General features: G+C 63.1%; 34 non-coding genes across 34 annotated transcripts; all 34 read left to right on the top strand.

The window, feature by feature from the left end:
* Positions 1–1500: 1500 nt before the first annotated feature.
* LOC142873839 (5S ribosomal RNA) lies at positions 1501–1619 on the top strand. Its single transcript, XR_012921812.1, has one exon. It is a non-coding gene; the product is annotated as a 5S ribosomal RNA (ribosomal RNA).
* A 3766-nt stretch (positions 1620–5385) lies between these two features.
* Positions 5386–5504, top strand: LOC142873840 (5S ribosomal RNA). The gene has a single exon (XR_012921813.1). It is a non-coding gene; the product is annotated as a 5S ribosomal RNA (ribosomal RNA).
* Positions 5505–9259: 3755 nt separating this feature from the next.
* Positions 9260–9378, top strand: LOC142873841 (5S ribosomal RNA). The gene has a single exon (XR_012921814.1). It is a non-coding gene; the product is annotated as a 5S ribosomal RNA (ribosomal RNA).
* Positions 9379–13145: 3767 nt separating this feature from the next.
* Positions 13146–13264, top strand: LOC142873842 (5S ribosomal RNA). Its single transcript, XR_012921815.1, has one exon. It is a non-coding gene; the product is annotated as a 5S ribosomal RNA (ribosomal RNA).
* A 3755-nt stretch (positions 13265–17019) lies between these two features.
* LOC142873843 (5S ribosomal RNA) lies at positions 17020–17138 on the top strand. The gene has a single exon (XR_012921816.1). It is a non-coding gene; the product is annotated as a 5S ribosomal RNA (ribosomal RNA).
* A 3758-nt stretch (positions 17139–20896) lies between these two features.
* Positions 20897–21015, top strand: LOC142873844 (5S ribosomal RNA). The gene has a single exon (XR_012921817.1). It is a non-coding gene; the product is annotated as a 5S ribosomal RNA (ribosomal RNA).
* A 3755-nt stretch (positions 21016–24770) lies between these two features.
* LOC142873845 (5S ribosomal RNA) lies at positions 24771–24889 on the top strand. The gene has a single exon (XR_012921818.1). It is a non-coding gene; the product is annotated as a 5S ribosomal RNA (ribosomal RNA).
* Positions 24890–28659: 3770 nt separating this feature from the next.
* Positions 28660–28778, top strand: LOC142873847 (5S ribosomal RNA). Its single transcript, XR_012921820.1, has one exon. It is a non-coding gene; the product is annotated as a 5S ribosomal RNA (ribosomal RNA).
* Positions 28779–32536: 3758 nt separating this feature from the next.
* Positions 32537–32655, top strand: LOC142873848 (5S ribosomal RNA). Its single transcript, XR_012921821.1, has one exon. It is a non-coding gene; the product is annotated as a 5S ribosomal RNA (ribosomal RNA).
* A 3768-nt stretch (positions 32656–36423) lies between these two features.
* On the top strand, positions 36424–36542 carry LOC142873849 (5S ribosomal RNA). The gene has a single exon (XR_012921822.1). It is a non-coding gene; the product is annotated as a 5S ribosomal RNA (ribosomal RNA).
* Positions 36543–40311: 3769 nt separating this feature from the next.
* LOC142873850 (5S ribosomal RNA) lies at positions 40312–40430 on the top strand. The gene has a single exon (XR_012921823.1). It is a non-coding gene; the product is annotated as a 5S ribosomal RNA (ribosomal RNA).
* Positions 40431–44198: 3768 nt separating this feature from the next.
* On the top strand, positions 44199–44317 carry LOC142873851 (5S ribosomal RNA). The gene has a single exon (XR_012921824.1). It is a non-coding gene; the product is annotated as a 5S ribosomal RNA (ribosomal RNA).
* Positions 44318–48075: 3758 nt separating this feature from the next.
* Positions 48076–48194, top strand: LOC142873852 (5S ribosomal RNA). Its single transcript, XR_012921825.1, has one exon. It is a non-coding gene; the product is annotated as a 5S ribosomal RNA (ribosomal RNA).
* A 3768-nt stretch (positions 48195–51962) lies between these two features.
* On the top strand, positions 51963–52081 carry LOC142873853 (5S ribosomal RNA). Its single transcript, XR_012921826.1, has one exon. It is a non-coding gene; the product is annotated as a 5S ribosomal RNA (ribosomal RNA).
* A 3755-nt stretch (positions 52082–55836) lies between these two features.
* LOC142873854 (5S ribosomal RNA) lies at positions 55837–55955 on the top strand. Its single transcript, XR_012921827.1, has one exon. It is a non-coding gene; the product is annotated as a 5S ribosomal RNA (ribosomal RNA).
* Positions 55956–59710: 3755 nt separating this feature from the next.
* Positions 59711–59829, top strand: LOC142873855 (5S ribosomal RNA). Its single transcript, XR_012921828.1, has one exon. It is a non-coding gene; the product is annotated as a 5S ribosomal RNA (ribosomal RNA).
* A 3758-nt stretch (positions 59830–63587) lies between these two features.
* On the top strand, positions 63588–63706 carry LOC142873856 (5S ribosomal RNA). The gene has a single exon (XR_012921829.1). It is a non-coding gene; the product is annotated as a 5S ribosomal RNA (ribosomal RNA).
* Positions 63707–67464: 3758 nt separating this feature from the next.
* Positions 67465–67583, top strand: LOC142873858 (5S ribosomal RNA). The gene has a single exon (XR_012921831.1). It is a non-coding gene; the product is annotated as a 5S ribosomal RNA (ribosomal RNA).
* A 3757-nt stretch (positions 67584–71340) lies between these two features.
* Positions 71341–71459, top strand: LOC142873859 (5S ribosomal RNA). The gene has a single exon (XR_012921832.1). It is a non-coding gene; the product is annotated as a 5S ribosomal RNA (ribosomal RNA).
* Positions 71460–75219: 3760 nt separating this feature from the next.
* On the top strand, positions 75220–75338 carry LOC142873860 (5S ribosomal RNA). The gene has a single exon (XR_012921833.1). It is a non-coding gene; the product is annotated as a 5S ribosomal RNA (ribosomal RNA).
* A 3774-nt stretch (positions 75339–79112) lies between these two features.
* Positions 79113–79231, top strand: LOC142873861 (5S ribosomal RNA). The gene has a single exon (XR_012921834.1). It is a non-coding gene; the product is annotated as a 5S ribosomal RNA (ribosomal RNA).
* A 3762-nt stretch (positions 79232–82993) lies between these two features.
* On the top strand, positions 82994–83112 carry LOC142873862 (5S ribosomal RNA). Its single transcript, XR_012921835.1, has one exon. It is a non-coding gene; the product is annotated as a 5S ribosomal RNA (ribosomal RNA).
* A 3771-nt stretch (positions 83113–86883) lies between these two features.
* On the top strand, positions 86884–87002 carry LOC142873863 (5S ribosomal RNA). The gene has a single exon (XR_012921836.1). It is a non-coding gene; the product is annotated as a 5S ribosomal RNA (ribosomal RNA).
* A 3760-nt stretch (positions 87003–90762) lies between these two features.
* On the top strand, positions 90763–90881 carry LOC142873864 (5S ribosomal RNA). Its single transcript, XR_012921837.1, has one exon. It is a non-coding gene; the product is annotated as a 5S ribosomal RNA (ribosomal RNA).
* Positions 90882–94655: 3774 nt separating this feature from the next.
* LOC142873865 (5S ribosomal RNA) lies at positions 94656–94774 on the top strand. Its single transcript, XR_012921838.1, has one exon. It is a non-coding gene; the product is annotated as a 5S ribosomal RNA (ribosomal RNA).
* Positions 94775–98535: 3761 nt separating this feature from the next.
* On the top strand, positions 98536–98654 carry LOC142873866 (5S ribosomal RNA). Its single transcript, XR_012921839.1, has one exon. It is a non-coding gene; the product is annotated as a 5S ribosomal RNA (ribosomal RNA).
* Positions 98655–102419: 3765 nt separating this feature from the next.
* LOC142873867 (5S ribosomal RNA) lies at positions 102420–102538 on the top strand. The gene has a single exon (XR_012921840.1). It is a non-coding gene; the product is annotated as a 5S ribosomal RNA (ribosomal RNA).
* Positions 102539–106293: 3755 nt separating this feature from the next.
* Positions 106294–106412, top strand: LOC142873869 (5S ribosomal RNA). Its single transcript, XR_012921842.1, has one exon. It is a non-coding gene; the product is annotated as a 5S ribosomal RNA (ribosomal RNA).
* A 3759-nt stretch (positions 106413–110171) lies between these two features.
* Positions 110172–110290, top strand: LOC142873870 (5S ribosomal RNA). Its single transcript, XR_012921843.1, has one exon. It is a non-coding gene; the product is annotated as a 5S ribosomal RNA (ribosomal RNA).
* A 3757-nt stretch (positions 110291–114047) lies between these two features.
* LOC142873871 (5S ribosomal RNA) lies at positions 114048–114166 on the top strand. The gene has a single exon (XR_012921844.1). It is a non-coding gene; the product is annotated as a 5S ribosomal RNA (ribosomal RNA).
* Positions 114167–117934: 3768 nt separating this feature from the next.
* LOC142873872 (5S ribosomal RNA) lies at positions 117935–118053 on the top strand. The gene has a single exon (XR_012921845.1). It is a non-coding gene; the product is annotated as a 5S ribosomal RNA (ribosomal RNA).
* Positions 118054–121814: 3761 nt separating this feature from the next.
* Positions 121815–121933, top strand: LOC142873873 (5S ribosomal RNA). The gene has a single exon (XR_012921846.1). It is a non-coding gene; the product is annotated as a 5S ribosomal RNA (ribosomal RNA).
* A 3769-nt stretch (positions 121934–125702) lies between these two features.
* On the top strand, positions 125703–125821 carry LOC142873874 (5S ribosomal RNA). The gene has a single exon (XR_012921847.1). It is a non-coding gene; the product is annotated as a 5S ribosomal RNA (ribosomal RNA).
* Positions 125822–129589: 3768 nt separating this feature from the next.
* Positions 129590–129708, top strand: LOC142873875 (5S ribosomal RNA). Its single transcript, XR_012921848.1, has one exon. It is a non-coding gene; the product is annotated as a 5S ribosomal RNA (ribosomal RNA).
* The last annotated feature ends 3323 nt before the right edge of the window (positions 129709–133031 follow it).

A 133031-nucleotide genomic window follows, 5' to 3' on the forward strand; every position in this document is an offset into this window, starting at 1 on the left:
TGGGCCTTTGGAGGACCGGCCCTGTGCTTGCCAACACTTCCTGCAGGGACCCAGAGCTGGGAGGTGGCATCTCTCAGCCCTGGGTCGGGCAGAGCCCCAGCGGGCCATGCCCACAACCTCTCTCAGCACCGGTCCCCCAGAAGGCTCCTTTGGGACCAGGATTCTCTTGCGGTGACTCTTTAAGGTCTGGCCCCTGGATGGAGGGGCACCAGGAGTAGAGGAGCAGGAAGGGGAAGGGGGTGGCCATGCGAGGGGACACTTTGAGGCCAAGTCCCAGCTTCAGCCTGATCCTCCTGGGAACCCCGCTCTGAGACAAGGAGCCGGGCTTCGCATTCCCACAGCAGCCAGTCGTGGGCTGAGGACACCTGGGGCGTTGGGAACTCCCTGGCTTCTCCTCATTAGTTTAACATCTAGAGCTGCTTGGGAATCGCGCCGCCACACACACCCGAGTGCAGGTGTCTTCCGCACAGACTGCGGGCCTCGCTCTTCTGAATGCCGCTAGCTCGCCACCCACCCACGGGTGAACCTGGTCAGGGTGCTTTCTCTCAGGGGCAGACTCTTTTCCGGGCGGGCTACCGGTGTCTCTGTTTGCTCGTTTCTTTCTTCCATTTCGGGAAAGTCTTCCTTGCTGGGTGTGGAAATCTCCTATGCCTTCCCTCGCCTATTCTGTCAGCTTTAAAATTCTCCTTCAGTTGCCACCCTCACAGATGGATTAGGAAACTCTTTCCGGTGCACTCATTAGTGAAATGACCTCCAGGAAGCTGGAATCCAATATCTAATGGCCGATTTTTAGCGAGTCCACACGCCAGGGTGGTCGGGGTCCAAAGCAGCCCCGGCCAGGCCCAGGCCCCTTGGACTGGGCCACAGGAGGACACGGAGGAGGGTCCCGGCCCCCACGAAGCGGTGCCGGCAGTTCTCCACGGGCTTGGGCGTTTTCCAGAGGTAGGAGATGGAGGGGACTGATTTCTTCAGCGCCCCCCAAACCACGCCACCCCACCCCACCCATGGGACACATCCCCAGAGAGAGACGCCCCATACACTGGCTGTGCCCCAGCCCTGGCCCGGGGGAATAGGCGGCAGCCCACCCACAGGGCGAGGGGGGGCGCAGCTGAAAGGGGTTGTGGGGGAGGGCGGCCCCTGGCTGGGGTCAAAGGGCGAGCGTCCCGCGCGTGCGCAGTCAGCGGCAGCGACGCGCTGGGGGTGGGCAGCGGGTAGGTGAAGGAGGCCGGGCGAGGAGACGAGGGGGGCTGGGAGGGCTCCACCTTGGCGAGTCCAGCCGTGGAGGCGCATCTTGTGTGAGTGTGAGTGAGTGTGAGTGTGTGTGTGTGTGTATAGAGAGACAGCCCCCCGCCCCGCCCCGCCCATCACCCCCGTCCCTGGCAGCCCGCGGGACCCGGCCGGCCCGGCCCCGCCCGGCGCGGGGCCTGGGGCGGGAGGCGGCGGCGGGGAAGCGCAGAGAGGCTCGGCTTCTCGAGCGGGGCAGGGGCGCCCTCCGCCGCCGTCTAGGGCCACACCACCCTGAACGCCCCCGATCTCGTCTGGTCTCGGAAGCTAAGCAGGGTCGGGCCTGGTTAGTACTTGGATGGGAGACCGCCTGGGAATACCGGGTGCCACAGGCTGCTGCTTTTTTTTTTTTTTTTTTTCTTGCCTCTTGTTCTGTCCCCTTTCTGGGAGCGAGGCGGCGGCCCGGGGTGGGGGTCACCCCCACCCTCAGCGCCCGCGCGGTGCCTGGCGCCCCAGCCCGCACCGTGGGGCCTCCTCTTGTCCCAAGCCGCGACACCGCCGCCACGCGGCAGCATGCGTGGCATCTGGACTGTCAGGTCTCAGACCAAAGGTCTGCTCTGTGGGAACCGACACGCTGGAGGAAACCTTGAGAGTCTGAGAGGGGAGGGAGTTCCAGAAGAAGGCCAGGATGTCATTTTGAGGGAGTATGTGACCAGAACTCGTCCCGTTGCTTTTGGGGTTCTATGGGCTACACGCAGGAATCTTTGGTGGTGGCACCTGATGTTGGGGGATCCGGAGTCACACCCAGACCTGCTCCACAGGCCTCCTTTTACTTTTCTCTTCGGATTCATTATTTTTAAAAAGTGTCTCTTACCTCTAGGATTGCATTTTCTTTTCTCTCTCTTTTCAAGCAGATGATGGGAGTACAAGTATTCAGGTGACATGTGTTGCCCGTGCCGCCCTCCCCCCTGTGTTCTTTTTTTTTTTTTTTTGAGACAGAGTCTCGTTTTGCTGCCCAGGCTAGAGTGAGTGCCATGGCGTCAGCCTAGCTCACAGCAACCTCAATCTCCGGGCTCAAGCAATCCTGCTGCCTCAGCCTCCCGAGTAGTTGGGACTACAGGCATGCACCACCACGCCCGGCTGTGTTTTTCTATATATATTAGTTGGCCAATTAATTTCTTTCTATTTTTAGTAGAGACGGGGTCTCGCTCTTGCTCAGGCTGGTTTCGAACTCCTGACCTGGAGCAATCCGCCCGCCTCGGCCTCCCAGAGAGCTAGGATTACAGGCGTGAGCCACCGCGCCCGGCCCCCCCTGTGTTCTTATTCATATACCTCTCATGTTGTTCCAGCGTATTGTGGGGGTACCAATGTTAAGGTCGGGTGCCTTGCCCTCTCCAAGCCTCCCCCCTCGGGTCAGAGCTTCAAGTGCGCCCATCCCCCAGTCGGTGCGCACCCACCCCATGCCTAATGGATGTGTATGCCCCTCCCCTCCCCCCACCCGCCCGCCCGACACCCACCCGATGAAGGTGATTCCTCTCTGTCCACTTAGGCGTCCATCCGTTCGTACCAATTTGCTGGTGAGCGCGCTCACGTGGTGCTCGTGTGTCCATTCTTGGGATACTTGGCTTCCTGGAACGGGTTCCAGCTCTGGCCAGGAGAACACGAGAGGCGCCCTCTCACCGCTGCTCCTCACAGCCGAATGGCACTCCGTGGTGTCCACGCGCCACATTTTATTGATGCACTCCTGGATGGATGGGCACTCGGGTCGCTTCCACGTCTTTGGGATTGTGAATTGTGCCCTAACTGTAACCCTAACCCTTACCCAGCCCGTCTCCTCTGCCCCTGCCTGACGCACTCCTCCCCGGCCAGGCCCGTCACTGTCCTGGGCCCCCGCCTGACCGGCTCCTCCCCGCCCGGCCGGTCACCGTCCTCTGCCCCTGCCTGACACGCTCCTTCCCGCCCGGCCTCTCACCGTCCTCGGCCCCTGCCTGACCGGCTCCTCCGTCGCCTGGGCCTTCCAAGGGCTTGGTGTGGACGCTGCTTCCAGGAAGCCCTCCAGAAACCCGGCAGCAGGGTGGCCGCAGCAGTCTCCAGCAGCCGTCCCTAAGTCGCGTGAGTGCGGGGGACGTGCCCCCGCTGTGCCGCGGGGGCCCAGCCTGGTGTCTTCCCTGAGGCCCTGCGGCTGCCGGCTGGGCTGCCGCTCCCCGCAAGGGGAGAGCCGCGGAGGTGGGGACCGCCTCCTGATGGGGACGTACACGCAGCTCTCCACGTCGGATTCCGGGGCTCTCTGTCCTGCCCGAAGGCCCAGCTGGCCTGCGGGTCCTTAGAGTGGCAAAAACCTCCGAAAACTGAGACTGAGGGTCCGGTGGGTGTCTGCACTTTTGTGCTGGGCACCCCAGGGAGGCCCGGGGGCTGGCTGGACAACGTGGTCTGCTGGGCGGGGGGGGGGGGGGGGGGGGTTGGAGGAGCAACTGATGCCCTTTGCACTTTGGGTAGCAAGAGTCTGAGGTGTCTCTGAGCCCTGTGCCCTGTGGGGGCGGGGCGGGGGGGAGGAGGAGGAGGAGGAGGAGGAGGTGGGAAGGGCCGGGGCCTGCAGTCCTGTTCCCGGGGTGGCACGGCAAGTGGCTTCTTCCACAGGCTGCTTGGCCTGGGCTCCCTGCACCTGGGCCTTTGGAGGACCGGCCCTGTGCTTGCCAACACTTCCTGCAGGGACCCAGAGCTGGGAGGTGGCATCTCTCAGCCCTGGGTCGGGCAGAGCCCCAGCGGGCCATGCCCACAACCTCTCTCAGCACCGGTCCCCCAGAAGGCTCCTTTGGGACCAGGATTCTCTTGCGGTGACTCTTTAAGGTCTGGCCCCTGGATGGAGGGGCACCAGGAGTAGAGGAGCAGGAAGGGGAAGGGGGTGGCCATGCGAGGGGACACTTTGAGGCCAAGTCCCAGCTTCAGCCTGATCCTCCTGGGAACCCCGCTCTGAGACAAGGAGCCGGGCTTCGCATTCCCACAGCAGCCAGTCGTGGGCTGAGGACACCTGGGGCGTTGGGAACTCCCTGGCTTCTCCTTGGTTTAACATCTAGAGCTGCTTGGGAATCGCGCCGCCACACACACCCGAGTGCAGGTGTCTTCCGCACAGACTGCGGGCCTCGCTCTTCTGAATGCCGCTAGCTCGCCACCCACCCACGGGTGAACCTGGTCAGGGTGCTTTCTCTCGGGGGCAGACTCTTTTCCGGGCGGGCTACCGGTGTCTCTGTTTGCTCGTTTCTTTCTTCCATTTCGGGAAAGGCTTCCTTGCTGGGTGTGGAAATCTCCTATGCCTTCCCTCGCCTATTCTGTCAGCTTTAAAATTCTCCTTCAGTTGCCACCCTCACAGATGGATTAGGAAACTCTTTCCGGTGCACTCATTAGTGAAATGACCTCCAGGAAGCTGGAATCCAATATCTAATGGCCGATTTTTAGCGAGTCCACACGCCAGGGTGGTCGGGGTCCAAAGCAGCCCCGGCCAGGCCCAGGCCCCTTGGACTGGGCCACAGGAGGACACGGAGGAGGGTCCCGGCCCCCACGAAGCGGTGCCGGCAGTTCTCCACGGGCTTGGGCGTTTTCCAGAGGTAGGAGATGGAGGGGACTGATTTCCTCAGCGCCCCCCAAACCACGCCACCCCACCCCACCCATGGGACACATCCCCAGAGAGAGACGCCCCATACACTGGCTGTGCCCCAGCCCTGGCCCGGGGGAATAGGCGGCAGCCCACCCACAGGGCGAGGGGGGGGCGCAGCTGAAAGGGGTTGTGGGGGAGGGCGGCCCCTGGCTGGGGTCAAAGGGCGAGCGTCCCGCGCGTGCGCAGTCAGCGGCAGCGACGCGCTGGGGGTGGGCAGCGGGTAGGTGAAGGAGGCCGGGCGAGGAGACGAGGGGGGCTGGGAGGGCTCCACCTTGGCGAGTCCAGCCGTGGAGGCGCATCTTGTGTGAGTGTGAGTGAGTGTGAGTGTGTGTGTGTGTGTATAGAGAGACAGCCCCCCGCCCCGCCCCGCCCATCACCCCCGTCCCTGGCAGCCCGCGGGACCCGGCCGGCCCGGCCCCGCCCGGCGCGGGGCCTGGGGCGGGAGGCGGCGGCGGGGAAGCGCAGAGAGGCTCGGCTTCTCGAGCGGGGCAGGGGCGCCCTCCGCCGCCGTCTAGGGCCACACCACCCTGAACGCCCCCGATCTCGTCTGGTCTCGGAAGCTAAGCAGGGTCGGGCCTGGTTAGTACTTGGATGGGAGACCGCCTGGGAATACCGGGTGCCACAGGCTGCTGCTTTTTTTTTTTTTTTTTCTTGCCTCTTGTTCTGTCCCCTTTCTGGGAGCGAGGCGGCGGCCCGGGGTGGGGGTCACCCCCACCCTCAGCGCCCGCGCGGTGCCTGGCGCCCCAGCCCGCACCGTGGGGCCTCCTCTTGTCCCAAGCCGCGACACCGCCGCCACGCGGCAGCATGCGTGGCATCTGGACTGTCAGGTCTCAGACCAAAGGTCTGCTCTGTGGGAACCGACACGCTGGAGGAAACCTTGAGAGTCTGAGAGGGGAGGGAGTTCCAGAAGAAGGCCAGGATGTCATTTTGAGGGAGTATGTGACCAGAACTCGTCCCGTTGCTTTTGGGGTTCTATGGGCTACACGCAGGAATCTTTGGTGGTGGCACCTGATGTTGGGGGATCCGGAGTCACACCCAGACCTGCTCCACAGGCCTCCTTTTACTTTTCTCTTCGGATTCATTATTTTTAAAAAGTGTCTCTTACCTCTAGGATTGCATTTTCTTTTCTCTCTCTTTTCAAGCAGATGATGGGAGTACAAGTATTCAGGTGACATGTGTTGCCCGTGCCGCCCTCCCCCCTGTGTTCTTTTTTTTTTTTTTTTGAGACAGAGTCTCGTTTTGCTGCCCAGGCTAGAGTGAGTGCCATGGCGTCAGCCTAGCTCACAGCAACCTCAATCTCCGGGCTCAAGCAATCCTGCTGCCTCAGCCTCCCGAGTAGTTGGGACTACAGGCATGCACCACCACGCCCGGCTGTGTTTTTCTATATATATTAGTTGGCCAATTAATTTCTTTCTATTTTTAGTAGAGACGGGGTCTCGCTCTTGCTCAGGCTGGTTTCGAACTCCTGACCTGGAGCAATCCGCCCGCCTCGGCCTCCCAGAGAGCTAGGATTACAGGCGTGAGCCACCGCGCCCGGCCCCCCCTGTGTTCTTATTCATATACCTCTCATGTTGTTCCAGCGTATTGTGGGGGTACCAATGTTAAGGTCGGGTGCCTTGCCCTCTCCAAGCCTCCCCCCTCGGGTCAGAGCTTCAAGTGCGCCCATCCCCTAGTCGGTGCGCACCCACCCCATGCCTAATGGATGTGTATGCCCCTCCCCTCCCCCCACCCGCCCGCCCGACACCCACCCGATGAAGGTGATTCCTCTCTGTCCACTTAGGCGTCCATCCGTTCGTACCAATTTGCTGGTGAGCGCGCTCACGTGGTGCTCGTGTGTCCATTCTTGGGATACTTGGCTTCCTGGAACGGGTTCCAGCTCTGGCCAGGAGAACACGAGAGGCGCCCTCTCACCGCTGCTCCTCACAGCCGAATGGCACTCCGTGGTGTCCACGCGCCACATTTTATTGATGCACTCCTGGATGGATGGGCACTCGGGTCGCTTCCACGTCTTTGGGATTGTGAATTGTGCCCTAACTGTAACCCTAACCCTTACCCAGCCCGTCTCCTCTGCCCCTGCCTGACGCACTCCTCCCCGGCCAGGCCCGTCACTGTCCTGGGCCCCCGCCTGACCGGCTCCTCCCCGCCCGGCCGGTCACCGTCCTCTGCCCCTGCCTGACACGCTCCTTCCCGCCCGGCCTCTCACCGTCCTCGGCCCCTGCCTGACCGGCTCCTCCGTCGCCTGGGCCTTCCAAGGGCTTGGTGTGGACGCTGCTTCCAGGAAGCCCTCCAGAAACCCGGCAGCAGGGTGGCCGCAGCAGTCTCCAGCAGCCGTCCCTAAGTCGCGTGAGTGCGGGGGACGTGCCCCCGCTGTGCCGCGGGGGCCCAGCCTGGTGTCTTCCCTGAGGCCCTGCGGCTGCCGGCTGGGCTGCCGCTCCCCGCAAGGGGAGAGCCGCGGAGGTGGGGACCGCCTCCTGATGGGGACGTACACGCAGCTCTCCACGTCGGATTCCGGGGCTCTCTGTCCTGCCCGAAGGCCCAGCTGGCCTGCGGGTCCTTAGAGTGGCAAAAACCTCCGAAAACTGAGACTGAGGGTCCGGTGGGTGTCTGCACTTTTGTGCTGGGCACCCCAGGGAGGCCCGGGGGCTGGCTGGACAACGTGGTCTGCTGGGCGGGGGGGGGGGGTTGGAGGAGCAACTGATGCCCTTTGCACTTTGGGTAGCAAGAGTCTGAGGTGTCTCTGAGCCCTGTGCCCTGTGGGGGCGGGGCGGGGGGGAGGAGGAGGAGGAGGAGGAGGAGGTGGGAAGGGCCGGGGCCTGCAGTCCTGTTCCCGGGGTGGCACGGCAAGTGGCTTCTTCCACAGGCTGCTTGGCCTGGGCTCCCTGCACCTGGGCCTTTGGAGGACCGGCCCTGTGCTTGCCAACACTTCCTGCAGGGACCCAGAGCTGGGAGGTGGCATCTCTCAGCCCTGGGTCGGGCAGAGCCCCAGCGGGCCATGCCCACAACCTCTCTCAGCACCGGTCCCCCAGAAGGCTCCTTTGGGACCAGGATTCTCTTGCGGTGACTCTTTAAGGTCTGGCCCCTGGATGGAGGGGCACCAGGAGTAGAGGAGCAGGAAGGGGAAGGGGGTGGCCATGCGAGGGGACACTTTGAGGCCAAGTCCCAGCTTCAGCCTGATCCTCCTGGGAACCCCGCTCTGAGACAAGGAGCCGGGCTTCGCATTCCCACAGCAGCCAGTCGTGGGCTGAGGACACCTGGGGCGTTGGGAACTCCCTGGCTTCTCCTTGGTTTAACATCTAGAGCTGCTTGTGAATCGCGCCGCCACACACACCCGAGTGCAGGTGTCTTCCGCACAGACTGCGGGCCTCGCTCTTCTGAATGCCGCTAGCTCGCCACCCACCCACGGGTGAACCTGGTCAGGGTGCTTTCTCTCGGGGGCAGACTCTTTTCCGGGCGGGCTACCGGTGTCTCTGTTTGCTCGTTTCTTTCTTCCATTTCGGGAAAGTCTTCCTTGCTGGGTGTGGAAATCTCCTATGCCTTCCCTCGCCTATTCTGTCAGCTTTAAAATTCTCCTTCAGTTGCCACCCTCACAGATGGATTAGGAAACTCTTTCCGGTGCACTCATTAGTGAAATGACCTCCAGGAAGCTGGAATCCAATATCTAATGGCCGATTTTTAGCGAGTCCACACGCCAGGGTGGTCGGGGTCCAAAGCAGCCCCGGCCAGGCCCAGGCCCCTTGGACTGGGCCACAGGAGGACACGGAGGAGGGTCCCGGCCCCCACGAAGCGGTGCCGGCAGTTCTCCACGGGCTTGGGCGTTTTCCAGAGGTAGGAGATGGAGGGGACTGATTTCTTCAGCGCCCCCCAAACCACGCCACCCCACCCCACCCATGGGACACATCCCCAGAGAGAGACGCCCCATACACTGGCTGTGCCCCAGCCCTGGCCCGGGGGAATAGGCGGCAGCCCACCCACAGGGCGAGGGGGGGCGCAGCTGAAAGGGGTTGTGGGGGAGGGCGGCCCCTGGCTGGGGTCAAAGGGCGAGCGTCCCGCGCGTGCGCAGTCAGCGGCAGCGACGCGCTGGGGGTGGGCAGCGGGTAGGTGAAGGAGGCCGGGCGAGGAGACGAGGGGGGCTGGGAGGGCTCCACCTTGGCGAGTCCAGCCGTGGAGGCGCATCTTGTGTGAGTGTGAGTGAGTGTGAGTGTGTGTGTGTGTGTATAGAGAGACAGCCCCCCGCCCCGCCCCGCCCATCACCCCCGTCCCTGGCAGCCCGCGGGACCCGGCCGGCCCGGCCCCGCCCGGCGCGGGGCCTGGGGCGGGAGGCGGCGGCGGGGAAGCGCAGAGAGGCTCGGCTTCTCGAGCGGGGCAGGGGCGCCCTCCGCCGCCGTCTAGGGCCACACCACCCTGAACGCCCCCGATCTCGTCTGGTCTCGGAAGCTAAGCAGGGTCGGGCCTGGTTAGTACTTGGATGGGAGACCGCCTGGGAATACCGGGTGCCACAGGCTGCTGCTTTTTTTTTTTTTTTTTTTCTTGCCTCTTGTTCTGTCCCCTTTCTGGGAGCGAGGCGGCGGCCCGGGGTGGGGGTCACCCCCACCCTCAGCGCCCGCGCGGTGCCTGGCGCCCCAGCCCGCACCGTGGGGCCTCCTCTTGTCCCAAGCCGCGACACCGCCGCCACGCGGCAGCATGCGTGGCATCTGGACTGTCAGGTCTCAGACCAAAGGTCTGCTCTGTGGGAACCGACACGCTGGAGGAAACCTTGAGAGTCTGAGAGGGGAGGGAGTTCCAGAAGAAGGCCAGGATGTCATTTTGAGGGAGTATGTGACCAGAACTCGTCCCGTTGCTTTTGGGGTTCTATGGGCTACACGCAGGAATCTTTGGTGGTGGCACCTGATGTTGGGGGATCCGGAGTCACACCCAGACCTGCTCCACAGGCCTCCTTTTACTTTTCTCTTCGGATTCATTATTTTTAAAAAGTGTCTCTTACCTCTAGGATTGCATTTTCTTTTCTCTCTCTTTTCAAGCAGATGATGGGAGTACAAGTATTCAGGTGACATGTGTTGCCCGTGCCGCCCTCCCCCCTGTGTTCTTTTTTTTTTTTTTTTGAGACAGAGTCTCGTTTTGCTGCCCAGGCTAGAGTGAGTGCCATGGCGTCAGCCTAGCTCACAGCAACCTCAATCTCCGGGCTCAAGCAATCCTGCTGCCTCAGCCTCCCGAGTAGTTGGGACTACAGGCATGCACCACCACGCCCGGCTGTGTTTTTCTATATATATTAGTTGGCCAATTAATTTCTTTCTATTTTTAGTAGAGACGGGGTCTCGCTCTTGCTCAGGCTGGTTTCGAACTCCTGACCTGGAGCAATCCGCCCGCCTCGGCCTCCCAGAGAGCTAGGATTACAGGCGTGAGCCACCGCGCCCGGCCCCCCCTGTGTTCTTATTCATATACCTCTCATGTTGTTCCAGCGTATTGTGGGGGTACCAATGTTAAGGTCGGGTGCCTTGCCCTCTCCAAGCCTCCCCCCTCGGGTCAGAGCTTCAAGTGCGCCCATCCCCCAGTCGGTGCGCACCCACCCCATGCCTAATGGATGTGTATGCCCCTCCCCTCCCCCCACCCGCCCGCCCGACACCCACCCGATGAAGGTGATTCCTCTCTGTCCACTTAGGCGTCCATCCGTTCGTACCAATTTGCTGGTGAGCGCGCTCACGTGGTGCTCGTGTGTCCATTCTTGGGATACTTGGCTTCCTGGAACGGGTTCCAGCTCTGGCCAGGAGAACACGAGAGGCGCCCTCTCACCGCTGCTCCTCACAGCCGAATGGCACTCCGTGGTGTCCACGCGCCACATTTTATTGATGCACTCCTGGATGGATGGGCACTCGGGTCGCTTCCACGTCTTTGGGATTGTGAATTGTGCCCTAACTGTAACCCTAACCCTTACCCAGCCCGTCTCCTCTGCCCCTGCCTGACGCACTCCTCCCCGGCCAGGCCCGTCACTGTCCTGGGCCCCCGCCTGACCGGCTCCTCCCCGCCCGGCCGGTCACCGTCCTCTGCCCCTGCCTGACACGCTCCTTCCCGCCCGGCCTCTCACCGTCCTCGGCCCCTGCCTGACCGGCTCCTCCGTCGCCTGGGCCTTCCAAGGGCTTGGTGTGGACGCTGCTTCCAGGAAGCCCTCCAGAAACCCGGCAGCAGGGTGGCCGCAGCAGTCTCCAGCAGCCGTCCCTAAGTCGCGTGAGTGCGGGGGACGTGCCCCCGCTGTGCCGCGGGGGCCCAGCCTGGTGTCTTCCCTGAGGCCCTGCGGCTGCCGGCTGGGCTGCCGCTCCCCGCAAGGGGAGAGCCGCGGAGGTGGGGACCGCCTCCTGATGGGGACGTACACGCAGCTCTCCACGTCGGATTCCGGGGCTCTCTGTCCTGCCCGAAGGCCCAGCTGGCCTGCGGGTCCTTAGAGTGGCAAAAACCTCCGAAAACTGAGACTGAGGGTCCGGTGGGTGTCTGCACTTTTGTGCTGGGCACCCCAGGGAGGCCCGGGGGCTGGCTGGACAACGTGGTCTGCTGGGCGGGGGGGGGGGGGGGGGGGGGTTGGAGGAGCAACTGATGCCCTTTGCACTTTGGGTAGCAAGAGTCTGAGGTGTCTCTGAGCCCTGTGCCCTGTGGGGGCGGGGCGGGGGGGAGGAGGAGGAGGAGGAGGAGGAGGTGGGAAGGGCCGGGGCCTGCAGTCCTGTTCCCGGGGTGGCACGGCAAGTGGCTTCTTCCACAGGCTGCTTGGCCTGGGCTCCCTGCACCTGGGCCTTTGGAGGACCGGCCCTGTGCTTGCCAACACTTCCTGCAGGGACCCAGAGCTGGGAGGTGGCATCTCTCAGCCCTGGGTCGGGCAGAGCCCCAGCGGGCCATGCCCACAACCTCTCTCAGCACCGGTCCCCCAGAAGGCTCCTTTGGGACCAGGATTCTCTTGCGGTGACTCTTTAAGGTCTGGCCCCTGGATGGAGGGGCACCAGGAGTAGAGGAGCAGGAAGGGGAAGGGGGTGGCCATGCGAGGGGACACTTTGAGGCCAAGTCCCAGCTTCAGCCTGATCCTCCTGGGAACCCCGCTCTGAGACAAGGAGCCGGGCTTCGCATTCCCACAGCAGCCAGTCGTGGGCTGAGGACACCTGGGGCGTTGGGAACTCCCTGGCTTCTCCTTGGTTTAACATCTAGAGCTGCTTGGGAATCGCGCCGCCACACACACCCGAGTGCAGGTGTCTTCCGCACAGACTGCGGGCCTCGCTCTTCTGAATGCCGCTAGCTCGCCACCCACCCACGGGTGAACCTGGTCAGGGTGCTTTCTCTCGGGGGCAGACTCTTTTCCGGGCGGGCTACCGGTGTCTCTGTTTGCTCGTTTCTTTCTTCCATTTCGGGAAAGGCTTCCTTGCTGGGTGTGGAAATCTCCTATGCCTTCCCTCGCCTATTCTGTCAGCTTTAAAATTCTCCTTCAGTTGCCACCCTCACAGATGGATTAGGAAACTCTTTCCGGTGCACTCATTAGTGAAATGACCTCCAGGAAGCTGGAATCCAATATCTAATGGCCGATTTTTAGCGAGTCCACACGCCAGGGTGGTCGGGGTCCAAAGCAGCCCCGGCCAGGCCCAGGCCCCTTGGACTGGGCCACAGGAGGACACGGAGGAGGGTCCCGGCCCCCACGAAGCGGTGCCGGCAGTTCTCCACGGGCTTGGGCGTTTTCCAGAGGTAGGAGATGGAGGGGACTGATTTCCTCAGCGCCCCCCAAACCACGCCACCCCACCCCACCCATGGGACACATCCCCAGAGAGAGACGCCCCATACACTGGCTGTGCCCCAGCCCTGGCCCGGGGGAATAGGCGGCAGCCCACCCACAGGGCGAGGGGGGGGCGCAGCTGAAAGGGGTTGTGGGGGAGGGCGGCCCCTGGCTGGGGTCAAAGGGCGAGCGTCCCGCGCGTGCGCAGTCAGCGGCAGCGACGCGCTGGGGGTGGGCAGCGGGTAGGTGAAGGAGGCCGGGCGAGGAGACGAGGGGGGCTGGGAGGGCTCCACCTTGGCGAGTCCAGCCGTGGAGGCGCATCTTGTGTGAGTGTGAGTGAGTGTGAGTGTGTGTGTGTGTGTATAGAGAGACAGCCCCCCGCCCCGCCCCGCCCATCACCCCCGTCCCTGGCAGCCCGCGGGACCCGGCCGGCCCGGCCCCGCCCGGCGCGGGGCCTGGGGCGGGAGGCGGCGGCGGGGAAGCGCAGAGAGGCTCGGCTTCTCGAGCGGGGCAGGGGCGCCCTCCGCCGCCGTCTAGGGCCACACCACCCTGAACGCCCCCGATCTCGTCTGGTCTCGGAAGCTAAGCAGGGTCGGGCCTGGTTAGTACTTGGATGGGAGACCGCCTGGGAATACCGGGTGCCACAGGCTGCTGCTTTTTTTTTTTTTTTTTCTTGCCTCTTGTTCTGTCCCCTTTCTGGGAGCGAGGCGGCGGCCCGGGGTGGGGGTCACCCCCACCCTCAGCGCCCGCGCGGTGCCTGGCGCCCCAGCCCGCACCGTGGGGCCTCCTCTTGTCCCAAGCCGCGACACCGCCGCCACGCGGCAGCATGCGTGGCATCTGGACTGTCAGGTCTCAGACCAAAGGTCTGCTCTGTGGGAACCGACACGCTGGAGGAAACCTTGAGAGTCTGAGAGGGGAGGGAGTTCCAGAAGAAGGCCAGGATGTCATTTTGAGGGAGTATGTGACCAGAACTCGTCCCGTTGCTTTTGGGGTTCTATGGGCTACACGCAGGAATCTTTGGTGGTGGCACCTGATGTTGGGGGATCCGGAGTCACACCCAGACCTGCTCCACAGGCCTCCTTTTACTTTTCTCTTCGGATTCATTATTTTTAAAAAGTGTCTCTTACCTCTAGGATTGCATTTTCTTTTCTCTCTCTTTTCAAGCAGATGATGGGAGTACAAGTATTCAGGTGACATGTGTTGCCCGTGCCGCCCTCCCCCCTGTGTTCTTTTTTTTTTTTTTTTGAGACAGAGTCTCGTTTTGCTGCCCAGGCTAGAGTGAGTGCCATGGCGTCAGCCTAGCTCACAGCAACCTCAATCTCCGGGCTCAAGCAATCCTGCTGCCTCAGCCTCCCGAGTAGTTGGGACTACAGGCATGCACCACCACGCCCGGCTGTGTTTTTCTATATATATTAGTTGGCCAATTAATTTCTTTCTATTTTTAGTAGAGACGGGGTCTCGCTCTTGCTCAGGCTGGTTTCGAACTCCTGACCTGGAGCAATCCGCCCGCCTCGGCCTCCCAGAGAGCTAGGATTACAGGCGTGAGCCACCGCGCCCGGCCCCCCCTGTGTTCTTATTCATATACCTCTCATGTTGTTCCAGCGTATTGTGGGGGTACCAATGTTAAGGTCGGGTGCCTTGCCCTCTCCAAGCCTCCCCCCTCGGGTCAGAGCTTCAAGTGCGCCCATCCCCCAGTCGGTGCGCACCCACCCCATGCCTAATGGATGTGTATGCCCCTCCCCTCCCCCCACCCGCCCGCCCGACACCCACCCGATGAAGGTGATTCCTCTCTGTCCACTTAGGCGTCCATCCGTTCGTACCAATTTGCTGGTGAGCGCGCTCACGTGGTGCTCGTGTGTCCATTCTTGGGATACTTGGCTTCCTGGAACGGGTTCCAGCTCTGGCCAGGAGAACACGAGAGGCGCCCTCTCACCGCTGCTCCTCACAGCCGAATGGCACTCCGTGGTGTCCACGCGCCACATTTTATTGATGCACTCCTGGATGGATGGGCACTCGGGTCGCTTCCACGTCTTTGGGATTGTGAATTGTGCCCTAACTGTAACCCTAACCCTTACCCAGCCCGTCTCCTCTGCCCCTGCCTGACGCACTCCTCCCCGGCCAGGCCCGTCACTGTCCTGGGCCCCCGCCTGACCGGCTCCTCCCCGCCCGGCCGGTCACCGTCCTCTGCCCCTGCCTGACACGCTCCTTCCCGCCCGGCCTCTCACCGTCCTCGGCCCCTGCCTGACCGGCTCCTCCGTCGCCTGGGCCTTCCAAGGGCTTGGTGTGGACGCTGCTTCCAGGAAGCCCTCCAGAAACCCGGCAGCAGGGTGGCCGCAGCAGTCTCCAGCAGCCGTCCCTAAGTCGCGTGAGTGCGGGGGACGTGCCCCCGCTGTGCCGCGGGGGCCCAGCCTGGTGTCTTCCCTGAGGCCCTGCGGCTGCCGGCTGGGCTGCCGCTCCCCGCAAGGGGAGAGCCGCGGAGGTGGGGACCGCCTCCTGATGGGGACGTACACGCAGCTCTCCACGTCGGATTCCGGGGCTCTCTGTCCTGCCCGAAGGCCCAGCTGGCCTGCGGGTCCTTAGAGTGGCAAAAACCTCCGAAAACTGAGACTGAGGGTCCGGTGGGTGTCTGCACTTTTGTGCTGGGCACCCCAGGGAGGCCCGGGGGCTGGCTGGACAACGTGGTCTGCTGGGCGGGGGGGGGGGGTTGGAGGAGCAACTGATGCCCTTTGCACTTTGGGTAGCAAGAGTCTGAGGTGTCTCTGAGCCCTGTGCCCTGTGGGGGCGGGGCGGGGGGGAGGAGGAGGAGGAGGAGGAGGAGGTGGGAAGGGCCGGGGCCTGCAGTCCTGTTCCCGGGGTGGCACGGCAAGTGGCTTCTTCCACAGGCTGCTTGGCCTGGGCTCCCTGCACCTGGGCCTTTGGAGGACCGGCCCTGTGCTTGCCAACACTTCCTGCAGGGACCCAGAGCTGGGAGGTGGCATCTCTCAGCCCTGGGTCGGGCAGAGCCCCAGCGGGCCATGCCCACAACCTCTCTCAGCACCGGTCCCCCAGAAGGCTCCTTTGGGACCAGGATTCTCTTGCGGTGACTCTTTAAGGTCTGGCCCCTGGATGGAGGGGCACCAGGAGTAGAGGAGCAGGAAGGGGAAGGGGGTGGCCATGCGAGGGGACACTTTGAGGCCAAGTCCCAGCTTCAGCCTGATCCTCCTGGGAACCCCGCTCTGAGACAAGGAGCCGGGCTTCGCATTCCCACAGCAGCCAGTCGTGGGCTGAGGACACCTGGGGCGTTGGGAACTCCCTGGCTTCTCCTTGGTTTAACATCTAGAGCTGCTTGTGAATCGCGCCGCCACACACACCCGAGTGCAGGTGTCTTCCGCACAGACTGCGGGCCTCGCTCTTCTGAATGCCGCTAGCTCGCCACCCACCCACGGGTGAACCTGGTCAGGGTGCTTTCTCTCAGGGGCAGACTCTTTTCCGGGCGGGCTACCGGTGTCTCTGTTTGCTCGTTTCTTTCTTCCATTTCGGGAAAGTCTTCCTTGCTGGGTGTGGAAATCTCCTATGCCTTCCCTCGCCTATTCTGTCAGCTTTAAAATTCTCCTTCAGTTGCCACCCTCACAGATGGATTAGGAAACTCTTTCCGGTGCACTCATTAGTGAAATGACCTCCAGGAAGCTGGAATCCAATATCTAATGGCCGATTTTTAGCGAGTCCACACGCCAGGGTGGTCGGGGTCCAAAGCAGCCCCGGCCAGGCCCAGGCCCCTTGGACTGGGCCACAGGAGGACACGGAGGAGGGTCCCGGCCCCCACGAAGCGGTGCCGGCAGTTCTCCACGGGCTTGGGCGTTTTCCAGAGGTAGGAGATGGAGGGGACTGATTTCTTCAGCGCCCCCCAAACCACGCCACCCCACCCCACCCATGGGACACATCCCCAGAGAGAGACGCCCCATACACTGGCTGTGCCCCAGCCCTGGCCCGGGGGAATAGGCGGCAGCCCACCCACAGGGCGAGGGGGGGCGCAGCTGAAAGGGGTTGTGGGGGAGGGCGGCCCCTGGCTGGGGTCAAAGGGCGAGCGTCCCGCGCGTGCGCAGTCAGCGGCAGCGACGCGCTGGGGGTGGGCAGCGGGTAGGTGAAGGAGGCCGGGCGAGGAGACGAGGGGGGCTGGGAGGGCTCCACCTTGGCGAGTCCAGCCGTGGAGGCGCATCTTGTGTGAGTGTGAGTGAGTGTGAGTGTGTGTGTGTGTGTATAGAGAGACAGCCCCCCGCCCCGCCCCGCCCATCACCCCCGTCCCTGGCAGCCCGCGGGACCCGGCCGGCCCGGCCCCGCCCGGCGCGGGGTCTGGGGCGGGAGGCGGCGGCGGGGAAGCGCAGAGAGGCTCGGCTTCTCGAGCGGGGCAGGGGCGCCCTCCGCCGCCGTCTAGGGCCACACCACCCTGAACGCCCCCGATCTCGTCTGGTCTCGGAAGCTAAGCAGGGTCGGGCCTGGTTAGTACTTGGATGGGAGACCGCCTGGGAATACCGGGTGCCACAGGCTGCTGCTTTTTTTTTTTTTTTTTTTCTTGCCTCTTGTTCTGTCCCCTTTCTGGGAGCGAGGCGGCGGCCCGGGGTGGGGGTCACCCCCACCCTCAGCGCCCGCGCGGTGCCTGGCGCCCCAGCCCGCACCGTGGGGCCTCCTCTTGTCCCAAGCCGCGACACCGCCGCCACGCGGCAGCATGCGTGGCATCTGGACTGTCAGGTCTCAGACCAAAGGTCTGCTCTGTGGGAACCGACACGCTGGAGGAAACCTTGAGAGTCTGAGAGGGGAGGGAGTTCCAGAAGAAGGCCAGGATGTCATTTTGAGGGAGTATGTGACCAGAACTCGTCCCGTTGCTTTTGGGGTTCTATGGGCTACACGCAGGAATCTTTGGTGGTGGCACCTGATGTTGGGGGATCCGGAGTCACACCCAGACCTGCTCCACAGGCCTCCTTTTACTTTTCTCTTCGGATTCATTATTTTTAAAAAGTGTCTCTTACCTCTAGGATTGCATTTTCTTTTCTCTCTCTTTTCAAGCAGATGATGGGAGTACAAGTATTCAGGTGACATGTGTTGCCCGTGCCGCCCTCCCCCCTGTGTTCTTTTTTTTTTTTTTTTGAGACAGAGTCTCGTTTTGCTGCCCAGGCTAGAGTGAGTGCCATGGCGTCAGCCTAGCTCACAGCAACCTCAATCTCCGGGCTCAAGCAATCCTGCTGCCTCAGCCTCCCGAGTAGTTGGGACTACAGGCATGCACCACCACGCCCGGCTGTGTTTTTCTATATATATTAGTTGGCCAATTAATTTCTTTCTATTTTTAGTAGAGACGGGGTCTCGCTCTTGCTCAGGCTGGTTTCGAACTCCTGACCTGGAGCAATCCGCCCGCCTCGGCCTCCCAGAGAGCTAGGATTACAGGCGTGAGCCACCGCGCCCGGCCCCCCCTGTGTTCTTATTCATATACCTCTCATGTTGTTCCAGCGTATTGTGGGGGTACCAATGTTAAGGTCGGGTGCCTTGCCCTCTCCAAGCCTCCCCCCTCGGGTCAGAGCTTCAAGTGCGCCCATCCCCTAGTCGGTGCGCACCCACCCCATGCCTAATGGATGTGTATGCCCCTCCCCTCCCCCCACCCGCCCGCCCGACACCCACCCGATGAAGGTGATTCCTCTCTGTCCACTTAGGCGTCCATCCGTTCGTACCAATTTGCTGGTGAGCGCGCTCACGTGGTGCTCGTGTGTCCATTCTTGGGATACTCGGCTTCCTGGAACGGGTTCCAGCTCTGGCCAGGAGAACACGAGAGGCGCCCTCTCACCGCTGCTCCTCACAGCCGAATGGCACTCCGTGGTGTCCACGCGCCACATTTTATTGATGCACTCCTGGATGGATGGGCACTCGGGTCGCTTCCACGTCTTTGGGATTGTGAATTGTGCCCTAACTGTAACCCTAACCCTTACCCAGCCCGTCTCCTCTGCCCCTGCCTGACGCACTCCTCCCCGGCCAGGCCCGTCACTGTCCTGGGCCCCCGCCTGACCGGCTCCTCCCCGCCCGGCCGGTCACCGTCCTCTGCCCCTGCCTGACACGCTCCTTCCCGCCCGGCCTCTCACCGTCCTCGGCCCCTGCCTGACCGGCTCCTCCGTCGCCTGGGCCTTCCAAGGGCTTGGTGTGGACGCTGCTTCCAGGAAGCCCTCCAGAAACCCGGCAGCAGGGTGGCCGCAGCAGTCTCCAGCAGCCGTCCCTAAGTCGCGTGAGTGCGGGGGACGTGCCCCCGCTGTGCCGCGGGGGCCCAGCCTGGTGTCTTCCCTGAGGCCCTGCGGCTGCCGGCTGGGCTGCCGCTCCCCGCAAGGGGAGAGCCGCGGAGGTGGGGACCGCCTCCTGATGGGGACGTACACGCAGCTCTCCACGTCGGATTCCGGGGCTCTCTGTCCTGCCCGAAGGCCCAGCTGGCCTGCGGGTCCTTAGAGTGGCAAAAACCTCCGAAAACTGAGACTGAGGGTCCGGTGGGTGTCTGCACTTTTGTGCTGGGCACCCCAGGGAGGCCCGGGGGCTGGCTGGACAACGTGGTCTGCTGGGCGGGGGGGGGGGGTTGGAGGAGCAACTGATGCCCTTTGCACTTTGGGTAGCAAGAGTCTGAGGTGTCTCTGAGCCCTGTGCCCTGTGGGGGCGGGGCGGGGGGGAGGAGGAGGAGGAGGAGGAGGAGGTGGGAAGGGCCGGGGCCTGCAGTCCTGTTCCCGGGGTGGCACGGCAAGTGGCTTCTTCCACAGGCTGCTTGGCCTGGGCTCCCTGCACCTGGGCCTTTGGAGGACCGGCCCTGTGCTTGCCAACACTTCCTGCAGGGACCCAGAGCTGGGAGGTGGCATCTCTCAGCCCTGGGTCGGGCAGAGCCCCAGCGGGCCATGCCCACAACCTCTCTCAGCACCGGTCCCCCAGAAGGCTCCTTTGGGACCAGGATTCTCTTGCGGTGACTCTTTAAGGTCTGGCCCCTGGATGGAGGGGCACCAGGAGTAGAGGAGCAGGAAGGGGAAGGGGGTGGCCATGCGAGGGGACACTTTGAGGCCAAGTCCCAGCTTCAGCCTGATCCTCCTGGGAACCCCGCTCTGAGACAAGGAGCCGGGCTTCGCATTCCCACAGCAGCCAGTCGTGGGCTGAGGACACCTGGGGCGTTGGGAACTCCCTGGCTTCTCCTTGGTTTAACATCTAGAGCTGCTTGGGAATCGCGCCGCCACACACACCCGAGTGCAGGTGTCTTCCGCACAGACTGCGGGCCTCGCTCTTCTGAATGCCGCTAGCTCGCCACCCACCCACGGGTGAACCTGGTCAGGGTGCTTTCTCTCGGGGGCAGACTCTTTTCCGGGCGGGCTACCGGTGTCTCTGTTTGCTCGTTTCTTTCTTCCATTTCGGGAAAGGCTTCCTTGCTGGGTGTGGAAATCTCCTATGCCTTCCCTCGCCTATTCTGTCAGCTTTAAAATTCTCCTTCAGTTGCCACCCTCACAGATGGATTAGGAAACTCTTTCCGGTGCACTCATTAGTGAAATGACCTCCAGGAAGCTGGAATCCAATATCTAATGGCCGATTTTTAGCGAGTCCACACGCCAGGGTGGTCGGGGTCCAAAGCAGCCCCGGCCAGGCCCAGGCCCCTTGGACTGGGCCACAGGAGGACACGGAGGAGGGTCCCGGCCCCCACGAAGCGGTGCCGGCAGTTCTCCACGGGCTTGGGCGTTTTCCAGAGGTAGGAGATGGAGGGGACTGATTTCCTCAGCGCCCCCCAAACCACGCCACCCCACCCCACCCATGGGACACATCCCCAGAGAGAGACGCCCCATACACTGGCTGTGCCCCAGCCCTGGCCCGGGGGAATAGGCGGCAGCCCACCCACAGGGCGAGGGGGGGGCGCAGCTGAAAGGGGTTGTGGGGGAGGGCGGCCCCTGGCTGGGGTCAAAGGGCGAGCGTCCCGCGCGTGCGCAGTCAGCGGCAGCGACGCGCTGGGGGTGGGCAGCGGGTAGGTGAAGGAGGCCGGGCGAGGAGACGAGGGGGGCTGGGAGGGCTCCACCTTGGCGAGTCCAGCCGTGGAGGCGCATCTTGTGTGAGTGTGAGTGAGTGTGAGTGTGTGTGTGTGTGTATAGAGAGACAGCCCCCCGCCCCGCCCCGCCCATCACCCCCGTCCCTGGCAGCCCGCGGGACCCGGCCGGCCCGGCCCCGCCCGGCGCGGGGCCTGGGGCGGGAGGCGGCGGCGGGGAAGCGCAGAGAGGCTCGGCTTCTCGAGCGGGGCAGGGGCGCCCTCCGCCGCCGTCTAGGGCCACACCACCCTGAACGCCCCCGATCTCGTCTGGTCTCGGAAGCTAAGCAGGGTCGGGCCTGGTTAGTACTTGGATGGGAGACCGCCTGGGAATACCGGGTGCCACAGGCTGCTGCTTTTTTTTTTTTTTTTTCTTGCCTCTTGTTCTGTCCCCTTTCTGGGAGCGAGGCGGCGGCCCGGGGTGGGGGTCACCCCCACCCTCAGCGCCCGCGCGGTGCCTGGCGCCCCAGCCCGCACCGTGGGGCCTCCTCTTGTCCCAAGCCGCGACACCGCCGCCACGCGGCAGCATGCGTGGCATCTGGACTGTCAGGTCTCAGACCAAAGGTCTGCTCTGTGGGAACCGACACGCTGGAGGAAACCTTGAGAGTCTGAGAGGGGAGGGAGTTCCAGAAGAAGGCCAGGATGTCATTTTGAGGGAGTATGTGACCAGAACTCGTCCCGTTGCTTTTGGGGTTCTATGGGCTACACGCAGGAATCTTTGGTGGTGGCACCTGATGTTGGGGGATCCGGAGTCACACCCAGACCTGCTCCACAGGCCTCCTTTTACTTTTCTCTTCGGATTCATTATTTTTAAAAAGTGTCTCTTACCTCTAGGATTGCATTTTCTTTTCTCTCTCTTTTCAAGCAGATGATGGGAGTACAAGTATTCAGGTGACATGTGTTGCCCGTGCCGCCCTCCCCCCTGTGTTCTTTTTTTTTTTTTTTTGAGACAGAGTCTCGTTTTGCTGCCCAGGCTAGAGTGAGTGCCATGGCGTCAGCCTAGCTCACAGCAACCTCAATCTCCGGGCTCAAGCAATCCTGCTGCCTCAGCCTCCCGAGTAGTTGGGACTACAGGCATGCACCACCACGCCCGGCTGTGTTTTTCTATATATATTAGTTGGCCAATTAATTTCTTTCTATTTTTAGTAGAGACGGGGTCTCGCTCTTGCTCAGGCTGGTTTCGAACTCCTGACCTGGAGCAATCCGCCCGCCTCGGCCTCCCAGAGAGCTAGGATTACAGGCGTGAGCCACCGCGCCCGGCCCCCCCTGTGTTCTTATTCATATACCTCTCATGTTGTTCCAGCGTATTGTGGGGGTACCAATGTTAAGGTCGGGTGCCTTGCCCTCTCCAAGCCTCCCCCCTCGGGTCAGAGCTTCAAGTGCGCCCATCCCCTAGTCGGTGCGCACCCACCCCATGCCTAATGGATGTGTATGCCCCTCCCCTCCCCCCACCCGCCCGCCCGACACCCACCCGATGAAGGTGATTCCTCTCTGTCCACTTAGGCGTCCATCCGTTCGTACCAATTTGCTGGTGAGCGCGCTCACGTGGTGCTCGTGTGTCCATTCTTGGGATACTCGGCTTCCTGGAACGGGTTCCAGCTCTGGCCAGGAGAACACGAGAGGCGCCCTCTCACCGCTGCTCCTCACAGCCGAATGGCACTCCGTGGTGTCCACGCGCCACATTTTATTGATGCACTCCTGGATGGATGGGCACTCGGGTCGCTTCCACGTCTTTGGGATTGTGAATTGTGCCCTAACTGTAACCCTAACCCTTACCCAGCCCGTCTCCTCTGCCCCTGCCTGACGCACTCCTCCCCGGCCAGGCCCGTCACTGTCCTGGGCCCCCGCCTGACCGGCTCCTCCCCGCCCGGCCGGTCACCGTCCTCTGCCCCTGCCTGACACGCTCCTTCCCGCCCGGCCTCTCACCGTCCTCGGCCCCTGCCTGACCGGCTCCTCCGTCGCCTGGGCCTTCCAAGGGCTTGGTGTGGACGCTGCTTCCAGGAAGCCCTCCAGAAACCCGGCAGCAGGGTGGCCGCAGCAGTCTCCAGCAGCCGTCCCTAAGTCGCGTGAGTGCGGGGGACGTGCCCCCGCTGTGCCGCGGGGGCCCAGCCTGGTGTCTTCCCTGAGGCCCTGCGGCTGCCGGCTGGGCTGCCGCTCCCCGCAAGGGGAGAGCCGCGGAGGTGGGGACCGCCTCCTGATGGGGACGTACACGCAGCTCTCCACGTCGGATTCCGGGGCTCTCTGTCCTGCCCGAAGGCCCAGCTGGCCTGCGGGTCCTTAGAGTGGCAAAAACCTCCGAAAACTGAGACTGAGGGTCCGGTGGGTGTCTGCACTTTTGTGCTGGGCACCCCAGGGAGGCCCGGGGGCTGGCTGGACAACGTGGTCTGCTGGGCGGGGGGGGGGGGTTGGAGGAGCAACTGATGCCCTTTGCACTTTGGGTAGCAAGAGTCTGAGGTGTCTCTGAGCCCTGTGCCCTGTGGGGGCGGGGCGGGGGGGAGGAGGAGGAGGAGGAGGAGGAGGTGGGAAGGGCCGGGGCCTGCAGTCCTGTTCCCGGGGTGGCACGGCAAGTGGCTTCTTCCACAGGCTGCTTGGCCTGGGCTCCCTGCACCTGGGCCTTTGGAGGACCGGCCCTGTGCTTGCCAACACTTCCTGCAGGGACCCAGAGCTGGGAGGTGGCATCTCTCAGCCCTGGGTCGGGCAGAGCCCCAGCGGGCCATGCCCACAACCTCTCTCAGCACCGGTCCCCCAGAAGGCTCCTTTGGGACCAGGATTCTCTTGCGGTGACTCTTTAAGGTCTGGCCCCTGGATGGAGGGGCACCAGGAGTAGAGGAGCAGGAAGGGGAAGGGGGTGGCCATGCGAGGGGACACTTTGAGGCCAAGTCCCAGCTTCAGCCTGATCCTCCTGGGAACCCCGCTCTGAGACAAGGAGCCGGGCTTCGCATTCCCACAGCAGCCAGTCGTGGGCTGAGGACACCTGGGGCGTTGGGAACTCCCTGGCTTCTCCTTGGTTTAACATCTAGAGCTGCTTGGGAATCGCGCCGCCACACACACCCGAGTGCAGGTGTCTTCCGCACAGACTGCGGGCCTCGCTCTTCTGAATGCCGCTAGCTCGCCACCCACCCACGGGTGAACCTGGTCAGGGTGCTTTCTCTCAGGGGCAGACTCTTTTCCGGGCGGGCTACCGGTGTCTCTGTTTGCTCGTTTCTTTCTTCCATTTCGGGAAAGTCTTCCTTGCTGGGTGTGGAAATCTCCTATGCCTTCCCTCGCCTATTCTGTCAGCTTTAAAATTCTCCTTCAGTTGCCACCCTCACAGATGGATTAGGAAACTCTTTCCGGTGCACTCATTAGTGAAATGACCTCCAGGAAGCTGGAATCCAATATCTAATGGCTGATTTTTAGCGAGTCCACACGCCAGGGTGGTCGGGGTCCAAAGCAGCCCCGGCCAGGCCCAGGCCCCTTGGACTGGGCCACAGGAGGACACGGAGGAGGGTCCCGGCCCCCACGAAGCGGTGCCGGCAGTTCTCCACGGGCTTGGGCGTTTTCCAGAGGTAGGAGATGGAGGGGACTGATTTCTTCAGCGCCCCCCAAACCACGCCACCCCACCCCACCCATGGGACACATCCCCAGAGAGAGACGCCCCATACACTGGCTGTGCCCCAGCCCTGGCCCGGGGGAATAGGCGGCAGCCCACCCACAGGGCGAGGGGGGGCGCAGCTGAAAGGGGTTGTGGGGGAGGGCGGCCCCTGGCTGGGGTCAAAGGGCGAGCGTCCCGCGCGTGCGCAGTCAGCGGCAGCGACGCGCTGGGGGTGGGCAGCGGGTAGGTGAAGGAGGCCGGGCGAGGAGACGAGGGGGGCTGGGAGGGCTCCACCTTGGCGAGTCCAGCCGTGGAGGCGCATCTTGTGTGAGTGTGAGTGAGTGTGAGTGTGTGTGTGTGTGTATAGAGAGACAGCCCCCCGCCCCGCCCCGCCCATCACCCCCGTCCCTGGCAGCCCGCGGGACCCGGCCGGCCCGGCCCCGCCCGGCGCGGGGCCTGGGGCGGGAGGCGGCGGCGGGGAAGCGCAGAGAGGCTCGGCTTCTCGAGCGGGGCAGGGGCGCCCTCCGCCGCCGTCTAGGGCCACACCACCCTGAACGCCCCCGATCTCGTCTGGTCTCGGAAGCTAAGCAGGGTCGGGCCTGGTTAGTACTTGGATGGGAGACCGCCTGGGAATACCGGGTGCCACAGGCTGCTGCTTTTTTTTTTTTTTTTTTTCTTGCCTCTTGTTCTGTCCCCTTTCTGGGAGCGAGGCGGCGGCCCGGGGTGGGGGTCACCCCCACCCTCAGCGCCCGCGCGGTGCCTGGCGCCCCAGCCCGCACCGTGGGGCCTCCTCTTGTCCCAAGCCGCGACACCGCCGCCACGCGGCAGCATGCGTGGCATCTGGACTGTCAGGTCTCAGACCAAAGGTCTGCTCTGTGGGAACCGACACGCTGGAGGAAACCTTGAGAGTCTGAGAGGGGAGGGAGTTCCAGAAGAAGGCCAGGATGTCATTTTGAGGGAGTATGTGACCAGAACTCGTCCCGTTGCTTTTGGGGTTCTATGGGCTACACGCAGGAATCTTTGGTGGTGGCACCTGATGTTGGGGGATCCGGAGTCACACCCAGACCTGCTCCACAGGCCTCCTTTTACTTTTCTCTTCGGATTCATTATTTTTAAAAAGTGTCTCTTACCTCTAGGATTGCATTTTCTTTTCTCTCTCTTTTCAAGCAGATGATGGGAGTACAAGTATTCAGGTGACATGTGTTGCCCGTGCCGCCCTCCCCCCTGTGTTCTTTTTTTTTTTTTTTTGAGACAGAGTCTCGTTTTGCTGCCCAGGCTAGAGTGAGTGCCATGGCGTCAGCCTAGCTCACAGCAACCTCAATCTCCGGGCTCAAGCAATCCTGCTGCCTCAGCCTCCCGAGTAGTTGGGACTACAGGCATGCACCACCACGCCCGGCTGTGTTTTTCTATATATATTAGTTGGCCAATTAATTTCTTTCTATTTTTAGTAGAGACGGGGTCTCGCTCTTGCTCAGGCTGGTTTCGAACTCCTGACCTGGAGCAATCCGCCCGCCTCGGCCTCCCAGAGAGCTAGGATTACAGGCGTGAGCCACCGCGCCCGGCCCCCCCTGTGTTCTTATTCATATACCTCTCATGTTGTTCCAGCGTATTGTGGGGGTACCAATGTTAAGGTCGGGTGCCTTGCCCTCTCCAAGCCTCCCCCCTCGGGTCAGAGCTTCAAGTGCGCCCATCCCCCAGTCGGTGCGCACCCACCCCATGCCTAATGGATGTGTATGCCCCTCCCCTCCCCCCACCCGCCCGCCCGACACCCACCCGATGAAGGTGATTCCTCTCTGTCCACTTAGGCGTCCATCCGTTCGTACCAATTTGCTGGTGAGCGCGCTCACGTGGTGCTCGTGTGTCCATTCTTGGGATACTTGGCTTCCTGGAACGGGTTCCAGCTCTGGCCAGGAGAACACGAGAGGCGCCCTCTCACCGCTGCTCCTCACAGCCGAATGGCACTCCGTGGTGTCCACGCGCCACATTTTATTGATGCACTCCTGGATGGATGGGCACTCGGGTCGCTTCCACGTCTTTGGGATTGTGAATTGTGCCCTAACTGTAACCCTAACCCTTACCCAGCCCGTCTCCTCTGCCCCTGCCTGACGCACTCCTCCCCGGCCAGGCCCGTCACTGTCCTGGGCCCCCGCCTGACCGGCTCCTCCCCGCCCGGCCGGTCACCGTCCTCTGCCCCTGCCTGACACGCTCCTTCCCGCCCGGCCTCTCACCGTCCTCGGCCCCTGCCTGACCGGCTCCTCCGTCGCCTGGGCCTTCCAAGGGCTTGGTGTGGACGCTGCTTCCAGGAAGCCCTCCAGAAACCCGGCAGCAGGGTGGCCGCAGCAGTCTCCAGCAGCCGTCCCTAAGTCGCGTGAGTGCGGGGGACGTGCCCCCGCTGTGCCGCGGGGGCCCAGCCTGGTGTCTTCCCTGAGGCCCTGCGGCTGCCGGCTGGGCTGCCGCTCCCCGCAAGGGGAGAGCCGCGGAGGTGGGGACCGCCTCCTGATGGGGACGTACACGCAGCTCTCCACGTCGGATTCCGGGGCTCTCTGTCCTGCCCGAAGGCCCAGCTGGCCTGCGGGTCCTTAGAGTGGCAAAAACCTCCGAAAACTGAGACTGAGGGTCCGGTGGGTGTCTGCACTTTTGTGCTGGGCACCCCAGGGAGGCCCGGGGGCTGGCTGGACAACGTGGTCTGCTGGGCGGGGGGGGGGGGGGTTGGAGGAGCAACTGATGCCCTTTGCACTTTGGGTAGCAAGAGTCTGAGGTGTCTCTGAGCCCTGTGCCCTGTGGGGGCGGGGCGGGGGGGAGGAGGAGGAGGAGGAGGAGGAGGTGGGAAGGGCCGGGGCCTGCAGTCCTGTTCCCGGGGTGGCACGGCAAGTGGCTTCTTCCACAGGCTGCTTGGCCTGGGCTCCCTGCACCTGGGCCTTTGGAGGACCGGCCCTGTGCTTGCCAACACTTCCTGCAGGGACCCAGAGCTGGGAGGTGGCATCTCTCAGCCCTGGGTCGGGCAGAGCCCCAGCGGGCCATGCCCACAACCTCTCTCAGCACCGGTCCCCCAGAAGGCTCCTTTGGGACCAGGATTCTCTTGCGGTGACTCTTTAAGGTCTGGCCCCTGGATGGAGGGGCACCAGGAGTAGAGGAGCAGGAAGGGGAAGGGGGTGGCCATGCGAGGGGACACTTTGAGGCCAAGTCCCAGCTTCAGCCTGATCCTCCTGGGAACCCCGCTCTGAGACAAGGAGCCGGGCTTCGCATTCCCACAGCAGCCAGTCGTGGGCTGAGGACACCTGGGGCGTTGGGAACTCCCTGGCTTCTCCTTGGTTTAACATCTAGAGCTGCTTGGGAATCGCGCCGCCACACACACCCGAGTGCAGGTGTCTTCCGCACAGACTGCGGGCCTCGCTCTTCTGAATGCCGCTAGCTCGCCACCCACCCACGGGTGAACCTGGTCAGGGTGCTTTCTCTCGGGGGCAGACTCTTTTCCGGGCGGGCTACCGGTGTCTCTGTTTGCTCGTTTCTTTCTTCCATTTCGGGAAAGTCTTCCTTGCTGGGTGTGGAAATCTCCTATGCCTTCCCTCGCCTATTCTGTCAGCTTTAAAATTCTCCTTCAGTTGCCACCCTCACAGATGGATTAGGAAACTCTTTCCGGTGCACTCATTAGTGAAATGACCTCCAGGAAGCTGGAATCCAATATCTAATAGCTGATTTTTAGCGAGTCCACACGCCAGGGTGGTCGGGGTCCAAAGCAGCCCCGGCCAGGCCCAGGCCCCTTGGACTGGGCCACAGGAGGACACGGAGGAGGGTCCCGGCCCCCACGAAGCGGTGCCGGCAGTTCTCCACGGGCTTGGGCGTTTTCCAGAGGTAGGAGATGGAGGGGACTGATTTCTTCAGCGCCCCCCAAACCACGCCACCCCACCCCACCCATGGGACACATCCCCAGAGAGAGACGCCCCATACACTGGCTGTGCCCCAGCCCTGGCCCGGGGGAATAGGCGGCAGCCCACCCACAGGGCGAGGGGGGGGCGCAGCTGAAAGGGGTTGTGGGGGAGGGCGGCCCCTGGCTGGGGTCAAAGGGCGAGCGTCCCGCGCGTGCGCAGTCAGCGGCAGCGACGCGCTGGGGGTGGGCAGCGGGTAGGTGAAGGAGGCCGGGCGAGGAGACGAGGGGGGCTGGGAGGGCTCCACCTTGGCGAGTCCAGCCGTGGAGGCGCATCTTGTGTGAGTGTGAGTGAGTGTGAGTGTGTGTGTGTGTGTATAGAGAGACAGCCCCCCACCCCGCCCCGCCCCGCCCCGCCCATCACCCCCGTCCCTGGGAGCCCGCGGGACCCGGCCGGCCCGGCCCCGCCCGGCGCGGGGCCTGGGGCGGGAGGCGGCGGCGGGGAAGCCCAGAGAGGCTCGGCTTCTCGAGCGGGGCAGGGGCGCCCTCCGCCGCCGTCTAGGGCCACACCACCCTGAACGCCCCCGATCTCGTCTGGTCTCGGAAGCTAAGCAGGGTCGGGCCTGGTTAGTACTTGGATGGGAGACCGCCTGGGAATACCGGGTGCCACAGGCTGCTGCTTTTTTTTTTTTTTTTCTTGCCTCTTGTTCTGTCCCCTTTCTTGGAGCGAGGCGGCGGCCCGGGGTGGGGGTCACCCCCACCCTCAGCGCCCGCGCGGTGCCTGGCGCCCCAGCCCGCACCGTGGGGCCTCCTCTTGTCCCAAGCCGCGACACCGCCGCCACGCGGCAGCATGCGTGGCATCTGGACTGTCAGGTCTCAGACCAAAGGTCTGCTCTGTGGGAACCGACACACTGGAGGAAACCTTGAGAGTCTGAGAGGGGAGGGAGTTCCAGAAGAAGGCCAGGATGTCATTTTGAGGGAGTATGTGACCAGAACTCGTCCCGTTGCTTTTGGGGTTCTATGGGCTACACGCAGGAATCTTTGGTGGTGGCACCTGATGTTGGGGGATCCGGAGTCACACCCAGACCTGCTCCACAGGCCTCCTTTTACTTTTCTCTTCGGATTCATTATTTTTAAAAAGTGTCTCTTACCTCTAGGATTGCATTTTCTTTTCTCTCTCTTTTCAAGCAGATGATGGGAGTACAAGTATTCAGGTGACATGTGTTGCCCGTGCCGCCCTCCCCCCTGTGTTCTTTTTTTTTTTTTTTTGAGACAGAGTCTCGTTTTGCTGCCCAGGCTAGAGTGAGTGCCATGGCGTCAGCCTAGCTCACAGCAACCTCAATCTCCGGGCTCAAGCAATCCTGCTGCCTCAGCCTCCCGAGTAGTTGGGACTACAGGCATGCACCACCACGCCCGGCTGTGTTTTTCTATATATATTAGTTGGCCAATTAATTTCTTTCTATTTTTAGTAGAGACGGGGTCTCGCTCTTGCTCAGGCTGGTTTCGAACTCCTGACCTGGAGCAATCCGCCCGCCTCGGCCTCCCAGAGAGCTAGGATTACAGGCGTGAGCCACCGCGCCCGGCCCCCCCTGTGTTCTTATTCATATACCTCTCATGTTGTTCCAGCGTATTGTGGGGGTACCAATGTTAAGGTCGGGTGCCTTGCCCTCTCCAAGCCTCCCCCCTCGGGTCAGAGCTTCAAGTGCGCCCATCCCCCAGTCGGTGCGCACCCACCCCATGCCTAATGGATGTGTATGCCCCTCCCCTCCCCCCACCCGCCCGCCCAACACCCACCCGATGAAGGTGATTCCTCTCTGTCCACTTAGGCGTCCATCCGTTCGTACCAATTTGCTGGTGAGCGCGCTCACGTGGTGCTCGTGTGTTCATTCTTGGGATACTTGGCTTACTGGAACGGGTTCCAGCTCTGGCCAGGAGAACACGAGAGGCGCCCTCTCACCGCTGCTCCTCACAGCCGAATGGCACTCCGTGGTGTCCACGCGCCACATTTTATTGATGCACTCCTGGATGGATGGGCACTCGGGTCGCTTCCACGTCTTTGGGATTGTGAATTGTGCCCTAACTGTAACCCTAACCCTTACCCAGCCCGTCTCCTCTGCCCCTGCCTGACGCACTCCTCCCCGGCCAGGCCCGTCACTGTCCTGGGCCCCCGCCTGACCGGCTCCTCCCCGCCCGGCCGGTCACCGTCCTCTGCCCCTGCCTGACACGCTCCTTCCCGCCCGGCCTCTCACCGTCCTCGGCCCCTGCCTGACCGGCTCCTCCGTCGCCTGGGCCTTCCAAGGGCTTGGTGTGGACGCTGCTTCCAGGAAGCCCTCCGGAAACCCGGCAGCAGGGTGGCCGCAGCAGTCTCCAGCAGCCGTCCCTAAGTCGCGTGAGTGCGGGGGACGTGCCCCCGCTGTGCCGCGGGGGCCCAGCCTGGTGTCTTCCCTGAGGCCCTGCGGCTGCCGGCTGGGCTGCCGCTCCCCGCAAGGGGAGAGCCGCGGAGGTGGGGACCGCCTCCTGATGGGGACGTACACGCAGCTCTCCACGTCGGATTCCGGGGCTCTCTGTCCTGCCCGAAGGCCCAGCTGGCCTGCGGGTCCTTAGAGTGGCAAAAACCTCCGAAAACTGAGACTGAGGGTCCGGTGGGTGTCTGCACTTTTGTGCTGGGCACCCCAGGGAGGCCCGGGGGCTGGCTGGACAACGTGGTCTGCTGGGCGGGGGGGGGGGGGTTGGAGGAGCAACTGATGCCCTTTGCACTTTGGGTAGCAAGAGTCTGAGGTGTCTCTGAGCCCTGTGCCCTGTGGGGGCGGGGCGGGGGGGAGGAGGAGGAGGAGGAGGAGGAGGTGGGAAGGGCCGGGGCCTGCAGTCCTGTTCCCGGGGTGGCACGGCAAGTGGCTTCTTCCACAGGCTGCTTGGCCTGGGCTCCCTGCACCTGGGCCTTTCGAGGACCGGCCCTGTGCTTGCCAACACTTCCTGCAGGGACCCAGAGCTGGGAGGTGGCATCTCTCAGCCCTGGGTCGGGCAGAGCCCCAGCGGGCCATGCCCACAACCTCTCTCAGCACCGGTCCCCCAGAAGGCTCCTTTGGGACCAGGATTCTCTTGCGGTGACTCTTTAAGGTCTGGCCCCTGGATGGAGGGGCACCAGGAGTAGAGGAGCAGGAAGGGGAAGGGGGTGGCCATGCGAGGGGACACTTTGAGGCCAAGTCCCAGCTTCAGCCTGATCCTCCTGGGAACCCCGCTCTGAGACAAGGAGCCGGGCTTCGCATTCCCACAGCAGCCAGTCGTGGGCTGAGGACACCTGGGGCGTTGGGAACTCCCTGGCTTCTCCTCATTAGTTTAACATCTAGAGCTGCTTGGGAATCGCGCCGCCACACACACCCGAGTGCAGGTGTCTTCCGCACAGACTGCGGGCCTCGCTCTTCTGAATGCCGCTAGCTCGCCACCCACCCACGGGTGAACCTGGTCAGGGTGCTTTCTCTCAGGGGCAGACTCTTTTCCGGGCGGGCTACCGGTGTCTCTGTTTGCTCGTTTCTTTCTTCCATTTCGGGAAAGTCTTCCTTGCTGGGTGTGGAAATCTCCTATGCCTTCCCTCGCCTATTCTGTCAGCTTTAAAATTCTCCTTCAGTTGCCACCCTCACAGATGGATTAGGAAACTCTTTCCGGTGCACTCATTAGTGAAATGACCTCCAGGAAGCTGGAATCCAATATCTAATGGCCGATTTTTAGCGAGTCCACACGCCAGGGTGGTCGGGGTCCAAAGCAGCCCCGGCCAGGCCCAGGCCCCTTGGACTGGGCCACAGGAGGACACGGAGGAGGGTCCCGGCCCCCACGAAGCGGTGCCGGCAGTTCTCCACGGGCTTGGGCGTTTTCCAGAGGTAGGAGATGGAGGGGACTGATTTCTTCAGCGCCCCCCAAACCACGCCACCCCACCCCACCCATGGGACACATCCCCAGAGAGACACGCCCCATACACTGGCTGTGCCCCAGCCCTGGCCCGGGGGAATAGGCGGCAGCCCACCCACAGGGCGAGGGGGGGCGCAGCTGAAAGGGGTTGTGGGGGAGGGCGGCCCCTGGCTGGGGTCAAAGGGCGAGCGTCCCGCGCGTGCGCAGTCAGCGGCAGCGACGCGCTGGGGGTGGGCAGCGGGTAGGTGAAGGAGGCCGGGCGAGGAGACGAGGGGGGCTGGGAGGGCTCCACCTTGGCGAGTCCAGCCGTGGAGGCGCATCTTGTGTGAGTGTGAGTGAGTGTGAGTGTGTGTGTGTGTGTATAGAGAGACAGCCCCCCGCCCCGCCCCGCCCATCACCCCCGTCCCTGGCAGCCCGCGGGACCCGGCCGGCCCGGCCCCGCCCGGCGCGGGGCCTGGGGCGGGAGGCGGCGGCGGGGAAGCGCAGAGAGGCTCGGCTTCTCGAGCGGGGCAGGGGCGCCCTCCGCCGCCGTCTAGGGCCACACCACCCTGAACGCCCCCGATCTCGTCTGGTCTCGGAAGCTAAGCAGGGTCGGGCCTGGTTAGTACTTGGATGGGAGACCGCCTGGGAATACCGGGTGCCACAGGCTGCTGCTTTTTTTTTTTTTTTTTTTCTTGCCTCTTGTTCTGTCCCCTTTCTGGGAGCGAGGCGGCGGCCCGGGGTGGGGGTCACCCCCACCCTCAGCGCCCGCGCGGTGCCTGGCGCCCCAGCCCGCACCGTGGGGCCTCCTCTTGTCCCAAGCCGCGACACCGCCGCCACGCGGCAGCATGCGTGGCATCTGGACTGTCAGGTCTCAGACCAAAGGTCTGCTCTGTGGGAACCGACACGCTGGAGGAAACCTTGAGAGTCTGAGAGGGGAGGGAGTTCCAGAAGAAGGCCAGGATGTCATTTTGAGGGAGTATGTGACCAGAACTCGTCCCGTTGCTTTTGGGGTTCTATGGGCTACACGCAGGAATCTTTGGTGGTGGCACCTGATGTTGGGGGATCCGGAGTCACACCCAGACCTGCTCCACAGGCCTCCTTTTACTTTTCTCTTCGGATTCATTATTTTTAAAAAGTGTCTCTTACCTCTAGGATTGCATTTTCTTTTCTCTCTCTTTTCAAGCAGATGATGGGAGTACAAGTATTCAGGTGACATGTGTTGCCCGTGCCGCCCTCCCCCCTGTGTTCTTTTTTTTTTTTTTTTGAGACAGAGTCTCGTTTTGCTGCCCAGGCTAGAGTGAGTGCCATGGCGTCAGCCTAGCTCACAGCAACCTCAATCTCCGGGCTCAAGCAATCCTGCTGCCTCAGCCTCCCGAGTAGTTGGGACTACAGGCATGCACCACCACGCCCGGCTGTGTTTTTCTATATATATTAGTTGGCCAATTAATTTCTTTCTATTTTTAGTAGAGACGGGGTCTCGCTCTTGCTCAGGCTGGTTTCGAACTCCTGACCTGGAGCAATCCGCCCGCCTCGGCCTCCCAGAGAGCTAGGATTACAGGCGTGAGCCACCGCGCCCGGCCCCCCCTGTGTTCTTATTCATATACCTCTCATGTTGTTCCAGCGTATTGTGGGGGTACCAATGTTAAGGTCGGGTGCCTTGCCCTCTCCAAGCCTCCCCCCTCGGGTCAGAGCTTCAAGTGCGCCCATCCCCCAGTCGGTGCGCACCCACCCCATGCCTAATGGATGTGTATGCCCCTCCCCTCCCCCCACCCGCCCGCCCGACACCCACCCGATGAAGGTGATTCCTCTCTGTCCACTTAGGCGTCCATCCGTTCGTACCAATTTGCTGGTGAGCGCGCTCACGTGGTGCTCGTGTGTCCATTCTTGGGATACTTGGCTTCCTGGAACGGGTTCCAGCTCTGGCCAGGAGAACACGAGAGGCGCCCTCTCACCGCTGCTCCTCACAGCCGAATGGCACTCCGTGGTGTCCACGCGCCACATTTTATTGATGCACTCCTGGATGGATGGGCACTCGGGTCGCTTCCACGTCTTTGGGATTGTGAATTGTGCCCTAACTGTAACCCTAACCCTTACCCAGCCCGTCTCCTCTGCCCCTGCCTGACGCACTCCTCCCCGGCCAGGCCCGTCACTGTCCTGGGCCCCCGCCTGACCGGCTCCTCCCCGCCCGGCCGGTCACCGTCCTCTGCCCCTGCCTGACACGCTCCTTCCCGCCCGGCCTCTCACCGTCCTCGGCCCCTGCCTGACCGGCTCCTCCGTCGCCTGGGCCTTCCAAGGGCTTGGTGTGGACGCTGCTTCCAGGAAGCCCTCCAGAAACCCGGCAGCAGGGTGGCCGCAGCAGTCTCCAGCAGCCGTCCCTAAGTCGCGTGAGTGCGGGGGACGTGCCCCCGCTGTGCCGCGGGGGCCCAGCCTGGTGTCTTCCCTGAGGCCCTGCGGCTGCCGGCTGGGCTGCCGCTCCCCGCAAGGGGAGAGCCGCGGAGGTGGGGACCGCCTCCTGATGGGGACGTACACGCAGCTCTCCACGTCGGATTCCGGGGCTCTCTGTCCTGCCCGAAGGCCCAGCTGGCCTGCGGGTCCTTAGAGTGGCAAAAACCTCCGAAAACTGAGACTGAGGGTCCGGTGGGTGTCTGCACTTTTGTGCTGGGCACCCCAGGGAGGCCCGGGGGCTGGCTGGACAACGTGGTCTGCTGGGCGGGGGGGGGGGTTGGAGGAGCAACTGATGCCCTTTGCACTTTGGGTAGCAAGAGTCTGAGGTGTCTCTGAGCCCTGTGCCCTGTGGGGGCGGGGCGGGGGGGGAGGAGGAGGAGGAGGAGGAGGAGGTGGGAAGGGCCGGGGCCTGCAGTCCTGTTCCCGGGGTGGCACGGCAAGTGGCTTCTTCCACAGGCTGCTTGGCCTGGGCTCCCTGCACCTGGGCCTTTGGAGGACCGGCCCTGTGCTTGCCAACACTTCCTGCAGGGACCCAGAGCTGGGAGGTGGCATCTCTCAGCCCTGGGTCGGGCAGAGCCCCAGCGGGCCATGCCCACAACCTCTCTCAGCACCGGTCCCCCAGAAGGCTCCTTTGGGACCAGGATTCTCTTGCGGTGACTCTTTAAGGTCTGGCCCCTGGATGGAGGGGCACCAGGAGTAGAGGAGCAGGAAGGGGAAGGGGGTGGCCATGCGAGGGGACACTTTGAGGCCAAGTCCCAGCTTCAGCCTGATCCTCCTGGGAACCCCGCTCTGAGACAAGGAGCCGGGCTTCGCATTCCCACAGCAGCCAGTCGTGGGCTGAGGACACCTGGGGCGTTGGGAACTCCCTGGCTTCTCCTTGGTTTAACATCTAGAGCTGCTTGTGAATCGCGCCGCCACACACACCCGAGTGCAGGTGTCTTCCGCACAGACTGCGGGCCTCGCTCTTCTGAATGCCGCTAGCTCGCCACCCACCCACGGGTGAACCTGGTCAGGGTGCTTTCTCTCGGGGGCAGACTCTTTTCCGGGCGGGCTACCGGTGTCTCTGTTTGCTCGTTTCTTTCTTCCATTTCGGGAAAGTCTTCCTTGCTGGGTGTGGAAATCTCCTATGCCTTCCCTCGCCTATTCTGTCAGCTTTAAAATTCTCCTTCAGTTGCCACCCTCACAGATGGATTAGGAAACTCTTTCCGGTGCACTCATTAGTGAAATGACCTCCAGGAAGCTGGAATCCAATATCTAATAGCTGATTTTTAGCGAGTCCACACGCCAGGGTGGTCGGGGTCCAAAGCAGCCCCGGCCAGGCCCAGGCCCCTTGGACTGGGCCACAGGAGGACACGGAGGAGGGTCCCGGCCCCCACGAAGCGGTGCCGGCAGTTCTCCACGGGCTTGGGCGTTTTCCAGAGGTAGGAGATGGAGGGGACTGATTTCTTCAGCGCCCCCCAAACCACGCCACCCCACCCCACCCATGGGACACATCCCCAGAGAGAGACGCCCCATACACTGGCTGTGCCCCAGCCCTGGCCCGGGGGAATAGGCGGCAGCCCACCCACAGGGCGAGGGGGGGGCGCAGCTGAAAGGGGTTGTGGGGGAGGGCGGCCCCTGGCTGGGGTCAAAGGGCGAGCGTCCCGCGCGTGCGCAGTCAGCGGCAGCGACGCGCTGGGGGTGGGCAGCGGGTAGGTGAAGGAGGCCGGGCGAGGAGACGAGGGGGGCTGGGAGGGCTCCACCTTGGCGAGTCCAGCCGTGGAGGCGCATCTTGTGTGAGTGTGAGTGAGTGTGAGTGTGTGTGTGTGTGTATAGAGAGACAGCCCCCCACCCCGCCCCGCCCCGCCCCGCCCATCACCCCCGTCCCTGGGAGCCCGCGGGACCCGGCCGGCCCGGCCCCGCCCGGCGCGGGGCCTGGGGCGGGAGGCGGCGGCGGGGAAGCCCAGAGAGGCTCGGCTTCTCGAGCGGGGCAGGGGCGCCCTCCGCCGCCGTCTAGGGCCACACCACCCTGAACGCCCCCGATCTCGTCTGGTCTCGGAAGCTAAGCAGGGTCGGGCCTGGTTAGTACTTGGATGGGAGACCGCCTGGGAATACCGGGTGCCACAGGCTGCTGCTTTTTTTTTTTTTTTTCTTGCCTCTTGTTCTGTCCCCTTTCTTGGAGCGAGGCGGCGGCCCGGGGTGGGGGTCACCCCCACCCTCAGCGCCCGCGCGGTGCCTGGCGCCCCAGCCCGCACCGTGGGGCCTCCTCTTGTCCCAAGCCGCGACACCGCCGCCACGCGGCAGCATGCGTGGCATCTGGACTGTCAGGTCTCAGACCAAAGGTCTGCTCTGTGGGAACCGACACGCTGGAGGAAACCTTGAGAGTCTGAGAGGGGAGGGAGTTCCAGAAGAAGGCCAGGATGTCATTTTGAGGGAGTATGTGACCAGAACTCGTCCCGTTGCTTTTGGGGTTCTATGGGCTACACGCAGGAATCTTTGGTGGTGGCACCTGATGTTGGGGGATCCGGAGTCACACCCAGACCTGCTCCACAGGCCTCCTTTTACTTTTCTCTTCGGATTCATTATTTTTAAAAAGTGTCTCTTACCTCTAGGATTGCATTTTCTTTTCTCTCTCTTTTCAAGCAGATGATGGGAGTACAAGTATTCAGGTGACATGTGTTGCCCGTGCCGCCCTCCCCCCTGTGTTCTTTTTTTTTTTTTTTTGAGACAGAGTCTCGTTTTGCTGCCCAGGCTAGAGTGAGTGCCATGGCGTCAGCCTAGCTCACAGCAACCTCAATCTCCGGGCTCAAGCAATCCTGCTGCCTCAGCCTCCCGAGTAGTTGGGACTACAGGCATGCACCACCACGCCCGGCTGTGTTTTTCTATATATATTAGTTGGCCAATTAATTTCTTTCTATTTTTAGTAGAGACGGGGTCTCGCTCTTGCTCAGGCTGGTTTCGAACTCCTGACCTGGAGCAATCCGCCCGCCTCGGCCTCCCAGAGAGCTAGGATTACAGGCGTGAGCCACCGCGCCCGGCCCCCCCTGTGTTCTTATTCATATACCTCTCATGTTGTTCCAGCGTATTGTGGGGGTACCAATGTTAAGGTCGGGTGCCTTGCCCTCTCCAAGCCTCCCCCCTCGGGTCAGAGCTTCAAGTGCGCCCATCCCCCAGTCGGTGCGCACCCACCCCATGCCTAATGGATGTGTATGCCCCTCCCCTCCCCCCACCCGCCCGCCCGACACCCACCCGATGAAGGTGATTCCTCTCTGTCCACTTAGGCGTCCATCCGTTCGTACCAATTTGCTGGTGAGCGCGCTCACGTGGTGCTCGTGTGTCCATTCTTGGGATACTTGGCTTCCTGGAACGGGTTCCAGCTCTGGCCAGGAGAACACGAGAGGCGCCCTCTCACCGCTGCTCCTCACAGCCGAATGGCACTCCGTGGTGTCCACGCGCCACATTTTATTGATGCACTCCTGGATGGATGGGCACTCGGGTCGCTTCCACGTCTTTGGGATTGTGAATTGTGCCCTAACTGTAACCCTAACCCTTACCCAGCCCGTCTCCTCTGCCCCTGCCTGACGCACTCCTCCCCGGCCAGGCCCGTCACTGTCCTGGGCCCCCGCCTGACCGGCTCCTCCCCGCCCGGCCGGTCACCGTCCTCTGCCCCTGCCTGACACGCTCCTTCCCGCCCGGCCTCTCACCGTCCTCGGCCCCTGCCTGACCGGCTCCTCCGTCGCCTGGGCCTTCCAAGGGCTTGGTGTGGACGCTGCTTCCAGGAAGCCCTCCAGAAACCCGGCAGCAGGGTGGCCGCAGCAGTCTCCAGCAGCCGTCCCTAAGTCGCGTGAGTGCGGGGGACGTGCCCCCGCTGTGCCGCGGGGGCCCAGCCTGGTGTCTTCCCTGAGGCCCTGCGGCTGCCGGCTGGGCTGCCGCTCCCCGCAAGGGGAGAGCCGCGGAGGTGGGGACCGCCTCCTGATGGGGACGTACACGCAGCTCTCCACGTCGGATTCCGGGGCTCTCTGTCCTGCCCGAAGGCCCAGCTGGCCTGCGGGTCCTTAGAGTGGCAAAAACCTCCGAAAACTGAGACTGAGGGTCCGGTGGGTGTCTGCACTTTTGTGCTGGGCACCCCAGGGAGGCCCGGGGGCTGGCTGGACAACGTGGTCTGCTGGGCGGGGGGGGGGGGGGGGTTGGAGGAGCAACTGATGCCCTTTGCACTTTGGGTAGCAAGAGTCTGAGGTGTCTCTGAGCCCTGTGCCCTGTGGGGGCGGGGCGGGGGGGAGGAGGAGGAGGAGGAGGAGGAGGTGGGAAGGGCCGGGGCCTGCAGTCCTGTTCCCGGGGTGGCACGGCAAGTGGCTTCTTCCACAGGCTGCTTGGCCTGGGCTCCCTGCACCTGGGCCTTTGGAGGACCGGCCCTGTGCTTGCCAACACTTCCTGCAGGGACCCAGAGCTGGGAGGTGGCATCTCTCAGCCCTGGGTCGGGCAGAGCCCCAGCGGGCCATGCCCACAACCTCTCTCAGCACCGGTCCCCCAGAAGGCTCCTTTGGGACCAGGATTCTCTTGCGGTGACTCTTTAAGGTCTGGCCCCTGGATGGAGGGGCACCAGGAGTAGAGGAGCAGGAAGGGGAAGGGGGTGGCCATGCGAGGGGACACTTTGAGGCCAAGTCCCAGCTTCAGCCTGATCCTCCTGGGAACCCCGCTCTGAGACAAGGAGCCGGGCTTCGCATTCCCACAGCAGCCAGTCGTGGGCTGAGGACACCTGGGGCGTTGGGAACTCCCTGGCTTCTCCTTGGTTTAACATCTAGAGCTGCTTGGGAATCGCGCCGCCACACACACCCGAGTGCAGGTGTCTTCCGCACAGACTGCGGGCCTCGCTCTTCTGAATGCCGCTAGCTCGCCACCCACCCACGGGTGAACCTGGTCAGGGTGCTTTCTCTCGGGGGCAGACTCTTTTCCGGGCGGGCTACCGGTGTCTCTGTTTGCTCGTTTCTTTCTTCCATTTCGGGAAAGTCTTCCTTGCTGGGTGTGGAAATCTCCTATGCCTTCCCTCGCCTATTCTGTCAGCTTTAAAATTCTCCTTCAGTTGCCACCCTCACAGATGGATTAGGAAACTCTTTCCGGTGCACTCATTAGTGAAATGACCTCCAGGAAGCTGGAATCCAATATCTAATGGCCGATTTTTAGCGAGTCCACACGCCAGGGTGGTCGGGGTCCAATGCAGCCCCGGCCAGGCCCAGGCCCCTTGGACTGGGCCACAGGAGGACACGGAGGAGGGTCCCGGCCCCCACGAAGCGGTGCCGGCAGTTCTCCACGGGCTTGGGCGTTTTCCAGAGGTAGGAGATGGAGGGGACTGATTTCTTCAGCGCCCCCCAAACCACGCCACCCCACCCCACCCATGGGACACATCCCCAGAGAGAGACGCCCCATACACTGGCTGTGCCCCAGCCCTGGCCCGGGGGAATAGGCGGCAGCCCACCCACAGGGCGAGGGGGGGGCGCAGCTGAAAGGGGTTGTGGGGGAGGGCGGCCCCTGGCTGGGGTCAAAGGGCGAGCGTCCCGCGCGTGCGCAGTCAGCGGCAGCGACGCGCTGGGGGTGGGCAGCGGGTAGGTGAAGGAGGCCGGGCGAGGAGACGAGGGGGGCTGGGAGGGCTCCACCTTGGCGAGTCCAGCCGTGGAGGCGCATCTTGTGTGAGTGTGAGTGAGTGTGAGTGTGTGTGTGTGTGTATAGAGAGACAGCCCCCCACCCCGCCCCGCCCCGCCCCGCCCATCACCCCCGTCCCTGGGAGCCCGCGGGACCCGGCCGGCCCGGCCCCGCCCGGCGCGGGGCCTGGGGCGGGAGGCGGCGGCGGGGAAGCCCAGAGAGGCTCGGCTTCTCGAGCGGGGCAGGGGCGCCCTCCGCCGCCGTCTAGGGCCACACCACCCTGAACGCCCCCGATCTCGTCTGGTCTCGGAAGCTAAGCAGGGTCGGGCCTGGTTAGTACTTGGATGGGAGACCGCCTGGGAATACCGGGTGCCACAGGCTGCTGCTTTTTTTTTTTTTTTTCTTGCCTCTTGTTCTGTCCCCTTTCTTGGAGCGAGGCGGCGGCCCGGGGTGGGGGTCACCCCCACCCTCAGCGCCCGCGCGGTGCCTGGCGCCCCAGCCCGCACCGTGGGGCCTCCTCTTGTCCCAAGCCGCGACACCGCCGCCACGCGGCAGCATGCGTGGCATCTGGACTGTCAGGTCTCAGACCAAAGGTCTGCTCTGTGGGAACCGACACGCTGGAGGAAACCTTGAGAGTCTGAGAGGGGAGGGAGTTCCAGAAGAAGGCCAGGATGTCATTTTGAGGGAGTATGTGACCAGAACTCGTCCCGTTGCTTTTGGGGTTCTATGGGCTACACGCAGGAATCTTTGGTGGTGGCACCTGATGTTGGGGGATCCGGAGTCACACCCAGACCTGCTCCACAGGCCTCCTTTTACTTTTCTCTTCGGATTCATTATTTTTAAAAAGTGTCTCTTACCTCTAGGATTGCATTTTCTTTTCTCTCTCTTTTCAAGCAGATGATGGGAGTACAAGTATTCAGGTGACATGTGTTGCCCGTGCCGCCCTCCCCCCTGTGTTCTTTTTTTTTTTTTTTTGAGACAGAGTCTCGTTTTGCTGCCCAGGCTAGAGTGAGTGCCATGGCGTCAGCCTAGCTCACAGCAACCTCAATCTCCGGGCTCAAGCAATCCTGCTGCCTCAGCCTCCCGAGTAGTTGGGACTACAGGCATGCACCACCACGCCCGGCTGTGTTTTTCTATATATATTAGTTGGCCAATTAATTTCTTTCTATTTTTAGTAGAGACGGGGTCTCGCTCTTGCTCAGGCTGGTTTCGAACTCCTGACCTGGAGCAATCCGCCCGCCTCGGCCTCCCAGAGAGCTAGGATTACAGGCGTGAGCCACCGCGCCCGGCCCCCCCTGTGTTCTTATTCATATACCTCTCATGTTGTTCCAGCGTATTGTGGGGGTACCAATGTTAAGGTCGGGTGCCTTGCCCTCTCCAAGCCTCCCCCCTCGGGTCAGAGCTTCAAGTGCGCCCATCCCCCAGTCGGTGCGCACCCACCCCATGCCTAATGGATGTGTATGCCCCTCCCCTCCCCCCACCCGCCCGCCCGACACCCACCCGATGAAGGTGATTCCTCTCTGTCCACTTAGGCGTCCATCCGTTCGTACCAATTTGCTGGTGAGCGCGCTCACGTGGTGCTCGTGTGTCCATTCTTGGGATACTTGGCTTCCTGGAACGGGTTCCAGCTCTGGCCAGGAGAACACGAGAGGCGCCCTCTCACCGCTGCTCCTCACAGCCGAATGGCACTCCGTGGTGTCCACGAGCCACATTTTATTGATGCACTCCTGGATGGATGGGCACTCGGGTCGCTTCCACGTCTTTGGGATTGTGAATTGTGCCCTAACTGTAACCCTAACCCTTACCCAGCCCGTCTCCTCTGCCCCTGCCTGACGCACTCCTCCCCGGCCAGGCCCGTCACTGTCCTGGGCCCCCGCCTGACCGGCTCCTCCCCGCCCGGCCGGTCACCGTCCTCTGCCCCTGCCTGACACGCTCCTTCCCGCCCGGCCTCTCACCGTCCTCGGCCCCTGCCTGACCGGCTCCTCCGTCGCCTGGGCCTTCCAAGGGCTTGGTGTGGACGCTGCTTCCAGGAAGCCCTCCAGAAACCCGGCAGCAGGGTGGCCGCAGCAGTCTCCAGCAGCCGTCCCTAAGTCGCGTGAGTGCGGGGGACGTGCCCCCGCTGTGCCGCGGGGGCCCAGCCTGGTGTCTTCCCTGAGGCCCTGCGGCTGCCGGCTGGGCTGCCGCTCCCCGCAAGGGGAGAGCCGCGGAGGTGGGGACCGCCTCCTGATGGGGACGTACACGCAGCTCTCCACGTCGGATTCCGGGGCTCTCTGTCCTGCCCGAAGGCCCAGCTGGCCTGCGGGTCCTTAGAGTGGCAAAAACCTCCGAAAACTGAGACTGAGGGTCCGGTGGGTGTCTGCACTTTTGTGCTGGGCACCCCAGGGAGGCCCGGGGGCTGGCTGGACAACGTGGTCTGCTGGGCGGGGGGGGGGGGGGGTTGGAGGAGCAACTGATGCCCTTTGCACTTTGGGTAGCAAGAGTCTGAGGTGTCTCTGAGCCCTGTGCCCTGTGGGGGCGGGGCGGGGGGGAGGAGGAGGAGGAGGAGGAGGAGGTGGGAAGGGCCGGGGCCTGCAGTCCTGTTCCCGGGGTGGCACGGCAAGTGGCTTCTTCCACAGGCTGCTTGGCCTGGGCTCCCTGCACCTGGGCCTTTGGAGGACCGGCCCTGTGCTTGCCAACACTTCCTGCAGGGACCCAGAGCTGGGAGGTGGCATCTCTCAGCCCTGGGTCGGGCAGAGCCCCAGCGGGCCATGCCCACAACCTCTCTCAGCACCGGTCCCCCAGAAGGCTCCTTTGGGACCAGGATTCTCTTGCGGTGACTCTTTAAGGTCTGGCCCCTGGATGGAGGGGCACCAGGAGTAGAGGAGCAGGAAGGGGAAGGGGGTGGCCATGCGAGGGGACACTTTGAGGCCAAGTCCCAGCTTCAGCCTGATCCTCCTGGGAACCCCGCTCTGAGACAAGGAGCCGGGCTTCGCATTCCCACAGCAGCCAGTCGTGGGCTGAGGACACCTGGGGCGTTGGGAACTCCCTGGCTTCTCCTTGGTTTAACATCTAGAGCTGCTTGGGAATCGCGCCGCCACACACACCCGAGTGCAGGTGTCTTCCGCACAGACTGCGGGCCTCGCTCTTCTGAATGCCGCTAGCTCGCCACCCACCCACGGGTGAACCTGGTCAGGGTGCTTTCTCTCGGGGGCAGACTCTTTTCCGGGCGGGCTACCGGTGTCTCTGTTTGCTCGTTTCTTTCTTCCATTTCGGGAAAGTCTTCCTTGCTGGGTGTGGAAATCTCCTATGCCTTCCCTCGCCTATTCTGTCAGCTTTAAAATTCTCCTTCAGTTGCCACCCTCACAGATGGATTAGGAAACTCTTTCCGGTGCACTCATTAGTGAAATGACCTCCAGGAAGCTGGAATCCAATATCTAATAGCTGATTTTTAGCGAGTCCACACGCCAGGGTGGTCGGGGTCCAAAGCAGCCCCGGCCAGGCCCAGGCCCCTTGGACTGGGCCACAGGAGGACACGGAGGAGGGTCCCGGCCCCCACGAAGAGGTGCCGGCAGTTCTCCACGGGCTTGGGCGTTTTCCAGAGGTAGGAGATGGAGGGGACTGATTTCTTCAGCGCCCCCCAAACCACGCCACCCCACCCCACCCATGGGACACATCCCCAGAGAGAGACGCCCCATACACTGGCTGTGCCCCAGCCCTGGCCCGGGGGAATAGGCGGCAGCCCACCCACAGGGCGAGGGGGGGGCGCAGCTGAAAGGGGTTGTGGGGGAGGGCGGCCCCTGGCTGGGGTCAAAGGGCGAGCGTCCCGCGCGTGCGCAGTCAGCGGCAGCGACGCGCTGGGGGTGGGCAGCGGGTAGGTGAAGGAGGCCGGGCGAGGAGACGAGGGGGGCTGGGAGGGCTCCACCTTGGCGAGTCCAGCCGTGGAGGCGCATCTTGTGTGAGTGTGAGTGAGTGTGAGTGTGTGTGTGTGTGTATAGAGAGACAGCCCCCCACCCCGCCCCGCCCCGCCCCGCCCATCACCCCCGTCCCTGGGAGCCCGCGGGACCCGGCCGGCCCGGCCCCGCCCGGCGCGGGGCCTGGGGCGGGAGGCGGCGGCGGGGAAGCCCAGAGAGGCTCGGCTTCTCGAGCGGGGCAGGGGCGCCCTCCGCCGCCGTCTAGGGCCACACCACCCTGAACGCCCCCGATCTCGTCTGGTCTCGGAAGCTAAGCAGGGTCGGGCCTGGTTAGTACTTGGATGGGAGACCGCCTGGGAATACCGGGTGCCACAGGCTGCTGCTTTTTTTTTTTTTTTTCTTGCCTCTTGTTCTGTCCCCTTTCTTGGAGCGAGGCGGCGGCCCGGGGTGGGGGTCACCCCCACCCTCAGCGCCCGCGCGGTGCCTGGCGCCCCAGCCCGCACCGTGGGGCCTCCTCTTGTCCCAAGCCGCGACACCGCCGCCACGCGGCAGCATGCGTGGCATCTGGACTGTCAGGTCTCAGACCAAAGGTCTGCTCTGTGGGAACCGACACACTGGAGGAAACCTTGAGAGTCTGAGAGGGGAGGGAGTTCCAGAAGAAGGCCAGGATGTCATTTTGAGGGAGTATGTGACCAGAACTCGTCCCGTTGCTTTTGGGGTTCTATGGGCTACACGCAGGAATCTTTGGTGGTGGCACCTGATGTTGGGGGATCCGGAGTCACACCCAGACCTGCTCCACAGGCCTCCTTTTACTTTTCTCTTCGGATTCATTATTTTTAAAAAGTGTCTCTTACCTCTAGGATTGCATTTTCTTTTCTCTCTCTTTTCAAGCAGATGATGGGAGTACAAGTATTCAGGTGACATGTGTTGCCCGTGCCGCCCTCCCCCCTGTGTTCTTTTTTTTTTTTTTTTGAGACAGAGTCTCGTTTTGCTGCCCAGGCTAGAGTGAGTGCCATGGCGTCAGCCTAGCTCACAGCAACCTCAATCTCCGGGCTCAAGCAATCCTGCTGCCTCAGCCTCCCGAGTAGTTGGGACTACAGGCATGCACCACCACGCCCGGCTGTGTTTTTCTATATATATTAGTTGGCCAATTAATTTCTTTCTATTTTTAGTAGAGACGGGGTCTCGCTCTTGCTCAGGCTGGTTTCGAACTCCTGACCTGGAGCAATCCGCCCGCCTCGGCCTCCCAGAGAGCTAGGATTACAGGCGTGAGCCACCGCGCCCGGCCCCCCCTGTGTTCTTATTCATATACCTCTCATGTTGTTCCAGCGTATTGTGGGGGTACCAATGTTAAGGTCGGGTGCCTTGCCCTCTCCAAGCCTCCCCCCTCGGGTCAGAGCTTCAAGTGCGCCCATCCCCCAGTCGGTGCGCACCCACCCCATGCCTAATGGATGTGTATGCCCCTCCCCTCCCCCCACCCGCCCGCCCAACACCCACCCGATGAAGGTGATTCCTCTCTGTCCACTTAGGCGTCCATCCGTTCGTACCAATTTGCTGGTGAGCGCGCTCACGTGGTGCTCGTGTGTTCATTCTTGGGATACTTGGCTTACTGGAACGGGTTCCAGCTCTGGCCAGGAGAACACGAGAGGCGCCCTCTCACCGCTGCTCCTCACAGCCGAATGGCACTCCGTGGTGTCCACGCGCCACATTTTATTGATGCACTCCTGGATGGATGGGCACTCGGGTCGCTTCCACGTCTTTGGGATTGTGAATTGTGCCCTAACTGTAACCCTAACCCTTACCCAGCCCGTCTCCTCTGCCCCTGCCTGACGCACTCCTCCCCGGCCAGGCCCGTCACTGTCCTGGGCCCCCGCCTGACCGGCTCCTCCCCGCCCGGCCGGTCACCGTCCTCTGCCCCTGCCTGACACGCTCCTTCCCGCCCGGCCTCTCACCGTCCTCGGCCCCTGCCTGACCGGCTCCTCCGTCGCCTGGGCCTTCCAAGGGCTTGGTGTGGACGCTGCTTCCAGGAAGCCCTCCGGAAACCCGGCAGCAGGGTGGCCGCAGCAGTCTCCAGCAGCCGTCCCTAAGTCGCGTGAGTGCGGGGGACGTGCCCCCGCTGTGCCGCGGGGGCCCAGCCTGGTGTCTTCCCTGAGGCCCTGCGGCTGCCGGCTGGGCTGCCGCTCCCCGCAAGGGGAGAGCCGCGGAGGTGGGGACCGCCTCCTGATGGGGACGTACACGCAGCTCTCCACGTCGGATTCCGGGGCTCTCTGTCCTGCCCGAAGGCCCAGCTGGCCTGCGGGTCCTTAGAGTGGCAAAAACCTCCGAAAACTGAGACTGAGGGTCCGGTGGGTGTCTGCACTTTTGTGCTGGGCACCCCAGGGAGGCCCGGGGGCTGGCTGGACAACGTGGTCTGCTGGGCGGGGGGGGGGGGGTTGGAGGAGCAACTGATGCCCTTTGCACTTTGGGTAGCAAGAGTCTGAGGTGTCTCTGAGCCCTGTGCCCTGTGGGGGCGGGGCGGGGGGGAGGAGGAGGAGGAGGAGGAGGAGGTGGGAAGGGCCGGGGCCTGCAGTCCTGTTCCCGGGGTGGCACGGCAAGTGGCTTCTTCCACAGGCTGCTTGGCCTGGGCTCCCTGCACCTGGGCCTTTCGAGGACCGGCCCTGTGCTTGCCAACACTTCCTGCAGGGACCCAGAGCTGGGAGGTGGCATCTCTCAGCCCTGGGTCGGGCAGAGCCCCAGCGGGCCATGCCCACAACCTCTCTCAGCACCGGTCCCCCAGAAGGCTCCTTTGGGACCAGGATTCTCTTGCGGTGACTCTTTAAGGTCTGGCCCCTGGATGGAGGGGCACCAGGAGTAGAGGAGCAGGAAGGGGAAGGGGGTGGCCATGCGAGGGGACACTTTGAGGCCAAGTCCCAGCTTCAGCCTGATCCTCCTGGGAACCCCGCTCTGAGACAAGGAGCCGGGCTTCGCATTCCCACAGCAGCCAGTCGTGGGCTGAGGACACCTGGGGCGTTGGGAACTCCCTGGCTTCTCCTCATTAGTTTAACATCTAGAGCTGCTTGGGAATCGCGCCGCCACACACACCCGAGTGCAGGTGTCTTCCGCACAGACTGCGGGCCTCGCTCTTCTGAATGCCGCTAGCTCGCCACCCACCCACGGGTGAACCTGGTCAGGGTGCTTTCTCTCAGGGGCAGACTCTTTTCCGGGCGGGCTACCGGTGTCTCTGTTTGCTCGTTTCTTTCTTCCATTTCGGGAAAGTCTTCCTTGCTGGGTGTGGAAATCTCCTATGCCTTCCCTCGCCTATTCTGTCAGCTTTAAAATTCTCCTTCAGTTGCCACCCTCACAGATGGATTAGGAAACTCTTTCCGGTGCACTCATTAGTGAAATGACCTCCAGGAAGCTGGAATCCAATATCTAATGGCCGATTTTTAGCGAGTCCACACGCCAGGGTGGTCGGGGTCCAAAGCAGCCCCGGCCAGGCCCAGGCCCCTTGGACTGGGCCACAGGAGGACACGGAGGAGGGTCCCGGCCCCCACGAAGCGGTGCCGGCAGTTCTCCACGGGCTTGGGCGTTTTCCAGAGGTAGGAGATGGAGGGGACTGATTTCTTCAGCGCCCCCCAAACCACGCCACCCCACCCCACCCATGGGACACATCCCCAGAGAGACACGCCCCATACACTGGCTGTGCCCCAGCCCTGGCCCGGGGGAATAGGCGGCAGCCCACCCACAGGGCGAGGGGGGGCGCAGCTGAAAGGGGTTGTGGGGGAGGGCGGCCCCTGGCTGGGGTCAAAGGGCGAGCGTCCCGCGCGTGCGCAGTCAGCGGCAGCGACGCGCTGGGGGTGGGCAGCGGGTAGGTGAAGGAGGCCGGGCGAGGAGACGAGGGGGGCTGGGAGGGCTCCACCTTGGCGAGTCCAGCCGTGGAGGCGCATCTTGTGTGAGTGTGAGTGAGTGTGAGTGTGTGTGTGTGTGTATAGAGAGACAGCCCCCCGCCCCGCCCCGCCCATCACCCCCGTCCCTGGCAGCCCGCGGGACCCGGCCGGCCCGGCCCCGCCCGGCGCGGGGCCTGGGGCGGGAGGCGGCGGCGGGGAAGCGCAGAGAGGCTCGGCTTCTCGAGCGGGGCAGGGGCGCCCTCCGCCGCCGTCTAGGGCCACACCACCCTGAACGCCCCCGATCTCGTCTGGTCTCGGAAGCTAAGCAGGGTCGGGCCTGGTTAGTACTTGGATGGGAGACCGCCTGGGAATACCGGGTGCCACAGGCTGCTGCTTTTTTTTTTTTTTTTTTTTCTTGCCTCTTGTTCTGTCCCCTTTCTGGGAGCGAGGCGGCGGCCCGGGGTGGGGGTCACCCCCACCCTCAGCGCCCGCGCGGTGCCTGGCGCCCCAGCCCGCACCGTGGGGCCTCCTCTTGTCCCAAGCCGCGACACCGCCGCCACGCGGCAGCATGCGTGGCATCTGGACTGTCAGGTCTCAGACCAAAGGTCTGCTCTGTGGGAACCGACACGCTGGAGGAAACCTTGAGAGTCTGAGAGGGGAGGGAGTTCCAGAAGAAGGCCAGGATGTCATTTTGAGGGAGTATGTGACCAGAACTCGTCCCGTTGCTTTTGGGGTTCTATGGGCTACACGCAGGAATCTTTGGTGGTGGCACCTGATGTTGGGGGATCCGGAGTCACACCCAGACCTGCTCCACAGGCCTCCTTTTACTTTTCTCTTCGGATTCATTATTTTTAAAAAGTGTCTCTTACCTCTAGGATTGCATTTTCTTTTCTCTCTCTTTTCAAGCAGATGATGGGAGTACAAGTATTCAGGTGACATGTGTTGCCCGTGCCGCCCTCCCCCCTGTGTTCTTTTTTTTTTTTTTTTGAGACAGAGTCTCGTTTTGCTGCCCAGGCTAGAGTGAGTGCCATGGCGTCAGCCTAGCTCACAGCAACCTCAATCTCCGGGCTCAAGCAATCCTGCTGCCTCAGCCTCCCGAGTAGTTGGGACTACAGGCATGCACCACCACGCCCGGCTGTGTTTTTCTATATATATTAGTTGGCCAATTAATTTCTTTCTATTTTTAGTAGAGACGGGGTCTCGCTCTTGCTCAGGCTGGTTTCGAACTCCTGACCTGGAGCAATCCGCCCGCCTCGGCCTCCCAGAGAGCTAGGATTACAGGCGTGAGCCACCGCGCCCGGCCCCCCCTGTGTTCTTATTCATATACCTCTCATGTTGTTCCAGCGTATTGTGGGGGTACCAATGTTAAGGTCGGGTGCCTTGCCCTCTCCAAGCCTCCCCCCTCGGGTCAGAGCTTCAAGTGCGCCCATCCCCCAGTCGGTGCGCACCCACCCCATGCCTAATGGATGTGTATGCCCCTCCCCTCCCCCCACCCGCCCGCCCGACACCCACCCGATGAAGGTGATTCCTCTCTGTCCACTTAGGCGTCCATCCGTTCGTACCAATTTGCTGGTGAGCGCGCTCACGTGGTGCTCGTGTGTCCATTCTTGGGATACTTGGCTTCCTGGAACGGGTTCCAGCTCTGGCCAGGAGAACACGAGAGGCGCCCTCTCACCGCTGCTCCTCACAGCCGAATGGCACTCCGTGGTGTCCACGCGCCACATTTTATTGATGCACTCCTGGATGGATGGGCACTCGGGTCGCTTCCACGTCTTTGGGATTGTGAATTGTGCCCTAACTGTAACCCTAACCCTTACCCAGCCCGTCTCCTCTGCCCCTGCCTGACGCACTCCTCCCCGGCCAGGCCCGTCACTGTCCTGGGCCCCCGCCTGACCGGCTCCTCCCCGCCCGGCCGGTCACCGTCCTCTGCCCCTGCCTGACACGCTCCTTCCCGCCCGGCCTCTCACCGTCCTCGGCCCCTGCCTGACCGGCTCCTCCGTCGCCTGGGCCTTCCAAGGGCTTGGTGTGGACGCTGCTTCCAGGAAGCCCTCCGGAAACCCGGCAGCAGGGTGGCCGCAGCAGTCTCCAGCAGCCGTCCCTAAGTCGCGTGAGTGCGGGGGACGTGCCCCCGCTGTGCCGCGGGGGCCCAGCCTGGTGTCTTCCCTGAGGCCCTGCGGCTGCCGGCTGGGCTGCCGCTCCCCGCAAGGGGAGAGCCGCGGAGGTGGGGACCGCCTCCTGATGGGGACGTACACGCAGCTCTCCACGTCGGATTCCGGGGCTCTCTGTCCTGCCCGAAGGCCCAGCTGGCCTGCGGGTCCTTAGAGTGGCAAAAACCTCCGAAAACTGAGACTGAGGGTCCGGTGGGTGTCTGCACTTTTGTGCTGGGCACCCCAGGGAGGCCCGGGGGCTGGCTGGACAACGTGGTCTGCTGGGCGGGGGGGGGGGGGGGGGGGGGGTTGGAGGAGCAACTGATGCCCTTTGCACTTTGGGTAGCAAGAGTCTGAGGTGTCTCTGAGCCCTGTGCCCTGTGGGGGCGGGGCGGGGGGGAGGAGGAGGAGGAGGAGGAGGAGGTGGGAAGGGCCGGGGCCTGCAGTCCTGTTCCCGGGGTGGCACGGCAAGTGGCTTCTTCCACAGGCTGCTTGGCCTGGGCTCCCTGCACCTGGGCCTTTGGAGGACCGGCCCTGTGCTTGCCAACACTTCCTGCAGGGACCCAGAGCTGGGAGGTGGCATCTCTCAGCCCTGGGTCGGGCAGAGCCCCAGCGGGCCATGCCCACAACCTCTCTCAGCACCGGTCCCCCAGAAGGCTCCTTTGGGACCAGGATTCTCTTGCGGTGACTCTTTAAGGTCTGGCCCCTGGATGGAGGGGCACCAGGAGTAGAGGAGCAGGAAGGGGAAGGGGGTGGCCATGCGAGGGGACACTTTGAGGCCAAGTCCCAGCTTCAGCCTGATCCTCCTGGGAACCCCGCTCTGAGACAAGGAGCCGGGCTTCGCATTCCCACAGCAGCCAGTCGTGGGCTGAGGACACCTGGGGCGTTGGGAACTCCCTGGCTTCTCCTTGGTTTAACATCTAGAGCTGCTTGTGAATCGCGCCGCCACACACACCCGAGTGCAGGTGTCTTCCGCACAGACTGCGGGCCTCGCTCTTCTGAATGCCGCTAGCTCGCCACCCACCCACGGGTGAACCTGGTCAGGGTGCTTTCTCTCAGGGGCAGACTCTTTTCCGGGCGGGCTACCGGTGTCTCTGTTTGCTCGTTTCTTTCTTCCATTTCGGGAAAGTCTTCCTTGCTGGGTGTGGAAATCTCCTATGCCTTCCCTCGCCTATTCTGTCAGCTTTAAAATTCTCCTTCAGTTGCCACCCTCACAGATGGATTAGGAAACTCTTTCCGGTGCACTCATTAGTGAAATGACCTCCAGGAAGCTGGAATCCAATATCTAATGGCCGATTTTTAGCGAGTCCACACGCCAGGGTGGTCGGGGTCCAAAGCAGCCCCGGCCAGGCCCAGGCCCCTTGGACTGGGCCACAGGAGGACACGGAGGAGGGTCCCGGCCCCCACGAAGCGGTGCCGGCAGTTCTCCACGGGCTTGGGCGTTTTCCAGAGGTAGGAGATGGAGGGGACTGATTTCTTCAGCGCCCCCCAAACCACGCCACCCCACCCCACCCATGGGACACATCCCCAGAGAGAGACGCCCCATACACTGGCTGTGCCCCAGCCCTGGCCCGGGGGAATAGGCGGCAGCCCACCCACAGGGCGAGGGGGGGCGCAGCTGAAAGGGGTTGTGGGGGAGGGCGGCCCCTGGCTGGGGTCAAAGGGCGAGCGTCCCGCGCGTGCGCAGTCAGCGGCAGCGACGCGCTGGGGGTGGGCAGCGGGTAGGTGAAGGAGGCCGGGCGAGGAGACGAGGGGGGCTGGGAGGGCTCCACCTTGGCGAGTCCAGCCGTGGAGGCGCATCTTGTGTGAGTGTGAGTGAGTGTGAGTGTGTGTGTGTGTGTATAGAGAGACAGCCCCCCGCCCCGCCCCGCCCATCACCCCCGTCCCTGGCAGCCCGCGGGACCCGGCCGGCCCGGCCCCGCCCGGCGCGGGGCCTGGGGCGGGAGGCGGCGGCGGGGAAGCGCAGAGAGGCTCGGCTTCTCGAGCGGGGCAGGGGCGCCCTCCGCCGCCGTCTAGGGCCACACCACCCTGAACGCCCCCGATCTCGTCTGGTCTCGGAAGCTAAGCAGGGTCGGGCCTGGTTAGTACTTGGATGGGAGACCGCCTGGGAATACCGGGTGCCACAGGCTGCTGCTTTTTTTTTTTTTTTTTCTTGCCTCTTGTTCTGTCCCCTTTCTGGGAGCGAGGCGGCGGCCCGGGGTGGGGGTCACCCCCACCCTCAGCGCCCGCGCGGTGCCTGGCGCCCCAGCCCGCACCGTGGGGCCTCCTCTTGTCCCAAGCCGCGACACCGCCGCCACGCGGCAGCATGCGTGGCATCTGGACTGTCAGGTCTCAGACCAAAGGTCTGCTCTGTGGGAACCGACACGCTGGAGGAAACCTTGAGAGTCTGAGAGGGGAGGGAGTTCCAGAAGAAGGCCAGGATGTCATTTTGAGGGAGTATGTGACCAGAACTCGTCCCGTTGCTTTTGGGGTTCTATGGGCTACACGCAGGAATCTTTGGTGGTGGCACCTGATGTTGGGGGATCCGGAGTCACACCCAGACCTGCTCCACAGGCCTCCTTTTACTTTTCTCTTCGGATTCATTATTTTTAAAAAGTGTCTCTTACCTCTAGGATTGCATTTTCTTTTCTCTCTCTTTTCAAGCAGATGATGGGAGTACAAGTATTCAGGTGACATGTGTTGCCCGTGCCGCCCTCCCCCCTGTGTTCTTTTTTTTTTTTTTTTGAGACAGAGTCTCGTTTTGCTGCCCAGGCTAGAGTGAGTGCCATGGCGTCAGCCTAGCTCACAGCAACCTCAATCTCCGGGCTCAAGCAATCCTGCTGCCTCAGCCTCCCGAGTAGTTGGGACTACAGGCATGCACCACCACGCCCGGCTGTGTTTTTCTATATATATTAGTTGGCCAATTAATTTCTTTCTATTTTTAGTAGAGACGGGGTCTCGCTCTTGCTCAGGCTGGTTTCGAACTCCTGACCTGGAGCAATCCGCCCGCCTCGGCCTCCCAGAGAGCTAGGATTACAGGCGTGAGCCACCGCGCCCGGCCCCCCCTGTGTTCTTATTCATATACCTCTCATGTTGTTCCAGCGTATTGTGGGGGTACCAATGTTAAGGTCGGGTGCCTTGCCCTCTCCAAGCCTCCCCCCTCGGGTCAGAGCTTCAAGTGCGCCCATCCCCTAGTCGGTGCGCACCCACCCCATGCCTAATGGATGTGTATGCCCCTCCCCTCCCCCCACCCGCCCGCCCGACACCCACCCGATGAAGGTGATTCCTCTCTGTCCACTTAGGCGTCCATCCGTTCGTACCAATTTGCTGGTGAGCGCGCTCACGTGGTGCTCGTGTGTCCATTCTTGGGATACTTGGCTTCCTGGAACGGGTTCCAGCTCTGGCCAGGAGAACACGAGAGGCGCCCTCTCACCGCTGCTCCTCACAGCCGAATGGCACTCCGTGGTGTCCACGCGCCACATTTTATTGATGCACTCCTGGATGGATGGGCACTCGGGTCGCTTCCACGTCTTTGGGATTGTGAATTGTGCCCTAACTGTAACCCTAACCCTTACCCAGCCCGTCTCCTCTGCCCCTGCCTGACGCACTCCTCCCCGGCCAGGCCCGTCACTGTCCTGGGCCCCCGCCTGACCGGCTCCTCCCCGCCCGGCCGGTCACCGTCCTCTGCCCCTGCCTGACACGCTCCTTCCCGCCCGGCCTCTCACCGTCCTCGGCCCCTGCCTGACCGGCTCCTCCGTCGCCTGGGCCTTCCAAGGGCTTGGTGTGGACGCTGCTTCCAGGAAGCCCTCCAGAAACCCGGCAGCAGGGTGGCCGCAGCAGTCTCCAGCAGCCGTCCCTAAGTCGCGTGAGTGCGGGGGACGTGCCCCCGCTGTGCCGCGGGGGCCCAGCCTGGTGTCTTCCCTGAGGCCCTGCGGCTGCCGGCTGGGCTGCCGCTCCCCGCAAGGGGAGAGCCGCGGAGGTGGGGACCGCCTCCTGATGGGGACGTACACGCAGCTCTCCACGTCGGATTCCGGGGCTCTCTGTCCTGCCCGAAGGCCCAGCTGGCCTGCGGGTCCTTAGAGTGGCAAAAACCTCCGAAAACTGAGACTGAGGGTCCGGTGGGTGTCTGCACTTTTGTGCTGGGCACCCCAGGGAGGCCCGGGGGCTGGCTGGACAACGTGGTCTGCTGGGCGGGGGGGGGGGGTTGGAGGAGCAACTGATGCCCTTTGCACTTTGGGTAGCAAGAGTCTGAGGTGTCTCTGAGCCCTGTGCCCTGTGGGGGCGGGGCGGGGGGGAGGAGGAGGAGGAGGAGGAGGAGGTGGGAAGGGCCGGGGCCTGCAGTCCTGTTCCCGGGGTGGCACGGCAAGTGGCTTCTTCCACAGGCTGCTTGGCCTGGGCTCCCTGCACCTGGGCCTTTCGAGGACCGGCCCTGTGCTTGCCAACACTTCCTGCAGGGACCCAGAGCTGGGAGGTGGCATCTCTCAGCCCTGGGTCGGGCAGAGCCCCAGCGGGCCATGCCCACAACCTCTCTCAGCACCGGTCCCCCAGAAGGCTCCTTTGGGACCAGGATTCTCTTGCGGTGACTCTTTAAGGTCTGGCCCCTGGATGGAGGGGCACCAGGAGTAGAGGAGCAGGAAGGGGAAGGGGGTGGCCATGCGAGGGGACACTTTGAGGCCAAGTCCCAGCTTCAGCCTGATCCTCCTGGGAACCCCGCTCTGAGACAAGGAGCCGGGCTTCGCATTCCCACAGCAGCCAGTCGTGGGCTGAGGACACCTGGGGCGTTGGGAACTCCCTGGCTTCTCCTTGGTTTAACATCTAGAGCTGCTTGTGAATCGCGCCGCCACACACACCCGAGTGCAGGTGTCTTCCGCACAGACTGCGGGCCTCGCTCTTCTGAATGCCGCTAGCTCGCCACCCACCCACGGGTGAACCTGGTCAGGGTGCTTTCTCTCGGGGGCAGACTCTTTTCCGGGCGGGCTACCGGTGTCTCTGTTTGCTCGTTTCTTTCTTCCATTTCGGGAAAGGCTTCCTTGCTGGGTGTGGAAATCTCCTATGCCTTCCCTCGCCTATTCTGTCAGCTTTAAAATTCTCCTTCAGTTGCCACCCTCACAGATGGATTAGGAAACTCTTTCCGGTGCACTCATTAGTGAAATGACCTCCAGGAAGCTGGAATCCAATATCTAATGGCCGATTTTTAGCGAGTCCACACGCCAGGGTGGTCGGGGTCCAAAGCAGCCCCGGCCAGGCCCAGGCCCCTTGGACTGGGCCACAGGAGGACACGGAGGAGGGTCCCGGCCCCCACGAAGCGGTGCCGGCAGTTCTCCACGGGCTTGGGCGTTTTCCAGAGGTAGGAGATGGAGGGGACTGATTTCTTCAGCGCCCCCCAAACCACGCCACCCCACCCCACCCATGGGACACATCCCCAGAGAGAGACGCCCCATACACTGGCTGTGCCCCAGCCCTGGCCCGGGGGAATAGGCGGCAGCCCACCCACAGGGCGAGGGGGGGCGCAGCTGAAAGGGGTTGTGGGGGAGGGCGGCCCCTGGCTGGGGTCAAAGGGCGAGCGTCCCGCGCGTGCGCAGTCAGCGGCAGCGACGCGCTGGGGGTGGGCAGCGGGTAGGTGAAGGAGGCCGGGCGAGGAGACGAGGGGGGCTGGGAGGGCTCCACCTTGGCGAGTCCAGCCGTGGAGGCGCATCTTGTGTGAGTGTGAGTGAGTGTGAGTGTGTGTGTGTGTGTATAGAGAGACAGCCCCCCGCCCCGCCCCGCCCATCACCCCCGTCCCTGGCAGCCCGCGGGACCCGGCCGGCCCGGCCCCGCCCGGCGCGGGGCCTGGGGCGGGAGGCGGCGGCGGGGAAGCGCAGAGAGGCTCGGCTTCTCGAGCGGGGCAGGGGCGCCCTCCGCCGCCGTCTAGGGCCACACCACCCTGAACGCCCCCGATCTCGTCTGGTCTCGGAAGCTAAGCAGGGTCGGGCCTGGTTAGTACTTGGATGGGAGACCGCCTGGGAATACCGGGTGCCACAGGCTGCTGCTTTTTTTTTTTTTTTTTCTTGCCTCTTGTTCTGTCCCCTTTCTGGGAGCGAGGCGGCGGCCCGGGGTGGGGGTCACCCCCACCCTCAGCGCCCGCGCGGTGCCTGGCGCCCCAGCCCGCACCGTGGGGCCTCCTCTTGTCCCAAGCCGCGACACCGCCGCCACGCGGCAGCATGCGTGGCATCTGGACTGTCAGGTCTCAGACCAAAGGTCTGCTCTGTGGGAACCGACACGCTGGAGGAAACCTTGAGAGTCTGAGAGGGGAGGGAGTTCCAGAAGAAGGCCAGGATGTCATTTTGAGGGAGTATGTGACCAGAACTCGTCCCGTTGCTTTTGGGGTTCTATGGGCTACACGCAGGAATCTTTGGTGGTGGCACCTGATGTTGGGGGATCCGGAGTCACACCCAGACCTGCTCCACAGGCCTCCTTTTACTTTTCTCTTCGGATTCATTATTTTTAAAAAGTGTCTCTTACCTCTAGGATTGCATTTTCTTTTCTCTCTCTTTTCAAGCAGATGATGGGAGTACAAGTATTCAGGTGACATGTGTTGCCCGTGCCGCCCTCCCCCCTGTGTTCTTTTTTTTTTTTTTTTGAGACAGAGTCTCGTTTTGCTGCCCAGGCTAGAGTGAGTGCCATGGCGTCAGCCTAGCTCACAGCAACCTCAATCTCCGGGCTCAAGCAATCCTGCTGCCTCAGCCTCCCGAGTAGTTGGGACTACAGGCATGCACCACCACGCCCGGCTGTGTTTTTCTATATATATTAGTTGGCCAATTAATTTCTTTCTATTTTTAGTAGAGACGGGGTCTCGCTCTTGCTCAGGCTGGTTTCGAACTCCTGACCTGGAGCAATCCGCCCGCCTCGGCCTCCCAGAGAGCTAGGATTACAGGCGTGAGCCACCGCGCCCGGCCCCCCCTGTGTTCTTATTCATATACCTCTCATGTTGTTCCAGCGTATTGTGGGGGTACCAATGTTAAGGTCGGGTGCCTTGCCCTCTCCAAGCCTCCCCCCTCGGGTCAGAGCTTCAAGTGCGCCCATCCCCTAGTCGGTGCGCACCCACCCCATGCCTAATGGATGTGTATGCCCCTCCCCTCCCCCCACCCGCCCGCCCGACACCCACCCGATGAAGGTGATTCCTCTCTGTCCACTTAGGCGTCCATCCGTTCGTACCAATTTGCTGGTGAGCGCGCTCACGTGGTGCTCGTGTGTCCATTCTTGGGATACTTGGCTTCCTGGAACGGGTTCCAGCTCTGGCCAGGAGAACACGAGAGGCGCCCTCTCACCGCTGCTCCTCACAGCCGAATGGCACTCCGTGGTGTCCACGCGCCACATTTTATTGATGCACTCCTGGATGGATGGGCACTCGGGTCGCTTCCACGTCTTTGGGATTGTGAATTGTGCCCTAACTGTAACCCTAACCCTTACCCAGCCCGTCTCCTCTGCCCCTGCCTGACGCACTCCTCCCCGGCCAGGCCCGTCACTGTCCTGGGCCCCCGCCTGACCGGCTCCTCCCCGCCCGGCCGGTCACCGTCCTCTGCCCCTGCCTGACACGCTCCTTCCCGCCCGGCCTCTCACCGTCCTCGGCCCCTGCCTGACCGGCTCCTCCGTCGCCTGGGCCTTCCAAGGGCTTGGTGTGGACGCTGCTTCCAGGAAGCCCTCCAGAAACCCGGCAGCAGGGTGGCCGCAGCAGTCTCCAGCAGCCGTCCCTAAGTCGCGTGAGTGCGGGGGACGTGCCCCCGCTGTGCCGCGGGGGCCCAGCCTGGTGTCTTCCCTGAGGCCCTGCGGCTGCCGGCTGGGCTGCCGCTCCCCGCAAGGGGAGAGCCGCGGAGGTGGGGACCGCCTCCTGATGGGGACGTACACGCAGCTCTCCACGTCGGATTCCGGGGCTCTCTGTCCTGCCCGAAGGCCCAGCTGGCCTGCGGGTCCTTAGAGTGGCAAAAACCTCCGAAAACTGAGACTGAGGGTCCGGTGGGTGTCTGCACTTTTGTGCTGGGCACCCCAGGGAGGCCCGGGGGCTGGCTGGACAACGTGGTCTGCTGGGCGGGGGGGGGGGGTTGGAGGAGCAACTGATGCCCTTTGCACTTTGGGTAGCAAGAGTCTGAGGTGTCTCTGAGCCCTGTGCCCTGTGGGGGCGGGGCGGGGGGGAGGAGGAGGAGGAGGAGGAGGAGGTGGGAAGGGCCGGGGCCTGCAGTCCTGTTCCCGGGGTGGCACGGCAAGTGGCTTCTTCCACAGGCTGCTTGGCCTGGGCTCCCTGCACCTGGGCCTTTCGAGGACCGGCCCTGTGCTTGCCAACACTTCCTGCAGGGACCCAGAGCTGGGAGGTGGCATCTCTCAGCCCTGGGTCGGGCAGAGCCCCAGCGGGCCATGCCCACAACCTCTCTCAGCACCGGTCCCCCAGAAGGCTCCTTTGGGACCAGGATTCTCTTGCGGTGACTCTTTAAGGTCTGGCCCCTGGATGGAGGGGCACCAGGAGTAGAGGAGCAGGAAGGGGAAGGGGGTGGCCATGCGAGGGGACACTTTGAGGCCAAGTCCCAGCTTCAGCCTGATCCTCCTGGGAACCCCGCTCTGAGACAAGGAGCCGGGCTTCGCATTCCCACAGCAGCCAGTCGTGGGCTGAGGACACCTGGGGCGTTGGGAACTCCCTGGCTTCTCCTTGGTTTAACATCTAGAGCTGCTTGTGAATCGCGCCGCCACACACACCCGAGTGCAGGTGTCTTCCGCACAGACTGCGGGCCTCGCTCTTCTGAATGCCGCTAGCTCGCCACCCACCCACGGGTGAACCTGGTCAGGGTGCTTTCTCTCGGGGGCAGACTCTTTTCCGGGCGGGCTACCGGTGTCTCTGTTTGCTCGTTTCTTTCTTCCATTTCGGGAAAGGCTTCCTTGCTGGGTGTGGAAATCTCCTATGCCTTCCCTCGCCTATTCTGTCAGCTTTAAAATTCTCCTTCAGTTGCCACCCTCACAGATGGATTAGGAAACTCTTTCCGGTGCACTCATTAGTGAAATGACCTCCAGGAAGCTGGAATCCAATATCTAATGGCCGATTTTTAGCGAGTCCACACGCCAGGGTGGTCGGGGTCCAAAGCAGCCCCGGCCAGGCCCAGGCCCCTTGGACTGGGCCACAGGAGGACACGGAGGAGGGTCCCGGCCCCCACGAAGCGGTGCCGGCAGTTCTCCACGGGCTTGGGCGTTTTCCAGAGGTAGGAGATGGAGGGGACTGATTTCTTCAGCGCCCCCCAAACCACGCCACCCCACCCCACCCATGGGACACATCCCCAGAGAGAGACGCCCCATACACTGGCTGTGCCCCAGCCCTGGCCCGGGGGAATAGGCGGCAGCCCACCCACAGGGCGAGGGGGGGCGCAGCTGAAAGGGGTTGTGGGGGAGGGCGGCCCCTGGCTGGGGTCAAAGGGCGAGCGTCCCGCGCGTGCGCAGTCAGCGGCAGCGACGCGCTGGGGGTGGGCAGCGGGTAGGTGAAGGAGGCCGGGCGAGGAGACGAGGGGGGCTGGGAGGGCTCCACCTTGGCGAGTCCAGCCGTGGAGGCGCATCTTGTGTGAGTGTGAGTGAGTGTGAGTGTGTGTGTGTGTGTATAGAGAGACAGCCCCCCGCCCCGCCCCGCCCATCACCCCCGTCCCTGGCAGCCCGCGGGACCCGGCCGGCCCGGCCCCGCCCGGCGCGGGGCCTGGGGCGGGAGGCGGCGGCGGGGAAGCGCAGAGAGGCTCGGCTTCTCGAGCGGGGCAGGGGCGCCCTCCGCCGCCGTCTAGGGCCACACCACCCTGAACGCCCCCGATCTCGTCTGGTCTCGGAAGCTAAGCAGGGTCGGGCCTGGTTAGTACTTGGATGGGAGACCGCCTGGGAATACCGGGTGCCACAGGCTGCTGCTTTTTTTTTTTTTTTTTTTCTTGCCTCTTGTTCTGTCCCCTTTCTGGGAGCGAGGCGGCGGCCCGGGGTGGGGGTCACCCCCACCCTCAGCGCCCGCGCGGTGCCTGGCGCCCCAGCCCGCACCGTGGGGCCTCCTCTTGTCCCAAGCCGCGACACCGCCGCCACGCGGCAGCATGCGTGGCATCTGGACTGTCAGGTCTCAGACCAAAGGTCTGCTCTGTGGGAACCGACACGCTGGAGGAAACCTTGAGAGTCTGAGAGGGGAGGGAGTTCCAGAAGAAGGCCAGGATGTCATTTTGAGGGAGTATGTGACCAGAACTCGTCCCGTTGCTTTTGGGGTTCTATGGGCTACACGCAGGAATCTTTGGTGGTGGCACCTGATGTTGGGGGATCCGGAGTCACACCCAGACCTGCTCCACAGGCCTCCTTTTACTTTTCTCTTCGGATTCATTATTTTTAAAAAGTGTCTCTTACCTCTAGGATTGCATTTTCTTTTCTCTCTCTTTTCAAGCAGATGATGGGAGTACAAGTATTCAGGTGACATGTGTTGCCCGTGCCGCCCTCCCCCCTGTGTTCTTTTTTTTTTTTTTTTGAGACAGAGTCTCGTTTTGCTGCCCAGGCTAGAGTGAGTGCCATGGCGTCAGCCTAGCTCACAGCAACCTCAATCTCCGGGCTCAAGCAATCCTGCTGCCTCAGCCTCCCGAGTAGTTGGGACTACAGGCATGCACCACCACGCCCGGCTGTGTTTTTCTATATATATTAGTTGGCCAATTAATTTCTTTCTATTTTTAGTAGAGACGGGGTCTCGCTCTTGCTCAGGCTGGTTTCGAACTCCTGACCTGGAGCAATCCGCCCGCCTCGGCCTCCCAGAGAGCTAGGATTACAGGCGTGAGCCACCGCGCCCGGCCCCCCCTGTGTTCTTATTCATATACCTCTCATGTTGTTCCAGCGTATTGTGGGGGTACCAATGTTAAGGTCGGGTGCCTTGCCCTCTCCAAGCCTCCCCCCTCGGGTCAGAGCTTCAAGTGCGCCCATCCCCCAGTCGGTGCGCACCCACCCCATGCCTAATGGATGTGTATGCCCCTCCCCTCCCCCCACCCGCCCGCCCGACACCCACCCGATGAAGGTGATTCCTCTCTGTCCACTTAGGCGTCCATCCGTTCGTACCAATTTGCTGGTGAGCGCGCTCACGTGGTGCTCGTGTGTCCATTCTTGGGATACTTGGCTTCCTGGAACGGGTTCCAGCTCTGGCCAGGAGAACACGAGAGGCGCCCTCTCACCGCTGCTCCTCACAGCCGAATGGCACTCCGTGGTGTCCACGCGCCACATTTTATTGATGCACTCCTGGATGGATGGGCACTCGGGTCGCTTCCACGTCTTTGGGATTGTGAATTGTGCCCTAACTGTAACCCTAACCCTTACCCAGCCCGTCTCCTCTGCCCCTGCCTGACGCACTCCTCCCCGGCCAGGCCCGTCACTGTCCTGGGCCCCCGCCTGACCGGCTCCTCCCCGCCCGGCCGGTCACCGTCCTCTGCCCCTGCCTGACACGCTCCTTCCCGCCCGGCCTCTCACCGTCCTCGGCCCCTGCCTGACCGGCTCCTCCGTCGCCTGGGCCTTCCAAGGGCTTGGTGTGGACGCTGCTTCCAGGAAGCCCTCCAGAAACCCGGCAGCAGGGTGGCCGCAGCAGTCTCCAGCAGCCGTCCCTAAGTCGCGTGAGTGCGGGGGACGTGCCCCCGCTGTGCCGCGGGGGCCCAGCCTGGTGTCTTCCCTGAGGCCCTGCGGCTGCCGGCTGGGCTGCCGCTCCCCGCAAGGGGAGAGCCGCGGAGGTGGGGACCGCCTCCTGATGGGGACGTACACGCAGCTCTCCACGTCGGATTCCGGGGCTCTCTGTCCTGCCCGAAGGCCCAGCTGGCCTGCGGGTCCTTAGAGTGGCAAAAACCTCCGAAAACTGAGACTGAGGGTCCGGTGGGTGTCTGCACTTTTGTGCTGGGCACCCCAGGGAGGCCCGGGGGCTGGCTGGACAACGTGGTCTGCTGGGCGGGGGGGGGGGGGTTGGAGGAGCAACTGATGCCCTTTGCACTTTGGGTAGCAAGAGTCTGAGGTGTCTCTGAGCCCTGTGCCCTGTGGGGGCGGGGCGGGGGGGAGGAGGAGGAGGAGGAGGAGGAGGTGGGAAGGGCCGGGGCCTGCAGTCCTGTTCCCGGGGTGGCACGGCAAGTGGCTTCTTCCACAGGCTGCTTGGCCTGGGCTCCCTGCACCTGGGCCTTTCGAGGACCGGCCCTGTGCTTGCCAACACTTCCTGCAGGGACCCAGAGCTGGGAGGTGGCATCTCTCAGCCCTGGGTCGGGCAGAGCCCCAGCGGGCCATGCCCACAACCTCTCTCAGCACCGGTCCCCCAGAAGGCTCCTTTGGGACCAGGATTCTCTTGCGGTGACTCTTTAAGGTCTGGCCCCTGGATGGAGGGGCACCAGGAGTAGAGGAGCAGGAAGGGGAAGGGGGTGGCCATGCGAGGGGACACTTTGAGGCCAAGTCCCAGCTTCAGCCTGATCCTCCTGGGAACCCCGCTCTGAGACAAGGAGCCGGGCTTCGCATTCCCACAGCAGCCAGTCGTGGGCTGAGGACACCTGGGGCGTTGGGAACTCCCTGGCTTCTCCTTGGTTTAACATCTAGAGCTGCTTGTGAATCGCGCCGCCACACACACCCGAGTGCAGGTGTCTTCCGCACAGACTGCGGGCCTCGCTCTTCTGAATGCCGCTAGCTCGCCACCCACCCACGGGTGAACCTGGTCAGGGTGCTTTCTCTCGGGGGCAGACTCTTTTCCGGGCGGGCTACCGGTGTCTCTGTTTGCTCGTTTCTTTCTTCCATTTCGGGAAAGGCTTCCTTGCTGGGTGTGGAAATCTCCTATGCCTTCCCTCGCCTATTCTGTCAGCTTTAAAATTCTCCTTCAGTTGCCACCCTCACAGATGGATTAGGAAACTCTTTCCGGTGCACTCATTAGTGAAATGACCTCCAGGAAGCTGGAATCCAATATCTAATGGCCGATTTTTAGCGAGTCCACACGCCAGGGTGGTCGGGGTCCAAAGCAGCCCCGGCCAGGCCCAGGCCCCTTGGACTGGGCCACAGGAGGACACGGAGGAGGGTCCCGGCCCCCACGAAGCGGTGCCGGCAGTTCTCCACGGGCTTGGGCGTTTTCCAGAGGTAGGAGATGGAGGGGACTGATTTCTTCAGCGCCCCCCAAACCACGCCACCCCACCCCACCCATGGGACACATCCCCAGAGAGAGACGCCCCATACACTGGCTGTGCCCCAGCCCTGGCCCGGGGGAATAGGCGGCAGCCCACCCACAGGGCGAGGGGGGGCGCAGCTGAAAGGGGTTGTGGGGGAGGGCGGCCCCTGGCTGGGGTCAAAGGGCGAGCGTCCCGCGCGTGCGCAGTCAGCGGCAGCGACGCGCTGGGGGTGGGCAGCGGGTAGGTGAAGGAGGCCGGGCGAGGAGACGAGGGGGGCTGGGAGGGCTCCACCTTGGCGAGTCCAGCCGTGGAGGCGCATCTTGTGTGAGTGTGAGTGAGTGTGAGTGTGTGTGTGTGTGTATAGAGAGACAGCCCCCCGCCCCGCCCCGCCCATCACCCCCGTCCCTGGCAGCCCGCGGGACCCGGCCGGCCCGGCCCCGCCCGGCGCGGGGCCTGGGGCGGGAGGCGGCGGCGGGGAAGCGCAGAGAGGCTCGGCTTCTCGAGCGGGGCAGGGGCGCCCTCCGCCGCCGTCTAGGGCCACACCACCCTGAACGCCCCCGATCTCGTCTGGTCTCGGAAGCTAAGCAGGGTCGGGCCTGGTTAGTACTTGGATGGGAGACCGCCTGGGAATACCGGGTGCCACAGGCTGCTGCTTTTTTTTTTTTTTTTTTTCTTGCCTCTTGTTCTGTCCCCTTTCTGGGAGCGAGGCGGCGGCCCGGGGTGGGGGTCACCCCCACCCTCAGCGCCCGCGCGGTGCCTGGCGCCCCAGCCCGCACCGTGGGGCCTCCTCTTGTCCCAAGCCGCGACACCGCCGCCACGCGGCAGCATGCGTGGCATCTGGACTGTCAGGTCTCAGACCAAAGGTCTGCTCTGTGGGAACCGACACGCTGGAGGAAACCTTGAGAGTCTGAGAGGGGAGGGAGTTCCAGAAGAAGGCCAGGATGTCATTTTGAGGGAGTATGTGACCAGAACTCGTCCCGTTGCTTTTGGGGTTCTATGGGCTACACGCAGGAATCTTTGGTGGTGGCACCTGATGTTGGGGGATCCGGAGTCACACCCAGACCTGCTCCACAGGCCTCCTTTTACTTTTCTCTTCGGATTCATTATTTTTAAAAAGTGTCTCTTACCTCTAGGATTGCATTTTCTTTTCTCTCTCTTTTCAAGCAGATGATGGGAGTACAAGTATTCAGGTGACATGTGTTGCCCGTGCCGCCCTCCCCCCTGTGTTCTTTTTTTTTTTTTTTTGAGACAGAGTCTCGTTTTGCTGCCCAGGCTAGAGTGAGTGCCATGGCGTCAGCCTAGCTCACAGCAACCTCAATCTCCGGGCTCAAGCAATCCTGCTGCCTCAGCCTCCCGAGTAGTTGGGACTACAGGCATGCACCACCACGCCCGGCTGTGTTTTTCTATATATATTAGTTGGCCAATTAATTTCTTTCTATTTTTAGTAGAGACGGGGTCTCGCTCTTGCTCAGGCTGGTTTCGAACTCCTGACCTGGAGCAATCCGCCCGCCTCGGCCTCCCAGAGAGCTAGGATTACAGGCGTGAGCCACCGCGCCCGGCCCCCCCTGTGTTCTTATTCATATACCTCTCATGTTGTTCCAGCGTATTGTGGGGGTACCAATGTTAAGGTCGGGTGCCTTGCCCTCTCCAAGCCTCCCCCCTCGGGTCAGAGCTTCAAGTGCGCCCATCCCCCAGTCGGTGCGCACCCACCCCATGCCTAATGGATGTGTATGCCCCTCCCCTCCCCCCACCCGCCCGCCCGACACCCACCCGATGAAGGTGATTCCTCTCTGTCCACTTAGGCGTCCATCCGTTCGTACCAATTTGCTGGTGAGCGCGCTCACGTGGTGCTCGTGTGTCCATTCTTGGGATACTTGGCTTCCTGGAACGGGTTCCAGCTCTGGCCAGGAGAACACGAGAGGCGCCCTCTCACCGCTGCTCCTCACAGCCGAATGGCACTCCGTGGTGTCCACGCGCCACATTTTATTGATGCACTCCTGGATGGATGGGCACTCGGGTCGCTTCCACGTCTTTGGGATTGTGAATTGTGCCCTAACTGTAACCCTAACCCTTACCCAGCCCGTCTCCTCTGCCCCTGCCTGACGCACTCCTCCCCGGCCAGGCCCGTCACTGTCCTGGGCCCCCGCCTGACCGGCTCCTCCCCGCCCGGCCGGTCACCGTCCTCTGCCCCTGCCTGACACGCTCCTTCCCGCCCGGCCTCTCACCGTCCTCGGCCCCTGCCTGACCGGCTCCTCCGTCGCCTGGGCCTTCCAAGGGCTTGGTGTGGACGCTGCTTCCAGGAAGCCCTCCAGAAACCCGGCAGCAGGGTGGCCGCAGCAGTCTCCAGCAGCCGTCCCTAAGTCGCGTGAGTGCGGGGGACGTGCCCCCGCTGTGCCGCGGGGGCCCAGCCTGGTGTCTTCCCTGAGGCCCTGCGGCTGCCGGCTGGGCTGCCGCTCCCCGCAAGGGGAGAGCCGCGGAGGTGGGGACCGCCTCCTGATGGGGACGTACACGCAGCTCTCCACGTCGGATTCCGGGGCTCTCTGTCCTGCCCGAAGGCCCAGCTGGCCTGCGGGTCCTTAGAGTGGCAAAAACCTCCGAAAACTGAGACTGAGGGTCCGGTGGGTGTCTGCACTTTTGTGCTGGGCACCCCAGGGAGGCCCGGGGGCTGGCTGGACAACGTGGTCTGCTGGGCGGGGGGGGGGGGGTTGGAGGAGCAACTGATGCCCTTTGCACTTTGGGTAGCAAGAGTCTGAGGTGTCTCTGAGCCCTGTGCCCTGTGGGGGCGGGGCGGGGGGGAGGAGGAGGAGGAGGAGGAGGAGGTGGGAAGGGCCGGGGCCTGCAGTCCTGTTCCCGGGGTGGCACGGCAAGTGGCTTCTTCCACAGGCTGCTTGGCCTGGGCTCCCTGCACCTGGGCCTTTCGAGGACCGGCCCTGTGCTTGCCAACACTTCCTGCAGGGACCCAGAGCTGGGAGGTGGCATCTCTCAGCCCTGGGTCGGGCAGAGCCCCAGCGGGCCATGCCCACAACCTCTCTCAGCACCGGTCCCCCAGAAGGCTCCTTTGGGACCAGGATTCTCTTGCGGTGACTCTTTAAGGTCTGGCCCCTGGATGGAGGGGCACCAGGAGTAGAGGAGCAGGAAGGGGAAGGGGGTGGCCATGCGAGGGGACACTTTGAGGCCAAGTCCCAGCTTCAGCCTGATCCTCCTGGGAACCCCGCTCTGAGACAAGGAGCCGGGCTTCGCATTCCCACAGCAGCCAGTCGTGGGCTGAGGACACCTGGGGCGTTGGGAACTCCCTGGCTTCTCCTTGGTTTAACATCTAGAGCTGCTTGTGAATCGCGCCGCCACACACACCCGAGTGCAGGTGTCTTCCGCACAGACTGCGGGCCTCGCTCTTCTGAATGCCGCTAGCTCGCCACCCACCCACGGGTGAACCTGGTCAGGGTGCTTTCTCTCGGGGGCAGACTCTTTTCCGGGCGGGCTACCGGTGTCTCTGTTTGCTCGTTTCTTTCTTCCATTTCGGGAAAGGCTTCCTTGCTGGGTGTGGAAATCTCCTATGCCTTCCCTCGCCTATTCTGTCAGCTTTAAAATTCTCCTTCAGTTGCCACCCTCACAGATGGATTAGGAAACTCTTTCCGGTGCACTCATTAGTGAAATGACCTCCAGGAAGCTGGAATCCAATATCTAATGGCCGATTTTTAGCGAGTCCACACGCCAGGGTGGTCGGGGTCCAAAGCAGCCCCGGCCAGGCCCAGGCCCCTTGGACTGGGCCACAGGAGGACACGGAGGAGGGTCCCGGCCCCCACGAAGCGGTGCCGGCAGTTCTCCACGGGCTTGGGCGTTTTCCAGAGGTAGGAGATGGAGGGGACTGATTTCTTCAGCGCCCCCCAAACCACGCCACCCCACCCCACCCATGGGACACATCCCCAGAGAGAGACGCCCCATACACTGGCTGTGCCCCAGCCCTGGCCCGGGGGAATAGGCGGCAGCCCACCCACAGGGCGAGGGGGGGCGCAGCTGAAAGGGGTTGTGGGGGAGGGCGGCCCCTGGCTGGGGTCAAAGGGCGAGCGTCCCGCGCGTGCGCAGTCAGCGGCAGCGACGCGCTGGGGGTGGGCAGCGGGTAGGTGAAGGAGGCCGGGCGAGGAGACGAGGGGGGCTGGGAGGGCTCCACCTTGGCGAGTCCAGCCGTGGAGGCGCATCTTGTGTGAGTGTGAGTGAGTGTGAGTGTGTGTGTGTGTGTATAGAGAGACAGCCCCCCGCCCCGCCCCGCCCATCACCCCCGTCCCTGGCAGCCCGCGGGACCCGGCCGGCCCGGCCCCGCCCGGCGCGGGGCCTGGGGCGGGAGGCGGCGGCGGGGAAGCGCAGAGAGGCTCGGCTTCTCGAGCGGGGCAGGGGCGCCCTCCGCCGCCGTCTAGGGCCACACCACCCTGAACGCCCCCGATCTCGTCTGGTCTCGGAAGCTAAGCAGGGTCGGGCCTGGTTAGTACTTGGATGGGAGACCGCCTGGGAATACCGGGTGCCACAGGCTGCTGCTTTTTTTTTTTTTTTTTTTCTTGCCTCTTGTTCTGTCCCCTTTCTGGGAGCGAGGCGGCGGCCCGGGGTGGGGGTCACCCCCACCCTCAGCGCCCGCGCGGTGCCTGGCGCCCCAGCCCGCACCGTGGGGCCTCCTCTTGTCCCAAGCCGCGACACCGCCGCCACGCGGCAGCATGCGTGGCATCTGGACTGTCAGGTCTCAGACCAAAGGTCTGCTCTGTGGGAACCGACACGCTGGAGGAAACCTTGAGAGTCTGAGAGGGGAGGGAGTTCCAGAAGAAGGCCAGGATGTCATTTTGAGGGAGTATGTGACCAGAACTCGTCCCGTTGCTTTTGGGGTTCTATGGGCTACACGCAGGAATCTTTGGTGGTGGCACCTGATGTTGGGGGATCCGGAGTCACACCCAGACCTGCTCCACAGGCCTCCTTTTACTTTTCTCTTCGGATTCATTATTTTTAAAAAGTGTCTCTTACCTCTAGGATTGCATTTTCTTTTCTCTCTCTTTTCAAGCAGATGATGGGAGTACAAGTATTCAGGTGACATGTGTTGCCCGTGCCGCCCTCCCCCCTGTGTTCTTTTTTTTTTTTTTTTGAGACAGAGTCTCGTTTTGCTGCCCAGGCTAGAGTGAGTGCCATGGCGTCAGCCTAGCTCACAGCAACCTCAATCTCCGGGCTCAAGCAATCCTGCTGCCTCAGCCTCCCGAGTAGTTGGGACTACAGGCATGCACCACCACGCCCGGCTGTGTTTTTCTATATATATTAGTTGGCCAATTAATTTCTTTCTATTTTTAGTAGAGACGGGGTCTCGCTCTTGCTCAGGCTGGTTTCGAACTCCTGACCTGGAGCAATCCGCCCGCCTCGGCCTCCCAGAGAGCTAGGATTACAGGCGTGAGCCACCGCGCCCGGCCCCCCCTGTGTTCTTATTCATATACCTCTCATGTTGTTCCAGCGTATTGTGGGGGTACCAATGTTAAGGTCGGGTGCCTTGCCCTCTCCAAGCCTCCCCCCTCGGGTCAGAGCTTCAAGTGCGCCCATCCCCTAGTCGGTGCGCACCCACCCCATGCCTAATGGATGTGTATGCCCCTCCCCTCCCCCCACCCGCCCGCCCGACACCCACCCGATGAAGGTGATTCCTCTCTGTCCACTTAGGCGTCCATCCGTTCGTACCAATTTGCTGGTGAGCGCGCTCACGTGGTGCTCGTGTGTCCATTCTTGGGATACTCGGCTTCCTGGAACGGGTTCCAGCTCTGGCCAGGAGAACACGAGAGGCGCCCTCTCACCGCTGCTCCTCACAGCCGAATGGCACTCCGTGGTGTCCACGCGCCACATTTTATTGATGCACTCCTGGATGGATGGGCACTCGGGTCGCTTCCACGTCTTTGGGATTGTGAATTGTGCCCTAACTGTAACCCTAACCCTTACCCAGCCCGTCTCCTCTGCCCCTGCCTGACGCACTCCTCCCCGGCCAGGCCCGTCACTGTCCTGGGCCCCCGCCTGACCGGCTCCTCCCCGCCCGGCCGGTCACCGTCCTCTGCCCCTGCCTGACACGCTCCTTCCCGCCCGGCCTCTCACCGTCCTCGGCCCCTGCCTGACCGGCTCCTCCGTCGCCTGGGCCTTCCAAGGGCTTGGTGTGGACGCTGCTTCCAGGAAGCCCTCCAGAAACCCGGCAGCAGGGTGGCCGCAGCAGTCTCCAGCAGCCGTCCCTAAGTCGCGTGAGTGCGGGGGACGTGCCCCCGCTGTGCCGCGGGGGCCCAGCCTGGTGTCTTCCCTGAGGCCCTGCGGCTGCCGGCTGGGCTGCCGCTCCCCGCAAGGGGAGAGCCGCGGAGGTGGGGACCGCCTCCTGATGGGGACGTACACGCAGCTCTCCACGTCGGATTCCGGGGCTCTCTGTCCTGCCCGAAGGCCCAGCTGGCCTGCGGGTCCTTAGAGTGGCAAAAACCTCCGAAAACTGAGACTGAGGGTCCGGTGGGTGTCTGCACTTTTGTGCTGGGCACCCCAGGGAGGCCCGGGGGCTGGCTGGACAACGTGGTCTGCTGGGCGGGGGGGGGGGGTTGGAGGAGCAACTGATGCCCTTTGCACTTTGGGTAGCAAGAGTCTGAGGTGTCTCTGAGCCCTGTGCCCTGTGGGGGCGGGGCGGGGGGGAGGAGGAGGAGGAGGAGGAGGAGGTGGGAAGGGCCGGGGCCTGCAGTCCTGTTCCCGGGGTGGCACGGCAAGTGGCTTCTTCCACAGGCTGCTTGGCCTGGGCTCCCTGCACCTGGGCCTTTGGAGGACCGGCCCTGTGCTTGCCAACACTTCCTGCAGGGACCCAGAGCTGGGAGGTGGCATCTCTCAGCCCTGGGTCGGGCAGAGCCCCAGCGGGCCATGCCCACAACCTCTCTCAGCACCGGTCCCCCAGAAGGCTCCTTTGGGACCAGGATTCTCTTGCGGTGACTCTTTAAGGTCTGGCCCCTGGATGGAGGGGCACCAGGAGTAGAGGAGCAGGAAGGGGAAGGGGGTGGCCATGCGAGGGGACACTTTGAGGCCAAGTCCCAGCTTCAGCCTGATCCTCCTGGGAACCCCGCTCTGAGACAAGGAGCCGGGCTTCGCATTCCCACAGCAGCCAGTCGTGGGCTGAGGACACCTGGGGCGTTGGGAACTCCCTGGCTTCTCCTTGGTTTAACATCTAGAGCTGCTTGGGAATCGCGCCGCCACACACACCCGAGTGCAGGTGTCTTCCGCACAGACTGCGGGCCTCGCTCTTCTGAATGCCGCTAGCTCGCCACCCACCCACGGGTGAACCTGGTCAGGGTGCTTTCTCTCAGGGGCAGACTCTTTTCCGGGCGGGCTACCGGTGTCTCTGTTTGCTCGTTTCTTTCTTCCATTTCGGGAAAGTCTTCCTTGCTGGGTGTGGAAATCTCCTATGCCTTCCCTCGCCTATTCTGTCAGCTTTAAAATTCTCCTTCAGTTGCCACCCTCACAGATGGATTAGGAAACTCTTTCCGGTGCACTCATTAGTGAAATGACCTCCAGGAAGCTGGAATCCAATATCTAATGGCTGATTTTTAGCGAGTCCACACGCCAGGGTGGTCGGGGTCCAAAGCAGCCCCGGCCAGGCCCAGGCCCCTTGGACTGGGCCACAGGAGGACACGGAGGAGGGTCCCGGCCCCCACGAAGCGGTGCCGGCAGTTCTCCACGGGCTTGGGCGTTTTCCAGAGGTAGGAGATGGAGGGGACTGATTTCTTCAGCGCCCCCCAAACCACGCCACCCCACCCCACCCATGGGACACATCCCCAGAGAGAGACGCCCCATACACTGGCTGTGCCCCAGCCCTGGCCCGGGGGAATAGGCGGCAGCCCACCCACAGGGCGAGGGGGGGCGCAGCTGAAAGGGGTTGTGGGGGAGGGCGGCCCCTGGCTGGGGTCAAAGGGCGAGCGTCCCGCGCGTGCGCAGTCAGCGGCAGCGACGCGCTGGGGGTGGGCAGCGGGTAGGTGAAGGAGGCCGGGCGAGGAGACGAGGGGGGCTGGGAGGGCTCCACCTTGGCGAGTCCAGCCGTGGAGGCGCATCTTGTGTGAGTGTGAGTGAGTGTGAGTGTGTGTGTGTGTGTATAGAGAGACAGCCCCCCGCCCCGCCCCGCCCATCACCCCCGTCCCTGGCAGCCCGCGGGACCCGGCCGGCCCGGCCCCGCCCGGCGCGGGGCCTGGGGCGGGAGGCGGCGGCGGGGAAGCGCAGAGAGGCTCGGCTTCTCGAGCGGGGCAGGGGCGCCCTCCGCCGCCGTCTAGGGCCACACCACCCTGAACGCCCCCGATCTCGTCTGGTCTCGGAAGCTAAGCAGGGTCGGGCCTGGTTAGTACTTGGATGGGAGACCGCCTGGGAATACCGGGTGCCACAGGCTGCTGCTTTTTTTTTTTTTTTTTTTCTTGCCTCTTGTTCTGTCCCCTTTCTGGGAGCGAGGCGGCGGCCCGGGGTGGGGGTCACCCCCACCCTCAGCGCCCGCGCGGTGCCTGGCGCCCCAGCCCGCACCGTGGGGCCTCCTCTTGTCCCAAGCCGCGACACCGCCGCCACGCGGCAGCATGCGTGGCATCTGGACTGTCAGGTCTCAGACCAAAGGTCTGCTCTGTGGGAACCGACACGCTGGAGGAAACCTTGAGAGTCTGAGAGGGGAGGGAGTTCCAGAAGAAGGCCAGGATGTCATTTTGAGGGAGTATGTGACCAGAACTCGTCCCGTTGCTTTTGGGGTTCTATGGGCTACACGCAGGAATCTTTGGTGGTGGCACCTGATGTTGGGGGATCCGGAGTCACACCCAGACCTGCTCCACAGGCCTCCTTTTACTTTTCTCTTCGGATTCATTATTTTTAAAAAGTGTCTCTTACCTCTAGGATTGCATTTTCTTTTCTCTCTCTTTTCAAGCAGATGATGGGAGTACAAGTATTCAGGTGACATGTGTTGCCCGTGCCGCCCTCCCCCCTGTGTTCTTTTTTTTTTTTTTTTGAGACAGAGTCTCGTTTTGCTGCCCAGGCTAGAGTGAGTGCCATGGCGTCAGCCTAGCTCACAGCAACCTCAATCTCCGGGCTCAAGCAATCCTGCTGCCTCAGCCTCCCGAGTAGTTGGGACTACAGGCATGCACCACCACGCCCGGCTGTGTTTTTCTATATATATTAGTTGGCCAATTAATTTCTTTCTATTTTTAGTAGAGACGGGGTCTCGCTCTTGCTCAGGCTGGTTTCGAACTCCTGACCTGGAGCAATCCGCCCGCCTCGGCCTCCCAGAGAGCTAGGATTACAGGCGTGAGCCACCGCGCCCGGCCCCCCCTGTGTTCTTATTCATATACCTCTCATGTTGTTCCAGCGTATTGTGGGGGTACCAATGTTAAGGTCGGGTGCCTTGCCCTCTCCAAGCCTCCCCCCTCGGGTCAGAGCTTCAAGTGCGCCCATCCCCCAGTCGGTGCGCACCCACCCCATGCCTAATGGATGTGTATGCCCCTCCCCTCCCCCCACCCGCCCGCCCGACACCCACCCGATGAAGGTGATTCCTCTCTGTCCACTTAGGCGTCCATCCGTTCGTACCAATTTGCTGGTGAGCGCGCTCACGTGGTGCTCGTGTGTCCATTCTTGGGATACTTGGCTTCCTGGAACGGGTTCCAGCTCTGGCCAGGAGAACACGAGAGGCGCCCTCTCACCGCTGCTCCTCACAGCCGAATGGCACTCCGTGGTGTCCACGCGCCACATTTTATTGATGCACTCCTGGATGGATGGGCACTCGGGTCGCTTCCACGTCTTTGGGATTGTGAATTGTGCCCTAACTGTAACCCTAACCCTTACCCAGCCCGTCTCCTCTGCCCCTGCCTGACGCACTCCTCCCCGGCCAGGCCCGTCACTGTCCTGGGCCCCCGCCTGACCGGCTCCTCCCCGCCCGGCCGGTCACCGTCCTCTGCCCCTGCCTGACACGCTCCTTCCCGCCCGGCCTCTCACCGTCCTCGGCCCCTGCCTGACCGGCTCCTCCGTCGCCTGGGCCTTCCAAGGGCTTGGTGTGGACGCTGCTTCCAGGAAGCCCTCCAGAAACCCGGCAGCAGGGTGGCCGCAGCAGTCTCCAGCAGCCGTCCCTAAGTCGCGTGAGTGCGGGGGACGTGCCCCCGCTGTGCCGCGGGGGCCCAGCCTGGTGTCTTCCCTGAGGCCCTGCGGCTGCCGGCTGGGCTGCCGCTCCCCGCAAGGGGAGAGCCGCGGAGGTGGGGACCGCCTCCTGATGGGGACGTACACGCAGCTCTCCACGTCGGATTCCGGGGCTCTCTGTCCTGCCCGAAGGCCCAGCTGGCCTGCGGGTCCTTAGAGTGGCAAAAACCTCCGAAAACTGAGACTGAGGGTCCGGTGGGTGTCTGCACTTTTGTGCTGGGCACCCCAGGGAGGCCCGGGGGCTGGCTGGACAACGTGGTCTGCTGGGCGGGGGGGGGGGGGGGTTGGAGGAGCAACTGATGCCCTTTGCACTTTGGGTAGCAAGAGTCTGAGGTGTCTCTGAGCCCTGTGCCCTGTGGGGGCGGGGCGGGGGGGAGGAGGAGGAGGAGGAGGAGGAGGTGGGAAGGGCCGGGGCCTGCAGTCCTGTTCCCGGGGTGGCACGGCAAGTGGCTTCTTCCACAGGCTGCTTGGCCTGGGCTCCCTGCACCTGGGCCTTTGGAGGACCGGCCCTGTGCTTGCCAACACTTCCTGCAGGGACCCAGAGCTGGGAGGTGGCATCTCTCAGCCCTGGGTCGGGCAGAGCCCCAGCGGGCCATGCCCACAACCTCTCTCAGCACCGGTCCCCCAGAAGGCTCCTTTGGGACCAGGATTCTCTTGCGGTGACTCTTTAAGGTCTGGCCCCTGGATGGAGGGGCACCAGGAGTAGAGGAGCAGGAAGGGGAAGGGGGTGGCCATGCGAGGGGACACTTTGAGGCCAAGTCCCAGCTTCAGCCTGATCCTCCTGGGAACCCCGCTCTGAGACAAGGAGCCGGGCTTCGCATTCCCACAGCAGCCAGTCGTGGGCTGAGGACACCTGGGGCGTTGGGAACTCCCTGGCTTCTCCTTGGTTTAACATCTAGAGCTGCTTGGGAATCGCGCCGCCACACACACCCGAGTGCAGGTGTCTTCCGCACAGACTGCGGGCCTCGCTCTTCTGAATGCCGCTAGCTCGCCACCCACCCACGGGTGAACCTGGTCAGGGTGCTTTCTCTCGGGGGCAGACTCTTTTCCGGGCGGGCTACCGGTGTCTCTGTTTGCTCGTTTCTTTCTTCCATTTCGGGAAAGTCTTCCTTGCTGGGTGTGGAAATCTCCTATGCCTTCCCTCGCCTATTCTGTCAGCTTTAAAATTCTCCTTCAGTTGCCACCCTCACAGATGGATTAGGAAACTCTTTCCGGTGCACTCATTAGTGAAATGACCTCCAGGAAGCTGGAATCCAATATCTAATGGCCGATTTTTAGCGAGTCCACACGCCAGGGTGGTCGGGGTCCAAAGCAGCCCCGGCCAGGCCCAGGCCCCTTGGACTGGGCCACAGGAGGACACGGAGGAGGGTCCCGGCCCCCACGAAGCGGTGCCGGCAGTTCTCCACGGGCTTGGGCGTTTTCCAGAGGTAGGAGATGGAGGGGACTGATTTCTTCAGCGCCCCCCAAACCACGCCACCCCACCCCACCCATGGGACACATCCCCAGAGAGACACGCCCCATACACTGGCTGTGCCCCAGCCCTGGCCCGGGGGAATAGGCGGCAGCCCACCCACAGGGCGAGGGGGGGCGCAGCTGAAAGGGGTTGTGGGGGAGGGCGGCCCCTGGCTGGGGTCAAAGGGCGAGCGTCCCGCGCGTGCGCAGTCAGCGGCAGCGACGCGCTGGGGGTGGGCAGCGGGTAGGTGAAGGAGGCCGGGCGAGGAGACGAGGGGGGCTGGGAGGGCTCCACCTTGGCGAGTCCAGCCGTGGAGGCGCATCTTGTGTGAGTGTGAGTGAGTGTGAGTGTGTGTGTGTGTGTATAGAGAGACAGCCCCCCGCCCCGCCCCGCCCATCACCCCCGTCCCTGGCAGCCCGCGGGACCCGGCCGGCCCGGCCCCGCCCGGCGCGGGGCCTGGGGCGGGAGGCGGCGGCGGGGAAGCGCAGAGAGGCTCGGCTTCTCGAGCGGGGCAGGGGCGCCCTCCGCCGCCGTCTAGGGCCACACCACCCTGAACGCCCCCGATCTCGTCTGGTCTCGGAAGCTAAGCAGGGTCGGGCCTGGTTAGTACTTGGATGGGAGACCGCCTGGGAATACCGGGTGCCACAGGCTGCTGCTTTTTTTTTTTTTTTTTTTCTTGCCTCTTGTTCTGTCCCCTTTCTGGGAGCGAGGCGGCGGCCCGGGGTGGGGGTCACCCCCACCCTCAGCGCCCGCGCGGTGCCTGGCGCCCCAGCCCGCACCGTGGGGCCTCCTCTTGTCCCAAGCCGCGACACCGCCGCCACGCGGCAGCATGCGTGGCATCTGGACTGTCAGGTCTCAGACCAAAGGTCTGCTCTGTGGGAACCGACACGCTGGAGGAAACCTTGAGAGTCTGAGAGGGGAGGGAGTTCCAGAAGAAGGCCAGGATGTCATTTTGAGGGAGTATGTGACCAGAACTCGTCCCGTTGCTTTTGGGGTTCTATGGGCTACACGCAGGAATCTTTGGTGGTGGCACCTGATGTTGGGGGATCCGGAGTCACACCCAGACCTGCTCCACAGGCCTCCTTTTACTTTTCTCTTCGGATTCATTATTTTTAAAAAGTGTCTCTTACCTCTAGGATTGCATTTTCTTTTCTCTCTCTTTTCAAGCAGATGATGGGAGTACAAGTATTCAGGTGACATGTGTTGCCCGTGCCGCCCTCCCCCCTGTGTTCTTTTTTTTTTTTTTTTGAGACAGAGTCTCGTTTTGCTGCCCAGGCTAGAGTGAGTGCCATGGCGTCAGCCTAGCTCACAGCAACCTCAATCTCCGGGCTCAAGCAATCCTGCTGCCTCAGCCTCCCGAGTAGTTGGGACTACAGGCATGCACCACCACGCCCGGCTGTGTTTTTCTATATATATTAGTTGGCCAATTAATTTCTTTCTATTTTTAGTAGAGACGGGGTCTCGCTCTTGCTCAGGCTGGTTTCGAACTCCTGACCTGGAGCAATCCGCCCGCCTCGGCCTCCCAGAGAGCTAGGATTACAGGCCTGAGCCACCGCGCCCGGCCCCCCCTGTGTTCTTATTCATATACCTCTCATGTTGTTCCAGCGTATTGTGGGGGTACCAATGTTAAGGTCGGGTGCCTTGCCCTCTCCAAGCCTCCCCCCTCGGGTCAGAGCTTCAAGTGCGCCCATCCCCCAGTCGGTGCGCACCCACCCCATGCCTAATGGATGTGTATGCCCCTCCCCTCCCCCCACCCGCCCGCCCGACACCCACCCGATGAAGGTGATTCCTCTCTGTCCACTTAGGCGTCCATCCGTTCGTACCAATTTGCTGGTGAGCGCGCTCACGTGGTGCTCGTGTGTCCATTCTTGGGATACTTGGCTTCCTGGAACGGGTTCCAGCTCTGGCCAGGAGAACACGAGAGGCGCCCTCTCACCGCTGCTCCTCACAGCCGAATGGCACTCCGTGGTGTCCACGCGCCACATTTTATTGATGCACTCCTGGATGGATGGGCACTCGGGTCGCTTCCACGTCTTTGGGATTGTGAATTGTGCCCTAACTGTAACCCTAACCCTTACCCAGCCCGTCTCCTCTGCCCCTGCCTGACGCACTCCTCCCCGGCCAGGCCCGTCACTGTCCTGGGCCCCCGCCTGACCGGCTCCTCCCCGCCCGGCCGGTCACCGTCCTCTGCCCCTGCCTGACACGCTCCTTCCCGCCCGGCCTCTCACCGTCCTCGGCCCCTGCCTGACCGGCTCCTCCGTCGCCTGGGCCTTCCAAGGGCTTGGTGTGGACGCTGCTTCCAGGAAGCCCTCCAGAAACCCGGCAGCAGGGTGGCCGCAGCAGTCTCCAGCAGCCGTCCCTAAGTCGCGTGAGTGCGGGGGACGTGCCCCCGCTGTGCCGCGGGGGCCCAGCCTGGTGTCTTCCCTGAGGCCCTGCGGCTGCCGGCTGGGCTGCCGCTCCCCGCAAGGGGAGAGCCGCGGAGGTGGGGACCGCCTCCTGATGGGGACGTACACGCAGCTCTCCACGTCGGATTCCGGGGCTCTCTGTCCTGCCCGAAGGCCCAGCTGGCCTGCGGGTCCTTAGAGTGGCAAAAACCTCCGAAAACTGAGACTGAGGGTCCGGTGGGTGTCTGCACTTTTGTGCTGGGCACCCCAGGGAGGCCCGGGGGCTGGCTGGACAACGTGGTCTGCTGGGCGGGGGGGGGGGGGGGGGGTTGGAGGAGCAACTGATGCCCTTTGCACTTTGGGTAGCAAGAGTCTGAGGTGTCTCTGAGCCCTGTGCCCTGTGGGGGCGGGGCGGGGGGGAGGAGGAGGAGGAGGAGGAGGAGGTGGGAAGGGCCGGGGCCTGCAGTCCTGTTCCCGGGGTGGCACGGCAAGTGGCTTCTTCCACAGGCTGCTTGGCCTGGGCTCCCTGCACCTGGGCCTTTGGAGGACCGGCCCTGTGCTTGCCAACACTTCCTGCAGGGACCCAGAGCTGGGAGGTGGCATCTCTCAGCCCTGGGTCGGGCAGAGCCCCAGCGGGCCATGCCCACAACCTCTCTCAGCACCGGTCCCCCAGAAGGCTCCTTTGGGACCAGGATTCTCTTGCGGTGACTCTTTAAGGTCTGGCCCCTGGATGGAGGGGCACCAGGAGTAGAGGAGCAGGAAGGGGAAGGGGGTGGCCATGCGAGGGGACACTTTGAGGCCAAGTCCCAGCTTCAGCCTGATCCTCCTGGGAACCCCGCTCTGAGACAAGGAGCCGGGCTTCGCATTCCCACAGCAGCCAGTCGTGGGCTGAGGACACCTGGGGCGTTGGGAACTCCCTGGCTTCTCCTTGGTTTAACATCTAGAGCTGCTTGGGAATCGCGCCGCCACACACACCCGAGTGCAGGTGTCTTCCGCACAGACTGCGGGCCTCGCTCTTCTGAATGCCGCTAGCTCGCCACCCACCCACGGGTGAACCTGGTCAGGGTGCTTTCTCTCGGGGGCAGACTCTTTTCCGGGCGGGCTACCGGTGTCTCTGTTTGCTCGTTTCTTTCTTCCATTTCGGGAAAGTCTTCCTTGCTGGGTGTGGAAATCTCCTATGCCTTCCCTCGCCTATTCTGTCAGCTTTAAAATTCTCCTTCAGTTGCCACCCTCACAGATGGATTAGGAAACTCTTTCCGGTGCACTCATTAGTGAAATGACCTCCAGGAAGCTGGAATCCAATATCTAATAGCTGATTTTTAGCGAGTCCACACGCCAGGGTGGTCGGGGTCCAAAGCAGCCCCGGCCAGGCCCAGGCCCCTTGGACTGGGCCACAGGAGGACACGGAGGAGGGTCCCGGCCCCCACGAAGCGGTGCCGGCAGTTCTCCACGGGCTTGGGCGTTTTCCAGAGGTAGGAGATGGAGGGGACTGATTTCTTCAGCGCCCCCCAAACCACGCCACCCCACCCCACCCATGGGACACATCCCCAGAGAGAGACGCCCCATACACTGGCTGTGCCCCAGCCCTGGCCCGGGGGAATAGGCGGCAGCCCACCCACAGGGCGAGGGGGGGGCGCAGCTGAAAGGGGTTGTGGGGGAGGGCGGCCCCTGGCTGGGGTCAAAGGGCGAGCGTCCCGCGCGTGCGCAGTCAGCGGCAGCGACGCGCTGGGGGTGGGCAGCGGGTAGGTGAAGGAGGCCGGGCGAGGAGACGAGGGGGGCTGGGAGGGCTCCACCTTGGCGAGTCCAGCCGTGGAGGCGCATCTTGTGTGAGTGTGAGTGAGTGTGAGTGTGTGTGTGTGTGTATAGAGAGACAGCCCCCCACCCCGCCCCGCCCCGCCCCGCCCATCACCCCCGTCCCTGGGAGCCCGCGGGACCCGGCCGGCCCGGCCCCGCCCGGCGCGGGGCCTGGGGCGGGAGGCGGCGGCGGGGAAGCCCAGAGAGGCTCGGCTTCTCGAGCGGGGCAGGGGCGCCCTCCGCCGCCGTCTAGGGCCACACCACCCTGAACGCCCCCGATCTCGTCTGGTCTCGGAAGCTAAGCAGGGTCGGGCCTGGTTAGTACTTGGATGGGAGACCGCCTGGGAATACCGGGTGCCACAGGCTGCTGCTTTTTTTTTTTTTTTTCTTGCCTCTTGTTCTGTCCCCTTTCTTGGAGCGAGGCGGCGGCCCGGGGTGGGGGTCACCCCCACCCTCAGCGCCCGCGCGGTGCCTGGCGCCCCAGCCCGCACCGTGGGGCCTCCTCTTGTCCCAAGCCGCGACACCGCCGCCACGCGGCAGCATGCGTGGCATCTGGACTGTCAGGTCTCAGACCAAAGGTCTGCTCTGTGGGAACCGACACACTGGAGGAAACCTTGAGAGTCTGAGAGGGGAGGGAGTTCCAGAAGAAGGCCAGGATGTCATTTTGAGGGAGTATGTGACCAGAACTCGTCCCGTTGCTTTTGGGGTTCTATGGGCTACACGCAGGAATCTTTGGTGGTGGCACCTGATGTTGGGGGATCCGGAGTCACACCCAGACCTGCTCCACAGGCCTCCTTTTACTTTTCTCTTCGGATTCATTATTTTTAAAAAGTGTCTCTTACCTCTAGGATTGCATTTTCTTTTCTCTCTCTTTTCAAGCAGATGATGGGAGTACAAGTATTCAGGTGACATGTGTTGCCCGTGCCGCCCTCCCCCCTGTGTTCTTTTTTTTTTTTTTTTGAGACAGAGTCTCGTTTTGCTGCCCAGGCTAGAGTGAGTGCCATGGCGTCAGCCTAGCTCACAGCAACCTCAATCTCCGGGCTCAAGCAATCCTGCTGCCTCAGCCTCCCGAGTAGTTGGGACTACAGGCATGCACCACCACGCCCGGCTGTGTTTTTCTATATATATTAGTTGGCCAATTAATTTCTTTCTATTTTTAGTAGAGACGGGGTCTCGCTCTTGCTCAGGCTGGTTTCGAACTCCTGACCTGGAGCAATCCGCCCGCCTCGGCCTCCCAGAGAGCTAGGATTACAGGCGTGAGCCACCGCGCCCGGCCCCCCCTGTGTTCTTATTCATATACCTCTCATGTTGTTCCAGCGTATTGTGGGGGTACCAATGTTAAGGTCGGGTGCCTTGCCCTCTCCAAGCCTCCCCCCTCGGGTCAGAGCTTCAAGTGCGCCCATCCCCCAGTCGGTGCGCACCCACCCCATGCCTAATGGATGTGTATGCCCCTCCCCTCCCCCCACCCGCCCGCCCAACACCCACCCGATGAAGGTGATTCCTCTCTGTCCACTTAGGCGTCCATCCGTTCGTACCAATTTGCTGGTGAGCGCGCTCACGTGGTGCTCGTGTGTTCATTCTTGGGATACTTGGCTTACTGGAACGGGTTCCAGCTCTGGCCAGGAGAACACGAGAGGCGCCCTCTCACCGCTGCTCCTCACAGCCGAATGGCACTCCGTGGTGTCCACGCGCCACATTTTATTGATGCACTCCTGGATGGATGGGCACTCGGGTCGCTTCCACGTCTTTGGGATTGTGAATTGTGCCCTAACTGTAACCCTAACCCTTACCCAGCCCGTCTCCTCTGCCCCTGCCTGACGCACTCCTCCCCGGCCAGGCCCGTCACTGTCCTGGGCCCCCGCCTGACCGGCTCCTCCCCGCCCGGCCGGTCACCGTCCTCTGCCCCTGCCTGACACGCTCCTTCCCGCCCGGCCTCTCACCGTCCTCGGCCCCTGCCTGACCGGCTCCTCCGTCGCCTGGGCCTTCCAAGGGCTTGGTGTGGACGCTGCTTCCAGGAAGCCCTCCGGAAACCCGGCAGCAGGGTGGCCGCAGCAGTCTCCAGCAGCCGTCCCTAAGTCGCGTGAGTGCGGGGGACGTGCCCCCGCTGTGCCGCGGGGGCCCAGCCTGGTGTCTTCCCTGAGGCCCTGCGGCTGCCGGCTGGGCTGCCGCTCCCCGCAAGGGGAGAGCCGCGGAGGTGGGGACCGCCTCCTGATGGGGACGTACACGCAGCTCTCCACGTCGGATTCCGGGGCTCTCTGTCCTGCCCGAAGGCCCAGCTGGCCTGCGGGTCCTTAGAGTGGCAAAAACCTCCGAAAACTGAGACTGAGGGTCCGGTGGGTGTCTGCACTTTTGTGCTGGGCACCCCAGGGAGGCCCGGGGGCTGGCTGGACAACGTGGTCTGCTGGGCGGGGGGGGGGGGGGGGGTTGGAGGAGCAACTGATGCCCTTTGCACTTTGGGTAGCAAGAGTCTGAGGTGTCTCTGAGCCCTGTGCCCTGTGGGGGCGGGGCGGGGGGGAGGAGGAGGAGGAGGAGGAGGAGGTGGGAAGGGCCGGGGCCTGCAGTCCTGTTCCCGGGGTGGCACGGCAAGTGGCTTCTTCCACAGGCTGCTTGGCCTGGGCTCCCTGCACCTGGGCCTTTCGAGGACCGGCCCTGTGCTTGCCAACACTTCCTGCAGGGACCCAGAGCTGGGAGGTGGCATCTCTCAGCCCTGGGTCGGGCAGAGCCCCAGCGGGCCATGCCCACAACCTCTCTCAGCACCGGTCCCCCAGAAGGCTCCTTTGGGACCAGGATTCTCTTGCGGTGACTCTTTAAGGTCTGGCCCCTGGATGGAGGGGCACCAGGAGTAGAGGAGCAGGAAGGGGAAGGGGGTGGCCATGCGAGGGGACACTTTGAGGCCAAGTCCCAGCTTCAGCCTGATCCTCCTGGGAACCCCGCTCTGAGACAAGGAGCCGGGCTTCGCATTCCCACAGCAGCCAGTCGTGGGCTGAGGACACCTGGGGCGTTGGGAACTCCCTGGCTTCTCCTCATTAGTTTAACATCTAGAGCTGCTTGGGAATCGCGCCGCCACACACACCCGAGTGCAGGTGTCTTCCGCACAGACTGCGGGCCTCGCTCTTCTGAATGCCGCTAGCTCGCCACCCACCCACGGGTGAACCTGGTCAGGGTGCTTTCTCTCAGGGGCAGACTCTTTTCCGGGCGGGCTACCGGTGTCTCTGTTTGCTCGTTTCTTTCTTCCATTTCGGGAAAGTCTTCCTTGCTGGGTGTGGAAATCTCCTATGCCTTCCCTCGCCTATTCTGTCAGCTTTAAAATTCTCCTTCAGTTGCCACCCTCACAGATGGATTAGGAAACTCTTTCCGGTGCACTCATTAGTGAAATGACCTCCAGGAAGCTGGAATCCAATATCTAATGGCCGATTTTTAGCGAGTCCACACGCCAGGGTGGTCGGGGTCCAAAGCAGCCCCGGCCAGGCCCAGGCCCCTTGGACTGGGCCACAGGAGGACACGGAGGAGGGTCCCGGCCCCCACGAAGCGGTGCCGGCAGTTCTCCACGGGCTTGGGCGTTTTCCAGAGGTAGGAGATGGAGGGGACTGATTTCTTCAGCGCCCCCCAAACCACGCCACCCCACCCCACCCATGGGACACATCCCCAGAGAGACACGCCCCATACACTGGCTGTGCCCCAGCCCTGGCCCGGGGGAATAGGCGGCAGCCCACCCACAGGGCGAGGGGGGGCGCAGCTGAAAGGGGTTGTGGGGGAGGGCGGCCCCTGGCTGGGGTCAAAGGGCGAGCGTCCCGCGCGTGCGCAGTCAGCGGCAGCGACGCGCTGGGGGTGGGCAGCGGGTAGGTGAAGGAGGCCGGGCGAGGAGACGAGGGGGGCTGGGAGGGCTCCACCTTGGCGAGTCCAGCCGTGGAGGCGCATCTTGTGTGAGTGTGAGTGAGTGTGAGTGTGTGTGTGTGTGTATAGAGAGACAGCCCCCCGCCCCGCCCCGCCCATCACCCCCGTCCCTGGCAGCCCGCGGGACCCGGCCGGCCCGGCCCCGCCCGGCGCGGGGCCTGGGGCGGGAGGCGGCGGCGGGGAAGCGCAGAGAGGCTCGGCTTCTCGAGCGGGGCAGGGGCGCCCTCCGCCGCCGTCTAGGGCCACACCACCCTGAACGCCCCCGATCTCGTCTGGTCTCGGAAGCTAAGCAGGGTCGGGCCTGGTTAGTACTTGGATGGGAGACCGCCTGGGAATACCGGGTGCCACAGGCTGCTGCTTTTTTTTTTTTTTTTTTTTCTTGCCTCTTGTTCTGTCCCCTTTCTGGGAGCGAGGCGGCGGCCCGGGGTGGGGGTCACCCCCACCCTCAGCGCCCGCGCGGTGCCTGGCGCCCCAGCCCGCACCGTGGGGCCTCCTCTTGTCCCAAGCCGCGACACCGCCGCCACGCGGCAGCATGCGTGGCATCTGGACTGTCAGGTCTCAGACCAAAGGTCTGCTCTGTGGGAACCGACACGCTGGAGGAAACCTTGAGAGTCTGAGAGGGGAGGGAGTTCCAGAAGAAGGCCAGGATGTCATTTTGAGGGAGTATGTGACCAGAACTCGTCCCGTTGCTTTTGGGGTTCTATGGGCTACACGCAGGAATCTTTGGTGGTGGCACCTGATGTTGGGGGATCCGGAGTCACACCCAGACCTGCTCCACAGGCCTCCTTTTACTTTTCTCTTCGGATTCATTATTTTTAAAAAGTGTCTCTTACCTCTAGGATTGCATTTTCTTTTCTCTCTCTTTTCAAGCAGATGATGGGAGTACAAGTATTCAGGTGACATGTGTTGCCCGTGCCGCCCTCCCCCCTGTGTTCTTTTTTTTTTTTTTTTGAGACAGAGTCTCGTTTTGCTGCCCAGGCTAGAGTGAGTGCCATGGCGTCAGCCTAGCTCACAGCAACCTCAATCTCCGGGCTCAAGCAATCCTGCTGCCTCAGCCTCCCGAGTAGTTGGGACTACAGGCATGCACCACCACGCCCGGCTGTGTTTTTCTATATATATTAGTTGGCCAATTAATTTCTTTCTATTTTTAGTAGAGACGGGGTCTCGCTCTTGCTCAGGCTGGTTTCGAACTCCTGACCTGGAGCAATCCGCCCGCCTCGGCCTCCCAGAGAGCTAGGATTACAGGCGTGAGCCACCGCGCCCGGCCCCCCCTGTGTTCTTATTCATATACCTCTCATGTTGTTCCAGCGTATTGTGGGGGTACCAATGTTAAGGTCGGGTGCCTTGCCCTCTCCAAGCCTCCCCCCTCGGGTCAGAGCTTCAAGTGCGCCCATCCCCCAGTCGGTGCGCACCCACCCCATGCCTAATGGATGTGTATGCCCCTCCCCTCCCCCCACCCGCCCGCCCGACACCCACCCGATGAAGGTGATTCCTCTCTGTCCACTTAGGCGTCCATCCGTTCGTACCAATTTGCTGGTGAGCGCGCTCACGTGGTGCTCGTGTGTCCATTCTTGGGATACTTGGCTTCCTGGAACGGGTTCCAGCTCTGGCCAGGAGAACACGAGAGGCGCCCTCTCACCGCTGCTCCTCACAGCCGAATGGCACTCCGTGGTGTCCACGAGCCACATTTTATTGATGCACTCCTGGATGGATGGGCACTCGGGTCGCTTCCACGTCTTTGGGATTGTGAATTGTGCCCTAACTGTAACCCTAACCCTTACCCAGCCCGTCTCCTCTGCCCCTGCCTGACGCACTCCTCCCCGGCCAGGCCCGTCACTGTCCTGGGCCCCCGCCTGACCGGCTCCTCCCCGCCCGGCCGGTCACCGTCCTCTGCCCCTGCCTGACACGCTCCTTCCCGCCCGGCCTCTCACCGTCCTCGGCCCCTGCCTGACCGGCTCCTCCGTCGCCTGGGCCTTCCAAGGGCTTGGTGTGGACGCTGCTTCCAGGAAGCCCTCCGGAAACCCGGCAGCAGGGTGGCCGCAGCAGTCTCCAGCAGCCGTCCCTAAGTCGCGTGAGTGCGGGGGACGTGCCCCCGCTGTGCCGCGGGGGCCCAGCCTGGTGTCTTCCCTGAGGCCCTGCGGCTGCCGGCTGGGCTGCCGCTCCCCGCAAGGGGAGAGCCGCGGAGGTGGGGACCGCCTCCTGATGGGGACGTACACGCAGCTCTCCACGTCGGATTCCGGGGCTCTCTGTCCTGCCCGAAGGCCCAGCTGGCCTGCGGGTCCTTAGAGTGGCAAAAACCTCCGAAAACTGAGACTGAGGGTCCGGTGGGTGTCTGCACTTTTGTGCTGGGCACCCCAGGGAGGCCCGGGGGCTGGCTGGACAACGTGGTCTGCTGGGCGGGGGGGGGGGGGGTTGGAGGAGCAACTGATGCCCTTTGCACTTTGGGTAGCAAGAGTCTGAGGTGTCTCTGAGCCCTGTGCCCTGTGGGGGCGGGGCGGGGGGGAGGAGGAGGAGGAGGAGGAGGAGGTGGGAAGGGCCGGGGCCTGCAGTCCTGTTCCCGGGGTGGCACGGCAAGTGGCTTCTTCCACAGGCTGCTTGGCCTGGGCTCCCTGCACCTGGGCCTTTGGAGGACCGGCCCTGTGCTTGCCAACACTTCCTGCAGGGACCCAGAGCTGGGAGGTGGCATCTCTCAGCCCTGGGTCGGGCAGAGCCCCAGCGGGCCATGCCCACAACCTCTCTCAGCACCGGTCCCCCAGAAGGCTCCTTTGGGACCAGGATTCTCTTGCGGTGACTCTTTAAGGTCTGGCCCCTGGATGGAGGGGCACCAGGAGTAGAGGAGCAGGAAGGGGAAGGGGGTGGCCATGCGAGGGGACACTTTGAGGCCAAGTCCCAGCTTCAGCCTGATCCTCCTGGGAACCCCGCTCTGAGACAAGGAGCCGGGCTTCGCATTCCCACAGCAGCCAGTCGTGGGCTGAGGACACCTGGGGCGTTGGGAACTCCCTGGCTTCTCCTTGGTTTAACATCTAGAGCTGCTTGTGAATCGCGCCGCCACACACACCCGAGTGCAGGTGTCTTCCGCACAGACTGCGGGCCTCGCTCTTCTGAATGCCGCTAGCTCGCCACCCACCCACGGGTGAACCTGGTCAGGGTGCTTTCTCTCGGGGGCAGACTCTTTTCCGGGCGGGCTACCGGTGTCTCTGTTTGCTCGTTTCTTTCTTCCATTTCGGGAAAGTCTTCCTTGCTGGGTGTGGAAATCTCCTATGCCTTCCCTCGCCTATTCTGTCAGCTTTAAAATTCTCCTTCAGTTGCCACCCTCACAGATGGATTAGGAAACTCTTTCCGGTGCACTCATTAGTGAAATGACCTCCAGGAAGCTGGAATCCAATATCTAATAGCTGATTTTTAGCGAGTCCACACGCCAGGGTGGTCGGGGTCCAAAGCAGCCCCGGCCAGGCCCAGGCCCCTTGGACTGGGCCACAGGAGGACACGGAGGAGGGTCCCGGCCCCCACGAAGCGGTGCCGGCAGTTCTCCACGGGCTTGGGCGTTTTCCAGAGGTAGGAGATGGAGGGGACTGATTTCTTCAGCGCCCCCCAAACCACGCCACCCCACCCCACCCATGGGACACATCCCCAGAGAGAGACGCCCCATACACTGGCTGTGCCCCAGCCCTGGCCCGGGGGAATAGGCGGCAGCCCACCCACAGGGCGAGGGGGGGGCGCAGCTGAAAGGGGTTGTGGGGGAGGGCGGCCCCTGGCTGGGGTCAAAGGGCGAGCGTCCCGCGCGTGCGCAGTCAGCGGCAGCGACGCGCTGGGGGTGGGCAGCGGGTAGGTGAAGGAGGCCGGGCGAGGAGACGAGGGGGGCTGGGAGGGCTCCACCTTGGCGAGTCCAGCCGTGGAGGCGCATCTTGTGTGAGTGTGAGTGAGTGTGAGTGTGTGTGTGTGTGTATAGAGAGACAGCCCCCCACCCCGCCCCGCCCCGCCCCGCCCATCACCCCCGTCCCTGGGAGCCCGCGGGACCCGGCCGGCCCGGCCCCGCCCGGCGCGGGGCCTGGGGCGGGAGGCGGCGGCGGGGAAGCCCAGAGAGGCTCGGCTTCTCGAGCGGGGCAGGGGCGCCCTCCGCCGCCGTCTAGGGCCACACCACCCTGAACGCCCCCGATCTCGTCTGGTCTCGGAAGCTAAGCAGGGTCGGGCCTGGTTAGTACTTGGATGGGAGACCGCCTGGGAATACCGGGTGCCACAGGCTGCTGCTTTTTTTTTTTTTTTTCTTGCCTCTTGTTCTGTCCCCTTTCTTGGAGCGAGGCGGCGGCCCGGGGTGGGGGTCACCCCCACCCTCAGCGCCCGCGCGGTGCCTGGCGCCCCAGCCCGCACCGTGGGGCCTCCTCTTGTCCCAAGCCGCGACACCGCCGCCACGCGGCAGCATGCGTGGCATCTGGACTGTCAGGTCTCAGACCAAAGGTCTGCTCTGTGGGAACCGACACACTGGAGGAAACCTTGAGAGTCTGAGAGGGGAGGGAGTTCCAGAAGAAGGCCAGGATGTCATTTTGAGGGAGTATGTGACCAGAACTCGTCCCGTTGCTTTTGGGGTTCTATGGGCTACACGCAGGAATCTTTGGTGGTGGCACCTGATGTTGGGGGATCCGGAGTCACACCCAGACCTGCTCCACAGGCCTCCTTTTACTTTTCTCTTCGGATTCATTATTTTTAAAAAGTGTCTCTTACCTCTAGGATTGCATTTTCTTTTCTCTCTCTTTTCAAGCAGATGATGGGAGTACAAGTATTCAGGTGACATGTGTTGCCCGTGCCGCCCTCCCCCCTGTGTTCTTTTTTTTTTTTTTTTGAGACAGAGTCTCGTTTTGCTGCCCAGGCTAGAGTGAGTGCCATGGCGTCAGCCTAGCTCACAGCAACCTCAATCTCCGGGCTCAAGCAATCCTGCTGCCTCAGCCTCCCGAGTAGTTGGGACTACAGGCATGCACCACCACGCCCGGCTGTGTTTTTTTATATATATTAGTTGGCCAATTAATTTCTTTCTATTTTTAGTAGAGACGGGGTCTCGCTCTTGCTCAGGCTGGTTTCGAACTCCTGACCTGGAGCAATCCGCCCGCCTCGGCCTCCCAGAGAGCTAGGATTACAGGCGTGAGCCACCGCGCCCGGCCCCCCCTGTGTTCTTATTCATATACCTCTCATGTTGTTCCAGCGTATTGTGGGGGTACCAATGTTAAGGTCGGGTGCCTTGCCCTCTCCAAGCCTCCCCCCTCGGGTCAGAGCTTCAAGTGCGCCCATCCCCCAGTCGGTGCGCACCCACCCCATGCCTAATGGATGTGTATGCCCCTCCCCTCCCCCCACCCGCCCGCCCGACACCCACCCGATGAAGGTGATTCCTCTCTGTCCACTTAGGCGTCCATCCGTTCGTACCAATTTGCTGGTGAGCGTGCTCACGTGGTGCTCGTGTGTCCATTCTTGGGATACTTGGCTTCCTGGAACGGGTTCCAGCTCTGGCCAGGAGAACACGAGAGGCGCCCTCTCACCGCTGCTCCTCACAGCCGAATGGCACTCCGTGGTGTCCACGCGCCACATTTTATTGATGCACTCCTGGATGGATGGGCACTCGAGTCGCTTCCACGTCTTTGGGATTGTGAATTGTGCCCTAACTGTAACCCTAACCCTTACCCAGCCCGTCTCCTCTGCCCCTGCCTGACGCACTCCTCCCCGGCCAGGCCCGTCACTGTCCTGGGCCCCCGCCTGACCGGCTCCTCCCCGCCCGGCCGGTCACCGTCCTCTGCCCCTGCCTGACACGCTCCTTCCCGCCCGGCCTCTCACCGTCCTCGGCCCCTGCCTGACCGGCTCCTCCGTCGCCTGGGCCTTCCAAGGGCTTGGTGTGGACGCTGCTTCCAGGAAGCCCTCCGGAAACCCGGCAGCAGGGTGGCCGCAGCAGTCTCCAGCAGCCGTCCCTAAGTCGCGTGAGTGCGGGGGACGTGCCCCCGCTGTGCCGCGGGGGCCCAGCCTGGTGTCTTCCCTGAGGCCCTGCGGCTGCCGGCTGGGCTGCCGCTCCCCGCAAGGGGAGAGCCGCGGAGGTGGGGACCGCCTCCTGATGGGGACGTACACGCAGCTCTCCACGTCGGATTCCGGGGCTCTCTGTCCTGCCCGAAGGCCCAGCTGGCCTGCGGGTCCTTAGAGTGGCAAAAACCTCCGAAAACTGAGACTGAGGGTCCGGTGGGTGTCTGCACTTTTGTGCTGGGCACCCCAGGGAGGCCCGGGGGCTGGCTGGACAACGTGGTCTGCTGGGCGGGGGGGGGGGGGGGTTGGAGGAGCAACTGATGCCCTTTGCACTTTGGGTAGCAAGAGTCTGAGGTGTCTCTGAGCCCTGTGCCCTGTGGGGGCGGGGCGGGGGGGAGGAGGAGGAGGAGGAGGAGGAGGTGGGAAGGGCCGGGGCCTGCAGTCCTGTTCCCGGGGTGGCACGGCAAGTGGCTTCTTCCACAGGCTGCTTGGCCTGGGCTCCCTGCACCTGGGCCTTTGGAGGACCGGCCCTGTGCTTGCCAACACTTCCTGCAGGGACCCAGAGCTGGGAGGTGGCATCTCTCAGCCCTGGGTCGGGCAGAGCCCCAGCGGGCCATGCCCACAACCTCTCTCAGCACCGGTCCCCCAGAAGGCTCCTTTGGGACCAGGATTCTCTTGCGGTGACTCTTTAAGGTCTGGCCCCTGGATGGAGGGGCACCAGGAGTAGAGGAGCAGGAAGGGGAAGGGGGTGGCCATGCGAGGGGACACTTTGAGGCCAAGTCCCAGCTTCAGCCTGATCCTCCTGGGAACCCCGCTCTGAGACAAGGAGCCGGGCTTCGCATTCCCACAGCAGCCAGTCGTGGGCTGAGGACACCTGGGGCGTTGGGAACTCCCTGGCTTCTCCTCATTAGTTTAACATCTAGAGCTGCTTGGGAATCGCGCCGCCACACACACCCGAGTGCAGGTGTCTTCCGCACAGACTGCGGGCCTCGCTCTTCTGAATGCCGCTAGCTCGCCACCCACCCACGGGTGAACCTGGTCAGGGTGCTTTCTCTCAGGGGCAGACTCTTTTCCGGGCGGGCTACCGGTGTCTCTGTTTGCTCGTTTCTTTCTTCCATTTCGGGAAAGTCTTCCTTGCTGGGTGTGGAAATCTCCTATGCCTTCCCTCGCCTATTCTGTCAGCTTTAAAATTCTCCTTCAGTTGCCACCCTCACAGATGGATTAGGAAACTCTTTCCGGTGCACTCATTAGTGAAATGACCTCCAGGAAGCTGGAATCCAATATCTAATGGCCGATTTTTAGCGAGTCCACACGCCAGGGTGGTCGGGGTCCAAAGCAGCCCCGGCCAGGCCCAGGCCCCTTGGACTGGGCCACAGGAGGACACGGAGGAGGGTCCCGGCCCCCACGAAGCGGTGCCGGCAGTTCTCCACGGGCTTGGGCGTTTTCCAGAGGTAGGAGATGGAGGGGACTGATTTCTTCAGCGCCCCCCAAACCACGCCACCCCACCCCACCCATGGGACACATCCCCAGAGAGACACGCCCCATACACTGGCTGTGCCCCAGCCCTGGCCCGGGGGAATAGGCGGCAGCCCACCCACAGGGCGAGGGGGGGCGCAGCTGAAAGGGGTTGTGGGGGAGGGCGGCCCCTGGCTGGGGTCAAAGGGCGAGCGTCCCGCGCGTGCGCAGTCAGCGGCAGCGACGCGCTGGGGGTGGGCAGCGGGTAGGTGAAGGAGGCCGGGCGAGGAGACGAGGGGGGCTGGGAGGGCTCCACCTTGGCGAGTCCAGCCGTGGAGGCGCATCTTGTGTGAGTGTGAGTGAGTGTGAGTGTGTGTGTGTGTGTATAGAGAGACAGCCCCCCGCCCCGCCCCGCCCATCACCCCCGTCCCTGGCAGCCCGCGGGACCCGGCCGGCCCGGCCCCGCCCGGCGCGGGGCCTGGGGCGGGAGGCGGCGGCGGGGAAGCGCAGAGAGGCTCGGCTTCTCGAGCGGGGCAGGGGCGCCCTCCGCCGCCGTCTAGGGCCACACCACCCTGAACGCCCCCGATCTCGTCTGGTCTCGGAAGCTAAGCAGGGTCGGGCCTGGTTAGTACTTGGATGGGAGACCGCCTGGGAATACCGGGTGCCACAGGCTGCTGCTTTTTTTTTTTTTTTTTTTTCTTGCCTCTTGTTCTGTCCCCTTTCTGGGAGCGAGGCGGCGGCCCGGGGTGGGGGTCACCCCCACCCTCAGCGCCCGCGCGGTGCCTGGCGCCCCAGCCCGCACCGTGGGGCCTCCTCTTGTCCCAAGCCGCGACACCGCCGCCACGCGGCAGCATGCGTGGCATCTGGACTGTCAGGTCTCAGACCAAAGGTCTGCTCTGTGGGAACCGACACGCTGGAGGAAACCTTGAGAGTCTGAGAGGGGAGGGAGTTCCAGAAGAAGGCCAGGATGTCATTTTGAGGGAGTATGTGACCAGAACTCGTCCCGTTGCTTTTGGGGTTCTATGGGCTACACGCAGGAATCTTTGGTGGTGGCACCTGATGTTGGGGGATCCGGAGTCACACCCAGACCTGCTCCACAGGCCTCCTTTTACTTTTCTCTTCGGATTCATTATTTTTAAAAAGTGTCTCTTACCTCTAGGATTGCATTTTCTTTTCTCTCTCTTTTCAAGCAGATGATGGGAGTACAAGTATTCAGGTGACATGTGTTGCCCGTGCCGCCCTCCCCCCTGTGTTCTTTTTTTTTTTTTTTTGAGACAGAGTCTCGTTTTGCTGCCCAGGCTAGAGTGAGTGCCATGGCGTCAGCCTAGCTCACAGCAACCTCAATCTCCGGGCTCAAGCAATCCTGCTGCCTCAGCCTCCCGAGTAGTTGGGACTACAGGCATGCACCACCACGCCCGGCTGTGTTTTTCTATATATATTAGTTGGCCAATTAATTTCTTTCTATTTTTAGTAGAGACGGGGTCTCGCTCTTGCTCAGGCTGGTTTCGAACTCCTGACCTGGAGCAATCCGCCCGCCTCGGCCTCCCAGAGAGCTAGGATTACAGGCGTGAGCCACCGCGCCCGGCCCCCCCTGTGTTCTTATTCATATACCTCTCATGTTGTTCCAGCGTATTGTGGGGGTACCAATGTTAAGGTCGGGTGCCTTGCCCTCTCCAAGCCTCCCCCCTCGGGTCAGAGCTTCAAGTGCGCCCATCCCCCAGTCGGTGCGCACCCACCCCATGCCTAATGGATGTGTATGCCCCTCCCCTCCCCCCACCCGCCCGCCCGACACCCACCCGATGAAGGTGATTCCTCTCTGTCCACTTAGGCGTCCATCCGTTCGTACCAATTTGCTGGTGAGCGCGCTCACGTGGTGCTCGTGTGTCCATTCTTGGGATACTTGGCTTCCTGGAACGGGTTCCAGCTCTGGCCAGGAGAACACGAGAGGCGCCCTCTCACCGCTGCTCCTCACAGCCGAATGGCACTCCGTGGTGTCCACGAGCCACATTTTATTGATGCACTCCTGGATGGATGGGCACTCGGGTCGCTTCCACGTCTTTGGGATTGTGAATTGTGCCCTAACTGTAACCCTAACCCTTACCCAGCCCGTCTCCTCTGCCCCTGCCTGACGCACTCCTCCCCGGCCAGGCCCGTCACTGTCCTGGGCCCCCGCCTGACCGGCTCCTCCCCGCCCGGCCGGTCACCGTCCTCTGCCCCTGCCTGACACGCTCCTTCCCGCCCGGCCTCTCACCGTCCTCGGCCCCTGCCTGACCGGCTCCTCCGTCGCCTGGGCCTTCCAAGGGCTTGGTGTGGACGCTGCTTCCAGGAAGCCCTCCGGAAACCCGGCAGCAGGGTGGCCGCAGCAGTCTCCAGCAGCCGTCCCTAAGTCGCGTGAGTGCGGGGGACGTGCCCCCGCTGTGCCGCGGGGGCCCAGCCTGGTGTCTTCCCTGAGGCCCTGCGGCTGCCGGCTGGGCTGCCGCTCCCCGCAAGGGGAGAGCCGCGGAGGTGGGGACCGCCTCCTGATGGGGACGTACACGCAGCTCTCCACGTCGGATTCCGGGGCTCTCTGTCCTGCCCGAAGGCCCAGCTGGCCTGCGGGTCCTTAGAGTGGCAAAAACCTCCGAAAACTGAGACTGAGGGTCCGGTGGGTGTCTGCACTTTTGTGCTGGGCACCCCAGGGAGGCCCGGGGGCTGGCTGGACAACGTGGTCTGCTGGGCGGGGGGGGGGGGGGGGGTTGGAGGAGCAACTGATGCCCTTTGCACTTTGGGTAGCAAGAGTCTGAGGTGTCTCTGAGCCCTGTGCCCTGTGGGGGCGGGGCGGGGGGGAGGAGGAGGAGGAGGAGGAGGAGGTGGGAAGGGCCGGGGCCTGCAGTCCTGTTCCCGGGGTGGCACGGCAAGTGGCTTCTTCCACAGGCTGCTTGGCCTGGGCTCCCTGCACCTGGGCCTTTGGAGGACCGGCCCTGTGCTTGCCAACACTTCCTGCAGGGACCCAGAGCTGGGAGGTGGCATCTCTCAGCCCTGGGTCGGGCAGAGCCCCAGCGGGCCATGCCCACAACCTCTCTCAGCACCGGTCCCCCAGAAGGCTCCTTTGGGACCAGGATTCTCTTGCGGTGACTCTTTAAGGTCTGGCCCCTGGATGGAGGGGCACCAGGAGTAGAGGAGCAGGAAGGGGAAGGGGGTGGCCATGCGAGGGGACACTTTGAGGCCAAGTCCCAGCTTCAGCCTGATCCTCCTGGGAACCCCGCTCTGAGACAAGGAGCCGGGCTTCGCATTCCCACAGCAGCCAGTCGTGGGCTGAGGACACCTGGGGCGTTGGGAACTCCCTGGCTTCTCCTTGGTTTAACATCTAGAGCTGCTTGGGAATCGCGCCGCCACACACACCCGAGTGCAGGTGTCTTCCGCACAGACTGCGGGCCTCGCTCTTCTGAATGCCGCTAGCTCGCCACCCACCCACGGGTGAACCTGGTCAGGGTGCTTTCTCTCGGGGGCAGACTCTTTTCCGGGCGGGCTACCGGTGTCTCTGTTTGCTCGTTTCTTTCTTCCATTTCGGGAAAGTCTTCCTTGCTGGGTGTGGAAATCTCCTATGCCTTCCCTCGCCTATTCTGTCAGCTTTAAAATTCTCCTTCAGTTGCCACCCTCACAGATGGATTAGGAAACTCTTTCCGGTGCACTCATTAGTGAAATGACCTCCAGGAAGCTGGAATCCAATATCTAATAGCTGATTTTTAGCGAGTCCACACGCCAGGGTGGTCGGGGTCCAAAGCAGCCCCGGCCAGGCCCAGGCCCCTTGGACTGGGCCACAGGAGGACACGGAGGAGGGTCCCGGCCCCCACGAAGCGGTGCCGGCAGTTCTCCACGGGCTTGGGCGTTTTCCAGAGGTAGGAGATGGAGGGGACTGATTTCTTCAGCGCCCCCCAAACCACGCCACCCCACCCCACCCATGGGACACATCCCCAGAGAGAGACGCCCCATACACTGGCTGTGCCCCAGCCCTGGCCCGGGGGAATAGGCGGCAGCCCACCCACAGGGCGAGGGGGGGGCGCAGCTGAAAGGGGTTGTGGGGGAGGGCGGCCCCTGGCTGGGGTCAAAGGGCGAGCGTCCCGCGCGTGCGCAGTCAGCGGCAGCGACGCGCTGGGGGTGGGCAGCGGGTAGGTGAAGGAGGCCGGGCGAGGAGACGAGGGGGGCTGGGAGGGCTCCACCTTGGCGAGTCCAGCCGTGGAGGCGCATCTTGTGTGAGTGTGAGTGAGTGTGAGTGTGTGTGTGTGTGTATAGAGAGACAGCCCCCCACCCCGCCCCGCCCCGCCCCGCCCATCACCCCCGTCCCTGGGAGCCCGCGGGACCCGGCCGGCCCGGCCCCGCCCGGCGCGGGGCCTGGGGCGGGAGGCGGCGGCGGGGAAGCCCAGAGAGGCTCGGCTTCTCGAGCGGGGCAGGGGCGCCCTCCGCCGCCGTCTAGGGCCACACCACCCTGAACGCCCCCGATCTCGTCTGGTCTCGGAAGCTAAGCAGGGTCGGGCCTGGTTAGTACTTGGATGGGAGACCGCCTGGGAATACCGGGTGCCACAGGCTGCTGCTTTTTTTTTTTTTTTTCTTGCCTCTTGTTCTGTCCCCTTTCTTGGAGCGAGGCGGCGGCCCGGGGTGGGGGTCACCCCCACCCTCAGCGCCCGCGCGGTGCCTGGCGCCCCAGCCCGCACCGTGGGGCCTCCTCTTGTCCCAAGCCGCGACACCGCCGCCACGCGGCAGCATGCGTGGCATCTGGACTGTCAGGTCTCAGACCAAAGGTCTGCTCTGTGGGAACCGACACACTGGAGGAAACCTTGAGAGTCTGAGAGGGGAGGGAGTTCCAGAAGAAGGCCAGGATGTCATTTTGAGGGAGTATGTGACCAGAACTCGTCCCGTTGCTTTTGGGGTTCTATGGGCTACACGCAGGAATCTTTGGTGGTGGCACCTGATGTTGGGGGATCCGGAGTCACACCCAGACCTGCTCCACAGGCCTCCTTTTACTTTTCTCTTCGGATTCATTATTTTTAAAAAGTGTCTCTTACCTCTAGGATTGCATTTTCTTTTCTCTCTCTTTTCAAGCAGATGATGGGAGTACAAGTATTCAGGTGACATGTGTTGCCCGTGCCGCCCTCCCCCCTGTGTTCTTTTTTTTTTTTTTTTGAGACAGAGTCTCGTTTTGCTGCCCAGGCTAGAGTGAGTGCCATGGCGTCAGCCTAGCTCACAGCAACCTCAATCTCCGGGCTCAAGCAATCCTGCTGCCTCAGCCTCCCGAGTAGTTGGGACTACAGGCATGCACCACCACGCCCGGCTGTGTTTTTTTATATATATTAGTTGGCCAATTAATTTCTTTCTATTTTTAGTAGAGACGGGGTCTCGCTCTTGCTCAGGCTGGTTTCGAACTCCTGACCTGGAGCAATCCGCCCGCCTCGGCCTCCCAGAGAGCTAGGATTACAGGCGTGAGCCACCGCGCCCGGCCCCCCCTGTGTTCTTATTCATATACCTCTCATGTTGTTCCAGCGTATTGTGGGGGTACCAATGTTAAGGTCGGGTGCCTTGCCCTCTCCAAGCCTCCCCCCTCGGGTCAGAGCTTCAAGTGCGCCCATCCCCCAGTCGGTGCGCACCCACCCCATGCCTAATGGATGTGTATGCCCCTCCCCTCCCCCCACCCGCCCGCCCGACACCCACCCGATGAAGGTGATTCCTCTCTGTCCACTTAGGCGTCCATCCGTTCGTACCAATTTGCTGGTGAGCGTGCTCACGTGGTGCTCGTGTGTCCATTCTTGGGATACTTGGCTTCCTGGAACGGGTTCCAGCTCTGGCCAGGAGAACACGAGAGGCGCCCTCTCACCGCTGCTCCTCACAGCCGAATGGCACTCCGTGGTGTCCACGAGCCACATTTTATTGATGCACTCCTGGATGGATGGGCACTCGGGTCGCTTCCACGTCTTTGGGATTGTGAATTGTGCCCTAACTGTAACCCTAACCCTTACCCAGCCCGTCTCCTCTGCCCCTGCCTGACGCACTCCTCCCCGGCCAGGCCCGTCACTGTCCTGGGCCCCCGCCTGACCGGCTCCTCCCCGCCCGGCCGGTCACCGTCCTCTGCCCCTGCCTGACACGCTCCTTCCCGCCCGGCCTCTCACCGTCCTCGGCCCCTGCCTGACCGGCTCCTCCGTCGCCTGGGCCTTCCAAGGGCTTGGTGTGGACGCTGCTTCCAGGAAGCCCTCCGGAAACCCGGCAGCAGGGTGGCCGCAGCAGTCTCCAGCAGCCGTCCCTAAGTCGCGTGAGTGCGGGGGACGTGCCCCCGCTGTGCCGCGGGGGCCCAGCCTGGTGTCTTCCCTGAGGCCCTGCGGCTGCCGGCTGGGCTGCCGCTCCCCGCAAGGGGAGAGCCGCGGAGGTGGGGACCGCCTCCTGATGGGGACGTACACGCAGCTCTCCACGTCGGATTCCGGGGCTCTCTGTCCTGCCCGAAGGCCCAGCTGGCCTGCGGGTCCTTAGAGTGGCAAAAACCTCCGAAAACTGAGACTGAGGGTCCGGTGGGTGTCTGCACTTTTGTGCTGGGCACCCCAGGGAGGCCCGGGGGCTGGCTGGACAACGTGGTCTGCTGGGCGGGGGGGGGGGGGGGGTTGGAGGAGCAACTGATGCCCTTTGCACTTTGGGTAGCAAGAGTCTGAGGTGTCTCTGAGCCCTGTGCCCTGTGGGGGCGGGGCGGGGGGGAGGAGGAGGAGGAGGAGGAGGAGGTGGGAAGGGCCGGGGCCTGCAGTCCTGTTCCCGGGGTGGCACGGCAAGTGGCTTCTTCCACAGGCTGCTTGGCCTGGGCTCCCTGCACCTGGGCCTTTGGAGGACCGGCCCTGTGCTTGCCAACACTTCCTGCAGGGACCCAGAGCTGGGAGGTGGCATCTCTCAGCCCTGGGTCGGGCAGAGCCCCAGCGGGCCATGCCCACAACCTCTCTCAGCACCGGTCCCCCAGAAGGCTCCTTTGGGACCAGGATTCTCTTGCGGTGACTCTTTAAGGTCTGGCCCCTGGATGGAGGGGCACCAGGAGTAGAGGAGCAGGAAGGGGAAGGGGGTGGCCATGCGAGGGGACACTTTGAGGCCAAGTCCCAGCTTCAGCCTGATCCTCCTGGGAACCCCGCTCTGAGACAAGGAGCCGGGCTTCGCATTCCCACAGCAGCCAGTCGTGGGCTGAGGACACCTGGGGCGTTGGGAACTCCCTGGCTTCTCCTCATTAGTTTAACATCTAGAGCTGCTTGGGAATCGCGCCGCCACACACACCCGAGTGCAGGTGTCTTCCGCACAGACTGCGGGCCTCGCTCTTCTGAATGCCGCTAGCTCGCCACCCACCCACGGGTGAACCTGGTCAGGGTGCTTTCTCTCAGGGGCAGACTCTTTTCCGGGCGGGCTACCGGTGTCTCTGTTTGCTCGTTTCTTTCTTCCATTTCGGGAAAGTCTTCCTTGCTGGGTGTGGAAATCTCCTATGCCTTCCCTCGCCTATTCTGTCAGCTTTAAAATTCTCCTTCAGTTGCCACCCTCACAGATGGATTAGGAAACTCTTTCCGGTGCACTCATTAGTGAAATGACCTCCAGGAAGCTGGAATCCAATATCTAATGGCCGATTTTTAGCGAGTCCACACGCCAGGGTGGTCGGGGTCCAAAGCAGCCCCGGCCAGGCCCAGGCCCCTTGGACTGGGCCACAGGAGGACACGGAGGAGGGTCCCGGCCCCCACGAAGCGGTGCCGGCAGTTCTCCACGGGCTTGGGCGTTTTCCAGAGGTAGGAGATGGAGGGGACTGATTTCTTCAGCGCCCCCCAAACCACGCCACCCCACCCCACCCATGGGACACATCCCCAGAGAGACACCCCCCATACACTGGCTGTGCCCCAGCCCTGGCCCAGGGGAATAGGCGGCAGCCCACCCACAGGGCGAGGGGGGGCGCAGCTGAAAGGGGTTGTGGGGGAGGGCGGCCCCTGGCTGGGGTCAAAGGGCGAGCGTCCCGCGCGTGCGCAGTCAGCGGCAGCGACGCGCTGGGGGTGGGCAGCGGGTAGGTGAAGGAGGCCGGGCGAGGAGACGAGGGGGGCTGGGAGGGCTCCACCTTGGCGAGTCCAGCCGTGGAGGCGCATCTTGTGTGAGTGTGAGTGAGTGTGAGTGTGTGTGTGTGTGTATAGAGAGACAGCCCCCCGCCCCGCCCCGCCCATCACCCCCGTCCCTGGGAGCCCGCGGGACCCGGCCGGCCCGGCCCCGCCCGGCGCGGGGCCTGGGGCGGGAGGCGGCGGCGGGGAAGCGCAGAGAGGCTCGGCTTCTCGAGCGGGGCAGGGGCGCCCTCCGCCGCCGTCTAGGGCCACACCACCCTGAACGCCCCCGATCTCGTCTGGTCTCGGAAGCTAAGCAGGGTCGGGCCTGGTTAGTACTTGGATGGGAGACCGCCTGGGAATACCGGGTGCCACAGGCTGCTGCTTTTTTTTTTTTTTTTTTTCTTGCCTCTTGTTCTGTCCCCTTTCTGGGAGCGAGGCGGCGGCCCGGGGTGGGGGTCACCCCCACCCTCAGCGCCCGCGCGGTGCCTGGCGCCCCAGCCCGCACCGTGGGGCCTCCTCTTGTCCCAAGCCGCGACACCGCCGCCACGCGGCAGCATGCGTGGCATCTGGACTGTCAGGTCTCAGACCAAAGGTCTGCTCTGTGGGAACCGACACGCTGGAGGAAACCTTGAGAGTCTGAGAGGGGAGGGAGTTCCAGAAGAAGGCCAGGATGTCATTTTGAGGGAGTATGTGACCAGAACTCGTCCCGTTGCTTTTGGGGTTCTATGGGCTACACGCAGGAATCTTTGGTGGTGGCACCTGATGTTGGGGGATCCGGAGTCACACCCAGACCTGCTCCACAGGCCTCCTTTTACTTTTCTCTTCGGATTCATTATTTTTAAAAAGTGTCTCTTACCTCTAGGATTGCATTTTCTTTTCTCTCTCTTTTCAAGCAGATGATGGGAGTACAAGTATTCAGGTGACATGTGTTGCCCGTGCCGCCCTCCCCCCTGTGTTCTTTTTTTTTTTTTTTTGAGACAGAGTCTCGTTTTGCTGCCCAGGCTAGAGTGAGTGCCATGGCGTCAGCCTAGCTCACAGCAACCTCAATCTCCGGGCTCAAGCAATCCTGCTGCCTCAGCCTCCCGAGTAGTTGGGACTACAGGCATGCACCACCACGCCCGGCTGTGTTTTTCTATATATATTAGTTGGCCAATTAATTTCTTTCTATTTTTAGTAGAGACGGGGTCTCGCTCTTGCTCAGGCTGGTTTCGAACTCCTGACCTGGAGCAATCCGCCCGCCTCGGCCTCCCAGAGAGCTAGGATTACAGGCGTGAGCCACCGCGCCCGGCCCCCCCTGTGTTCTTATTCATATACCTCTCATGTTGTTCCAGCGTATTGTGGGGGTACCAATGTTAAGGTCGGGTGCCTTGCCCTCTCCAAGCCTCCCCCCTCGGGTCAGAGCTTCAAGTGCGCCCATCCCCCAGTCGGTGCGCACCCACCCCATGCCTAATGGATGTGTATGCCCCTCCCCTCCCCCCACCCGCCCGCCCAACACCCACCCGATGAAGGTGATTCCTCTCTGTCCACTTAGGCGTCCATCCGTTCGTACCAATTTGCTGGTGAGCGCGCTCACGTGGTGCTCGTGTGTCCATTCTTGGGATACTTGGCTTCCTGGAACGGGTTCCAGCTCTGGCCAGGAGAACACGAGAGGCGCCCTCTCACCGCTGCTCCTCACAGCCGAATGGCACTCCGTGGTGTCCACGCGCCACATTTTATTGATGCACTCCTGGATGGATGGGCACTCGGGTCGCTTCCACGTCTTTGGGATTGTGAATTGTGCCCTAACTGTAACCCTAACCCTTACCCAGCCCGTCTCCTCTGCCCCTGCCTGACGCACTCCTCCCCGGCCAGGCCCGTCACTGTCCTGGGCCCCCGCCTGACCGGCTCCTCCCCGCCCGGCCGGTCACCGTCCTCTGCCCCTGCCTGACACGCTCCTTCCCGCCCGGCCTCTCACCGTCCTCGGCCCCTGCCTGACCGGCTCCTCCGTCGCCTGGGCCTTCCAAGGGCTTGGTGTGGACGCTGCTTCCAGGAAGCCCTCCGGAAACCCGGCAGCAGGGTGGCCGCAGCAGTCTCCAGCAGCCGTCCCTAAGTCGCGTGAGTGCGGGGGACGTGCCCCCGCTGTGCCGCGGGGGCCCAGCCTGGTGTCTTCCCTGAGGCCCTGCGGCTGCCGGCTGGGCTGCCGCTCCCCGCAAGGGGAGAGCCGCGGAGGTGGGGACCGCCTCCTGATGGGGACGTACACGCAGCTCTCCACGTCGGATTCCGGGGCTCTCTGTCCTGCCCGAAGGCCCAGCTGGCCTGCGGGTCCTTAGAGTGGCAAAAACCTCCGAAAACTGAGACTGAGGGTCCGGTGGGTGTCTGCACTTTTGTGCTGGGCACCCCAGGGAGGCCCGGGGGCTGGCTGGACAACGTGGTCTGCTGGGCGGGGGGGGGGGGGGGGGGGGTTGGAGGAGCAACTGATGCCCTTTGCACTTTGGGTAGCAAGAGTCTGAGGTGTCTCTGAGCCCTGTGCCCTGTGGGGGCGGGGCGGGGGGGAGGAGGAGGAGGAGGAGGAGGAGGTGGGAAGGGCCGGGGCCTGCAGTCCTGTTCCCGGGGTGGCACGGCAAGTGGCTTCTTCCACAGGCTGCTTGGCCTGGGCTCCCTGCACCTGGGCCTTTGGAGGACCGGCCCTGTGCTTGCCAACACTTCCTGCAGGGACCCAGAGCTGGGAGGTGGCATCTCTCAGCCCTGGGTCGGGCAGAGCCCCAGCGGGCCATGCCCACAACCTCTCTCAGCACCGGTCCCCCAGAAGGCTCCTTTGGGACCAGGATTCTCTTGCGGTGACTCTTTAAGGTCTGGCCCCTGGATGGAGGGGCACCAGGAGTAGAGGAGCAGGAAGGGGAAGGGGGTGGCCATGCGAGGGGACACTTTGAGGCCAAGTCCCAGCTTCAGCCTGATCCTCCTGGGAACCCCGCTCTGAGACAAGGAGCCGGGCTTCGCATTCCCACAGCAGCCAGTCGTGGGCTGAGGACACCTGGGGCGTTGGGAACTCCCTGGCTTCTCCTTGGTTTAACATCTAGAGCTGCTTGTGAATCGCGCCGCCACACACACCCGAGTGCAGGTGTCTTCCGCACAGACTGCGGGCCTCGCTCTTCTGAATGCCGCTAGCTCGCCACCCACCCACGGGTGAACCTGGTCAGGGTGCTTTCTCTCAGGGGCAGACTCTTTTCCGGGCGGGCTACCGGTGTCTCTGTTTGCTCGTTTCTTTCTTCCATTTCGGGAAAGTCTTCCTTGCTGGGTGTGGAAATCTCCTATGCCTTCCCTCGCCTATTCTGTCAGCTTTAAAATTCTCCTTCAGTTGCCACCCTCACAGATGGATTAGGAAACTCTTTCCGGTGCACTCATTAGTGAAATGACCTCCAGGAAGCTGGAATCCAATATCTAATGGCCGATTTTTAGCGAGTCCACACGCCAGGGTGGTCGGGGTCCAAAGCAGCCCCGGCCAGGCCCAGGCCCCTTGGACTGGGCCACAGGAGGACACGGAGGAGGGTCCCGGCCCCCACGAAGCGGTGCCGGCAGTTCTCCACGGGCTTGGGCGTTTTCCAGAGGTAGGAGATGGAGGGGACTGATTTCTTCAGCGCCCCCCAAACCACGCCACCCCACCCCACCCATGGGACACATCCCCAGAGAGAGACGCCCCATACACTGGCTGTGCCCCAGCCCTGGCCCGGGGGAATAGGCGGCAGCCCACCCACAGGGCGAGGGGGGGCGCAGCTGAAAGGGGTTGTGGGGGAGGGCGGCCCCTGGCTGGGGTCAAAGGGCGAGCGTCCCGCGCGTGCGCAGTCAGCGGCAGCGACGCGCTGGGGGTGGGCAGCGGGTAGGTGAAGGAGGCCGGGCGAGGAGACGAGGGGGGCTGGGAGGGCTCCACCTTGGCGAGTCCAGCCGTGGAGGCGCATCTTGTGTGAGTGTGAGTGAGTGTGAGTGTGTGTGTGTGTGTATAGAGAGACAGCCCCCCGCCCCGCCCCGCCCATCACCCCCGTCCCTGGCAGCCCGCGGGACCCGGCCGGCCCGGCCCCGCCCGGCGCGGGGCCTGGGGCGGGAGGCGGCGGCGGGGAAGCGCAGAGAGGCTCGGCTTCTCGAGCGGGGCAGGGGCGCCCTCCGCCGCCGTCTAGGGCCACACCACCCTGAACGCCCCCGATCTCGTCTGGTCTCGGAAGCTAAGCAGGGTCGGGCCTGGTTAGTACTTGGATGGGAGACCGCCTGGGAATACCGGGTGCCACAGGCTGCTGCTTTTTTTTTTTTTTTTTCTTGCCTCTTGTTCTGTCCCCTTTCTGGGAGCGAGGCGGCGGCCCGGGGTGGGGGTCACCCCCACCCTCAGCGCCCGCGCGGTGCCTGGCGCCCCAGCCCGCACCGTGGGGCCTCCTCTTGTCCCAAGCCGCGACACCGCCGCCACGCGGCAGCATGCGTGGCATCTGGACTGTCAGGTCTCAGACCAAAGGTCTGCTCTGTGGGAACCGACACGCTGGAGGAAACCTTGAGAGTCTGAGAGGGGAGGGAGTTCCAGAAGAAGGCCAGGATGTCATTTTGAGGGAGTATGTGACCAGAACTCGTCCCGTTGCTTTTGGGGTTCTATGGGCTACACGCAGGAATCTTTGGTGGTGGCACCTGATGTTGGGGGATCCGGAGTCACACCCAGACCTGCTCCACAGGCCTCCTTTTACTTTTCTCTTCGGATTCATTATTTTTAAAAAGTGTCTCTTACCTCTAGGATTGCATTTTCTTTTCTCTCTCTTTTCAAGCAGATGATGGGAGTACAAGTATTCAGGTGACATGTGTTGCCCGTGCCGCCCTCCCCCCTGTGTTCTTTTTTTTTTTTTTTTGAGACAGAGTCTCGTTTTGCTGCCCAGGCTAGAGTGAGTGCCATGGCGTCAGCCTAGCTCACAGCAACCTCAATCTCCGGGCTCAAGCAATCCTGCTGCCTCAGCCTCCCGAGTAGTTGGGACTACAGGCATGCACCACCACGCCCGGCTGTGTTTTTCTATATATATTAGTTGGCCAATTAATTTCTTTCTATTTTTAGTAGAGACGGGGTCTCGCTCTTGCTCAGGCTGGTTTCGAACTCCTGACCTGGAGCAATCCGCCCGCCTCGGCCTCCCAGAGAGCTAGGATTACAGGCGTGAGCCACCGCGCCCGGCCCCCCCTGTGTTCTTATTCATATACCTCTCATGTTGTTCCAGCGTATTGTGGGGGTACCAATGTTAAGGTCGGGTGCCTTGCCCTCTCCAAGCCTCCCCCCTCGGGTCAGAGCTTCAAGTGCGCCCATCCCCTAGTCGGTGCGCACCCACCCCATGCCTAATGGATGTGTATGCCCCTCCCCTCCCCCCACCCGCCCGCCCGACACCCACCCGATGAAGGTGATTCCTCTCTGTCCACTTAGGCGTCCATCCGTTCGTACCAATTTGCTGGTGAGCGCGCTCACGTGGTGCTCGTGTGTCCATTCTTGGGATACTCGGCTTCCTGGAACGGGTTCCAGCTCTGGCCAGGAGAACACGAGAGGCGCCCTCTCACCGCTGCTCCTCACAGCCGAATGGCACTCCGTGGTGTCCACGCGCCACATTTTATTGATGCACTCCTGGATGGATGGGCACTCGGGTCGCTTCCACGTCTTTGGGATTGTGAATTGTGCCCTAACTGTAACCCTAACCCTTACCCAGCCCGTCTCCTCTGCCCCTGCCTGACGCACTCCTCCCCGGCCAGGCCCGTCACTGTCCTGGGCCCCCGCCTGACCGGCTCCTCCCCGCCCGGCCGGTCACCGTCCTCTGCCCCTGCCTGACACGCTCCTTCCCGCCCGGCCTCTCACCGTCCTCGGCCCCTGCCTGACCGGCTCCTCCGTCGCCTGGGCCTTCCAAGGGCTTGGTGTGGACGCTGCTTCCAGGAAGCCCTCCAGAAACCCGGCAGCAGGGTGGCCGCAGCAGTCTCCAGCAGCCGTCCCTAAGTCGCGTGAGTGCGGGGGACGTGCCCCCGCTGTGCCGCGGGGGCCCAGCCTGGTGTCTTCCCTGAGGCCCTGCGGCTGCCGGCTGGGCTGCCGCTCCCCGCAAGGGGAGAGCCGCGGAGGTGGGGACCGCCTCCTGATGGGGACGTACACGCAGCTCTCCACGTCGGATTCCGGGGCTCTCTGTCCTGCCCGAAGGCCCAGCTGGCCTGCGGGTCCTTAGAGTGGCAAAAACCTCCGAAAACTGAGACTGAGGGTCCGGTGGGTGTCTGCACTTTTGTGCTGGGCACCCCAGGGAGGCCCGGGGGCTGGCTGGACAACGTGGTCTGCTGGGCGGGGGGGGGGGGTTGGAGGAGCAACTGATGCCCTTTGCACTTTGGGTAGCAAGAGTCTGAGGTGTCTCTGAGCCCTGTGCCCTGTGGGGGCGGGGCGGGGGGGAGGAGGAGGAGGAGGAGGAGGAGGTGGGAAGGGCCGGGGCCTGCAGTCCTGTTCCCGGGGTGGCACGGCAAGTGGCTTCTTCCACAGGCTGCTTGGCCTGGGCTCCCTGCACCTGGGCCTTTGGAGGACCGGCCCTGTGCTTGCCAACACTTCCTGCAGGGACCCAGAGCTGGGAGGTGGCATCTCTCAGCCCTGGGTCGGGCAGAGCCCCAGCGGGCCATGCCCACAACCTCTCTCAGCACCGGTCCCCCAGAAGGCTCCTTTGGGACCAGGATTCTCTTGCGGTGACTCTTTAAGGTCTGGCCCCTGGATGGAGGGGCACCAGGAGTAGAGGAGCAGGAAGGGGAAGGGGGTGGCCATGCGAGGGGACACTTTGAGGCCAAGTCCCAGCTTCAGCCTGATCCTCCTGGGAACCCCGCTCTGAGACAAGGAGCCGGGCTTCGCATTCCCACAGCAGCCAGTCGTGGGCTGAGGACACCTGGGGCGTTGGGAACTCCCTGGCTTCTCCTTGGTTTAACATCTAGAGCTGCTTGGGAATCGCGCCGCCACACACACCCGAGTGCAGGTGTCTTCCGCACAGACTGCGGGCCTCGCTCTTCTGAATGCCGCTAGCTCGCCACCCACCCACGGGTGAACCTGGTCAGGGTGCTTTCTCTCAGGGGCAGACTCTTTTCCGGGCGGGCTACCGGTGTCTCTGTTTGCTCGTTTCTTTCTTCCATTTCGGGAAAGTCTTCCTTGCTGGGTGTGGAAATCTCCTATGCCTTCCCTCGCCTATTCTGTCAGCTTTAAAATTCTCCTTCAGTTGCCACCCTCACAGATGGATTAGGAAACTCTTTCCGGTGCACTCATTAGTGAAATGACCTCCAGGAAGCTGGAATCCAATATCTAATGGCTGATTTTTAGCGAGTCCACACGCCAGGGTGGTCGGGGTCCAAAGCAGCCCCGGCCAGGCCCAGGCCCCTTGGACTGGGCCACAGGAGGACACGGAGGAGGGTCCCGGCCCCCACGAAGCGGTGCCGGCAGTTCTCCACGGGCTTGGGCGTTTTCCAGAGGTAGGAGATGGAGGGGACTGATTTCTTCAGCGCCCCCCAAACCACGCCACCCCACCCCACCCATGGGACACATCCCCAGAGAGAGACGCCCCATACACTGGCTGTGCCCCAGCCCTGGCCCGGGGGAATAGGCGGCAGCCCACCCACAGGGCGAGGGGGGGCGCAGCTGAAAGGGGTTGTGGGGGAGGGCGGCCCCTGGCTGGGGTCAAAGGGCGAGCGTCCCGCGCGTGCGCAGTCAGCGGCAGCGACGCGCTGGGGGTGGGCAGCGGGTAGGTGAAGGAGGCCGGGCGAGGAGACGAGGGGGGCTGGGAGGGCTCCACCTTGGCGAGTCCAGCCGTGGAGGCGCATCTTGTGTGAGTGTGAGTGAGTGTGAGTGTGTGTGTGTGTGTATAGAGAGACAGCCCCCCGCCCCGCCCCGCCCATCACCCCCGTCCCTGGCAGCCCGCGGGACCCGGCCGGCCCGGCCCCGCCCGGCGCGGGGCCTGGGGCGGGAGGCGGCGGCGGGGAAGCGCAGAGAGGCTCGGCTTCTCGAGCGGGGCAGGGGCGCCCTCCGCCGCCGTCTAGGGCCACACCACCCTGAACGCCCCCGATCTCGTCTGGTCTCGGAAGCTAAGCAGGGTCGGGCCTGGTTAGTACTTGGATGGGAGACCGCCTGGGAATACCGGGTGCCACAGGCTGCTGCTTTTTTTTTTTTTTTTTTTCTTGCCTCTTGTTCTGTCCCCTTTCTGGGAGCGAGGCGGCGGCCCGGGGTGGGGGTCACCCCCACCCTCAGCGCCCGCGCGGTGCCTGGCGCCCCAGCCCGCACCGTGGGGCCTCCTCTTGTCCCAAGCCGCGACACCGCCGCCACGCGGCAGCATGCGTGGCATCTGGACTGTCAGGTCTCAGACCAAAGGTCTGCTCTGTGGGAACCGACACGCTGGAGGAAACCTTGAGAGTCTGAGAGGGGAGGGAGTTCCAGAAGAAGGCCAGGATGTCATTTTGAGGGAGTATGTGACCAGAACTCGTCCCGTTGCTTTTGGGGTTCTATGGGCTACACGCAGGAATCTTTGGTGGTGGCACCTGATGTTGGGGGATCCGGAGTCACACCCAGACCTGCTCCACAGGCCTCCTTTTACTTTTCTCTTCGGATTCATTATTTTTAAAAAGTGTCTCTTACCTCTAGGATTGCATTTTCTTTTCTCTCTCTTTTCAAGCAGATGATGGGAGTACAAGTATTCAGGTGACATGTGTTGCCCGTGCCGCCCTCCCCCCTGTGTTCTTTTTTTTTTTTTTTTGAGACAGAGTCTCGTTTTGCTGCCCAGGCTAGAGTGAGTGCCATGGCGTCAGCCTAGCTCACAGCAACCTCAATCTCCGGGCTCAAGCAATCCTGCTGCCTCAGCCTCCCGAGTAGTTGGGACTACAGGCATGCACCACCACGCCCGGCTGTGTTTTTCTATATATATTAGTTGGCCAATTAATTTCTTTCTATTTTTAGTAGAGACGGGGTCTCGCTCTTGCTCAGGCTGGTTTCGAACTCCTGACCTGGAGCAATCCGCCCGCCTCGGCCTCCCAGAGAGCTAGGATTACAGGCGTGAGCCACCGCGCCCGGCCCCCCCTGTGTTCTTATTCATATACCTCTCATGTTGTTCCAGCGTATTGTGGGGGTACCAATGTTAAGGTCGGGTGCCTTGCCCTCTCCAAGCCTCCCCCCTCGGGTCAGAGCTTCAAGTGCGCCCATCCCCCAGTCGGTGCGCACCCACCCCATGCCTAATGGATGTGTATGCCCCTCCCCTCCCCCCACCCGCCCGCCCGACACCCACCCGATGAAGGTGATTCCTCTCTGTCCACTTAGGCGTCCATCCGTTCGTACCAATTTGCTGGTGAGCGCGCTCACGTGGTGCTCGTGTGTCCATTCTTGGGATACTTGGCTTCCTGGAACGGGTTCCAGCTCTGGCCAGGAGAACACGAGAGGCGCCCTCTCACCGCTGCTCCTCACAGCCGAATGGCACTCCGTGGTGTCCACGCGCCACATTTTATTGATGCACTCCTGGATGGATGGGCACTCGGGTCGCTTCCACGTCTTTGGGATTGTGAATTGTGCCCTAACTGTAACCCTAACCCTTACCCAGCCCGTCTCCTCTGCCCCTGCCTGACGCACTCCTCCCCGGCCAGGCCCGTCACTGTCCTGGGCCCCCGCCTGACCGGCTCCTCCCCGCCCGGCCGGTCACCGTCCTCTGCCCCTGCCTGACACGCTCCTTCCCGCCCGGCCTCTCACCGTCCTCGGCCCCTGCCTGACCGGCTCCTCCGTCGCCTGGGCCTTCCAAGGGCTTGGTGTGGACGCTGCTTCCAGGAAGCCCTCCAGAAACCCGGCAGCAGGGTGGCCGCAGCAGTCTCCAGCAGCCGTCCCTAAGTCGCGTGAGTGCGGGGGACGTGCCCCCGCTGTGCCGCGGGGGCCCAGCCTGGTGTCTTCCCTGAGGCCCTGCGGCTGCCGGCTGGGCTGCCGCTCCCCGCAAGGGGAGAGCCGCGGAGGTGGGGACCGCCTCCTGATGGGGACGTACACGCAGCTCTCCACGTCGGATTCCGGGGCTCTCTGTCCTGCCCGAAGGCCCAGCTGGCCTGCGGGTCCTTAGAGTGGCAAAAACCTCCGAAAACTGAGACTGAGGGTCCGGTGGGTGTCTGCACTTTTGTGCTGGGCACCCCAGGGAGGCCCGGGGGCTGGCTGGACAACGTGGTCTGCTGGGCGGGGGGGGGGGGGTTGGAGGAGCAACTGATGCCCTTTGCACTTTGGGTAGCAAGAGTCTGAGGTGTCTCTGAGCCCTGTGCCCTGTGGGGGCGGGGCGGGGGGGAGGAGGAGGAGGAGGAGGAGGAGGTGGGAAGGGCCGGGGCCTGCAGTCCTGTTCCCGGGGTGGCACGGCAAGTGGCTTCTTCCACAGGCTGCTTGGCCTGGGCTCCCTGCACCTGGGCCTTTGGAGGACCGGCCCTGTGCTTGCCAACACTTCCTGCAGGGACCCAGAGCTGGGAGGTGGCATCTCTCAGCCCTGGGTCGGGCAGAGCCCCAGCGGGCCATGCCCACAACCTCTCTCAGCACCGGTCCCCCAGAAGGCTCCTTTGGGACCAGGATTCTCTTGCGGTGACTCTTTAAGGTCTGGCCCCTGGATGGAGGGGCACCAGGAGTAGAGGAGCAGGAAGGGGAAGGGGGTGGCCATGCGAGGGGACACTTTGAGGCCAAGTCCCAGCTTCAGCCTGATCCTCCTGGGAACCCCGCTCTGAGACAAGGAGCCGGGCTTCGCATTCCCACAGCAGCCAGTCGTGGGCTGAGGACACCTGGGGCGTTGGGAACTCCCTGGCTTCTCCTTGGTTTAACATCTAGAGCTGCTTGGGAATCGCGCCGCCACACACACCCGAGTGCAGGTGTCTTCCGCACAGACTGCGGGCCTCGCTCTTCTGAATGCCGCTAGCTCGCCACCCACCCACGGGTGAACCTGGTCAGGGTGCTTTCTCTCGGGGGCAGACTCTTTTCCGGGCGGGCTACCGGTGTCTCTGTTTGCTCGTTTCTTTCTTCCATTTCGGGAAAGGCTTCCTTGCTGGGTGTGGAAATCTCCTATGCCTTCCCTCGCCTATTCTGTCAGCTTTAAAATTCTCCTTCAGTTGCCACCCTCACAGATGGATTAGGAAACTCTTTCCGGTGCACTCATTAGTGAAATGAACTCCAGGAAGCTGGAATCCAATATCTAATGGCCGATTTTTAGCGAGTCCACACGCCAGGGTGGTCGGGGTCCAAAGCAGCCCCGGCAAGGCCCAGGCCCCTTGGACTGGGCCACAGGAGGACACGGAGGAGGGTCCCGGCCCCCACGAAGCGGTGCCGGCAGTTCTCCACGGGCTTGGGCGTTTTCCAGAGGTAGGAGATGGAGGGGACTGATTTCCTCAGCGCCCCCCAAACCACGCCACCCCACCCCACCCATGGGACACATCCCCAGAGAGAGACGCCCCATACACTGGCTGTGCCCCAGCCCTGGCCCGGGGGAATAGGCGGCAGCCCACCCACAGGGCGAGGGGGGGGCGCAGCTGAAAGGGGTTGTGGGGGAGGGCGGCCCCTGGCTGGGGTCAAAGGGCGAGCGTCCCGCGCGTGCGCAGTCAGCGGCAGCGACGCGCTGGGGGTGGGCAGCGGGTAGGTGAAGGAGGCCGGGCGAGGAGACGAGGGGGGCTGGGAGGGCTCCACCTTGGCGAGTCCAGCCGTGGAGGCGCATCTTGTGTGAGTGTGAGTGAGTGTGAGTGTGTGTGTGTGTGTATAGAGAGACAGCCCCCCGCCCCGCCCCGCCCATCACCCCCGTCCCTGGGAGCCCGCGGGACCCGTCCGGCCCGGCCCCGCCCGGCGCGGGGCCTGGGGCGGGAGGCGGCGGCGGGGAAGCGCAGAGAGGCTCGGCTTCTCGAGCGGGGCAGGGGCGCCCTCCGCCGCCGTCTAGGGCCACACCACCCTGAACGCCCCCGATCTCGTCTGGTCTCGGAAGCTAAGCAGGGTCGGGCCTGGTTAGTACTTGGATGGGAGACCGCCTGGGAATACCGGGTGCCACAGGCTGCTGCTTTTTTTTTTTTTTTTTTCTTGCCTCTTGTTCTGTCCCCTTTCTGGGAGCGAGGCGGCGGCCCGGGGTGGGGGTCACCCCCACCCTCAGCGCCCGCGCGGTGCCTGGCGCCCCAGCCCGCACCGTGGGGCCTCCTCTTGTCCCAAGCCGCGACACCGCCGCCACGCGGCAGCATGCGTGGCATCTGGACTGTCAGGTCTCAGACCAAAGGTCTGCTCTGTGGGAACCGACACGCTGGAGGAAACCTTGAGAGTCTGAGAGGGGAGGGAGTTCCAGAAGAAGGCCAGGATGTCATTTTGAGGGAGTATGTGACCAGAACTCGTCCCGTTGCTTTTGGGGTTCTATGGGCTACACGCAGGAATCTTTGGTGGTGGCACCTGATGTTGGGGGATCCGGAGTCACACCCAGACCTGCTCCACAGGCCTCCTTTTACTTTTCTCTTCGGATTCATTATTTTTAAAAAGTGTCTCTTACCTCTAGGATTGCATTTTCTTTTCTCTCTCTTTTCAAGCAGATGATGGGAGTACAAGTATTCAGGTGACATGTGTTGCCCGTGCCGCCCTCCCCCCTGTGTTCTTTTTTTTTTTTTTTTGAGACAGAGTCTCGTTTTGCTGCCCAGGCTAGAGTGAGTGCCATGGCGTCAGCCTAGCTCACAGCAACCTCAATCTCCGGGCTCAAGCAATCCTGCTGCCTCAGCCTCCCGAGTAGTTGGGACTACAGGCATGCACCACCACGCCCGGCTGTGTTTTTCTATATATATTAGTTGGCCAATTAATTTCTTTCTATTTTTAGTAGAGACGGGGTCTCGCTCTTGCTCAGGCTGGTTTCGAACTCCTGACCTGGAGCAATCCGCCCGCCTCGGCCTCCCAGAGAGCTAGGATTACAGGCGTGAGCCACCGCGCCCGGCCCCCCCTGTGTTCTTATTCATATACCTCTCATGTTGTTCCAGCGTATTGTGGGGGTACCAATGTTAAGGTCGGGTGCCTTGCCCTCTCCAAGCCTCCCCCCTCGGGTCAGAGCTTCAAGTGCGCCCATCCCCTAGTCGGTGCGCACCCACCCCATGCCTAATGGATGTGTATGCCCCTCCCCTCCCCCCACCCGCCCGCCCGACACCCACCCGATGAAGGTGATTCCTCTCTGTCCACTTAGGCGTCCATCCGTTCGTACCAATTTGCTGGTGAGCGCGCTCACGTGGTGCTCGTGTGTCCATTCTTGGGATACTTGGCTTCCTGGAACGGGTTCCAGCTCTGGCCAGGAGAACACGAGAGGCGCCCTCTCACCGCTGCTCCTCACAGCCGAATGGCACTCCGTGGTGTCCACGCGCCACATTTTATTGATGCACTCCTGGATGGATGGGCACTCGGGTCGCTTCCACGTCTTTGGGATTGTGAATTGTGCCCTAACTGTAACCCTAACCCTTACCCAGCCCGTCTCCTCTGCCCCTGCCTGACGCACTCCTCCCCGGCCAGGCCCGTCACTGTCCTGGGCCCCCGCCTGACCGGCTCCTCCCCGCCCGGCCGGTCACCGTCCTCTGCCCCTGCCTGACACGCTCCTTCCCGCCCGGCCTCTCACCGTCCTCGGCCCCTGCCTGACCGGCTCCTCCGTCGCCTGGGCCTTCCAAGGGCTTGGTGTGGACGCTGCTTCCAGGAAGCCCTCCAGAAACCCGGCAGCAGGGTGGCCGCAGCAGTCTCCAGCAGCCGTCCCTAAGTCGCGTGAGTGCGGGGGACGTGCCCCCGCTGTGCCGCGGGGGCCCAGCCTGGTGTCTTCCCTGAGGCCCTGCGGCTGCCGGCTGGGCTGCCGCTCCCCGCAAGGGGAGAGCCGCGGAGGTGGGGACCGCCTCCTGATGGGGACGTACACGCAGCTCTCCACGTCGGATTCCGGGGCTCTCTGTCCTGCCCGAAGGCCCAGCTGGCCTGCGGGTCCTTAGAGTGGCAAAAACCTCCGAAAACTGAGACTGAGGGTCCGGTGGGTGTCTGCACTTTTGTGCTGGGCACCCCAGGGAGGCCCGGGGGCTGGCTGGACAACGTGGTCTGCTGGGCGGGGGGGGGGGGGTTGGAGGAGCAACTGATGCCCTTTGCACTTTGGGTAGCAAGAGTCTGAGGTGTCTCTGAGCCCTGTGCCCTGTGGGGGCGGGGCGGGGGGGAGGAGGAGGAGGAGGAGGAGGAGGTGGGAAGGGCCGGGGCCTGCAGTCCTGTTCCCGGGGTGGCACGGCAAGTGGCTTCTTCCACAGGCTGCTTGGCCTGGGCTCCCTGCACCTGGGCCTTTCGAGGACCGGCCCTGTGCTTGCCAACACTTCCTGCAGGGACCCAGAGCTGGGAGGTGGCATCTCTCAGCCCTGGGTCGGGCAGAGCCCCAGCGGGCCATGCCCACAACCTCTCTCAGCACCGGTCCCCCAGAAGGCTCCTTTGGGACCAGGATTCTCTTGCGGTGACTCTTTAAGGTCTGGCCCCTGGATGGAGGGGCACCAGGAGTAGAGGAGCAGGAAGGGGAAGGGGGTGGCCATGCGAGGGGACACTTTGAGGCCAAGTCCCAGCTTCAGCCTGATCCTCCTGGGAACCCCGCTCTGAGACAAGGAGCCGGGCTTCGCATTCCCACAGCAGCCAGTCGTGGGCTGAGGACACCTGGGGCGTTGGGAACTCCCTGGCTTCTCCTTGGTTTAACATCTAGAGCTGCTTGTGAATCGCGCCGCCACACACACCCGAGTGCAGGTGTCTTCCGCACAGACTGCGGGCCTCGCTCTTCTGAATGCCGCTAGCTCGCCACCCACCCACGGGTGAACCTGGTCAGGGTGCTTTCTCTCGGGGGCAGACTCTTTTCCGGGCGGGCTACCGGTGTCTCTGTTTGCTCGTTTCTTTCTTCCATTTCGGGAAAGGCTTCCTTGCTGGGTGTGGAAATCTCCTATGCCTTCCCTCGCCTATTCTGTCAGCTTTAAAATTCTCCTTCAGTTGCCACCCTCACAGATGGATTAGGAAACTCTTTCCGGTGCACTCATTAGTGAAATGACCTCCAGGAAGCTGGAATCCAATATCTAATGGCCGATTTTTAGCGAGTCCACACGCCAGGGTGGTCGGGGTCCAAAGCAGCCCCGGCCAGGCCCAGGCCCCTTGGACTGGGCCACAGGAGGACACGGAGGAGGGTCCCGGCCCCCACGAAGCGGTGCCGGCAGTTCTCCACGGGCTTGGGCGTTTTCCAGAGGTAGGAGATGGAGGGGACTGATTTCTTCAGCGCCCCCCAAACCACGCCACCCCACCCCACCCATGGGACACATCCCCAGAGAGAGACGCCCCATACACTGGCTGTGCCCCAGCCCTGGCCCGGGGGAATAGGCGGCAGCCCACCCACAGGGCGAGGGGGGGCGCAGCTGAAAGGGGTTGTGGGGGAGGGCGGCCCCTGGCTGGGGTCAAAGGGCGAGCGTCCCGCGCGTGCGCAGTCAGCGGCAGCGACGCGCTGGGGGTGGGCAGCGGGTAGGTGAAGGAGGCCGGGCGAGGAGACGAGGGGGGCTGGGAGGGCTCCACCTTGGCGAGTCCAGCCGTGGAGGCGCATCTTGTGTGAGTGTGAGTGAGTGTGAGTGTGTGTGTGTGTGTAGAGAGAGACAGCCCCCCGCCCCGCCCCGCCCATCACCCCCGTCCCTGGCAGCCCGCGGGACCCGGCCGGCCCGGCCCCGCCCGGCGCGGGGCCTGGGGCGGGAGGCGGCGGCGGGGAAGCGCAGAGAGGCTCGGCTTCTCGAGCGGGGCAGGGGCGCCCTCCGCCGCCGTCTAGGGCCACACCACCCTGAACGCCCCCGATCTCGTCTGGTCTCGGAAGCTAAGCAGGGTCGGGCCTGGTTAGTACTTGGATGGGAGACCGCCTGGGAATACCGGGTGCCACAGGCTGCTGCTTTTTTTTTTTTTTTTTTTCTTGCCTCTTGTTCTGTCCCCTTTCTGGGAGCGAGGCGGCGGCCCGGGGTGGGGGTCACCCCCACCCTCAGCGCCCGCGCGGTGCCTGGCGCCCCAGCCCGCACCGTGGGGCCTCCTCTTGTCCCAAGCCGCGACACCGCCGCCACGCGGCAGCATGCGTGGCATCTGGACTGTCAGGTCTCAGACCAAAGGTCTGCTCTGTGGGAACCGACACGCTGGAGGAAACCTTGAGAGTCTGAGAGGGGAGGGAGTTCCAGAAGAAGGCCAGGATGTCATTTTGAGGGAGTATGTGACCAGAACTCGTCCCGTTGCTTTTGGGGTTCTATGGGCTACACGCAGGAATCTTTGGTGGTGGCACCTGATGTTGGGGGATCCGGAGTCACACCCAGACCTGCTCCACAGGCCTCCTTTTACTTTTCTCTTCGGATTCATTATTTTTAAAAAGTGTCTCTTACCTCTAGGATTGCATTTTCTTTTCTCTCTCTTTTCAAGCAGATGATGGGAGTACAAGTATTCAGGTGACATGTGTTGCCCGTGCCGCCCTCCCCCCTGTGTTCTTTTTTTTTTTTTTTTGAGACAGAGTCTCGTTTTGCTGCCCAGGCTAGAGTGAGTGCCATGGCGTCAGCCTAGCTCACAGCAACCTCAATCTCCGGGCTCAAGCAATCCTGCTCCCTCAGCCTCCCGAGTAGTTGGGACTACAGGCATGCACCACCACGCCCGGCTGTGTTTTTCTATATATATTAGTTGGCCAATTAATTTCTTTCTATTTTTAGTAGAGACGGGGTCTCGCTCTTGCTCAGGCTGGTTTCGAACTCCTGACCTGGAGCAATCCGCCCGCCTCGGCCTCCCAGAGAGCTAGGATTACAGGCGTGAGCCACCGCGCCCGGCCCCCCCTGTGTTCTTATTCATATACCTCTCATGTTGTTCCAGCGTATTGTGGGGGTACCAATGTTAAGGTCGGGTGCCTTGCCCTCTCCAAGCCTCCCCCCTCGGGTCAGAGCTTCAAGTGCGCCCATCCCCCAGTCGGTGCGCACCCACCCCATGCCTAATGGATGTGTATGCCCCTCCCCTCCCCCCACCCGCCCGCCCGACACCCACCCGATGAAGGTGATTCCTCTCTGTCCACTTAGGCGTCCATCCGTTCGTACCAATTTGCTGGTGAGCGCGCTCACGTGGTGCTCGTGTGTCCATTCTTGGGATACTTGGCTTCCTGGAACGGGTTCCAGCTCTGGCCAGGAGAACACGAGAGGCGCCCTCTCACCGCTGCTCCTCACAGCCGAATGGCACTCCGTGGTGTCCACGCGCCACATTTTATTGATGCACTCCTGGATGGATGGGCACTCGGGTCGCTTCCACGTCTTTGGGATTGTGAATTGTGCCCTAACTGTAACCCTAACCCTTACCCAGCCCGTCTCCTCTGCCCCTGCCTGACGCACTCCTCCCCGGCCAGGCCCGTCACTGTCCTGGGCCCCCGCCTGACCGGCTCCTCCCCGCCCGGCCGGTCACCGTCCTCTGCCCCTGCCTGACACGCTCCTTCCCGCCCGGCCTCTCACCGTCCTCGGCCCCTGCCTGACCGGCTCCTCCGTCGCCTGGGCCTTCCAAGGGCTTGGTGTGGACGCTGCTTCCAGGAAGCCCTCCAGAAACCCGGCAGCAGGGTGGCCGCAGCAGTCTCCAGCAGCCGTCCCTAAGTCGCGTGAGTGCGGGGGACGTGCCCCCGCTGTGCCGCGGGGGCCCAGCCTGGTGTCTTCCCTGAGGCCCTGCGGCTGCCGGCTGGGCTGCCGCTCCCCGCAAGGGGAGAGCCGCGGAGGTGGGGACCGCCTCCTGATGGGGACGTACACGCAGCTCTCCACGTCGGATTCCGGGGCTCTCTGTCCTGCCCGAAGGCCCAGCTGGCCTGCGGGTCCTTAGAGTGGCAAAAACCTCCGAAAACTGAGACTGAGGGTCCGGTGGGTGTCTGCACTTTTGTGCTGGGCACCCCAGGGAGGCCCGGGGGCTGGCTGGACAACGTGGTCTGCTGGGCGGGGGGGGGGGGTTGGAGGAGCAACTGATGCCCTTTGCACTTTGGGTAGCAAGAGTCTGAGGTGTCTCTGAGCCCTGTGCCCTGTGGGGGCGGGGCGGGGGGGAGGAGGAGGAGGAGGAGGAGGAGGTGGGAAGGGCCGGGGCCTGCAGTCCTGTTCCCGGGGTGGCACGGCAAGTGGCTTCTTCCACAGGCTGCTTGGCCTGGGCTCCCTGCACCTGGGCCTTTGGAGGACCGGCCCTGTGCTTGCCAACACTTCCTGCAGGGACCCAGAGCTGGGAGGTGGCATCTCTCAGCCCTGGGTCGGGCAGAGCCCCAGCGGGCCATGCCCACAACCTCTCTCAGCACCGGTCCCCCAGAAGGCTCCTTTGGGACCAGGATTCTCTTGCGGTGACTCTTTAAGGTCTGGCCCCTGGATGGAGGGGCACCAGGAGTAGAGGAGCAGGAAGGGGAAGGGGGTGGCCATGCGAGGGGACACTTTGAGGCCAAGTCCCAGCTTCAGCCTGATCCTCCTGGGAACCCCGCTCTGAGACAAGGAGCCGGGCTTCGCATTCCCACAGCAGCCAGTCGTGGGCTGAGGACACCTGGGGCGTTGGGAACTCCCTGGCTTCTCCTTGGTTTAACATCTAGAGCTGCTTGGGAATCGCGCCGCCACACACACCCGAGTGCAGGTGTCTTCCGCACAGACTGCGGGCCTCGCTCTTCTGAATGCCGCTAGCTCGCCACCCACCCACGGGTGAACCTGGTCAGGGTGCTTTCTCTCGGGGGCAGACTCTTTTCCGGGCGGGCTACCGGTGTCTCTGTTTGCTCGTTTCTTTCTTCCATTTCGGGAAAGTCTTCCTTGCTGGGTGTGGAAATCTCCTATGCCTTCCCTCGCCTATTCTGTCAGCTTTAAAATTCTCCTTCAGTTGCCACCCTCACAGATGGATTAGGAAACTCTTTCCGGTGCACTCATTAGTGAAATGACCTCCAGGAAGCTGGAATCCAATATCTAATAGCTGATTTTTAGCGAGTCCACACGCCAGGGTGGTCGGGGTCCAAAGCAGCCCCGGCCAGGCCCAGGCCCCTTGGACTGGGCCACAGGAGGACACGGAGGAGGGTCCCGGCCCCCACGAAGCGGTGCCGGCAGTTCTCCACGGGCTTGGGCGTTTTCCAGAGGTAGGAGATGGAGGGGACTGATTTCTTCAGCGCCCCCCAAACCACGCCACCCCACCCCACCCATGGGACACATCCCCAGAGAGAGACGCCCCATACACTGGCTGTGCCCCAGCCCTGGCCCGGGGGAATAGGCGGCAGCCCACCCACAGGGCGAGGGGGGGGCGCAGCTGAAAGGGGTTGTGGGGGAGGGCGGCCCCTGGCTGGGGTCAAAGGGCGAGCGTCCCGCGCGTGCGCAGTCAGCGGCAGCGACGCGCTGGGGGTGGGCAGCGGGTAGGTGAAGGAGGCCGGGCGAGGAGACGAGGGGGGCTGGGAGGGCTCCACCTTGGCGAGTCCAGCCGTGGAGGCGCATCTTGTGTGAGTGTGAGTGAGTGTGAGTGTGTGTGTGTGTGTATAGAGAGACAGCCCCCCACCCCGCCCCGCCCCGCCCCGCCCATCACCCCCGTCCCTGGGAGCCCGCGGGACCCGGCCGGCCCGGCCCCGCCCGGCGCGGGGCCTGGGGCGGGAGGCGGCGGCGGGGAAGCCCAGAGAGGCTCGGCTTCTCGAGCGGGGCAGGGGCGCCCTCCGCCGCCGTCTAGGGCCACACCACCCTGAACGCCCCCGATCTCGTCTGGTCTCGGAAGCTAAGCAGGGTCGGGCCTGGTTAGTACTTGGATGGGAGACCGCCTGGGAATACCGGGTGCCACAGGCTGCTGCTTTTTTTTTTTTTTTTCTTGCCTCTTGTTCTGTCCCCTTTCTTGGAGCGAGGCGGCGGCCCGGGGTGGGGGTCACCCCCACCCTCAGCGCCCGCGCGGTGCCTGGCGCCCCAGCCCGCACCGTGGGGCCTCCTCTTGTCCCAAGCCGCGACACCGCCGCCACGCGGCAGCATGCGTGGCATCTGGACTGTCAGGTCTCAGACCAAAGGTCTGCTCTGTGGGAACCGACACACTGGAGGAAACCTTGAGAGTCTGAGAGGGGAGGGAGTTCCAGAAGAAGGCCAGGATGTCATTTTGAGGGAGTATGTGACCAGAACTCGTCCCGTTGCTTTTGGGGTTCTATGGGCTACACGCAGGAATCTTTGGTGGTGGCACCTGATGTTGGGGGATCCGGAGTCACACCCAGACCTGCTCCACAGGCCTCCTTTTACTTTTCTCTTCGGATTCATTATTTTTAAAAAGTGTCTCTTACCTCTAGGATTGCATTTTCTTTTCTCTCTCTTTTCAAGCAGATGATGGGAGTACAAGTATTCAGGTGACATGTGTTGCCCGTGCCGCCCTCCCCCCTGTGTTCTTTTTTTTTTTTTTTTGAGACAGAGTCTCGTTTTGCTGCCCAGGCTAGAGTGAGTGCCATGGCGTCAGCCTAGCTCACAGCAACCTCAATCTCCGGGCTCAAGCAATCCTGCTGCCTCAGCCTCCCGAGTAGTTGGGACTACAGGCATGCACCACCACGCCCGGCTGTGTTTTTCTATATATATTAGTTGGCCAATTAATTTCTTTCTATTTTTAGTAGAGACGGGGTCTCGCTCTTGCTCAGGCTGGTTTCGAACTCCTGACCTGGAGCAATCCGCCCGCCTCGGCCTCCCAGAGAGCTAGGATTACAGGCGTGAGCCACCGCGCCCGGCCCCCCCTGTGTTCTTATTCATATACCTCTCATGTTGTTCCAGCGTATTGTGGGGGTACCAATGTTAAGGTCGGGTGCCTTGCCCTCTCCAAGCCTCCCCCCTCGGGTCAGAGCTTCAAGTGCGCCCATCCCCCAGTCGGTGCGCACCCACCCCATGCCTAATGGATGTGTATGCCCCTCCCCTCCCCCCACCCGCCCGCCCAACACCCACCCGATGAAGGTGATTCCTCTCTGTCCACTTAGGCGTCCATCCGTTCGTACCAATTTGCTGGTGAGCGCGCTCACGTGGTGCTCGTGTGTTCATTCTTGGGATACTTGGCTTACTGGAACGGGTTCCAGCTCTGGCCAGGAGAACACGAGAGGCGCCCTCTCACCGCTGCTCCTCACAGCCGAATGGCACTCCGTGGTGTCCACGCGCCACATTTTATTGATGCACTCCTGGATGGATGGGCACTCGGGTCGCTTCCACGTCTTTGGGATTGTGAATTGTGCCCTAACTGTAACCCTAACCCTTACCCAGCCCGTCTCCTCTGCCCCTGCCTGACGCACTCCTCCCCGGCCAGGCCCGTCACTGTCCTGGGCCCCCGCCTGACCGGCTCCTCCCCGCCCGGCCGGTCACCGTCCTCTGCCCCTGCCTGACACGCTCCTTCCCGCCCGGCCTCTCACCGTCCTCGGCCCCTGCCTGACCGGCTCCTCCGTCGCCTGGGCCTTCCAAGGGCTTGGTGTGGACGCTGCTTCCAGGAAGCCCTCCGGAAACCCGGCAGCAGGGTGGCCGCAGCAGTCTCCAGCAGCCGTCCCTAAGTCGCGTGAGTGCGGGGGACGTGCCCCCGCTGTGCCGCGGGGGCCCAGCCTGGTGTCTTCCCTGAGGCCCTGCGGCTGCCGGCTGGGCTGCCGCTCCCCGCAAGGGGAGAGCCGCGGAGGTGGGGACCGCCTCCTGATGGGGACGTACACGCAGCTCTCCACGTCGGATTCCGGGGCTCTCTGTCCTGCCCGAAGGCCCAGCTGGCCTGCGGGTCCTTAGAGTGGCAAAAACCTCCGAAAACTGAGACTGAGGGTCCGGTGGGTGTCTGCACTTTTGTGCTGGGCACCCCAGGGAGGCCCGGGGGCTGGCTGGACAACGTGGTCTGCTGGGCGGGGGGGGGGGGGGGGTTGGAGGAGCAACTGATGCCCTTTGCACTTTGGGTAGCAAGAGTCTGAGGTGTCTCTGAGCCCTGTGCCCTGTGGGGGCGGGGCGGGGGGGAGGAGGAGGAGGAGGAGGAGGAGGTGGGAAGGGCCGGGGCCTGCAGTCCTGTTCCCGGGGTGGCACGGCAAGTGGCTTCTTCCACAGGCTGCTTGGCCTGGGCTCCCTGCACCTGGGCCTTTGGAGGACCGGCCCTGTGCTTGCCAACACTTCCTGCAGGGACCCAGAGCTGGGAGGTGGCATCTCTCAGCCCTGGGTCGGGCAGAGCCCCAGCGGGCCATGCCCACAACCTCTCTCAGCACCGGTCCCCCAGAAGGCTCCTTTGGGACCAGGATTCTCTTGCGGTGACTCTTTAAGGTCTGGCCCCTGGATGGAGGGGCACCAGGAGTAGAGGAGCAGGAAGGGGAAGGGGGTGGCCATGCGAGGGGACACTTTGAGGCCAAGTCCCAGCTTCAGCCTGATCCTCCTGGGAACCCCGCTCTGAGACAAGGAGCCGGGCTTCGCATTCCCACAGCAGCCAGTCGTGGGCTGAGGACACCTGGGGCGTTGGGAACTCCCTGGCTTCTCCTCATTAGTTTAACATCTAGAGCTGCTTGGGAATCGCGCCGCCACACACACCCGAGTGCAGGTGTCTTCCGCACAGACTGCGGGCCTCGCTCTTCTGAATGCCGCTAGCTCGCCACCCACCCACGGGTGAACCTGGTCAGGGTGCTTTCTCTCAGGGGCAGACTCTTTTCCGGGCGGGCTACCGGTGTCTCTGTTTGCTCGTTTCTTTCTTCCATTTCGGGAAAGTCTTCCTTGCTGGGTGTGGAAATCTCCTATGCCTTCCCTCGCCTATTCTGTCAGCTTTAAAATTCTCCTTCAGTTGCCACCCTCACAGATGGATTAGGAAACTCTTTCCGGTGCACTCATTAGTGAAATGACCTCCAGGAAGCTGGAATCCAATATCTAATGGCCGATTTTTAGCGAGTCCACACGCCAGGGTGGTCGGGGTCCAAAGCAGCCCCGGCCAGGCCCAGGCCCCTTGGACTGGGCCACAGGAGGACACGGAGGAGGGTCCCGGCCCCCACGAAGCGGTGCCGGCAGTTCTCCACGGGCTTGGGCGTTTTCCAGAGGTAGGAGATGGAGGGGACTGATTTCTTCAGCGCCCCCCAAACCACGCCACCCCACCCCACCCATGGGACACATCCCCAGAGAGAGACGCCCCATACACTGGCTGTGCCCCAGCCCTGGCCCGGGGGAATAGGCGGCAGCCCACCCACAGGGCGAGGGGGGGCGCAGCTGAAAGGGGTTGTGGGGGAGGGCGGCCCCTGGCTGGGGTCAAAGGGCGAGCGTCCCGCGCGTGCGCAGTCAGCGGCAGCGACGCGCTGGGGGTGGGCAGCGGGTAGGTGAAGGAGGCCGGGCGAGGAGACGAGGGGGGCTGGGAGGGCTCCACCTTGGCGAGTCCAGCCGTGGAGGCGCATCTTGTGTGAGTGTGAGTGAGTGTGAGTGTGTGTGTGTGTGTATAGAGAGACAGCCCCCCGCCCCGCCCCGCCCATCACCCCCGTCCCTGGCAGCCCGCGGGACCCGGCCGGCCCGGCCCCGCCCGGCGCGGGGCCTGGGGCGGGAGGCGGCGGCGGGGAAGCGCAGAGAGGCTCGGCTTCTCGAGCGGGGCAGGGGCGCCCTCCGCCGCCGTCTAGGGCCACACCACCCTGAACGCCCCCGATCTCGTCTGGTCTCGGAAGCTAAGCAGGGTCGGGCCTGGTTAGTACTTGGATGGGAGACCGCCTGGGAATACCGGGTGCCACAGGCTGCTGCTTTTTTTTTTTTTTTTTTTCTTGCCTCTTGTTCTGTCCCCTTTCTGGGAGCGAGGCGGCGGCCCGGGGTGGGGGTCACCCCCACCCTCAGCGCCCGCGCGGTGCCTGGCGCCCCAGCCCGCACCGTGGGGCCTCCTCTTGTCCCAAGCCGCGACACCGCCGCCACGCGGCAGCATGCGTGGCATCTGGACTGTCAGGTCTCAGACCAAAGGTCTGCTCTGTGGGAACCGACACGCTGGAGGAAACCTTGAGAGTCTGAGAGGGGAGGGAGTTCCAGAAGAAGGCCAGGATGTCATTTTGAGGGAGTATGTGACCAGAACTCGTCCCGTTGCTTTTGGGGTTCTATGGGCTACACGCAGGAATCTTTGGTGGTGGCACCTGATGTTGGGGGATCCGGAGTCACACCCAGACCTGCTCCACAGGCCTCCTTTTACTTTTCTCTTCGGATTCATTATTTTTAAAAAGTGTCTCTTACCTCTAGGATTGCATTTTCTTTTCTCTCTCTTTTCAAGCAGATGATGGGAGTACAAGTATTCAGGTGACATGTGTTGCCCGTGCCGCCCTCCCCCCTGTGTTCTTTTTTTTTTTTTTTTGAGACAGAGTCTCGTTTTGCTGCCCAGGCTAGAGTGAGTGCCATGGCGTCAGCCTAGCTCACAGCAACCTCAATCTCCGGGCTCAAGCAATCCTGCTGCCTCAGCCTCCCGAGTAGTTGGGACTACAGGCATGCACCACCACGCCCGGCTGTGTTTTTCTATATATATTAGTTGGCCAATTAATTTCTTTCTATTTTTAGTAGAGACGGGGTCTCGCTCTTGCTCAGGCTGGTTTCGAACTCCTGACCTGGAGCAATCCGCCCGCCTCGGCCTCCCAGAGAGCTAGGATTACAGGCGTGAGCCACCGCGCCCGGCCCCCCCTGTGTTCTTATTCATATACCTCTCATGTTGTTCCAGCGTATTGTGGGGGTACCAATGTTAAGGTCGGGTGCCTTGCCCTCTCCAAGCCTCCCCCCTCGGGTCAGAGCTTCAAGTGCGCCCATCCCCCAGTCGGTGCGCACCCACCCCATGCCTAATGGATGTGTATGCCCCTCCCCTCCCCCCACCCGCCCGCCCGACACCCACCCGATGAAGGTGATTCCTCTCTGTCCACTTAGGCGTCCATCCGTTCGTACCAATTTGCTGGTGAGCGCGCTCACGTGGTGCTCGTGTGTCCATTCTTGGGATACTTGGCTTCCTGGAACGGGTTCCAGCTCTGGCCAGGAGAACACGAGAGGCGCCCTCTCACCGCTGCTCCTCACAGCCGAATGGCACTCCGTGGTGTCCACGCGCCACATTTTATTGATGCACTCCTGGATGGATGGGCACTCGGGTCGCTTCCACGTCTTTGGGATTGTGAATTGTGCCCTAACTGTAACCCTAACCCTTACCCAGCCCGTCTCCTCTGCCCCTGCCTGACGCACTCCTCCCCGGCCAGGCCCGTCACTGTCCTGGGCCCCCGCCTGACCGGCTCCTCCCCGCCCGGCCGGTCACCGTCCTCTGCCCCTGCCTGACACGCTCCTTCCCGCCCGGCCTCTCACCGTCCTCGGCCCCTGCCTGACCGGCTCCTCCGTCGCCTGGGCCTTCCAAGGGCTTGGTGTGGACGCTGCTTCCAGGAAGCCCTCCAGAAACCCGGCAGCAGGGTGGCCGCAGCAGTCTCCAGCAGCCGTCCCTAAGTCGCGTGAGTGCGGGGGACGTGCCCCCGCTGTGCCGCGGGGGCCCAGCCTGGTGTCTTCCCTGAGGCCCTGCGGCTGCCGGCTGGGCTGCCGCTCCCCGCAAGGGGAGAGCCGCGGAGGTGGGGACCGCCTCCTGATGGGGACGTACACGCAGCTCTCCACGTCGGATTCCGGGGCTCTCTGTCCTGCCCGAAGGCCCAGCTGGCCTGCGGGTCCTTAGAGTGGCAAAAACCTCCGAAAACTGAGACTGAGGGTCCGGTGGGTGTCTGCACTTTTGTGCTGGGCACCCCAGGGAGGCCCGGGGGCTGGCTGGACAACGTGGTCTGCTGGGCGGGGGGGGGGGGTTGGAGGAGCAACTGATGCCCTTTGCACTTTGGGTAGCAAGAGTCTGAGGTGTCTCTGAGCCCTGTGCCCTGTGGGGGCGGGGCGGGGGGGGAGGAGGAGGAGGAGGAGGAGGAGGTGGGAAGGGCCGGGGCCTGCAGTCCTGTTCCCGGGGTGGCACGGCAAGTGGCTTCTTCCACAGGCTGCTTGGCCTGGGCTCCCTGCACCTGGGCCTTTGGAGGACCGGCCCTGTGCTTGCCAACACTTCCTGCAGGGACCCAGAGCTGGGAGGTGGCATCTCTCAGCCCTGGGTCGGGCAGAGCCCCAGCGGGCCATGCCCACAACCTCTCTCAGCACCGGTCCCCCAGAAGGCTCCTTTGGGACCAGGATTCTCTTGCGGTGACTCTTTAAGGTCTGGCCCCTGGATGGAGGGGCACCAGGAGTAGAGGAGCAGGAAGGGGAAGGGGGTGGCCATGCGAGGGGACACTTTGAGGCCAAGTCCCAGCTTCAGCCTGATCCTCCTGGGAACCCCGCTCTGAGACAAGGAGCCGGGCTTCGCATTCCCACAGCAGCCAGTCGTGGGCTGAGGACACCTGGGGCGTTGGGAACTCCCTGGCTTCTCCTTGGTTTAACATCTAGAGCTGCTTGGGAATCGCGCCGCCACACACACCCGAGTGCAGGTGTCTTCCGCACAGACTGCGGGCCTCGCTCTTCTGAATGCCGCTAGCTCGCCACCCACCCACGGGTGAACCTGGTCAGGGTGCTTTCTCTCGGGGGCAGACTCTTTTCCGGGCGGGCTACCGGTGTCTCTGTTTGCTCGTTTCTTTCTTCCATTTCGGGAAAGTCTTCCTTGCTGGGTGTGGAAATCTCCTATGCCTTCCCTCGCCTATTCTGTCAGCTTTAAAATTCTCCTTCAGTTGCCACCCTCACAGATGGATTAGGAAACTCTTTCCGGTGCACTCATTAGTGAAATGACCTCCAGGAAGCTGGAATCCAATATCTAATAGCTGATTTTTAGCGAGTCCACACGCCAGGGTGGTCGGGGTCCAAAGCAGCCCCGGCCAGGCCCAGGCCCCTTGGACTGGGCCACAGGAGGACACGGAGGAGGGTCCCGGCCCCCACGAAGCGGTGCCGGCAGTTCTCCACGGGCTTGGGCGTTTTCCAGAGGTAGGAGATGGAGGGGACTGATTTCTTCAGCGCCCCCCAAACCACGCCACCCCACCCCACCCATGGGACACATCCCCAGAGAGAGACGCCCCATACACTGGCTGTGCCCCAGCCCTGGCCCGGGGGAATAGGCGGCAGCCCACCCACAGGGCGAGGGGGGGGCGCAGCTGAAAGGGGTTGTGGGGGAGGGCGGCCCCTGGCTGGGGTCAAAGGGCGAGCGTCCCGCGCGTGCGCAGTCAGCGGCAGCGACGCGCTGGGGGTGGGCAGCGGGTAGGTGAAGGAGGCCGGGCGAGGAGACGAGGGGGGCTGGGAGGGCTCCACCTTGGCGAGTCCAGCCGTGGAGGCGCATCTTGTGTGAGTGTGAGTGAGTGTGAGTGTGTGTGTGTGTGTATAGAGAGACAGCCCCCCACCCCGCCCCGCCCCGCCCCGCCCATCACCCCCGTCCCTGGGAGCCCGCGGGACCCGGCCGGCCCGGCCCCGCCCGGCGCGGGGCCTGGGGCGGGAGGCGGCGGCGGGGAAGCCCAGAGAGGCTCGGCTTCTCGAGCGGGGCAGGGGCGCCCTCCGCCGCCGTCTAGGGCCACACCACCCTGAACGCCCCCGATCTCGTCTGGTCTCGGAAGCTAAGCAGGGTCGGGCCTGGTTAGTACTTGGATGGGAGACCGCCTGGGAATACCGGGTGCCACAGGCTGCTGCTTTTTTTTTTTTTTTTCTTGCCTCTTGTTCTGTCCCCTTTCTTGGAGCGAGGCGGCGGCCCGGGGTGGGGGTCACCCCCACCCTCAGCGCCCGCGCGGTGCCTGGCGCCCCAGCCCGCACCGTGGGGCCTCCTCTTGTCCCAAGCCGCGACACCGCCGCCACGCGGCAGCATGCGTGGCATCTGGACTGTCAGGTCTCAGACCAAAGGTCTGCTCTGTGGGAACCGACACACTGGAGGAAACCTTGAGAGTCTGAGAGGGGAGGGAGTTCCAGAAGAAGGCCAGGATGTCATTTTGAGGGAGTATGTGACCAGAACTCGTCCCGTTGCTTTTGGGGTTCTATGGGCTACACGCAGGAATCTTTGGTGGTGGCACCTGATGTTGGGGGATCCGGAGTCACACCCAGACCTGCTCCACAGGCCTCCTTTTACTTTTCTCTTCGGATTCATTATTTTTAAAAAGTGTCTCTTACCTCTAGGATTGCATTTTCTTTTCTCTCTCTTTTCAAGCAGATGATGGGAGTACAAGTATTCAGGTGACATGTGTTGCCCGTGCCGCCCTCCCCCCTGTGTTCTTTTTTTTTTTTTTTTGAGACAGAGTCTCGTTTTGCTGCCCAGGCTAGAGTGAGTGCCATGGCGTCAGCCTAGCTCACAGCAACCTCAATCTCCGGGCTCAAGCAATCCTGCTGCCTCAGCCTCCCGAGTAGTTGGGACTACAGGCATGCACCACCACGCCCGGCTGTGTTTTTTTATATATATTAGTTGGCCAATTAATTTCTTTCTATTTTTAGTAGAGACGGGGTCTCGCTCTTGCTCAGGCTGGTTTCGAACTCCTGACCTGGAGCAATCCGCCCGCCTCGGCCTCCCAGAGAGCTAGGATTACAGGCGTGAGCCACCGCGCCCGGCCCCCCCTGTGTTCTTATTCATATACCTCTCATGTTGTTCCAGCGTATTGTGGGGGTACCAATGTTAAGGTCGGGTGCCTTGCCCTCTCCAAGCCTCCCCCCTCGGGTCAGAGCTTCAAGTGCGCCCATCCCCCAGTCGGTGCGCACCCACCCCATGCCTAATGGATGTGTATGCCCCTCCCCTCCCCCCACCCGCCCGCCCGACACCCACCCGATGAAGGTGATTCCTCTCTGTCCACTTAGGCGTCCATCCGTTCGTACCAATTTGCTGGTGAGCGCGCTCACGTGGTGCTCGTGTGTCCATTCTTGGGATACTTGGCTTCCTGGAACGGGTTCCAGCTCTGGCCAGGAGAACACGAGAGGCGCCCTCTCACCGCTGCTCCTCACAGCCGAATGGCACTCCGTGGTGTCCACGAGCCACATTTTATTGATGCACTCCTGGATGGATGGGCACTCGGGTCGCTTCCACGTCTTTGGGATTGTGAATTGTGCCCTAACTGTAACCCTAACCCTTACCCAGCCCGTCTCCTCTGCCCCTGCCTGACGCACTCCTCCCCGGCCAGGCCCGTCACTGTCCTGGGCCCCCGCCTGACCGGCTCCTCCCCGCCCGGCCGGTCACCGTCCTCTGCCCCTGCCTGACACGCTCCTTCCCGCCCGGCCTCTCACCGTCCTCGGCCCCTGCCTGACCGGCTCCTCCGTCGCCTGGGCCTTCCAAGGGCTTGGTGTGGACGCTGCTTCCAGGAAGCCCTCCAGAAACCCGGCAGCAGGGTGGCCGCAGCAGTCTCCAGCAGCCGTCCCTAAGTCGCGTGAGTGCGGGGGACGTGCCCCCGCTGTGCCGCGGGGGCCCAGCCTGGTGTCTTCCCTGAGGCCCTGCGGCTGCCGGCTGGGCTGCCGCTCCCCGCAAGGGGAGAGCCGCGGAGGTGGGGACCGCCTCCTGATGGGGACGTACACGCAGCTCTCCACGTCGGATTCCGGGGCTCTCTGTCCTGCCCGAAGGCCCAGCTGGCCTGCGGGTCCTTAGAGTGGCAAAAACCTCCGAAAACTGAGACTGAGGGTCCGGTGGGTGTCTGCACTTTTGTGCTGGGCACCCCAGGGAGGCCCGGGGGCTGGCTGGACAACGTGGTCTGCTGGGCGGGGGGGGGGGGGGGTTGGAGGAGCAACTGATGCCCTTTGCACTTTGGGTAGCAAGAGTCTGAGGTGTCTCTGAGCCCTGTGCCCTGTGGGGGCGGGGCGGGGGGGAGGAGGAGGAGGAGGAGGAGGAGGTGGGAAGGGCCGGGGCCTGCAGTCCTGTTCCCGGGGTGGCACGGCAAGTGGCTTCTTCCACAGGCTGCTTGGCCTGGGCTCCCTGCACCTGGGCCTTTGGAGGACCGGCCCTGTGCTTGCCAACACTTCCTGCAGGGACCCAGAGCTGGGAGGTGGCATCTCTCAGCCCTGGGTCGGGCAGAGCCCCAGCGGGCCATGCCCACAACCTCTCTCAGCACCGGTCCCCCAGAAGGCTCCTTTGGGACCAGGATTCTCTTGCGGTGACTCTTTAAGGTCTGGCCCCTGGATGGAGGGGCACCAGGAGTAGAGGAGCAGGAAGGGGAAGGGGGTGGCCATGCGAGGGGACACTTTGAGGCCAAGTCCCAGCTTCAGCCTGATCCTCCTGGGAACCCCGCTCTGAGACAAGGAGCCGGGCTTCGCATTCCCACAGCAGCCAGTCGTGGGCTGAGGACACCTGGGGCGTTGGGAACTCCCTGGCTTCTCCTTGGTTTAACATCTAGAGCTGCTTGGGAATCGCGCCGCCACACACACCCGAGTGCAGGTGTCTTCCGCACAGACTGCGGGCCTCGCTCTTCTGAATGCCGCTAGCTCGCCACCCACCCACGGGTGAACCTGGTCAGGGTGCTTTCTCTCGGGGGCAGACTCTTTTCCGGGCGGGCTACCGGTGTCTCTGTTTGCTCGTTTCTTTCTTCCATTTCGGGAAAGTCTTCCTTGCTGGGTGTGGAAATCTCCTATGCCTTCCCTCGCCTATTCTGTCAGCTTTAAAATTCTCCTTCAGTTGCCACCCTCACAGATGGATTAGGAAACTCTTTCCGGTGCACTCATTAGTGAAATGACCTCCAGGAAGCTGGAATCCAATATCTAATAGCTGATTTTTAGCGAGTCCACACGCCAGGGTGGTCGGGGTCCAAAGCAGCCCCGGCCAGGCCCAGGCCCCTTGGACTGGGCCACAGGAGGACACGGAGGAGGGTCCCGGCCCCCACGAAGCGGTGCCGGCAGTTCTCCACGGGCTTGGGCGTTTTCCAGAGGTAGGAGATGGAGGGGACTGATTTCTTCAGCGCCCCCCAAACCACGCCACCCCACCCCACCCATGGGACACATCCCCAGAGAGAGACGCCCCATACACTGGCTGTGCCCCAGCCCTGGCCCGGGGGAATAGGCGGCAGCCCACCCACAGGGCGAGGGGGGGGCGCAGCTGAAAGGGGTTGTGGGGGAGGGCGGCCCCTGGCTGGGGTCAAAGGGCGAGCGTCCCGCGCGTGCGCAGTCAGCGGCAGCGACGCGCTGGGGGTGGGCAGCGGGTAGGTGAAGGAGGCCGGGCGAGGAGACGAGGGGGGCTGGGAGGGCTCCACCTTGGCGAGTCCAGCCGTGGAGGCGCATCTTGTGTGAGTGTGAGTGAGTGTGAGTGTGTGTGTGTGTGTATAGAGAGACAGCCCCCCACCCCGCCCCGCCCCGCCCCGCCCATCACCCCCGTCCCTGGGAGCCCGCGGGACCCGGCCGGCCCGGCCCCGCCCGGCGCGGGGCCTGGGGCGGGAGGCGGCGGCGGGGAAGCCCAGAGAGGCTCGGCTTCTCGAGCGGGGCAGGGGCGCCCTCCGCCGCCGTCTAGGGCCACACCACCCTGAACGCCCCCGATCTCGTCTGGTCTCGGAAGCTAAGCAGGGTCGGGCCTGGTTAGTACTTGGATGGGAGACCGCCTGGGAATACCGGGTGCCACAGGCTGCTGCTTTTTTTTTTTTTTTTCTTGCCTCTTGTTCTGTCCCCTTTCTTGGAGCGAGGCGGCGGCCCGGGGTGGGGGTCACCCCCACCCTCAGCGCCCGCGCGGTGCCTGGCGCCCCAGCCCGCACCGTGGGGCCTCCTCTTGTCCCAAGCCGCGACACCGCCGCCACGCGGCAGCATGCGTGGCATCTGGACTGTCAGGTCTCAGACCAAAGGTCTGCTCTGTGGGAACCGACACACTGGAGGAAACCTTGAGAGTCTGAGAGGGGAGGGAGTTCCAGAAGAAGGCCAGGATGTCATTTTGAGGGAGTATGTGACCAGAACTCGTCCCGTTGCTTTTGGGGTTCTATGGGCTACACGCAGGAATCTTTGGTGGTGGCACCTGATGTTGGGGGATCCGGAGTCACACCCAGACCTGCTCCACAGGCCTCCTTTTACTTTTCTCTTCGGATTCATTATTTTTAAAAAGTGTCTCTTACCTCTAGGATTGCATTTTCTTTTCTCTCTCTTTTCAAGCAGATGATGGGAGTACAAGTATTCAGGTGACATGTGTTGCCCGTGCCGCCCTCCCCCCTGTGTTCTTTTTTTTTTTTTTTTGAGACAGAGTCTCGTTTTGCTGCCCAGGCTAGAGTGAGTGCCATGGCGTCAGCCTAGCTCACAGCAACCTCAATCTCCGGGCTCAAGCAATCCTGCTGCCTCAGCCTCCCGAGTAGTTGGGACTACAGGCATGCACCACCACGCCCGGCTGTGTTTTTCTATATATATTAGTTGGCCAATTAATTTCTTTCTATTTTTAGTAGAGACGGGGTCTCGCTCTTGCTCAGGCTGGTTTCGAACTCCTGACCTGGAGCAATCCGCCCGCCTCGGCCTCCCAGAGAGCTAGGATTACAGGCGTGAGCCACCGCGCCCGGCCCCCCCTGTGTTCTTATTCATATACCTCTCATGTTGTTCCAGCGTATTGTGGGGGTACCAATGTTAAGGTCGGGTGCCTTGCCCTCTCCAAGCCTCCCCCCTCGGGTCAGAGCTTCAAGTGCGCCCATCCCCCAGTCGGTGCGCACCCACCCCATGCCTAATGGATGTGTATGCCCCTCCCCTCCCCCCACCCGCCCGCCCAACACCCACCCGATGAAGGTGATTCCTCTCTGTCCACTTAGGCGTCCATCCGTTCGTACCAATTTGCTGGTGAGCGCGCTCACGTGGTGCTCGTGTGTTCATTCTTGGGATACTTGGCTTACTGGAACGGGTTCCAGCTCTGGCCAGGAGAACACGAGAGGCGCCCTCTCACCGCTGCTCCTCACAGCCGAATGGCACTCCGTGGTGTCCACGCGCCACATTTTATTGATGCACTCCTGGATGGATGGGCACTCGGGTCGCTTCCACGTCTTTGGGATTGTGAATTGTGCCCTAACTGTAACCCTAACCCTTACCCAGCCCGTCTCCTCTGCCCCTGCCTGACGCACTCCTCCCCGGCCAGGCCCGTCACTGTCCTGGGCCCCCGCCTGACCGGCTCCTCCCCGCCCGGCCGGTCACCGTCCTCTGCCCCTGCCTGACACGCTCCTTCCCGCCCGGCCTCTCACCGTCCTCGGCCCCTGCCTGACCGGCTCCTCCGTCGCCTGGGCCTTCCAAGGGCTTGGTGTGGACGCTGCTTCCAGGAAGCCCTCCGGAAACCCGGCAGCAGGGTGGCCGCAGCAGTCTCCAGCAGCCGTCCCTAAGTCGCGTGAGTGCGGGGGACGTGCCCCCGCTGTGCCGCGGGGGCCCAGCCTGGTGTCTTCCCTGAGGCCCTGCGGCTGCCGGCTGGGCTGCCGCTCCCCGCAAGGGGAGAGCCGCGGAGGTGGGGACCGCCTCCTGATGGGGACGTACACGCAGCTCTCCACGTCGGATTCCGGGGCTCTCTGTCCTGCCCGAAGGCCCAGCTGGCCTGCGGGTCCTTAGAGTGGCAAAAACCTCCGAAAACTGAGACTGAGGGTCCGGTGGGTGTCTGCACTTTTGTGCTGGGCACCCCAGGGAGGCCCGGGGGCTGGCTGGACAACGTGGTCTGCTGGGCGGGGGGGGGGGGTTGGAGGAGCAACTGATGCCCTTTGCACTTTGGGTAGCAAGAGTCTGAGGTGTCTCTGAGCCCTGTGCCCTGTGGGGGCGGGGCGGGGGGGAGGAGGAGGAGGAGGAGGAGGAGGTGGGAAGGGCCGGGGCCTGCAGTCCTGTTCCCGGGGTGGCACGGCAAGTGGCTTCTTCCACAGGCTGCTTGGCCTGGGCTCCCTGCACCTGGGCCTTTGGAGGACCGGCCCTGTGCTTGCCAACACTTCCTGCAGGGACCCAGAGCTGGGAGGTGGCATCTCTCAGCCCTGGGTCGGGCAGAGCCCCAGCGGGCCATGCCCACAACCTCTCTCAGCACCGGTCCCCCAGAAGGCTCCTTTGGGACCAGGATTCTCTTGCGGTGACTCTTTAAGGTCTGGCCCCTGGATGGAGGGGCACCAGGAGTAGAGGAGCAGGAAGGGGAAGGGGGTGGCCATGCGAGGGGACACTTTGAGGCCAAGTCCCAGCTTCAGCCTGATCCTCCTGGGAACCCCGCTCTGAGACAAGGAGCCGGGCTTCGCATTCCCACAGCAGCCAGTCGTGGGCTGAGGACACCTGGGGCGTTGGGAACTCCCTGGCTTCTCCTCATTAGTTTAACATCTAGAGCTGCTTGGGAATCGCGCCGCCACACACACCCGAGTGCAGGTGTCTTCCGCACAGACTGCGGGCCTCGCTCTTCTGAATGCCGCTAGCTCGCCACCCACCCACGGGTGAACCTGGTCAGGGTGCTTTCTCTCAGGGGCAGACTCTTTTCCGGGCGGGCTACCGGTGTCTCTGTTTGCTCGTTTCTTTCTTCCATTTCGGGAAAGTCTTCCTTGCTGGGTGTGGAAATCTCCTATGCCTTCCCTCGCCTATTCTGTCAGCTTTAAAATTCTCCTTCAGTTGCCACCCTCACAGATGGATTAGGAAACTCTTTCCGGTGCACTCATTAGTGAAATGACCTCCAGGAAGCTGGAATCCAATATCTAATGGCCGATTTTTAGCGAGTCCACACGCCAGGGTGGTCGGGGTCCAAAGCAGCCCCGGCCAGGCCCAGGCCCCTTGGACTGGGCCACAGGAGGACACGGAGGAGGGTCCCGGCCCCCACGAAGCGGTGCCGGCAGTTCTCCACGGGCTTGGGCGTTTTCCAGAGGTAGGAGATGGAGGGGACTGATTTCTTCAGCGCCCCCCAAACCACGCCACCCCACCCCACCCATGGGACACATCCCCAGAGAGACACGCCCCATACACTGGCTGTGCCCCAGCCCTGGCCCGGG

Source organism: Microcebus murinus, chromosome 11, assembly GCF_040939455.1.
Source record: "Microcebus murinus isolate Inina chromosome 11, M.murinus_Inina_mat1.0, whole genome shotgun sequence".
NCBI lineage: Eukaryota > Metazoa > Chordata > Mammalia > Primates > Cheirogaleidae > Microcebus > Microcebus murinus.